This window comes from Columba livia (genome assembly GCF_036013475.1).
Source record: "Columba livia isolate bColLiv1 breed racing homer chromosome W unlocalized genomic scaffold, bColLiv1.pat.W.v2 SUPER_W_unloc_5, whole genome shotgun sequence".
NCBI classification, from domain to species: Eukaryota; Metazoa; Chordata; class Aves; order Columbiformes; family Columbidae; genus Columba; species Columba livia.
In genome coordinates this window covers 1,164,831-1,309,009 of record NW_027043000.1, presented here as the reverse complement: position 1 = coordinate 1,309,009, position 144,179 = coordinate 1,164,831, and the positions used below count along the sequence as shown (strand labels likewise).

The following is a 144,179-nucleotide window of genomic DNA, read 5'->3' as shown; positions in this document are numbered from 1 at the left end:
CACTAATATCAAGCTAAGGAAGACTTAGCTAAGCCCAAAGAAAGAAATTTGAGACCTGCGCTCTTCTTTCTATGTATGCCTGTCCTCCCTAAGGTAGAGTTGTCTTTCATGCCTACTTTAGGATGCTTCTCTTTGTTGTTCTCTAAAACAACAAACAAAATACTACCTCATAAGCTCTTTTTTTTTTTTTTTTACTTTGTCAAGTGATGTCTCAGTCAGCTTCACTCAATCATGTAAGCCTTTAGCCAAACATTACTGTTTGCTTGACTCCATTTGAGCAGACTTACTCCTTCATATACAGCTGTGCACATCAATATTTAATAATACTCCATTTACCTTCTCCAAGCACTTAAATACCAAAATCTATTCCCAGCCAAGTCACATGTCCACTTGACACAGATTCTTACCTTGGAGACATCAGCAGCATATGTTTACCAAAGATCACATAAGTAGCCAAGCAGTCAGAGATACTTTCCCAGAATATGCACCCAGCAGTTTATAGCTTGGGGACTTTGAAAAGAAGAGGAAATGTCTTTGTGCACAATAGATGTGGATGGAATAATATTACCTTATGTCCCATCTTTCTAAAATTGGACTTGATTTGTCCTTGTCTCTATCATCCCGAATAACAGCACGTTAAGCACGCTACTGGCTCACTAATTTTTTTAATGTAACACTGATATAAAGAACAAGAAAGAAAAGTAAGAAGTCCTTCATATTCACAATGGATTTTACAGCCTGCAGCAAATAATTTCTTGCTATTGAAGAGAGCTTCCATTCTGTTGCAGGCTGCTCAAAATAGCATACCAAGCTCGTGTCCAATCCAATAGACTTTGCTTCTGTAGCCAGTCAAAGCTGACACTGTCCAACAGTGATTTGCTCTTGGAGAACAGATTTATTAACACACCACCAGGACCACAAACCCAGAAATCCTTTGCTGCATTCTCAGTGTTCACCTTTCCATTATGCCCCTAATTATCTCCAAAGGAGTTTATTCCTTGTAAGCTTCTTGTTCAGGCTGATAAGCATTTCATTCTGAAGATAAATGTAGTCATGTGATTCACTTTTTCTGTTAAGAAACCGTTCCGCCTTCTACATTATGCACAATTGGAAATAAAATCATCTGCTCTGCAAAAACAAACAAAAAAACAAAAACCATAAAAAAACCAAGCCCTCAGAAGTTAACAGAAAACTTCTTTGACGGTGCTCAGAGTGCAATCTTCCTCTGGAAGAAGCTACTCCAATGGCTTCTCTACCCAAACACGGGCATGTTTCATTAAATTTTAAAGATAAATACATATCGTAAGCCACATGCTGATGTACCCTGTCTTTCCACAAATGTTCTGGATTGTGGGTCCAGATTTATAGACTTTAAAGAATAGAGGAAACATATCATGATATCCTAACCTGACCTTCCAGAGCTGGCAATGGTATCATTTTTGCATCGTGCCTCTGAATCCTATTTCAGCTAAACCATAGTCTCTCTCAGAGATGAACTTTCAGGCTTGGTTTAGAAATCTCAAGAGATAAAGAGTCAAATAGCACACCTAGGTAATATAGATCTGTAATTTAGTTTAAGAGGTATCTAAATACTTTTGTTGAATTCAACACAACATCACAAACAGGAAGACTTAGAGCGTGGGTCTCATGTGAATATCACAAAAGCAGGTTTGTATCACATAAAATGGAACTAATATTCCTGTACATGCTCTTCTGTGGCAAGGCAGGTGGATAATAAATACACTAATAAAGACATACATAATTACATATGCAAATGAATTTCAAATTCCTTTGAAGGAAATTACACATTTGAATGAGGCAAACACTGAAGGAGACTGCCAGTTTGCTAGTGAGGTTGCATAAGCCTGAACCACGCTTCCTGTTTTTAAGAAAGCTGGTGGAAAAAAAAAGGCTGGAGACCTTAAAGACTGGTGGCAGCTGTAGAGATGGATTCATGCTGCCAGGTCCAACACAAAAGAGCATCCAAGGTTTGCCAACATAACTTGATTGACTGTTGGATAAAGGGTGGGGAGTATTCCTAGAAACAACAAAAACAGGTAAGTGTTATCTTTTCAGTATTATAAACTTGTAAACAAATCAGCAGTAAAAACACACTGGTAGAGCACTAGCATTCCAAGCAAGTTGGTCAGGGTTCTGAATTCAAATTATTAATAATAATCATTATGATGATGAGTCATCATCGACAGCTTAAACCTTCCTTAATTAAGGTTTATTAATGAAGACTAAGGATTGGTGTTAGTTTTGTGCTTAATATATTTACTGTGCTGAAGGCTTATTTTACAATGCGCTGCTTCCCTTCTGAAGTATGAAGCTGATAACTTACAAAGCAATTAGTTGTGCACTAATTAATTGCAGTTTAAGGAATCCTTTCCGGAGAATTAATCTTGCCTTAAAAACTCACACAGGTGGAAGCATGTTTAATGCTAATTTAACATTCATCAGTCTTTTAATGGGTTTCTTTATCTAAGGGTCATTAGTATGTAATATTATTTATCTCACCATTCAGTTGGAGAGGGGGGAAAACACTAATTTTATCTCATCTTGACAAATTTGCAGAAAGGACAGGAAGCAAATAATTTTGTGCTCCAGATGATCATTTTAAATCCGGTAGCGACCAAAGTAATTAATCTGCTTGTATGAAGGATGAGTCAATACCATAGAAGGCATGTCCAGCTAGACATGTATCTATATTCCGCACCTCACGTTCCTTTTCAGTAGGAGAAACTGGTCGAAGTATGGTATCTTGCTGTTAGCCTTTGTGAGAGATTCTCTAAACAAAATACATTAGAACAAGAAGGAACCAAACATAGTACTTCTGCTACCTATTCTTATGCTGTTAGGAGGACAAACACCTATTTCTAGCCCCAAATTGTTAAATCTGTCCCCTGCCCCCAAAGGTAAGTACAAGATTATACCTTCTCCTTTGAGTTGCAGTAGTATTGAATTGCAGAAATTAATCCAGGAAAGTTTAGAATGTCTGGGGGGCTTCCGTTTGTTTGGTTATTCTTTTTGGTTTGCTTCCTCCTCTCCATCCCCCTCCAATTACAGTATAACAAGCCCTGCAAAGAGAAAACCTGACAAGTGACCAAAAGTTTATTTGTTCCCGTGTTTTTTCTCTGTTGGTAGAGAAAGTCGTCAATAATAGATTTAAAAAGGAGAAAGGGCACAAGTAACTATGTCTTTAGAAAGTCTTTTACTTGCCTGAATTTTGTTGTTGAATATAGTTTACAGCACTGTAAAATATACTAAGAGGAGACGAGTAACTCCATCCCTAAACTCAGAAAAGTAAAAACATCATCCAGATGGAGCAAATTACCGAAGGTAGGTGTTTACTTGGGTGCAACTCCAAGTTTGACCCTGTTTCCAAACAGAAGTGAAAGAACAGCAGAACAGGAATATATAATTAATACTAGAGAGATTCAGGTATTAGATAGTCAAAACACTCTCACCTTTATAATGATTAAATATAGTACTTCTGCCACTTACACTTCCCAGCTTGGAACAATAAAACGAGAATCGTCCTTCTCATGAAACCTTTGGCTATATGATGAACTCTTTCACAGAGGAGCGCATTAGTCTAAGAATAGCTTCAATATGGTTTCTTATGAACAAACTACCATGGCTCTGGCTTTTCCCCATCGGAGATAGACTATGACAGAAAACCCTGATGAAATTTGAGCTTATCCCATTAGAATCATAATGTACTATTTCCAGGGGCCTAATTTTTGCTTAGGACTTTTTTTTTCAAAGATATAACAAATTTTTTTAAAATATGCTATTTGATTGCAATAGAATGAGAATGCCCCTGAACACAGTGCTACAGGTTCTTTGGAAGAAATATGTAATACGTAAAAAATAATAATCTGCTTTTGCTACATTTGACAGTAAATTACTTGAATGATAATTAAAATCAGAGTATAGAATACAAGAGACTATTTCAGAACAGACTAGAATTAGTCTAATAGACTTCTCTTTCTGTTTATTTCTCACTCTTCATCAACAACCAGCACAACCAGTTAACCGTCATGGGTTGCATCTGCTATTATACATAAAGGGACAGCAGCGTAGTTATCTGAGGAGGCGAATTTTTTTCTTCGCACAGGTATTCAGCTTTTCTTCTATTGCTGCTGTTGCCAAAGTAGTAAATATTTAATGTATTCAGTTATAAATGTAAACAGCAAACTGGCAACAGCTGTAAGGGTAGTACAAGAACACGTGGGAAAGAGCTGCGAGTTGTATATCTGTAAAGCTAAGATATATAATCAAATATTTTGTACTTGGAACATAAGATTAACTTGAAACGGACATTGGGAAAACATAGAGAACTCAGAGTGGCACCTGTATGTCTCTGATCATGCCTTTACTATGGTTTTATAGGGTAAATGAAAACTGCTGTTGTTTCTCAGATACAACTAGTGTTGTCTGACAAACAAATAGTTCCTATGGCAAAGACAAAAACCAAAACAACCTGAAGTCACACGTATGTTTGTATATATTCCCCTGAAATACAACCAGGTGTTTAAGTCAGAGTTGTGGAAAATAAATTTAAAAATAAACTCAGTTGTGTTCAGCTAGGAATACATATAAATATTGTTTTCTTAATCTCCCCACACCTATGCAATTTCCTAAATCATGTTTAAGAAAGAACTATAGATAGTGAGGTTTAACACATTGTTACGTTGTATTAGAAATCCCAGTTTCATGCCTTTTGTTTTGCTAGAATATTTTTAAAGTCCTAGAGATGTGGGACTGCTCAAATACTGTAGATGTTAAACCTGAGACTGAAAAGGGAAACAAGTTTTTTTTCAAACCTTTACATTTTTCCAGATAATAATTCCAATTTAAATCAGAATCAGAAACACAAAAATAATACTTGTCATCAAAAATTTGTTTTCCTCCTGCACTTCAATTAAGGGCTGAAAATATTAAAATAAAAAATTAAAACTAAGAGTTCTCCTTCTGCCTGGAAACACCAGGGAAAAAAAAGGATTCCTGAATCAGAAAAATAAATGACAGCATTCAGGATCAAGAAAAAGGTACATACTTAGATCAGAACTTTATTTTAGGTATTGACTCTCTTTGAAACGAATCACAGGGTTGTAGTTTCTATCTCAGTTACACGTGCTTCACTTCTCTTATGCAACAATACTGGTTTTGTTCCCTGAAAAAAAAAAAAAAATAAAATAAATAAAGAGATTTTGTAGGAGAAGAAGGAAGGAGGACAAGGATGACCCTTATTATTTAGGCACTAACTTGAGACTTAAAAGCTCTTGCCTTTGACACAGACTTCTCGTAGTTTTGGACAGGTTGCATAGGATGCAAATGCCGAGTGACTAATTGTAGACTAACCACGTTCCAAGCACTGATGGTTCTTGACGTGGCCTGACAACATCTTCTCAAGGTATGATGTCTTTTAACTCCTTCTCTGAAAAATCAGAATGATATGTAGCTGCTTCATGGAGGTGTCATCCCTCCTCAAGAATGTCTGTACCTTGTAAAAAAGTGCCTTTCAATATGAAAAGTAGTATTGCTGTGATGGACAACCCTCAAACACCTTTGGGAGAACTCTAGGAGAAAAGAAAGGACTGGAAATTGGTTGTTTAGTATAAAAGGAAGGAAGGATAAATGGCCACTGGAAGTAGAATGTGATAAAAACAGCTAAAAGCCTGTCAGAAAGTTACATCTCTGTTTTGTCCCTTTTAAAAGAGAGTTCTGACATGAAGGAAACCTGCATCATAGAATTCCATGTGATTTGTGATTTTTTACTACCAAGGATTATCTTCTCTTGTTTCAACATCATAAACACATCTCTGGCTTGAAATAAAACAAAACTAAGAGAGCTTTTGCAACCCCAGCATAATTAGGGAACAAAGCCCGTAAAGGAGCTGTCCCCAAGATGAGCTGGAGCCAGTCAACCAGGGAAAAAAATCTCTGTCTTCTCAGCAGGAGCACATCCATTGCCTCCGCCACCTGTGGCTGGCAACACGGGAAACGTGTATTCCTGTATTCTTTTACCTCAGCTTTCCTTTAAGGACCAAACAAAACATCAGCCCCCTGAAGGAATCCAGCTACAGCAAAACCAAATAAGTGTGTTAAGAACCTGCTCTAATCTCATTCTGAGAGTACCATCTAGTCTCTCCCCTTGACTGCTCTGTTCCAGCTAGACCTTTTAATGCATAAGTTAAATGCATAAGTTGAATGCATAAGTTAACGACAATTACAAAAATAATTTCAAAGCTATTGACTATTTTCTTTATCGATTTCTGACTTTTACTGCATCTTACAGGTAAACCAATAGTCCAACTTTTGGCCGAATTCCTATGAAATAGTAGTTCTGTTAACAGCTTATTGACATTGCTCTCTTATTATTGAGCATCTGGGTTTGATATTAATTATTTAGCTTGTATAGCAATGGCTGTCACAGAGTAAACAACAAAATAGTAGCTTCAATTACAGAAAGCAAAAACCAGCCCACCACAAAGAATACAGTAAAATTGTTGACAACACAAACTATGGAATTATTTTCTCTCGGTTGCAGAAATGGACTGCCATTTTTCTGTCTGGGGAGTTTTGGCCTTTCTGAGTTTGGCTCTCGTTGTTTCGTTGATACTGAACATTTCATACTATATGAAAAAGAAGCAAGGTAAGTAATGTCTCTGTAAGGAATGGAGTTTGAGGGGTTAAAGTGTTTGCAGAGAAAGCCATCACTGCTTGGAGATTTCAAGCCAACAAATGGATTCATTATCTTTCGGCAAGAATGATTCTAGTAGAGAGCATGCAACTTTTAAACATGTTTAGGGGAGCCAGGTATGATTATACAATGGTTGCTAGCTGCCCAGTCCACTGCCAAACACAGCTGAGTCCATTCTCTGAAGAAAAACCAACAGAACACGTACAAGTTGAGGAATTAAGTCTTGGCTAAATTTGTATTTTTAATGTACATTTTTAACATCTGCAACCTATTTATTGAGGTGTACTTTTCATGTAACTGGTTGTTATTCGTACTTTAGTTTAAAAAGAATTTTAAGTAGCTGCACTGATACAAAATACATTTGAGAAAATTTTATCTTCCCAAAATTCCTGAGTGCTTGTTTGAATTTCAGATTTCATACACATTTTATGCTTAATTAGTTTGTTTTGAGAAAGTCCAATCTGCTTTTCATTGTGGGATGCTAATGTAGCTCTTAAATCAATGTGTCACTCACAATAAGGAACTGGCTTGTTTAATTCACGTTAGAGGGTGACTACAGTCATACTCTTGTTTCAGTTAAAATTAACTATGACTTTCAACAGATTTGATGATGCCATTGCAACCTCTCTTATGCATGCAATTCTGTAGATTTCAGTTGCACATCCTCATCCTCACCACGCCCATTCAGAGAAAAAGTGCGTTTCCACAGGGAAAACTGCACCTGTGCTATATGCACATGGGTGCTCAGGCAAACACTAGCGGGTTCAATCATGTTAAACACACATACGTACATAACCTACATAAACAGGCGTATGCTTATAAACTAAACTCACCAAGTACAAGAGAATTGGAATATGACAGGATATTAAAAGAGCTGCTGGAGAGCTGTGGGATGAGGGAGTGCCTTTTTGGTTTGTCTTTTAGTGCTGCTAGGCAGAGATTTCTACGATGAAAAATCACAGTCATTTACAAAACTAATGCTGAGCAAGGTTTTGGTAAGGTTGGCTGATGTTGCATTGCTCATGTAATCGGAGCTTACAGTGCTAAATTCAGGAGTTCTGGAGCAGAAGATAGAAAGTCAAGCATTCCTGAGTTATTAATCAAGCTCTAGCAACAAATCTCTTTGGAGCCAATGCCTCTCTGCCTCAGTTTCTTTTTCTGCGTGGTCACAGGATATATATCCCTCTTTCAGAGATATAAGCAGCAGAACTAGCAACGTAAACATTTTAGTTGAATCAAGACTGGAGTTTTTAAGAACACTGCCCCAAGAGACCCATTTAGTGCTTTAGTTTGTATTGCAAAGTGGGCTCAGAGGACATGAAGTGGGTTCGTTTCAGTGATCAATAATACCTCTAGAACTACATCAAACGGTAGCTTAGTGGTCTTGAGATTAGCTTTATACTTAAGTAAGTTCCAGGAAAGAAGAGTTCTATTCTTGGCTAGATAACAAATCTCTCTTCAGAACATGCACATAGCCATTTCTGTGCTGTGTCCCCACACTTGTTTCCCCCACCCCGATATTTTTGGTCTTGTTTTTCGGATCACATACAATCTGCTTGCTACTGCCACATGCGTGTAAAATGTTTAAAGTCTAATAGTGAAGTCCTAAATCAAGCATATTCTGTGAATTAAAAGTATTTTTCCGTTGCCCTTCTAGCTATGATGGCTACTACACAGAAGATGACCCAGTTTATGGCAATCTCAATCAAGATATTTTAGGTAAGCTTCACTTTGAGAACACGTGTCTGTTCAGAGGCTGTGATAAATGTGTAGTTAAAAACTGACTGACCAACACTTTCTGTGTTTCTCAACACAGAATTAATACCAGCTTGGGATAGAACTGCAAACCATCATACTGCACTACTCTTTTTAAGACCAGGTCTCATACTGAATTGGATTTTTTGCAGTCCAAATGATCCTTTTCAGCCAGATATCTCAAAACCAAGAGCTGTTCTTCATGTAAAGCTGCACCAGTTGAAATAACAGCTTCATCCATGCAGTTACAGCAATCTAAGACACATATTACTCCCTGCCCAAAGTCAATGCTCCCACACAAGCTGGTAGAAACAGACACAGACCAGTTCTCTGTTGTGGCTGTCCACAGATCATCAGCAATGTTGACAAATATGCTGGAACAAGTCTGAAAACTGTGAGGAGATAATCTGTTTTACTGATGGCTAAAATGAGATACGTGATGAAAAAATGACTTACACCAGATTTTTCAGAAAACTGGAAGTACAGTCAGGAATACAATTTAATCACCAGCTGCTGCAACTCACAGCCTCTTTCGTGGCCCAGTATAAGTTTGCCCGTGCTGAAAAATACATTAATATGTGGTTACGCTCTAATTGCAAGATGTACCCCTAGCAGTCTAAAATGACTCCCACTTAGTGAATAATGAGAAACTTTCCTTCCGTATGAACAGAAAATGCTTTTCATTTTCACAGTATGCATGTCTGAATTTCTTAGCTATTTGCCCTTCTGTTAATAGAGAAAGAGATCTGTGTGTGAATTCAAACCAAAACAAACTTCTACCAAAGTAAACTGGGCAAAGTTGGTTCTGTAACAGGGAGGATCTGTTAATTTGATCTTTTAAGACTCAGTAGTGTGCCTTAATAACTAAAACATTTTTCTACTTTGATAAACTGTAGAGGAATGTTGTTACGAGAAGATGAAGTCCCAGCCTCAAAGGCCAGTTAACCAGCTACAGGTATCTCTAAGTTTAATTCTGGATTTCTGAATTAGGGTAATGTGGTCTGTCTCAGAATTTTTGTGTGTATCCCATGACAATATATAACAAAAATTTTCACGCTGCTCCTCACGAAAATTACCATGCATTAGTGTCGTAGTTCATCAAGAAATTTAAGCACGGACTCGACCCTTTGTTCCATCTGGGACATTAATGAGGGAGCAGGAGAAGTATAGACAGCTCATTTCCATCCATATGACATAATAAAGCTCGGTCACAGGCATGCAGATCAGGCTGAATTGAGCCTACATCTAATGCCATGGCTTACGTAAAGAATTACTTGTATTTATTTTGGACATCATTCAAGTGAAAACACAAGCGGCATCACGTGATAATCATGAGTTTGACTGGCTCTCTCTTGCCCAACACAAAATCTATATGCCTTAAATAAATGCCTGTTTTTGTATCAATTTATATTTTGTTGAGATACCTGGTTGCCTAAAAGCATGCAACCTTCAGCTTCATCGATTTCCTGAGATGATTTCCAGCTTCTCTCTCAGGATACTTCCAGGTGGTGGAAAATTTATTTTTTTTTTCTCTTTTAAATCTAGACATTTGCTTTATTATACTTCACAGAAACAGACTAACCTATGAAAATTCCAATATGAAAAATGTTTTATAATTTGGCTTGAAACACACAGAGAAAAACACGGGAAAGACACACGAGGCATACATTTTGCACTGCAAATGAGATCATATTTACAGACAAGAATCACCCATCTTTAGTTTTCTGCACAGACCAAGCCTATGAAAAATGTTGCTAGTAACTGGATTATAATTTAAAAAACAAACAAACAAAAACAGTAAGAAGAAAAAGAGATCGAATAATGTCTTACATCCCAAAGAACTTGGACCAAGTATATAAATTTCCCTCAGTCCCACCGTGAGTCTTTCCAATAATAGCTGCCACTACCCTGTGGAGGGATTTTGATGGATAAAGATTTGTTGCTGAATTAGTCTGGCTCAAAGGAATCTCAAGTCCGCTTCGAGAAGCTGAGAACAGAAACTCCTGTGAGAAAGAGGTGTGTTCCTCAATCAGCGGGGTCCCATCATCGGACGTATCATCAGCGAGACTCCAGCGCATGGACAGCCCATGATACTCATTTAGCGAATCCATGCTTGGAGCCTGGGCATGTGATTAGAACATAGTTGCATATATAAGGAGGCTTGTTTCTGTAATAAATGTCTCTGCGTGATTCACATTGAATCGGAATGCTGAGTCCTTTATCGTTCCAACAAATGGTGACCCCAACGTGATACTCTGGCGTACCACTACAATCGGGGAAAAGCCTGGAGTGGCCCAGCCGGGAGCGGCTTCAGCTGGACTGAAGACCGGACGGAGGCATAAGGATGCCCCGAGAATAAAGTCCTTGATGCAGCAAAGGGAAGAGGTGAGTGGCTGGGAATAGGAGGAGGGAAGAGTAAAGTTATGGGGCAGAACGTGTTCTCTGAAGCACAAGCTGCAGTTAAGTTCCTCCTGCATATTCTCTCTATGAGAGGACTTACATAGGAAAAAAGTAACATATGTAGAGTATTAATTTGGTGTAGAATTAACGGCTACCCGGGAGAAAACGAGAAGGCTTTTAAACGTTAACTTTGGGACGATAACGGGCAGAAAATATGGAATAAGGTCAGCAATGGAGATGATAAAGAAACTAAATCATTAGCGACTACATGGAAGCTTATAATTTCCACCTTAAAAGACTTTAAGGCTGAGCAGGCTGCAGTTGCCAAAATTTTTTCAGCCTTGCAGCCTGATAGCAAACCTAAAAATAACCATAAAGTTTACCCGGATCGTGTCTTTTGACCCCCTCCCCACTCCATCCCCTGTTGTGCCATCGGCACCCCCGATGATACAGCAGTCTGGGGCGGAGGGAGGAAAATTACCGAGTGGATGGACTCCTATACCATTACCCGACTCTAGAGAGATCAAGAAGTCTAAAGGACTGGAATCAGACAATTTGTCAAAAGAACTGGTGAAAGCTAAGAATGCTAAAGTCGTAAATAAGTGTAATATCAGTCCTTTTACTGATTCATGTCCGCCTTTACCGCCTTCTACCCCTCTAACTCCTACGAGAGAGCAGAAGGTGTCGCTGGATAAGAACTGGGCAAAAGAACTGTGTGAAAGATCAGATCAGCTATTAGCGAGTGAATCCAACAGTCAGCAATGCGGTCATGCTGATTGTGACGGGAAAGGGGATGCGCTTGGGGACTCAGGTTATACAAATAATTATGATGCTACAAAGTATTGGCGAGAATGTGCACCGTTCCAAACCTCCCTGTTACAGTTACTAATGATTCTCCAGCACTGTTCAAGTCTGTGTTATCTGATGACTCGGAAGAGAATGAGGGTTTGAAGCATTTTTCTTGAAAAGTTAAGTATGTGTACGAGTTGCCCCGAGATCAGATAAAAACCATGAAAGACTCAAAGCAAAATTAGACCTATGCAATGTAACAGCTATAGATCATTTAGGACAGAACGATGGGGATTCGTTGAAAGGGGCAGGTATCCCACAACTCCTGGAAGAGACACTAATTGACACACCACAACTACAGGCACGATAAGTTTCTGAAATCCTGAGGAAGTCAACAGACCTCGCATATCAAGCTATAGTAGAGGTGTCTGAAACCAACAAAACAGCCAAATCATTTGCAACTATTAATCAGGGTCCCAATGAGAATTACATACAATTTATTGACCACTTTCAAGAGGCCATCAATAAGCAGGTTGAAAACTTAGACGCTAAGGAAGCATTAGTATTTATTAGTATTTATTCCAGCATTCAACTCTGTGACAGGCTGTGTCTCATCTCGGTGTGCTGGATTTGGCTTTTCCGTATGCACACCATGTAAAGAATCCTGGTTTTGGAATAACAGCTGTACTGCACCAGATGAGACACTTCAAAAAGAAAAAAAAGCCTTGCCCAGTCCAGCTTGCTGCGGCGGCGGGGGCGCGGGTGCCAATGTGGCTCCAGCGCTCACTGACCTGTTTTGTGAGGGAGACCCAGAAGTGCCTCCACCTGGCTGGGCAGTAAGCGGCCCAAAGGTGCAATGCAAAAATGGAGATATTGTCTTAAATTAGTGTAACTTTGATCCATCTGCATATTTGAATTTGGTGTTTGGTTTTCATATCTGAGCTCAGTATTTTAGTTTGCATATTTATATTTGGTACCAAAAGAATCTTGTTTGGGGAGATAATTACAAAATGGGAACCGGTTCCACTGCTAAAATTTCACCTTGCTCCCCCTTAGGATGCATCCTTACACATTAGAGTAATTGCTTATATTGTTATCTAGTAATTTTGAGACCAGAAAAGCATTTAAATTGTTAAACTCTGCTTTGAAAACAAAAACAAAAACAAAACAAACAGAAAAAACCCAAAACACCTAAATGCTGTGATAGATGTGAATTTGGAAGAGGTTGTATTTAAAAGTTGCTAGAATATTAACTGATTTGGATCTAGGAGAATAGAATAATGGATTGATGTTTATTATACTGTTTTTTGACATCTGCTGTAAATTGTAAAAGGTAAACGGAGCTAAGGAATGTAACTATTGCTGAGCTACTTGGAATTGCATATAAAGTGTATTATGGTTGGAATGAAATGGGAAAACAATAGAGCAAAATATCCCAGGCCTGTGTGCAGCTCATTTTAACTGAGAAATTTCCCAGAAGAGCCTCCCACTTCGTACCAGCCATTATGCCAGCTGCATGACCTTGGGTATATCTAAACTGCAGCAAGAAGAGAAAGAAAAAAAAAAAAAAAAAAGGAAAAACCTGGATGCCCGCTTTTAAAGCGGTGAAAGGGGGGTTTTCTTTCCCCCCCCACTGCAGCGATGTAATACTGAATGGAGCAGTCTGAGGGTGAAGTTTAAAGGCATCCCTAGCAGACCCCTAGTTCTAATGAAACTGAAAAATAAAACCAAAAATTTGTTAATAGACTTATTCTGTGGTAATTAGTTGTAAGAGACTTCTCAGTAAATTCACCATGCTAGTTTTTGAGGTCATGGGACAGAATGAAAGAAAGGCTTTTTTTTGAGACCAATAGAATGCCAAATTTGGAACAAAGTTTTAATACATGAATTCTTATAGTTGCCAGAAAGTCCTATACCTCTTTTACGTTAAGATTTGTTAAGTAAATTGTAAGCTCAAATAACGTTTTCTGAGAATTCTGTTTAGTTGCATGGCCTACAAGAAGCTGCTTGGATGGCGCAGATCTGCTTGCTGCAAGTGAGAAATCTCCAAGGAAATTTCGAATGCTGTATTTCCACTAGTATTAACAGCCAATGTTTCGATAAAGCAAATACTGCACTGATAGATCTGAAACAGGACTTCGATCCGGTAAGGGAAAACAATATCCAATAAATATGACAGCCAAAATGGAGTTAGAAATGTTGAGGAATAAATTTATGACAACCTTACAGGCTGACTGCATTCGATTGGACTTGCAGATTTGTCTATGAAACAGCCTGTGGCTGTTGTGGGATAGTGTGCTTACATTGCTAGCAGAATGATATACCGACTGTTATATATCAATTGTCACTCTGATCAAGAAAATGCAGGGAATGAATTTAAGTCTTAATAGGCCATGATCCTTTTGTCATATATGTACCATTTGTGAAATTTAATTCTGATTTTTTTTTTTTTTTAATTTGTAATCTATGTCTTTGTAAATTGCACTACCTGGGGTTTTTTTTAACAGCACAGATTTTGGCATGCATAAATGTAAATTGCTGCAGAACCTGCAAGTCTTTCACATCAGGTCATAGGCCATACTTGTATTTGGTCTGATCCTACATACTTGCACAATTTTTGTCGATGGTTCTGGGAAGTCTCATAAAGCTGTAGTGGTCTGGTGTGAAGATAACGATTGGCATCATTCTGTAAAAAATTATTGAAGGTTCAACCCAATTAGCAGAACTTGGCACAGCTTTAAATTACTTAGAGCTTTTTAAGGAGGAACCTCTAAATTTGATTTGTGATTCTGAGTACGTAGTCAAGATCCAACGCATATTGCTAGTTTAAACTGGGTTTTTAAACTAATGAAGTCATGGGCATTGAAAAAATGAAAACTATCTATCTACAAAGACTCTTTTTTATAAAGGCATTTTAAAGAGAATACTTCAATTTAAACTTGTATAATTTGTCTGTGTAATTATATGAAGTGAATTACCTATTCAGGAGGAGTGTTGTGTTGTATTAAAAAAAATTATGTATGTAAGGAATTTCTTAGTCATTTTTTGTTAAGCTAAATTTTAAAGTAGCTGACATGGTAATTTTCCACACTTTGATCTAAAATCATTGAGCAGAAACCTGTGTAATTAAGAAGCAAATATCTTTACTGCTTTATGTAAACACTCTGGCACATCATATCAAAAAATATTTACCTACAGTGACTCCACATGTGTTTGGGACTAGTCATAAGATAAGATTCTATCTAGTTTTTTATAAGCTGATTGACATAAATTTCCTTTAACTACTTAAGCATCATTTGATACACAGATGTTTGAGATAAATGCATTATGGTCACCATTTTCTATTGGTGTCATTCTTCTGAATTCATCAGCTGTTCATCAAGTGTGTCAGCGAAAACAAGTGGCACATGAAAAAAAACCTCTCAAGTGTGACTCCCCAAAGTCTTGTTCTGAACCAACGTGAAGCTGCAACTTGTTGTTGGGGAGGTGCTTTGAAGTCATGAAGGTATATTGTAAGTTGACCTGATTATCAGAATGCTTATTGCTAGTTTAATAGGCAGCAGAAAAGGAAAAAAGCCTAATGTTAGCTCATGTTACATTATAACCCTTAGCAAATACGAGCGGTGAAGGGGCAGAGCTGAGCCGCTGATCCTGAGGGCTGCCAGAGCCCACAGGAATGCTTTTGCTTCAAAGCCCCGCCTAGGAGAGAAAAAAACAGTCTAGCACTTGCTCTCAAGAAGTGTCTTTGTCAACAAGATTGATGCAGATGCCAGCTGTGAGTGTCTGGAGAAGCTGGGCTGCCTATATCACCATCACAGGGGGGGTAGGTTTTAATTAAGATAGATGTGTACTGAGAATGGCTAATGATTTTGTCACCATATTCACCTTGAGAAGAATCACAGGTTTCAAACTCACTCTGTGCAGCTGGGTGAGCTTTGCCAATCAATGGGGTGATTGGTAGTTTCCAAAAAGAAATACAGAGGAGCACTCAGAAAAGACAGGCCATTCTCAGGTCACACAAGACAAATGACAGCTGCTGTTTCCTTAACATCAACATTTTAACATTATAGTTTTTCCTTGTTTCATTTCTTTTGCTTGTTTACAGTTTGATGCACTATCTTGCTTTGCAGTCTGCATAAATGCATACTCTGGGCAAAAGCATTAGGTAACGTTCATTGACTTTGTGATTCCTAAGGTCATGGAGTTTGAAATTTTTGGTTATACCCTATCAAATATACCAGTTACTACTGCTATAGGATAGTTTTCATGTGCAACTGCTGAATGCCCCTCTCATTTTCTCACAGGGGTGGTGTAAGAAATTATTTGCAATTGAGGGCTCCTGTCAGTCTAGTGAAGTGTTGCAGGAATTCCAAACAGCCAAAAGGAACTACTGGGTAGACTGGCTGAAAGACTGATCTTCTCCCAATGAAACTGAAATAACAGGAACACACACACCCTTATTTTCCCAGGTTAGTGATTACCTCAAATACAAAATGTCTGCAGCTACTTCTATTTCTACTTTAAAATTACATATTAAGAAATTAGAAGATGGTTGTAAACTGAGTGACTCCTAAGCTAGGGAATGTCAAAAGAAAGCAATTAATCTCATCCTGTGTGTGCACTGTATTGGTGGCTTTACAGGGAAATGAAATGTTCTACCAGTTTTTATTATCACTGAAGTGATGATTACGTTTCGTAAGTTACTTTATCAATTCTTGTAAAGTATAACTTACCACACCTACACGTGATGTGCTACCACAGTACCAAGCCTTATCTAATCATTGCACCAAATATGATTTACCTTTTAAAGGCTTTTACAGACTGGGAAAATTGCATTTCATAGCATTTTGTATACGTTGTCCATCAAGAGAAGGAAAGGGTGGCATACAGCACTGTAATTCACAACCGTTGATTTGTAAAGGTTGGTTATACTTTTGGTTTACTAACCTCTATTCAGTATGGAATTAATATGGATCTCAATCCTGTCAAGCCTTAACTATGGCTTTAAATAACGTCAGATACCATGTAGTCAGCATGCATTCAATAAAATTTTAAGCGTAAAATAATTTGCTTTTTTTCTTCTCTTCATGGCATGTGCGGCTGTAATGCTCCTTGGATTTTAGCTTAGTGTTGTTAGACTTAGCATGTGATTTTGTTGTTGTTTTGTTTTGTTTTGCCTGACTTCTCAATTAACTTAGAATTACAATGTTCTCTTGGCTTGTTTACCTGAGAGTTTTTGCTTCTACAATTGTATTGGAGGCTGTTCAGTTTTGATAATGTGTTGTTACTATGTAATATGTTCTTCCTAAATGTTTATGTTTGTTAGAATGATACTGGGTATATATAGTGCTATAAGAAAAGCTGTGTTTATACTGATCTCTCTTGTTATTTCTAGGACCTAAATCATGGGAGGATGTGTCAACCGAGGACCTTAGAAAATGGCAGGAGGAAGTAGTTGAGGTAGCTATTAATGTAGTCCTACTATGCAGTTTGTTGTAATGTTTCTTTTTCCTTCATATATAATATCTATAGGAATAAATTCAAATCTCGCTGTGCCATATCATATTTGCAAGAGGTATTAATCAATTAATTCAACATCTGCCTTAAAATAGGGGTTTAGGATAAATTGGTTAAGACTGTCAGATGAGACAGACTAAAATAGATGACCATTTACCAGTGGTAAGCACCACTAGTAAACCTGGAAAAAATAAATATTTTTTTGTCTACATCCTGGCATCCTGGCTGATGGGGATGTGTACTTTTGGATCTCATCAGAATATAGTCATTGAAGTTAACAAGCATTGAATCAATTGATCTTGGTTCAGGTAATCAGCTCTTCAATTCCAGAGGGCTTACTGGTTTCATCATTAGATTTTTTTTTTTCTTTTTTTTTTTTTTTTTTTTCCCTGCAAAATAATGCTAAAGTAATTAAAGTATCTTTGCAATCTCAGCACTTGCTGTCTTTATGAGGCTAAAGCCATTACTGTTGTGTGATCTGTATTTTTTTATTCTGAGTACTTACATTAAACAAGCAGTTACTTCTTTTTCTATTGCCTGAACTCCCTCGTAAGAACTCAACAGTGAATTTATTCTAAATCTCAGTGTTTCTGCCGTAACTGCCAAAAGTCACCTTGTTGCTACATTCCTAATATCTGCCTAAAAAGCTAAGTTATGTGGTGTGCCGTGGTAGTTAACACAGAAGCTGTTTGGAACCCCACAGAGTGAGGGGACAAAGGGTAAAATTCAGTCTTGGGAAACAAGAGAGTATCTAATGGAGAGAGCAAAGGGGCTGTATTTCCCTTTCCTTTTCCACTCCTGGGTAATACCTTGTGCATCATCTACTAATCCTTGCTGCACAACTTTACAGACTAAATATATTAAGGACTGTAAGAGGAATTATCTGTCTTAGCCTGGGCCAAGGTAGCTAAAGCTTACATTCTTGTAGCGATTTTAACAGCAATAGTGTGACAAGAAGTAAGTGATCAGGTAACTTTTAACATGTATAGTATTTGTGGCTTTTCTGATCAGGCCGTGGGAAACCTGATGGAAACGGAATTATTATTTAGGAAGTGCCTAGTTGTGAGATGTACCAAAGTAAACAAAGGCATCCATTAATTACTATTCTAATATTCTTCTGATGTTTCTTCTTTTCCTGTTTCTAATTGCAGTGTAACAGAGGAAGTGAAAGGAATGCAGGTAAAGTGTTTAAGAAAATAAGTGCCATAGATTATCTTATCCAAAGAGTCTTGACTTAATAGAAGACATCCTGGTTTTATGCCAAACTCTCTAGGATACTCACTGTTTTTTGTGGGGGGAACCACACAAAACCAATAATGTTCGTAATTAAAAGCTTCAGTAAATACATTATAATTGATATTGCTGTCACCACAAGTTGTTTAAAATAATCTCACCTGATCAATTAAACAGCTTTTTGTTGTATATGTCAGTTTCGGCAGATGTTCATTGAATCTGAAAATTCCAGCCCTATGTTACATGGATGTTCAGGTGGAGAGATTTGGAAGTTGCTAACTTTTTGAAGTAATTAGATAAGCAGGCATATTAAAAAATGAGTGTTCAAAGAATCTCATTAAGTTGCATGATGAACTATCAAAAATTTAGCAGATTATTCTGTATACTGAATGAATCAGGCTGCCTGCAGGAAAAGGTTCATTAGAGACCAAGTATCACGATGAAAGTCAAATCAAGACTGCACAGCTAAGTGTAATTCTGATACTACTTAGGGAGATGTATGCCATATGAAGATTTTCTCATTGTTCTGAAAAGGTCCTGTATGTTCCAAAAAAATACAAGTTTTTACTGGAATAAACGAGTGGGGGGAAAAGCTGATGTGTAGTACAGCACAGATATGTTGGGCTTGATTTTCTTAAGGCTTCACAGTCTTTATTTCTTTTTTTTTTGGTGTTGCTTATTTCATGACATTCATCTAAGAAACCCTTAGCTGAACATCTGAGGACAAAACACAATCTAGTGTCTCTGTCTCTCTATCAAGACTTGATCTAATTAATTTTAAATGTACTGCATCACAGATAAGGTAGAAAAGCAAAAAAACCCGATGTCTGTCTTATTTTTTCCAACTTTGAATATAACTTGAGCAAAGTCTTTATTATTTAGTTATGTTTTAAATTATGCTAGGGAAGATATATTTAACTGAATATTAAAGGCGTTAACAGCTTTTGTTATGAGGAAAAACCTACTTTTACAGATTAGTATTTATACCTGTATATTTATATATGCTATAAAAGATGGAATCTCAGATTTTTTTCAATTTAAGGAAATCATATATTGTATTGACTTTTTTTTATTTGAAATGCAAAAGTAAATGGAGTGAGCATTTGAAATGGCTGATTATGGTTGGTGTAACCCTTTAAAAAAAAAAGCCTCTGGCTATGGATTATTAAAGCTACTGTGCACATTTTACCTGTTCTTCTATATTCTTAAGTGGGCCTGATATGTATTTTCACTTAGGATACATAAAGTTCTATGCTATTAAGTGTGAACATTTAAAATATCTTTATGAGATCCAAATACTTATTAGTGAACCCTTTGTTTAGTGACAGTCTTGAGTCGGGTAAACATAGCTGCTTAAGCACATGTACTATTTTTATTATTTAAGTCACATGCATTCAATTATGAGAAGTCCTGCTACAGCTTTAATACCAGCAGAGTCATATGTTTGGGGATACAGATCTTCTCTTTTGGGAAAGATTAAGTTTCTGTAATTTATGCAGCATTAGCAATAGATTTAAGCAATATTTTTTTTTATACACACCTTATCATATTCACTCTATACAGACTTGAGAGGTTGTGGCTTGCTATAGGTAAGTTTTTACATCTAACAAGGCAGTGGTTAGAAATGTAACATTTTTCTGCAATATCAAAACAGTTTTCAGTCGGATTAATTTTAATAGCAACAGTATTTGTCTTAGAGGATCATTATGAAATAAACTTGTGTGGAAGTCACATTTATTTGAAGATGGCTGCTTCTCTGTGGATGTCTTGTCGGTTTTATTTAAATCCATTTGAGTTGCGGTAGCAAATGTAAAAAATAGAGATCTCTGCTGAAATAGGCAGCTCTTACAGTTTTCATATTTCTTCTGCTGCTTCTGAGATAAATGGAGGGGGAACAACCCAAAAAGATTGTGAGTGGGTCTATCTGTGCAGGAAGACAGGCACAGCACTTTTGGAATGTCCCCTTGCCAAAAATCATTAAAAAGATGCAATAGAGGTTTGGGGCTCCATCCTCAGGCTTCAGGAGTAGTTAATCTTTTTCTCATCCTTTTCAACACACGTCAAGAAAAATGCAGAAAAAGTCTGCAGTTGTCTTCCTTTTCTACAAGTGATACCAACCGATAAAAGGGTAAATTTTATTTTCTGTAGTGCTTCATGGGTTAAGAAGAAAACAATATGGTAGATGTGCATCTCTGATCAGAATTAGTCTGCTGTATTTGACTAGAACGTTGTTCTGTCACTTATCTGCTCTTTGTATCAGTCCTATGTAAGTTCTCCATTTGCAAAATGTCAATGTTAAATATTTTTCCAAGTAAGAGTATATACAAATGATCAGTTAATGAGTTCGGGTATAATATTGGTCTGTGACTTATCAAATTGAAATAGAATTATTTTTTTCCTCCTGTGCATGCTAAGAAATGTCAAAGCAACATAACAGTGATTTTGAGGATGGACATTCAACGGGACATCAGGTATGGGCACCACATTGCGTCTACTGTTACAAAGCCTCTTTAGGAAAAAGTATTTATGTACTCAAATGTTGAGAAAATAATCATGAACAGGTGATCCTGTACCATACCTACAGATTTTTAAAGGCCTACTCATTGCTAAATTGAAACACTTTGTTCTCCTTAAGTAAGAACTTCTGCATTATTTTAGGAAAAATGTGTCTTTACTTGCTAGGTGCACAGAATCATAGAATCATTTTGGTTGGAAAAGACCCTCAAGATCATTGTGTCCAACCATTAACCTAACTCTGTCACTAAACCATGTCCTTAAGAAGTTCATCTACACATCTTTTGAATGCTTCCGGGAATGGTGACTCCACCACTTCCCTGGGCAGCCTGACAACCCTTTCTGTGAAGAATTTTTTCCTAATATCCAACCTAAACCTCCCCTGGGACAACTTGAGGCCATTTCCTCTTGTCCTATCACTTGTTACCTGGGAGAAGAGACCAACACACTCCATGCAACAGCCTCCTTTCAGGGTTGTAGAGAGCGATAAGGTCTCCCCTCAGCCTCCTTTTCTCCAGGCTAAACAGCCCCAGTTCCCTCAGCCGCTCCTCATCAGACTTGTGCTCCAGACCCCTCGCCAGCTTCGTCACCCTCCTCTGCACTCTCTCTAGCACCTCAATGTTTTTCTTGTAGTGAGGGGCCCAAAACTGAGCACAGTATTCAAGGTGGGGCCTCACCAGTGCTGAATACAACAGACTGGTTAATATAGCTTATGCTACCAGGTCTTAAAATTCCTTTAATGTTCTTTTAAGGAATCTCCTGAGACCTCTGGTGTGAATACATCTGATACAGGTGGGTGTTTTCATTTACTTTTTAGATATTTTTTTTTTTGCTTTTTGAAACTTGTATTACTCATGATCTTTTTATTCTTGTGCATATGAATACTTGCTATTTTGCATAAATTAAACTATGGCTAGGCGGTTACCAGCATGTAATGATGAACAAAGCAGCTGCAACAAAATATGGTTAGCTGGTGTTTAAATACTCTGGTATATATTAGGTACTTCACACACATAGCTGTCACCAAGGCAGATGATTGCTTCCTTCTTGAGGGAAAACAGAAAATAGCAATCATCTGAAATTTGTCCTCCTGTCATTTGAGAGTGTAATTTCAAATATGTATTTGAATGATAAAATAATTTCTGCAAAGTTAGAAAATGTAACCTTGTGTTTTCTCAACCCGTGTAGTGAAATACAGGAAACGAATTTCAGAGGCGTCTGTAGCTTAGCTTCTTTAAGTGTCCTTTGTGTCTTTTGCACTCGGTTTAAATGAGTGATGCAGTTCAGACTCTGGTAGCTTCATAGCAGTGTGCGATAATATGATTATCCACTCCTCCTCCTCCTCCTCCTCTTGTAAATTCACCTAGGTGTTCTGGTTTTGGGGTTTGTGGAGTTTGGTTTGGTTTGTTTTTTTGTGTGTGTGTGTTTGGGTTTTTTTAATATACAAAAGGATAGCAACAGGACATGCCAACTCTTAAGGAAAAAAGAGTATTTCTAGCTGCTTTAGCTAAAATTTTAGTTTTAGCAGGTTTTTTCCATCTTTAGTATTCATTCAGAGACACTTCTTAGCGAAGGCGGTGTTTCTTCCAGGTTTTATACAGTACTTTTGTTCTGAAAGTATGTGAAGCCTATCAACAGCAGGTACAAATAAACCAAACAGCTCTCACCTGTACATGAAAGTATTGGTCTTCCCTTAATTGGGAAAATTATTAGGTCTACCTCCTTTGGTTTCACAGGAAGTAGCACAGCAAATTATAGTGATATCTGAACAATTCCCTGTATCTATTAGGGTAGTATCACAGAATAATTAATTTGGAGAGAAAGGGGAAAGTTCAATCTGCGTTGTATATTTATCTAAGTGTATTTAAGTTTAGAAGATTGTATCAAAGTCAAAACATAATGTTTACAGTTACCTCCCTACTAATATGTTCAACTCTTCTGTAAGATATCTCTTTTAGGTAATGATATCTCTTTTAGATGACATTGTATTGAGTGCATTTCCAGTGAAATAACTTCCTGTATTATTGGTGAAATTTTTCAGAGAGAATGGTGGAAGTTTTCATTTTTCCTCTCTCTCCTGCACTTGAGCAACAAAGGTGTTCCCGAATTTCCCTTTTGGCCCTTAAAAACACTTCAGGGATCCCTGGAGAAGATACTTGATTTTTTTTCTGTTTTGTGCCGTGCCGTGATCCTCTGCTAATAACGTTCTAGTGATTTGAAGTATGATTGACAATACATTGAAAACATATTTAAAATTACGCTTTTGTGATGTTTCACACCTAGAAGGATATTCAGTTTGTATGCAGATCAACTTGTTGTATGATACAACCTATTTCTAAGAACTTGTAATTGACATGATGGAGTCAACCATTCTTGGACACTTGAGTTACCTTTATACAAGAACCTCTCATTTCTATAGCAGTCTAGTAATTTCTGACCGTTTAGGGAGCAGTGTGCCAGATTTGTGCCCAGTTCTACTGGATAAAGAATACTGAATGGCAGAAAGCGAGTATCAGCTGTTAGAGCAGCAATTGGAGGCTGAAACTTTTCCAGATGATAACATGAACATTTTCACTGCTTCCTCCACTATTGATGCTTGGTAACTGGTTTCCTGTGGATAAAGTGATAACTTTTTTTTCTTTCAGTCATGTGGGAAGAAACTTTGATAATCTGACAAGTATGGGTTTCAGTTCTAATAAAACAATTCTGCTGGGGTCAGGTAAACTGTCAAAGACGACCCTCTGTTTGCTCAACATTTTCACCAGATGATGTGAAATTGTGTTGTTTCCCACAAAGATACAGTTTATTTCATATGTGTCTTTATTTTAGCTCTATGGCAGCAGGTGTCCACAAAGCTTTAGGTGATGACTGCAGTGACAGCGGACAAAAATGGAAGATGGGATTAGTTGGAATATATTTTCATTCGCTTTTTAATAATTTAGGGATAGTGTCAAGAGGCAGCGATGTCATAGGTATCATAACCAGATCTTTCACTCTTTTTTTCCATTTTCAGGGGTATTCTCCTTTCCCCTTTCCCTCCCTGTGATGAACACGATCATGGGACAACGATATAACAGCCAGGGAATTTCAGAAATGAGAACTTAGAATGCAGCTACATGTTTTCTGATCATGAAAGACTAAGGCTTTAGCTAGTGATGAATTGGAAGGTCTGATACACCTAGCAAAGAAATGCTTTATTGTGTTTCATTCGCAAACATACCACATAGAATACCTAAAAATTAAGTTGGAAGATTTGGACTTGCTTTTTAATATTATTAAGTCTGTCTTATTTCTTGCCTTGGCAGTTCTAAGGCAGTCTTGACGAGAAGCAACTAGGAAAAGGAAGCATAGTAGAAGGTCCTCATTGTCTTTGTTGGGAAATTTAGGAATGTAGTAGGAAATAAGTGGGAACGATACCTTACTTAATAGTGAATCTTGCCGTTCAGTACTTAGAAAATATTTCCCATCTGAAATTGTTAGCGTAAATCTTGAAGAACTGGTTGCAAACAAGTTATCTCCACTCTTTGTTCCACTCATGCCACTTAGGACTCTATAATCCATGCTTTTAAATTTGACTTGAAATGGAAAGGTAATACAGATAAACAGTTTTAGTGTAGAAAAGAGTTTTCTAAAATGAAACCTGTTAGCAAATGAGTCATACAGGGTGTGTTTAAAAACATTTCTGGTTTGGTTTTGAGTTCAACTAGGTTTTATGTAGTATTTATTTTCAAATTGTAGGTGAAGAAAGTGATACCGATACAGTTTCAGTAAGAAGAAAATTTCAAGACATTCACTTACAGGTAAAAATTTCTGATGTCTAACGCAACGGAATAATTTTATGTTCAATAGACGTGATTGAATTATTTGAATAGCTTACATATGCCTGTGGTGTTGATGCAGTCAGCAGAAGACTCCATGTAGCCTGCATATTAATGCGTTTTTTCAGCAAGTATAACAAGAGAGAGGTTCAATAAATAATGTCATGAAGGCCAATATGAAGTAATATTTTGTCTTGGTATTATTAGTATACCAGAGAAAGCAATACAATGTATTGCATAGAACAGGCAACTCTGAGAAAGGCTACGATAGGTATGGAAAAAGAATAACCAGATGAATCACAAAATGAAAAAACTTATAAAAATATGGTCATTCACCTGAGAGCCTAACATAAACAGGTAACATGGTGTTTTGTTTTAAAAAAATAAATAAATAAATCTGAGATAATGGCTACCATAACAAAAGCAGACTGGAATATCCTGCTGTTGTTTCCCAAGCTAGACTATGGGCTACCCAGAGTAGTTACACTGATGCGGAAAAGTACAACACACATTGTGTGTGTGCAGCCATACTAATCCTGTGTTCTGCTTGCTCAAATACCAATTACGAAAACTGAATTTACTGTCCTTGCTTGTTCAGCATAGTGCTAGGCATTGTCATGTCTCTGACAGCAACTAATACAAACCACTTAAGAAAGCAAGAGTTTCACTAATGGAAAACATTTGCCGTTTATCACCAAATGCTTTTAGATTTTACATAGAGGTGAATTACAGAGTAGGCCTTAATTTGTATATGAACTCAGGGAATATTAATAATATATACATAAAGATTTGCAGCTGTAATTACCAGTGATTTGTAACCTAACACTAGGACTCTTTTTTTTTTCTTTGTTGTTTGGGGTTTTTGGGGTTTGTATTTATCAGTAGGTCTTCTGAGGCAGTGTGTGCTTTTTGCTGCATCAAGAAACTAGCTATTTATCTCTTCTTTTTTTTAATATGTCTTCACGTACGGTTCCCTCTTGGGCTATTTTGAGCATAAAATGTCTTCATTAAAAATAAGTTTATGCAGGTTGGGTATCCTCATCTGAATAACAGTAGTTTGAAACAAATCTAAGTAATGTTGTTTGGGTTTGTCAGTGTCAGTACCTTCTGTGTTTTGAATTTAACTTTTTTGTTTTTTCTCCTCCCCCACTAAGAATCTGTATGTACGTGATGGGAAAATACAAGAGAAAGTAAAAGTGGATGTGATAGTTCAAGACAATGTTAGAAAAATTCCTGGATGGATTATGGTAACATATTTCACCTGTTCTAAGTTATTAGCTAAGTAGAATAAAGTAAGAGCTCTCTAACTGTGCAGCACCATGAATTCTAATACAACTTCTCTGCTGTTCTATCATTGTTCCTCTCTTGCTTGCTAATTACATAAATATCACAGCATCTCAGGTCTCTGACAGCAATGACTTGTAAGAAACAGTGCAGACTATATCCATTTTTTTTTTTCTTTTTTTTCTACTTTGTTCTTTGAACCCTGAGGTGTGAGTTGATCCTCACTTCAGTAAGTTTTCTGAAAAGCCTAAATTTGAAGGTTGTAGAGAAAAAGAGAGTTTTAGCTTTATTTTGGGTTTGGGGATAAGGGAGATTAGGGGCACGAAGGATTCTGTTACATGGTATGGCTTCTGTTTCCTACTCAAGTTGCCAGGGATGTATAAATTATCCAGGTGTATACACACATATATGTATATATCTCCATGTATGGATTCTCATATTTGGGAAAGGGATTAAACTATGACACATAACGTAGAAGTTGCAAAAATAAATAGCCTTTCCAAGATTAAACTGCTAACTCTTAAAAATTGTTACTGAAGTCTGACTAGACATTTTCTTCCTTGTCTGAAACTTACGAAGGCCCTTAGGACCATAACTATACAGGACCTATTATAGTAAGGAGAGAGTAGGAGAAGTCACACATAAGGTTTGGTTGTTACTTCTAATGTGCAAAAAATTGAGGATATTAGATTGTGTCTTCTGTTTGTTTTTCAGAGAGAATGTCAAGGTTCGTCCAAAGGTCTGCATTTAGCTTCACCAGTGCAAGAACTGATTGGTACAGCTAAATCTTTTGGAGGTTGGTCAAATATTTTAGTTACAAAACATGTTTCTATTAAAATTTATTAGAAATATTTAATGTATTGAAAACACAGAGGCACTGTTTATCCAACAGTAAAGTTCAACGGACTGGATTCTTGAAGAGAAGACAGACATGATTTTGCTTATGGCAAAATGTGTTTGAAAAAATAGAAAATAAATAACTTGTATACATAAAAGCAGCTTTTCTTAAATAGCCCCAGGAAAAAAGAAAATGCATAGTTACAAAATTCAGAAGCATTACGCTCCATTAAATGAAAGCGTAGTTTTTTGTTTCTGGAATGTCATGAATGGCTTTGGGTTGGCTGGTAACTGGTACTCCAAGTGGTACTTTACTAGTAAACTTCCTTTTTTCAGAAGTTCTCCAGACTTGATGCAAACCTAAAATAGAATTTTGGTGTAAATACTTCAAGCCTAACAACTACAAAAAGCATTATGTTAATCATGCTTTATGGCAAGCAAAGCTGCGTTGGTACTAGCCAACTACAATGCTTTAAAGTAATATAAAAATAGAGTAACAAAACCTGTTGGATAAGGCTGTTCCTTCTGATCAGAAATCACGAAGAGCAAAGCAGTCTTCCTCTACAATGAAAACATTTTAGATCTCTGTCTATCTATCTATCAAGCTATTTTAAGATGGGGGGAGGGGCTCCAACACATCTCTTTTTTTCTGTCTTCTGTAGTCTGTGAAATCAATATGGTTAGGAAAAACCTTTTATTTTTTTCTTCCTAATAGATTGTATGTTAATAATCCATTTAGCCTGGCAAAAAAGCTTAATGAAATATGCTATTACAGTAAGGCTTGTTTCTAAGTCATATACATTAGTGGAAGTGCCCTATTAGATTTGGGGCTTTTTTAATTCTTCTTCTTGTTTTGTTTTGTCATTAATTTGGTTGGGTTTTTTTAATAGGCAACCAAGCTGCTGTTTGCAGAAGGAAAGTAGAATTGTCAAATGAATGTTCTTCATCCAGACCTCCACAGTTAGGATTTTCTGATGTTCCCATATCAACAAAGACAATCACCATACCCAGGCATCAGACTTCCCCAGAACTGAATAAAACTTGGTGTGATAGTATCTTGGAAGAATACCAGTCTGCAGATGAGGGATGCTCCTGGAGCAATGTAACTCTTGCAGACTTGTATCCAGGGATGTTAGAGTTACTTACAAGGCTCATGACAAAGCAGACTTGGAGAAAAGAGTCAAAATACATGTTTGGACAATTAAGGCACAGAAGACACCCTTCTGGAAGACCAAAGCTCAATGTCACCTTAGTCAAAATAAGAGGGTTCAGACCTCCTAAACTGAAGTGAGCACAGCCTAGCATATGCAGCAGTAGACATGAAGACATCCAGAATCAAACTTTTGGAAATGAGAATAGAGAACTTCGTGATGACAAGAGGTCCATTAATAATTTGTCTGGTGTGGTACCTTATTCTTACATTGATACAAATGAAATCAAAATGGACTGCTCTGACTCAAGTTTAGTACCTAGAGAAGGCCCAAAAGTCTCCAAACGGACTGTTTTTCCTGATGTTATAACTACAATGGGAGAGACGTTTCTAGTTGAAGATGAGTTACAGACTACTGTCTCACTTAATCCAAAATGCAAAGAAAGTGAAAAATTAGCTTACCAGTGTCCTTCAGAATACTGTTTTGTAACGTCTGCTGCCAGTTCAGGGTCAACAGGACTTCATCCGGTAAAAGAGAGTAAAACTCAAAAAAATTACTTTTCTTGTGGTGATACCTCAGAGTTGTGTTCATCTACTTGCAGTTCCTATGGCGATAGTCATGCTTTTACACCTGTCGCAAACTGTTCTCTTGCAAGAGCATCAAATACTTTACTCATAAATCCTGAAAAAATAACTTCTGAAAGACAAATTCCTTTCGAGCACAAGCACTTATTTTCCTTGTTGTCTACAAAGCAGATTCCTTCAAAGATGCCCCAGAAATACAATGATGCATCTGAAAAGCTCTACTACAAGCTGTGTCCCCAAGAAATCCAAAAGCCTTTCACATTGACAAGATCTCTTGCAAATTCACAGAACCTTGAAGATAAAGGAAGATTAGTGAAGAGTAATTTAAGTCATTCTGTGAGGTCCCATACACAGTGTGATAGAGAATTTGACAGGATCTATGAGCAATTGTGTAGTGGGGGTGTTCCAAAACTTCCTGGGTTTCAGAGAGCTTCAAATTTAAAGAAGTATGAAGGAATACAGATGTCTGAAACTGTAAATGCTCTGGTTTACTCGCCTGTTCAAACTTTATCTGCATCTCCCAGAGTTAAAAGACTGGGGAATTTCCAAAACGATCCTATTTGTTCACCAGTAAAGCGACTGAGAGGTATACCGGAACGTTATCTTTCTTCAACAAAATGTGAACAGATTGCTCACAGAAGAAACGCTGAACTTCAGACCGACGGCATGAGGTTTTTGAACCCATACATTGTCAGTAACCCCAGCATTTTTGACAGTCACAACTGCCAGAGTGAGGTAGTTAAAGGACCTTGTAAAACTATAATATTGTGCAATCTTTGATATTTGGAAAAGGGCTTAAAAATAGATTAGAGCTGGAAGCTTTTTAAGCAAGTGGCAGCTTTCTTCTTGTGCTATTTGGTCAGTAGAGTTGTTTTACATCTTTGGGGTTTGGGGGATTTTAATTTGCTAAAATATAAGTCGTATCAGGTCTCCTGGATCATGTGAGGAAGTTCACTATATTTAATAACCTTGAAAGTGGTTATACAATGCTCAATAATAGATTGTGTTTTAATGGACTGTGTCACTGGTTTAAATAATCTCAGACAGTGAGCCTGTTAATTAAGGTGGTGTCCTTCTGAAATGATAACACTTTGTAGGTGAACGAATTGAGGCGAACCAATTAAACTTTACCTGGTTCCACTGAAATCATTAGACTTGTTGATTTAAATATTAAATCCAGCCCTTATTTCCAGGTTCCCAGTCATTTCTTCTGAGGCAAGCTGTGACATAATACATGAGTTTTTCCATCGATGTAATCTGTTAATGCTTTATTCTCAGGGCTCTGGATTTCATGCTGCGTCAGATAAAACTTTTCTTGGTGTTCCTGGTACTTCCTTGCAAGGTTAGTGTCAGAGACTTTATGAATTACTGCTTTAGCAATCACAAGCACTTCTTCAAGGGTAGATCTACAAATCTCAATAGACCGCTGTCTAGGTGACAGCTCTTCTTCCTCAGTAACAGTTGGGTATGTTCAAGTGTTCCTTTAAGGAATCTATACAGAAAAGGGTTTTCTGAATCACATGTAAACAGCAATTTAAGAAGCTTTTCTTTAGGTTAACTGGGACTTTTCCTACTAAAGTGTTGCTTATACCCATTGGTTTTCTCCCTTCCTTTTTTCTATTTTATTTAAAATTTGCTGTTGCTTTTACTTTACATATCTACCTGTTCAGCAGGAAATGCATACTTTATTAATCCTACACTTGAGTAACCACATGCTTTTGTTTGGATTCTTCATCTTTACAAAAACTTGCAATTGAGTTGTTGCATGCTACTGTCACTTGCTTAGGTGAATTAGATTGTTAGCCTGGACAAAAAGGCTTTTGCTAATTCAGGACAGTAGAATTTTAGAATTTTCAAAATACACCACCAAAACTAGCTTAGTTTAAGATTCAAAAATGCTAATCTTCTGATTTTCTTTTTAAAATCTAATTTTGGTTTAAAGCATGTCTGTAACATGACATGAACTTTTGTTCCTACTAAGTTTGTTTTATTTTTATGAACCGTGTCATCAAGATAACAACTAACATGTAAAGGAAAATACTGAAGAAGATGCCTTGAAATATTGTCAACTGGTATACAAGAAGAAAATAGCAGAAGAAATGTACTTCTTTGCATGTTTCTTGCCTTGTTGCATTTTCATTGCTGGTTAATTGTAAATAATTTGTTTATTTGAGGTGGACATCTGTTTATTTTGCCTTCCTCAAATTTTAACTAATACTTTATGTATTATGTTTTTTTTTTCTGGTATCAGCAGTTCCTTCTACGTTTTTCTAATGGCATAAGCATTTTTGCAGAAATATAGCTTATACTTAAGTACAGTGTTCAAAATGTATTTGAAATTAAGTTTTGCCAGCACCTTTTGCATTAGAATATTTTTGTAAGGAAACTTGCTCATTGAAGTATGCCAGTGAAGTATTACCCATGTCTTAACAGGCTAACATTTTAACAAAATACAGTAGTGTCCATGCTACTCAGCATTGTTCTTACCCTTTTCATACTACTGTTTTCTACCACCAGAATCTGGGATTGAAGGTACCAACTCTGGTTGGCCTAGTGCAGTGAAGAATTGCAGCAGTCCCAGAAATGCACAGTACTGTCGCAAAAGGTAAGTTCTTCCTCAAAAAGAAAATCCAAAAGAAATTCTTGGTGCTTTACGTCTATATTAAAGGTGTGGAGGCTGTTGCTTACATGTGTCCTTCTAGAATGAAAATCAGATCGGATGCTTGGGAAAGCCCAAGCTAATCAGACCTGCAGACTCAAACACTGGGAGGTAAGTGTCTGGACAAAACTAGCCAGACTTCAGCATGGCTGGCCAGTGAACGTAAGGTAGTAAGATGGCTTGACTGAATAGCTACTCTAGTCCTTCTTTCTGTTCCTTGTAGACGCATTTATTATTTTAGATATAACTCAGATGGACTGCCAGCTGACAAGCTTCCTTGGGCCTGTAGTGTGTTGTTCTTGTATATGGTTCCAAGGAGTGAAGCTCTTGTTTAATGGCTACAGAGCCCTCAGAAGTTTTATGCTTAAGCCACGTGGCAAAATGCTGCATTTGTAATGAATGGTGGTGGAAAGAAACCAGTATTGTCTTCCTGTCTCAAACTTGATAGCCTTTCTGGAGAAGGTGATTATGAAAGACGTATTTCAGAAAAAGCAATGTTCATAACTAAAACTTTTCTTGAGCTCTGTGTGACTGCTGTTGTACAGCTATAGTGCTATACTGAATTGTCAGATGTAAACCTAAATGGTTCAAAATATGCCATTTCTTAAGTAATATGCAAGGAAATAATTACATTCTCACTTGTATCTTTCCTTTTTAGCTATTGGTGAATACATTCCGAGCTTACATCGGGAAGTTTAAGAGATACTTATATAATTTAGGTTAAGAGAGTAGCATTACGGAGACATTAAAATGACATAGGATGAAAAGTTTTCTCTCTAGCTGAGAGCACATAGGAATGTGGACAAGGAGTCCTGCTGCTGTTTACAGTCAAGATGTTCAGATATCTTGCTTTGATGCTTTGTTTCAATTTCATTCTGTTCATCAGAGTTTTGGCAGGCATAGTATTTTTGTGTAATTTACTTTGTCATCTTAACAATTCTTTTCTATAGGGTATCCAGAAAATTAAGCTACACTGTGGGAAAAGATGACAAATCCCAGCAATCGCTTGGGTGACTTCCTGGTTGAAACCCACCAAGGAGCATTCATGGACTGCTACAGAAAAAACTTTGGTTTATAAAGTTTGGGTTTGTTTTGTTTTTCTTTCTTCTTCCAAGAATCAGGGATGTATTTTATGTACGTGTCATGCAGTTAGTCCTGTTTTATGCTTACCTGTAATGTAAATCTTCAGGACTGGTTCATCCCTTCTGACAGGGCGCTTAGTCCTTTGGCTTCATCAGGTATTGCAGGGAATCAGGGTTCCGTTCTATGGCAAAGTTTAAATTTTGTAGTTAGTTGTTAGAGCGAAATAAGGGCTCAGCAAAACAAGTCAATTCAATGTGAATCACGCTAAAGCCATTTATTACAGAAACAAGTCTCCTTATATACGTAACTATATTCTAATCATGCGTCCACGCTCCAAGCATGGATTCGCTAAATGAGTATCGTGGGCTGTCCATGCGCTGGAGTCTCACTGATGATACATCCGATGATTCACGCCGCGCCAGGACCCCAGTGATTGAGGAACGCCCGTCTCTCTCACAGCAGATTCTGTTCTCAGCTTCTCGAAGCGGCCTTGAGATTCCTTTGAGCCTGACTAATTCAGCAACAAATCTTTATCTATCAAAACCCCTCCACAGTTAGTAGTGTTTGTTCTAACAGTGCGATCAGTATTTTCTTGTTATCTGCTAATAAGCTTTGATTCTTAACATATTAGTCGTAAGATGAGGATCAAGCTCTTTTTGCTGGATTCCTGCCTGTTTGTGCTTTATAAGGGTATTGACACTACATGAAAAATTCTAAACTGGGATGGATGATTGAAGTGCAGTATTAGGCGCTATGACTTGTTATATGCCTGCTATGTTAAATTTTCTACATAGCTCACAGAGTGGATTGTTCAATAAAACTTTATATGTTTCAGTGAATTTGACATTTATATTCTGTGTTCTGACAAAATATATGTTCTAAATAAAAACCCGTTCTCAACAGCTATCTGCTTTCAACATTTTATTTCAGGTATGTGAATTCTCATGAGGAGTTTGTATCCCTACAGCAAATACATCAGAGTGATGTGGCTGGGTCCCACAGGTTTTCATTGCTGCATTCTTTCTTGGCAAGGAGATTATTTTAGTGGTGTCAGGTCAAGTACACTCTGTTTTATCAACCCTGCCCCTTGTCAGCTTTCTGAGCTCCAGAAAAGGAAAAAAATCACATTCCTTTGGCTTTACTTCATTTCTGGGCACACAGGAGTTTTTATGATATTTTAGCTCTTAAAACCAAAATCTTGTTATCTGAAGTGTTTTTCTTGAAAGGAACAAGAAGCCAGTTTCAGTGAGGTTTACAGTAAGACAAGAACTTCTGCAATATGCACACACATTCTATCCCTCATAATTTGTGTATTATGTTTCCTTCAACAACAGCAAAAAAGATTGTCTTTTAGAAATGCTTTTGTGGCTCATTTTTCTTCCAGTTTCAGACATGAATGAACTGTAGGAAATATGCTTTATGAACTACCTTCTCCTTGAATTTGTTGAGGTAGTTATTTCCCAGTATTGCTTGATAGACCAATACTGAGAGATTACATAACTCAATGTTTTCTGTTCTAAAGTAAATTAAATGTAAACTGGAATTGGGTTTTGGACACGTTCTGACTCTAGATATGATGTCTACACTGCAACCTGAATATAGGCTTACCAAAGTAGGAAGGTAAGTTTGTTTAAGCTACACAGCAATAGTTCATTGTCTCCATGAAAATTACTTTGAAATAATTTAAAGAGGTGGTTCTTGAAAAACCTTGAGGTGTCGGAAGGTAAGCACATCCCTTTTTATTGCTAGCAATAGCAAAGAAAAATGGGAGAAACTTACACAATTATTTTTACAGTTTGATCCTCCGACATCCACTTGAGTCTTAAGACTCTTAAAAGTATGGTATAACCAAAAGTCTGTGGTGTTTTTTTCCTAACAATACTGTTTAAACAGATGCATCTGCAGTGATTGTGAGATGCTATCATGACTTCTGGAGTATACCTGTGTGAGACTCAACAAAATTTCGTGGTGATACTTGATCTCTCTTCTGTTTTGAGCTCCATTCTTCTTCCCTTCCAACGAATTTTGCTTCTTCCACCATGTTTCGTCGTTTACTCTTTCCGCACGATACTTGAATGTGAAGCTTACTGTTAATAAAAACAGCTTCATACTACTTCCCTCTGCTTCAAAATTTTTATGAAGAGCACTGGAAAAACAGGTTAGGTTACTGAGACAGTATAAACCTAGAACCTATTATCTCCTTATTTTGTTGTAATTAGTTGAAGCTAGAATTTAACTAATCTGTGATAGTTTATATAGGTCTTTCTCCAATGACATGAAGATGAAGCAATGTTGAATGTGCTATTTCATGTAAGAATTCAGTAGTCATTTGAAAACTATCCCCAAAAGTGATTTAAAAAAAAAAAAAAAAAGAAAAAGAAAAATAGGTCGTTAAGTTGCTTATTTAAGCAGACAGAGGGTAACGAGCTCAAGGAATAAAACTAAATCTGGAATGTGGTAGCTCTATTTTGTTGGAAACAGTTGATAGGCCATTAAAGATGATCCTGAAGCGGGGAGAGTCTGTGAGAGCAGCAGTGAATAATTTAATGGAAGCAGTCACTGAATGTGGAAGGGAAGCATGCATTGAAGGAGAATATTTACAGAAGTGCCCTGCTTTTAGCAAGCTATGTTGCAAGGGAAAGCAGCTGCTGAAAACTGGCATAAATAAATAGCTAGACTAAACAGTAGAGACTATGAATACAGAGGAAACTAGATGCACCTAAAGGCTGTGAAGTGGACTTACTGTATTATGTATACTTGGATGAGAGGAGTGTGTACTTCATTTCCATTAAATTAATGATCAGGCTGAAATGACAGATGGAAGCTGGGTAACCCGTAGAAGTTCTTTGGCTTTGAGATTTTTAGAGGAAAGGCATAATCAAGAGTGCAAATGCTGTGAGAAAATTGGGAAATAGCAACTTTTATACAAAATGTACACAAGTTGCATTAAAATACACATGAAACGAGGGATGCTGTATGTTGGAAAACAGTAGAAAATGGACTCTTGGGCATGTGTTTATTTGCTTGAGAGATTAAGACGGCTTTCTCTTTTAATCATCTCAGAGGGCTGAGTATTGGATCTGATTGGTGCCAGCTAAATTGAAATTTTCTATAAATGTTTTGCATATTAATGGTATTCAAACAATTTTGATATGCAAGTTTAAGCAAGACTGTATGATAAATATTTTACTACTTATTTTGCTGCTACTAAGGAACAAAGTAGAAGTCTTTCCAATCTAATTAAATTAAGTTAGTATCTCATGCACTGATATCTCTGTGTTTAGCTTTGGATCTTTGGCATTGGATTTGCCATCCTCCTTCCCCCCGCTTAGGCTCTTAGTAAGGGTCGTCATTTAACGTTTCTTCATTAAAATGGGTTTTATCAATGCTTTGACAGTATTTACTTTTGCTTATCCAATGGTAGTCAGTCTAAGACCATGATAATATGGTTGCTTTAATTCCAAGTCTGCCTGGTTTCTGCAGCCTGAGAACCAATCATAAACTGACTTAATTTCTGCGCACAAAAGCAAGTGCTAGCGCAAGACAGGCAGTGACACTGGGCAGCTTTGGATGCAAGGGCTGGCCTTTTGGTCTTGCATAGAAGTTAAGGCAAGTTAAAGAGGCTCGTTAACTATGAGCTAAACAAAACATGAACCAGGCTGTCAAAGAACTATTTCTTTTTTTTTTTTCCTTGTTAAATTTGTCACATCTCTGGATATGTCCACCCACTTCTGCCTTTACAAGAGGTGTTGGTTCTTTGTACTGTGGGTTTTTTTGTTTGTTTCTTGTAACTGCTTTTAGGGTTTTATTTTTCAGGACCTGAAACACTTGCAGGGCTCTATGTGCTTGAGAGTTTCAGACTCCTTGACACTGTGCTCTGCATGGATTTTAAAGGCTCTAACATCCTTATTTTGAGAAGGCAGAACTCTCTGACACTTAGAGGTAGGCACATTATTAGTTGGTGCAAAAGTAATTGTCGGTTTGGACTGTGAATTTTAAATCATTATAACTAGACTCAAACACATCTTTAAAAATCAAAATAGGAACCATTACAGTCAACACATTTTTGCCAATAATAAATAAGTTTGTTTATTCCTGCGGCATAAAAATCCATGCTTCGGGATTTGACAAACTCTTGGAAAGCATGTTCTGCATCCTGCTGGTATTGGAAGCTTTTTCCCTGCAAAAAGTTGTCAAGATGCTTGAAGAAGTGACAGTCAGGCGACTATGGCAGATGAGGCAAAACTTTGCAGCCCAATTTATTCAACTTCTGAAGCGTTGGGCAACATGCGGTTGGGCATTGTCTTGGAGAGGAATTGGGCGCTTTCCATTGACCAAGGGCTGGCTGCGGGCTTTGCAGTTTTCAGTGCATCTCATTGATTTGCTGAGCATACTTTTTGGGTTTCGCCAGGATTCAGAAAGCTGTAGTGGATCAGACCGGCAGCAGACCACCAAACAGTGACCATGACCTTTTTTTGGTGCAAGTTTGGCTTTGGGAAGTCTTTTGGAGGTTCTTCTCTGTCCAACCACAGAGCTGGTCATCGTCAGTTTTTGTACAAATTTCACTTTTCATCAATCCATCACCTTTTTCACCTTTCCAATTTGCTTCAAATGCCAAACAACTGTAGGATGGTTGACGCTAAGTTCTTCAGCAACTTCTCCTGTAGTTGTAAGATGATCAGCTTTGATGATTGCTCTGAACTGGTTATTGTCAACTTGCAATGGCTGGCCGCTACCCTCCTCATCCTCAAGGCTCTCATCTCCTTTGTGAAACTTCTTAAACCACCATTGCACTGTACGTTCCTTAGCAGTTCCTGGGCCAAATGCCTGGTTGATGTTGTGAGCTGTCTTCACTGCTTTATGACTCATTTTGAACTTGAATAAGAAAACCACTCAAATTTGATTTTTGTCTAACATTTCCATAGTCTAAAATAAACATAAAATATATAGCAAGTAACAAGTCATTAGCAAAAAAAAAAAAAAAAAAAAAAGAGAAGAAAAGAAAAAAGAAGAAAAAACATAAAGCAAGAAAATAACATTAAAATGATGCATAAAATAACCACATTTATTTAAGAATGTATCCCAATATCAAACGGAAAATTTCAACAGTGTGAAAGCCACAATTCCTTTTGCACTAGCCTAATACATCACGATGCCTTACTGTTTCCTGCTTCTACTACTTAATGACTCCTGGAACATAAAAATAAAACCCCACTCTATAAAAGGTTACCATCTGATGAGTTTAAAGTCTTAAGATGAATGTGCACACAATATGTGAATTATTTGGGGAAATAAAAAGGCTCTTTCTACTTTTGTAAAATAGATGAAACAATGGCAGTGAAAAACCCACACAGAATATTAAACATCACATAGAATATTAGAAGGAAAAAATCCTCCCTAGGAGATTTAATGTTACAGATATTTGGCTAATATCTTTAATGTGGGCTGGATACAACATAATATTAGTAGAGGAGTTGAGATTTGAGATGTATCCTGGTATTGCTCAGAGAAGGAAACTAAAGATATATAAGGATATTGTTAAATCTTGCAAGATGTGCAATTACTACTTTAAACAAGCTATTAACTTATTCTCCAATTAGCTTTAGATATGTTGTGTTATTACCATAGACCAGTCACCGTAAGGAAGTATAAAATATCGAACAGATGATCAGTTTTTAGTTTAACTAAATCGTTAAGTGTGCAAGCATGAAACACAATTTCCTTCCAAAGGTGGTGTTCAAACCTATATAGAAGAGTAGTTATACTCTGCTAGAGCTCTACAGACAACAGGGTGGGTCTTTTGGGACTGTTTGAAAGTTGATGGTTGTTTTAAACTAAGGATTAATTTTTACTGGAATCAATACCATGTGAATGCTGAGATACCAGCTTCTACAACTCCTTTCCAAAATGTCTTCAGAAGGGCAGGTCCTTCAAAGTGGCAGTCTGGATCTTATTTCTTGCTCAGTCTCTAAATGTGCTTGGAAGACACTTTAGAACACTTAACTTACCCATTTTCTAACATGGTTTGGTATGTCAGTTTGTCAGGTTATTGCCTCTAATCATTCACTGTTTTTCCAGAACGAAGAAGCAGATATCACTTTATGATTACATATTTGGTTTATGAAGCCACTTCAAATGTTCTCTCCTTTGTAGTATGAATCAAGCCCATTAATCTCATGGGATCATCATGAATGGCTTCTACATTTGTCGTGTTTTCAGCAGCCAGCTACTCACTTTTGAGATAAATGCTAACTTTGGAAGCCATCATGGTGGGGTTAGATGATCTTTCTTCTTCATCCTCCTCTAATGAAGGGCCTTTCTTTCTCCTCGGCTTTCTGCGTTTTCCCTTGACACTGTGATCAAGTGAGGCATAACACATCTGATGGGCAGACTCCACCTAGATGAACATGCACTTTAACATTCAGTAGTTATGCTTGCTTTAAAGTTATGTCTAAGACTTTGAGTATGTCTACACCGTAATCATAATAGTGGCTGAAGTTTACCCAAATTAGCTCATTAAAAGCACAAATGATTCAGCTGTGGCAGCACAGAAAACAGACCAACGTAACCTAACAGTAAATGACTCGTGTTCTTGGGGTGGTGTTGGAACGAAAAAGGACTCAGCATTCCGATTCAATGTGAATCACGCAGAGATATTTATTACAGAAACAAGCCTCCTTATATATGCAACTATATTCTAATCACGCATCCACGCTCCAAGCATGGATTCGCTAAATGAGTATCATGGGCTGTCCATGCGCTGGAGTCTCACTGATGATACGTCCGATGATGGGACCCCGCTGATTGAGGAACACACCTCTTTCTCACAGGAGATTCTGTTCTCACCTTCTTGAAGCGGCCTTGAGATTCCTTTGAGCCAGACTAATTCAGCAACAAATCTTTATCCATCAAAACCCCTCCACAGGGTAGTGGCAGCTATTATTGGAAAGACTCACTGTGGGACTGAGGGTACTTTATATAATTGGTCCAAGTTCTTTGGGATGGAAGACATTATTTGATCTCTTTTTCTTCTTCCTGTTTTTGTTTGTTTGTTTTTTAAATTATAATCCAGTTACTAGCTTTTTCATAGGCTTGGTCTGTGCAGAAAACTAAAGATGGGTGATTCTTGTCTGTAAATATGATCTAATTTGCAGTGCAAAATGTATGCCTCGTGTGTCTTTCCCGTGTTTTTCTCTGTGTTTTTCAAGCCAAATTATAAAACATTTTTCGTATTGGAATTTTCATAGGTTAGTCTGTTTCTGTGAAGTATAATAAAGCAAATGTCTAGATTTAAAAGAGAAAAAAAAAATAAATTTTCCACCACCTGGAAGTATCCTGAGAGAGAAGCTGGAAATCAACTCAGGAAATCAATGCTAGGAATGCTTCAATTACAGACAAATTTCAGCTGAAGGTTGCATGCTTTTAGGCATCCAGGTATCTCAACAAAATATAAATTGATACAAAACCAGGCATTTATTTAAGGCATATAGATTTTGTGTTGGGCAAGAGAGAGCCAGTCAAACTCATGATTATCACGTGATGCCGCTTGTGTTTTCACTTGAATGATGTCCAAATTAAATACAAGTAATTCTTTACGTAAGCCATGGCATTAGATGTAGGCTCAATTCAGCCTGATCTGCATGCCTGTGACCGAGCTTTATTATGCCATATGGATGGAAATGAGCTGTCTATAATTCTCCTGCTCCCTCATTAATGTCCCAGATGGAACAAAGGGTCGAGTCCGTGCTTAAATTTCTTGATGAACTACGACACTAATGCATGGTAATTTTCGTGAGGAGCAGCGTGAAAATTTTTGTTATATATTGTCATGGGATACACACAAAAATTCTGAGACAGACCACATTACCCTAATTCAGAAATCCAGAATTAAACTTAGAGATACCTGTAGCTGGTTAACTGGCCTTTGAGGCTGGGACTTCATCTGCCCGTAACAACATTCCTCTACAGTTTATCAAAGTAGAAAAATGTTTTAGTTATTAAGGCACACTACTGAGTCTTAAAAGATCAAATTAACAGATCCTCCCTGTTACAGAACCAACTTTGCCCAGTTTACTTTGGTAGAAGTTTGTTTTGGTTTGAATTCACACACAGATCTCTTTCTCTATTAACAGAAGGGCAAATAGCTAAGAAATTCAGACATGCATACTGTGAAAATGAAAAGCATTTTCTGTTCATATGGATGGAAAGTTTCTCATTATTCACTAAGTGGGCGTCATTTTAGACTGCTAGGGGTACATCTTGCAATTAGAGCGTAACCACATATTAATGTATTTTTCAGCACGGGCAAACTTATACTGGGCCACGAAAGAGGCTGTGAGTTGCAGCAGCTGGTGATTAAATTGTATTCCTGACTGTACTTCCAGTTTTCTGAAAAATCTGGTGTAAGTCATTTTTTCATCATGTATCTCATTTTAGCCATCAGTAAAACAGATTATCTCCTCACAGTTTTCAGACTTGTTCCAGCATATTTGTCAACATTGCTGATGATCTGTGGACAGCCACAACAGAGAACTGGTCTGTGTCTGTTTCTACCAGCTTGTGTGGGAGCATTGACTTTGGGCAGGGAGTAATATGTGTCTTAGATTGCTGTAACTGCATGGATGAAGCTGTTATTTCAACTGGTGCAGCTTTACATGAAGAACAGCTCTTGGTTTTGAGATATCTGGCTGAAAAGGATCATTTGGACTGCAAAAAATCCAATTCAGTATGAGACCTGGTCTTAAAAAGAGTAGTGCAGTATGATGGTTTGCAGTTCTATCCCAAGCTGGTATTAATTCTGTGTTGAGAAACACAGAAAGTGTTGGTCAGTCAGTTTTTAACTACACATTTATCACAGCCTCTGAACAGACACGTGTTCTCAAAGTGAAGCTTACCTAAAATATCTTGATTGAGATTGCCATAAACTGGGTCATCTTCTGTGTAGTAGCCATCATAGCTAGAAGGGCAACGGAAAAATACTTTTAATTCACAGAATATGCTTGATTTAGGACTTCACTATTAGACTTTAAACATTTTACACGCATGTGGCAGTAGCAAGCAGATTGTATGTGATCTGAAAAACAAGACCAAAAATATCGGGGTGGGGGAAACAAGTGTGGGGACACAGCACAGAAATGGCTATGTGCATGTTCTGAAGAGAGATTTGTTATCTAGCCAAGAATAGAACTCTTCTTTCCTGGAACTTACTTAAGTTTAAAGCTAATCTCAAGACCACTAAGCTACCGTTTGATGTAGTTCTAGAGGTATTATTGATCACTGAAACGAACCCACTTCATGTCCTCTGAGCCCGCTTTGCAATACAAACTAAAGCACTAAATGGGTCTCTTGGGGCAGTGTTCTTAAAAACTCCAGTCTTGATTCAACTAAAATGTTTACGTTGCTAGTTCTGCTGCTTATATCTCTGAAAGAGGGATATATATCCTGTGACCACGCAGAAAAAGAAACTGAGGCAGAGAGGCATTGGCTCCAAAGAGATTTGTTGCTAGAGCTTGATTAATAACTCAGGAATGCTTGACTTTCTATCTTCTGCTCCAGAACTCCTGAATTTAGCACAGTAAGCTCAGATTACATGAGCAATGCAACATCAGCCAACCTTACCAAAACCTTGCTCAGCATTAGTTTTGTAAATGACTGTGATTTTTCATCGTAGAAATCTCTGCCTAGCAGCACTAAAAGACAAACCAAAAAGGCACTCCCTCATCCCACAGCTCTCCAGCAGCTTTTTTAATATCCTGTCATATTCTAATTCTCTTGTACTTGGTGAGTTTAGTTTATAAGCATATGCCTGTTTATGTAGGTTATGTACGTATATGTGTTTAACATGATTGAACCCGCTAGTGTTTGCCTGAGCACCCATGTGCATATAGCACAGGTGCAGTTTTCCCTGTGGAAACGCACTTTTTCTCTGAATGGGCGTGGTGAGGATGTGCAACTGAAATCTACAGAATTGCATGCATAAGAGAGGTTGCAATGGCATCATCAAATCTGTTGAAAGTCATAGTTAATTTTAACTGAAACAAGAGTATGACTGTAGTCACCCTCTAACGTGAATTAAACAAGCCAGTTCCTTATTGTGAGTGACACATTGATTTAAGAGCTACATTAGCATCCCACAATGAAAAGCAGTTTGGACTTTCTCAAAACAAACTAATTAAGCATAAAATGTGTATGAAATCTGAAATTCAAACAAGCATTCAGGAATTTTGGGAAGATAAAATTTTCTCAAATGTATTTTGTATCAGTGCAGCTACTTAAAATTCTTTTTAAACTAAAGTACGAATAACAACCATTTACATGAAAAGTACACCTCAATAAAGAAGTTGCAGCTGTTAAAAATGTACATTAAAAATACAAATTTAGCCAAAACTTAATTCCTCAACTTGTACGTGTTCTGTTGGTTTTTCTTCAGAGAATGGACTCAGCTGTGTTTGGCAGTGGACTGGGCAGCTAGCAACCATTGTATAATCATACCTGGCTCCCCTAAACGTGTTTGAAAGTTACATGCTCTCTACTAGAATCATTCTTGCCAAAAGATAATGAATCCATTTGTTGGCTTGAAATCTCCAAGCAGTGATGGCTTTCTCTGCAAACACTTTAACCCCTCAAACTCCATTCCTTACAGAGACATTACTTACCTTGCTTCTTTTTCATATAGTATGAAATGTTCAGTATCAACGAAACAACGAGAGCCAAACTCAGAAAGGCCAAAACTCCCCAGACAGAAAAATGGCAGTCCATTTCTGCAACTGAGAGAAAATAATATAATAGTTTGTGTTGTCAACAATTTTACTGTATTCTTTGTGGTGGGCTGATTTTTGCCTTCTGTAATTGGAGCTACTATTTTGTTGTTTACTCTGTGACAGCCGTTGCTATACAAGCTAAATAATTAATATCAAACCCAGATGCTCAATAATAAGAGAGCAATGTCAATAAGCTGTTAACAGAACTACTATTTCATAGGAATTCGGCCAAAGGTTGGACTATTGGTTTACCTGTAAGATGCAGTAAAAGTCAGAAATCGATAAAGAAAAAAGTCAATAGCATTGAAATTATTTTTGTAATTGTCGTTAACTTATGCATTCAACTTATCCATTTAACTTATGCATTAAAAGGTCTAGCTGGAACAGAGCAGTCAAGGGGAGAGACTAGATGGTACTCTCAGAATGAGATTAGAGCAGGTTCTTAACACACTTATTTGGTTTTGCTGTAGCTGGATTCCTTCAGGGGGCTGAAGTTTTGTTTGGTCCGTAAAGGAAAGCTGAGGTAAAAGAATACAGGAATACACCTTTCCCGTGTTGCCAGCCACAGGTGGCGGAGGCAATGGATGTGCTCCTGCTGAGAAGACAGAGATTTTTTTCCCTGGTTGACTGGCTCCAGCTCATCTTGGGGACAGCTCCTTTACGGGCTTTGTTCCCTAATTATGCTGAGGTTGCAAAAGCTCTCTTAGTTTTGTTTTATTTCAAGCCAGAAATGTGTTTATGATGTTGAAACAAGAGAAGATAACCCTTGGTAGTAAAAAATCACAAATCACATGGAATTCTATGATGCAGATTTCCTTCATGTCAGAACTCTCTTTTAAAAGGGACAAAACAGAGATGTAACTTTCTGACAGGCTTGTAGCTGTTTTTATCACATTCTACTTCCAGTGGCCATTTATCCTTCCTTCCTTTTATACTAAACAACCAATTTCCAGTCCTTTCTTCTCTCCTAGAGTTCTCCCAAAGGTTTTTGAGGGTTCTCCATCAAAGCAATACTACTTTTCATGTTGAGAGGCACTTTTTTACAAGGTACAGACATTCTTGAGGAGGGATGACACCTCCATGAAGCAGCTACATATCATTCTGATTTTTCAGAGAAGGAGTTAAAAGACATCATACCTTGAGAAGATGTTGTCAGGCCACGTCAAGAACCATCAGTGCTTGGAACGTGGTTAGTCTACAATTAGTCACTTGGCATTTGCATCCTATGCAACCTGTCCAAAACTACGAGAAGTCTGTGTCAAAGGCAAGAGCTTTTAAGTCTCAAGTTAGTGCCTAAATAATAAGGGTCATCCTTGTCCTCCTTCCTTCTTCTCCTACAAAATCTCTTTATTTATTTTATTTTTTTTTTTTTTTCAGGGAACAAAACCAGTATTGTTGCATAAGAGAAGTGAAGCACGTGTAACTGAGATAGAAACTACAACCCTGTGATTCGTTTCAAAGAGAGTCAATACCTAAAATAAAGTTCTGATCTAAGTATGTACCTTTTTCTTGATCCTGAATGCTGTCATTTATTTTTCTGATTCAGGAATCCTTTTTTTTCCCTGGTGTTTCCAGGCAGAAGGAGAACTCTTAGTTTTAATTTTTTATTTTAATATTTTCAGCCCTTAATTGAAGTGCAGGAGGAAAACAAATTTTTGATGACAAGTATTATTTTTGTGTTTCCGATTCTGATTTAAATTGGAATTATTATCTGGAAAAATGTAAAGGTTTGAAAAAAAACTTGTTTCCCTTTTCAGTCTCAGGTTTAACATCTACAGTATTTGAGCAGTCCCACATCTCTAGGACTTTAAAAATATTCTAGCAAAACAAAAGGCATGAAACTGGGATTTCTAATACAACGTAACAATGTGTTAAACCTCACTATCTATAGTTCTTTCTTAAACATGATTTAGGAAATTGCATAGGTGTGGGGAGATTAAGAAAACAATATTTATATGTATTCCTAGCTGAACACAACTGAGTTTATTTTTAAATTTATTTTCCACAACTCTGACTTAAACACCTGGTTGTATTTCAGGGGAATATATACAAACATACGTGTGACTTCAGGTTGTTTTGGTTTTTGTCTTTGCCATAGGAACTATTTGTTTGTCAGACAACACTAGTTGTATCTGAGAAACAACAGCAGTTTTCATTTACCCTATAAAACCATAGTAAAGGCATGATCAGAGACATACAGGTGCCACTCTGAGTTCTCTATGTTTTCCCAATGTCCGTTTCAAGTTAATCTTATGTTCCAAGTACAAAATATTTGATTATATATCTTAGCTTTACAGATATACAACTCGCAGCTCTTTCCCACGTGTTCTTGTACTACCCTTACAGCTGTTGCCAGTTTGCTGTTTACATTTATAACTGAATACATTAAATATTTACTACTTTGGCAACAGCAGCAATAGAAGAAAAGCTGAATACCTGTGCGAAGAAAAAAATTCGCCTCCTCAGATAACTACGCTGCTGTCCCTTTATGTATAATAGCAGATGCAACCCATGACGGTTAACTGGTTGTGCTGGTTGTTGATGAAGAGTGAGAAATAAACAGAAAGAGAAGTCTATTAGACTAATTCTAGTCTGTTCTGAAATAGTCTCTTGTATTCTATACTCTGATTTTAATTATCATTCAAGTAATTTACTGTCAAATGTAGCAAAAGCAGATTATTATTTTTTACGTATTACATATTTCTTCCAAAGAACCTGTAGCACTGTGTTCAGGGGCATTCTCATTCTATTGCAATCAAATAGCATATTTTAAAAAAATTTGTTATATCTTTGAAAAAAAAAGTCCTAAGCAAAAATTAGGCCCCTGGAAATAGTACATTATGATTCTAATGGGATAAGCTCAAATTTCATCAGGGTTTTCTGTCATAGTCTATCTCCGATGGGGAAAAGCCAGAGCCATGGTAGTTTGTTCATAAGAAACCATATTGAAGCTATTCTTAGACTAATGCGCTCCTCTGTGAAAGAGTTCATCATATAGCCAAAGGTTTCATGAGAAGGACGATTCTCGTTTTATTGTTCCAAGCTGGGAAGTGTAAGTGGCAGAAGTACTATATTTAATCATTATAAAGGTGAGAGTGTTTTGACTATCTAATACCTGAATCTCTCTAGTATTAATTATATATTCCTGTTCTGCTGTTCTTTCACTTCTATTTGGAAACAGGGTCAAACTTGGAGTTGCACCCAAGTAAACACCTACCTTCGGTAATTTGCTCCATCTGGATGATGTTTTTACTTTTCTGAGTTTAGGGATGGAGTTACTCGTCTCCTCTTAGTATATTTTACAGTGCTGTAAACTATATTCAACAACAAAATTCAGGCAAGTAAAAGACTTTCTAAAGACATAGTTACTTGTGCCCTTTCTCCTTTTTAAATCTATTATTGACGACTTTCTCTACCAACAGAGAAAAAACACGGGAACAAATAAACTTTTGGTCACTTGTCAGGTTTTCTCTTTGCAGGGCTTGTTATACTGTAATTGGAGGGGGATGGAGAGGAGGAAGCAAACAAAAAAGAATAACCAAACAAACGGAAGCCCCCCAGACATTCTAAACTTTCCTGGATTAATTTCTGCAATTCAATACTACTGCAACTCAAAGGAGAAGGTATAATCTTGTACTTACCTTTGGGGGCAGGGGACATATTTAACAATTTGGGGCTAGAAATAGGTGTTTGTCCTCCTAACAGCATAAGAATAGATAGCAGAAGTACTATGTTTGGTTCCTTCTTGTTCTAATGTATTTTGTTTAGAGAATCTCTCACAAAGGCTAACAGCAAGATACCATACTTCGACCAGTTTCTCCTACTGAAAAGGAACGTGAGGTGCGGAATATAGATACATGTCTAGCTGGACATGCCTTCTATGGTATTGACTCATCCTTCATACAAGCAGATTAATTACTTTGGTCGCTACCGGATTTAAAATGATCATCTGGAGCACAAAATTATTTGCTTCCTGTCCTTTCTGCAAATTTGTCAAGATGAGATAAAATTAGTGTTTTCCCCCCTCTCCAACTGAATGGTGAGATAAATAATATTACATACTAATGACCCTTAGATAAAGAAACCCATTAAAAGACTGATGAATGTTAAATTAGCATTAAACATGCTTCCACCTGTGTGAGTTTTTAAGGCAAGATTAATTCTCCGGAAAGGATTCCTTAAACTGCAATTAATTAGTGCACAACTAATTGCTTTGTAAGTTATCAGCTTCATACTTCAGAAGGGAAGCGGCCCATTGTAAAATAAGCCTTCAGCACACTAAATATATTAAGCACAAAACTAACACCAATCCTTAGTCTTCATTAATAAACCTTAATTAAGGAAGGTTTAAGCTGTCGATGATGACTCATCATCATAATGATTATTATTAATAATTTGAATTCAGAACCCTGACCAACTTGCTTGGAATGCTAGTGCTCTACCAGTGTGTTTTTACTGCTGATTTGTTTACAAGTTTATAATACTGAAAAGATAACACTTACCTGTTTTTGTTGTTTCTAGGAATACTCCCCACCCTTTATCCAACAGTCAATCAAGTTATGTTGGCAAACCTTGGATGCTCTTTTGTGTTGGACCTGGCAGCATGAATCTATCTCTACAGCTGCCACCAGTCTTTAAGGTCTCCAGCCTTTTTTTTTCCACCAGCTTTCTTAAAAACAGGAAGCGTGGTTCAGGCTTATGCAACCTCACTAGCAAACTGACAGTCTCCTTCAGTGTTTGCCTCATTCAAATGTGTAATTTCCTTCAAAGGAATTTGAAATTCATTTGCATATGTAATTATGTATGTCTTTATTAGTGTATTTATTATCCACCTGCCTTGCCACAGAAGAGCATGTACAGGAATATTAGTTACATTTTATATGATACAAACCTGCTTTTGTGATATTCACATGAGACCCACGCTCTAAGTCTTCCTGTTTGTGATGTTGTGTTGAATTCAACAATAGTATTTAGATACCTCTTAAACTAAATTACAGATCTATATTACCTAGGTGTGCTATTTGACTCTTTTTATTTCCAATTGTGCATAATGTAGAAGGCGGAACGGTTTCTTAACAGAAAAAGTGAATCACATGACTACATTTATCTTTTTTGGATACCTACATTGAAATAGCCCTCAGTGTAGTCTAAGGAGCAATGTAAAACATTGTTCTTCAAGAAAAGTTCTTATGTGAGAAAATATCCTTTGCAGTATATGCTTATTTCAGATGTTATTACTTTGGAAAATTATTTTTACATTAACTGCCTTAGATCAATGCTTAAGAAAAAATTTACTGGATTAGCATCTTATTTGAACATGAAGGAGCAGGTTAGTCTTGATTAATATAATATAACCTTCCATCTGAGTCCAAAGGTGATATAGACTCTTAACTATTTAGAGCTTTATCATAATGAAGAGAGTTGATGAGGAGAAATTAATAGAAAAATGCTGAAAATTGTGGGAATTCACTGAAAACCAGGACATATAATAGAACTAGAACTCCTTTTGGTAAGTGATGCATTCTATCATCTGTAGTCTGAACTGTGGCTTAAAGCAGGGAAGACATAGAGTTTTATGAAGTGGAGACTGCAATTCATGTGTTTGAAAGTAAAGGTTTTGTCACAAGCCCAGGGAAGGAGAAGGACTCAAGCAGTTATAACGACTGGATTGAGTCATTCCATTTGTACGATCAAGTGAACAGAAGAGTCCCGGGGCCATCTGATAGGAGTCTGCATCTCAAGAGGAGGCCTCTTTTTCAGCAAAGAAGGATCTTGTACTGAAAGAGAAGCTGGGGAGAGTGGGAGATACGCATTGTAATACTGGAGACAGTTGCTTAGTTTCTCAGCTAAGAGCATGAGGAGTAAATCCAAGATCTGCAGAGGATTCAGAATGAAATGCTTATTAGCCTGAACAAGAAGCTTACAAGGAATAAACTCCTTTGGAGATAATTAGGGGCATAATGGAAAGGTGAACACTGAGAATGCAGCGAAGGATTTCTGGGTTTGTGGTCCTGGTGGTGTGTTAATAAATCTGCTCTCCAAGAGCAAATCACTGTTGTACAGTGTCAGCTTTGACTGGCTACAGAAGCAAAGTCTATTGGATTGGACACGAGCTTGGTATGCTATTTTGAGCAGCCTGCAACAGAATGGAAGCTCTCTTCAATAGCAAGAAATTATTTGCTGCAGGCTGTAAAATCCATTGTGAATAGAAAGGACTTCTTACTTCTCTTTCTTGTCCTTTATATCAGTGTTACATTAAAAAAATTAGTGAGCGTGCTTAAAGTGCTGTTATTCGGGATGATAGAGACAAGGACAAACCAAGTCCAATTTTAGAAAGATGGGACATAAGGTAATATTATTCCATCCACATCTATTGTGCACAAAGACATTTCCTCTTCTTTTCAAAGTCCCCAAGCTATAAACTGCTGGGTGCATATTCTGGGAAAGTATCTCTGACTGCTTGGCTACTTATGTGATCTTTGGTAAACATATGCTGCTGATGTCTCCAAGGTAAGAACCTATGTCAAGTGGACATCTGACTTGGCTGGGAATAGCTGTTGGTATTTAAGTGCTTGGAGAAGGTAAATGGAGTATTATTAAATATTGATGTGCACAGCTGTATATGAAGGAGTAAGTCTGCTCAAATGGAGTCAAGCAAACAGTAATGTTTGGCTAAAGGCTTACATGATTGAGTGAAGCTGACTGAGAGAACACTTGACAAAGTAAAAAAAAAAAAAAAAGAGCTTATGAGGTAGTATTTTGTTTGTTGTTTTAGAGAACAACAAAGAGAAGCATCCTAAAGTAGGCATGAAAGACAACTCTACCTTAGGGAGGAAAGGCATGCTTAGAAAGAAGAGGGTAGGTCTCGAATTTCTTTCTTTGAGCTTAGCTAAGTCTTCCTAAGCTTGATATTAGTGTACAGAAAGGGGGGCAGGGGAGAAGTATGTTATGGATGTAGGGGGGGTTGTTGCTTTTTTTGTTTGTATGTTTTTGTCTTGAATATACATTGTGCCATCTACAGAGTGGAATAGTTAGAAAACCTGGAAGTGCCTGTGTTCAGTACTCATGTTCTAGTAGATGGTAACTCACACTTACTATGAAGTTCCTTCTACATGTGTGTTTATCCATCAGTGGTATATATGAAACTGGAAGGCTTACACTAAATTTTTGAGGAAGGAGATATGTGGCAGCAGCCACACGTTAGATATCTGTATCTAACTTTTGTGATGAGATAGCAGAATGTTGCCATGGAGCATGGAACTAAGTCAGTGTCTGACCAAGGAAAGATTATAATAGTGCTGAGATCCCAAGAGAGGAAGTGAGCCAGTTTCCAGAAGCAATACAGTTATCAGAATTTTTATATTTAAAGGGCTTTTCTGGTTGTGGATGAAGCATGGAAGGATGGAATGTTTTACTGTTGGTGTCTTAAAAAGGTAACAACACCCTTAGCAGTTGCCAGCAGGCTCTTCCAAGCCTGGAATTTGCTCTACATGAGCAGAAACCTCAAGGGAAAAGAATTTTCAGCCTTATTGACCTGAAAGCAGTTTCAGAGTTTTATCGTTTCCTTTCCTTTCCTCTAGCCTAAGAAGTCAAAAACCTGTCTTGAATCCTTCCTCTCTGTTTTCAAAGAAGAAAGTGTTTTCTATGCCACTGAAAGAAGACTTCTGGGGACTAGCTTAACTCTTGCTCCAAAAATGAGCGTTAAAACTAAATACTATATTTTTCAAGTGTATTTAAAGAAAATGCAAATTTAACAGGCAGCTGGCACAAGGCTTCAATGCATTGGACTTGATAAATCTGCATCTCTTATTTACTTAACAAGTAAATCTTGGGAGTTTTGCATAGGTCCATGTGGTGGGTTCGATAATCAACGTCTAGGATACCTGCAGACTGGTCCCTGTTTGCGTGGAGACAGTGTTCCTGAAAGTCTGTGTTCGTTAGTACCTGCTCTATCTATGCGTCGCTCCACACGCGTGTGAGTCCATGTCTTTCTCTCCACGAGCATGTGAGTTGATTTTGTTGCGCAAGTGCATCTGCACTAGTATTGAGCTCAGCGGAGTGTCTGTTGACACTTGGTGTGCGTTGGCTGTGCCTGTGTGTAACACAGCGCAGTCATGATTGCTCAAGTGAACAGAGAAAAGGGAAACCATCTAGGTAGAGGCAACAAAGGAAAGCCGAGGCAGGATTGACGTTTGCTAGACAGAGACGGATTCGCTGCGCTGATATTTCTCAGTTACACGAGAAGAAAGCTGAGCGGTAGATCGACCAGAGAAATGTTTCCGAAGAGTTCATTTAGCGAATGAACATCAGTGTGCGCAGCTTTCAGGAGTGTGCCTGAAAGGTGCCCAAACCAGCACAGCCTGTCTTCAAAAGCTAGTGCCTATGTGACTGCATTGATGCACGTTCCCGTGTCTGCGAGTGTATAGACAGCTGTTTCATGTTCACACAAAGGCAAGTGGTCCGGTTTTTCTTCTGTGCGTGCACACGCGACTGCGTTCTCACTTCCTGACAGAGGTAGGTGTGTGCATGCAAAACTACGTGGTAAAACGTGTCTGCATATGTTTTGGTAAACAATCGAGTGTGCGTGTTCAGGCAGTTGCAGACGTCTCCACAGATCCAGTTCTGAAAGCCCCGCACCCCAGGACTTGAATGTATAAACAACCAATTGCACCCGTGTGCTCAATCACATATTCAGAGGGACGTCTTTAATCTCACAGAAGCATGAACGTATTTGCATTCAAGCATATATCAGAAACAAAGTGTGAACAGAGGAGCTGCTGGTATTTTCTCTGTTTCTCTGTGTTGCAGAGCATTCTTTGTAGAAGGCACTAGATGGCAGCAAAGACCGTGAAATAATTAACCTCAGTCTAACCCTAGGTATTTGCAATTGTTTCTTACTATAGATGCATTGGATGTTAAAAATTCCCCCAAATTGTAATGAATCTGCAATAATTGTGTGAATACAAGCATCACAAGAGCATCCAGTTTTTGGAGCACTTATGGAGCATGACAAAGCCAGACAGAGCCTGACAAAGCCCCACAGAGCCCAACAGGGCTTGGCAGAGCCTGATAGAAGTCGACAGGGTCCGACAAATCCTGACAGCACTTGACAGCAAACAGTGGAGTCTGGCAGGGCCTGACAGAGGCTATCAAAGCACAACAGAGCCTGAAAGAGCTCACCAAAGCATTACAGAGCCCAACAAGGCCCAGGAAAGCTTGAAAGACCCGAACAGGGACAAACGGAGCCTGATGGAGCCCGACCATACCCAACAGGGCTCCACAATATCCGACAGAGCCCTACAAATCCTGACATGGCCTAGCAAAGCCTGATAGACCCTGCCGAAGTCTGACAGAGCCCGACAAATCCTGAATAAGGGAAGAAAGCCTGACAAAGCCTGGCAAAGCTTGACAGAGCCTGACAGGTGTTGACAGAGCCTGACTAAGCCTCACAGTGCCTGACAAAGCTCGAAAGGGCCCACAGAGCCATGCAAATCCTGACAGACCGCAACAGAGAACAACAGATTTCCACAAAGTAATATCGAGCAAGTCAAATCCTGACAGAGCGTGACAGGGCCCGACTGAGTAGGACAGAGCCCATAAAGCTGGACACAGTTTCACATTGCCAAACAAAGCCTTACAGAGTCCCACAGAGACCAACAAACCTGACAGAGCCAAAGGATCCTGACAGAGCCCAGCAAACCCGACAGGGATAGACAAAGGCTGACAAGGCCTGACAGAGCCTGGGTGCTTGTGGAAAGGTTTCTGCCTGTTTTTCGGTGAGGAATGGTGTGTGTGCACATGGACAAACAGAAGGCATAGCAACTAGGTTCCAACACTGCAGAAGGCAGAAGGCAAGATTTCCCACGCTCTCTCTTTCTCTCCCTATAACTATTAAACGTTGTAAGGAACTGATCTTTTACTTATGTGACTGTGTACTAGCTGCGGTTCCAGTAACATGGAGAGTTCGATCACCTGAGACATGAATCTCTGTTGCGCTTTGTCAGGCACTTTTTGGCTTAGTCGGGCCCTGTCAATACCTGTCTGGCTCTATCAGGCTTAGTCAGGCACTTTTGATCCCTGTCATACTCTGTCAGGATTTGTTGGGCTTTGTCGGGTTTTCTTGCCATTATTCAGGCTTTGTTGGGCTCTGTCGGGCTTTCTTAGGGTCTATCGGGCTCTGTCAGGCCATGTCAGGATTTGTAGGGCTCTGTCAGATTTTGTCAGGCACTGTAGGGTATTGTCGGGCTCTGTCAGGCTCCTTTGGGGTTGTTGGAGTCTTTCAAGCTTTGTTTGGCCTTGTCGGGCTCTGTAATGCTTTGTTGAGCTCTTTCAGGCTCTGTCATGCTTTGATAGCCTCTGTCAGGCCCTGCCAGACTCCACTGTTCGCTGTCAGGCACTGTCAGGATTTGTCAGGCCCTATTGAGTACTGTCGGACTCTGTCAGGGTTTGTCACACTCCATAAGTGCTCCAAAAACTGGACACTCTTGTGGTGCTTGCATTCACAGAATTATTGCATATTCATTACACTTTGGGGGAATTTTTAACATCCAATGCATCTATAGTAAGAAACAATAGCATAAACCTAGGGTTAAACTGACGTTCCTTATTTCACGGTCTTTGCTGCCATCTAGCGTATTTTAGAGAGCATGCAGTCTGTTTCGGTGGGGCTTCTGAGGAGCTTCAAGTCTCAGCTGATCGACCTCTGCACGTTAGCAGCTCTCCTGGAACCGCAACTGGTACACAGTTGCATAAGTAAAAGATTGGTTTCTTACTTACAACGTTTAATAGTTTTGCACAGTTACATGTGGTGGGCTCGACTATCAACGTCTAGGATACCTGCAGACTGGACCCTGTTTGTGTGGAGACAGTGTGCCTGAAAGTCTGTGTCCGTTAGCGCCTGCTGTATCTATCCGTCTCTCCACAAGCATGTGACATGTCTTTCCCTCCACAAGCATGTGAGTTGCACATGTGCATCTGCGCTAGTGTTGAGCTCAGCGGAGTATGAAGGCCTACCTGTGAGAACGATGGGAATAAAGGAGTATCCGGAGATGTTAAGGATGCACCCATGAGAGAGAAGAGAGTAGAAGAGTAACAATGATGATAGCAAAATCAGCCAGTGAGATGTTACTGCTGTAACTTGTAACCAATAATGAAGAGACACATTAATTGGTAAAACTGTATAAAAATGCACTTGTGGCAATAAAGGGCATCTACTACTTTCATCCTGGAAGAACTTGGTGTATGTCATTTGTCCGTCTCAACCACAACATATGGTGACCCCGACGTGATTCTGCATGAAGAGGATCTCGCATGAAGAAGAGACAGCAGTGAAGCTGTGACAGCCGGAGACGAGCTGTGGAGACGGAGCCCGGTACAGCTGATAGAGCAGCAGGGGGGAGCTGCCGAAGATCCGGATCCTTGAAAAGACACCACGCCAAGAGTTGGTGAGCTACCGGGAACAGGGGGGTGGAACTTATCTAAAGAAGATGGTATTATATTATCTACATGGAAGTTGCTTCTGAAGAAGCAGGGTATTAGCCTTCTGGAATTGACTTTTACGAAGGACTAAGTTACTATGGGGCAAAGCACTAGTGAAAGATCCAAAGCAGCAACTGAACCGTTAATAACATGGCACTTGTTGCTAGAGACTTTGAGAGGATTAAAAGAGCAACGGGAACATGCAGAGACAGTGGAGGGGGGTGGCTTCTCTGGACTAGATTTGGAAAAAAAAAAAAAAAAAGCACTGTTCCAAACCCCGAACCCACCTGTTACTAATGATTCTCCAGCACCGTTCAAGTCCACGTTATCTGATGACTCGGATGAAGATGAGGGTTTGCAGCATATTCTTGAAAAGTCAAAAGGAGTATGTATACAAGTTGCCCCGAGATCAGATAAAAACCATGAAAGACTCAAAGCAAAATTAGACCTATGCAATGTATCAGCTATAGATCATTTAGGACGGAACTATGGGGATTTGTTGAAAGGGGTGGGTATCCCACAGCTCTTGGAAGAGACATTAATTGGCACACCACAACTACAGGCACTGATAAGTTTCTGAAATCCTGAGGCAGTCAACAGACTTCGCATATCAAGCTATAGTAGAGGTGTCTGAAACCAACAAAGCAGCCAAATCGTTTATAACTACTATCAGGGTCCCAATGAGAATTACATGCAATTTATTGACCATCTTCAAGAGGCCATCAATAAGCAGGTTGAAAACTTAGAAGCTAACGAAGCATTGGTGTTGAAATTAGCAGTAGAGAATGCTAATGTTTGCTATCAACATGTTATTTGCGAGTTTTACAGTACATATTACATGCTTCTGTGTATTGCCTCTCTGAAAATCAAGCAGCTTGTTAGGAATGTGAGTTAATTGTTTCACGGGTTCCTATTAGACTTGTTTCTTTGTGGTATAAGTACACCGTAAAAAACCTTCTCCCCACTTTTCCCACTCACACTGCAAGCAGCCCTGTGCTTTTCCCCCCTCCCTCCCTCTTCTCATGGCTTTTACTTACGAGATGGGGTCAGAAACTACTGTTTTCAGTTGTGTTCCTAAGAAATCAGTTTTGGGAGGTGTTTTAAAACATAGGAAAGCACTTGGAAATATGAGGAAGGAAGACCTTGTGAGATGTTGTAATTAAGGGTGGCTGCTGTATAAGTTAAATGATTGGGAAAAGTGTTCGGAGAATAGAATCTTGAAGTATAACACTTTGTTGCAATTCATGTTGTTTGTAAGGCGAGAAGAGCAGGACAAAATAAATCTCTACAAGAGATCATTAAATCATTTCAGACAGTTTTACAGGCGGAATGGTTTGAATTTCAACAAGCTGAGAGAGAATTAACTGATAACACGCAGGTCAGAAAACTTGTTAAAGTCTGCAGGATGCTTTCCTTATTAACCTGTTTTCTTTGTAGGTATCTGTTTGTTACAGTTTTGGTAGGTCTTTGTTATATGGTACGATAAGTTCACAGACTGTTAAATCATGAGAATCTGTTGACTCAAAATGTGCATTTTGTGATAATACAGAAGATCATGAGTAATTTAGTTCTTTACTGCGTGAATGTGATGGTAAAATTTTTGTGTGCAGTAGGTGTTACTTTTCTTTCTAGAATGCTAGCTTTATTCCGGTATCCAGACTTGCACAACTCTGTGATAGGCTGTGTCTCATCTCGATGTGCTGGATTTGGCTCTTTTGTATGCACATCAAGTAAAGAATCCTGGTTTTGGAATAACAGTTGCAGCACACCAGATGAGACACTAATAAAAGCCTTGCCCAGTCCAGCTTGTTGCTGCGGGGGGGTGGGTGCCGATTGGGCTCCAGCGCGCAGTGACCTGTTTTGTCAGGGAGACCCAGCGGCACCTCTACCTGGCTGAGCAGTGATGTGCCCAAAATGCAATGCAAAAATCGAGATATTGTCTTGAATAAGTGTAACTGTGATCCATCTGCATATTTGAACTTGGTATTTGGTTTTCATATCTGAGCTCAGCATTTTAATTTGCATATTTCTATTTGGTACTAAAATAATTTTGTTTGGGGAGATAATTACAAAATGGATACTGGTTCCGCTGCTAAAATTCCACCTTGCTCCCCCTAGGATGCATCCTTACACATTACAGTAATTGCTTATATTGTTATCTAGTAATTTTGAGACCAGAAAAGAACTTAAATTGTTAAACTCTGCTTTGCATTAAAACAAACAAACAAAAACAACCACCAACCAACCAAACACCTAAATGCTATGTTGGATGTGAACTTGGTATTGTATGAGGTTGTATTTAAAAGCTGCTAGAATATGAACTGATTTGGATTTAGGAAAATGGATTGATGCTTAATATACTGTTTTTTGACATCTGTGAATTGTAAAAGGTAAATGGAACTGAGGAGTGTGGCTCATTTGGAAAGCTTTAAACTAGGCTCGAAGGGGGATGGGGTTGTAGCTGGGCTTGTCCCAGTGGGGCAGCATTCTAAAACTGATGAGGACCAGGTGGCCTCCTATGCCCCTAGGGAGAAATTGGTGTGCTCTGCTCGCTCCCTGAAATGCCTGTACACCAATGTGCGCAGCATGGGGAATAAGCAGAAGGAGTTAGAATCCTGTGTTCGGTTGGGAGATTATGATCTGGTGGCAATTACAGAAACATGGTGGGACAGTTCACATGACTGGAATGTGGTCATGGATGGCTATGCCCTTTTCAGGAAAGACAGGCCAGCGAGGCGTGGTGGTGGAGTTGCTCTCTATGTGAGAGAGCAACTACAATGTGCTAAATTCTGCCCAGGAGTGGATGACGAGCGAGTTGAGAGTGTATGGGTCAGGATCAAGGAGCAGGCTGGCAGGGGTGACGCTGTTGTGGGCGTCTATTACAGGCCACCAGATCAGGCTGAGGAAGTTGATGAGGCCTTCTATGGGCAGTTGAGAGTGGCCTCACAGTCACAGGCCCTGGTTGTTGTGGGGGATTTTAACTTCCCTGATGTTTGCTGGAAGGACCATTCAGCCAGCCAGCCACAGTCCAGGAGGTTCCTCCAGTGCATTGATGATAACTTCCTCAGATGGTGGAGGAGCCGACTAGAAGAGGTGCACTGCTGGATCTCATCCTCACTAACAAGGAGGGTCTGGTCGAAGTAGTAAAGGTTGAGGGCTGCCTGGGTTGCAGTGACCACGAGATGGTGGAGTTCAGCATCTTGTGTGGCAGGAATAGAATAGCAAGTAGAATTGCAACCCTGGACGTTAGCAGGGCTAACTTTGGCCTTTTCAAGCAATTGCTGGGGGAAATCCCATGGGCAAGACTGCTTGAAGGAAAAGGGGCCCAAGATAGCTGGATTGCATTCAGAGATTGCTTCTTCCACACTCAGGATCAGAGCATCCCCACACATAGGAAGTCAAGGAAGGGAGCCAGGAGGCCTGCGTGGTTGAATAGGGATCTGTTGGGTATGCTCAAGCAGAAGCGGAGAGTTTACATGTCATGGAAGCAGGGGCTGGCCACTTGGGAGGAATATAAGGGTGCTGTTAGAGGATGTAGGAAGGCAGCTAGGATAGCCAAGGCCTCCTCTAGAATTACAGTTGGCGAGAGGGGTCAAGGACAGCAAAAAGAACTTTTTCAAATACATAGCAGATAAAACTAATACCAGAGGCAATGTAGGCCCACTGATGAATGGGGTGGGTGCCCTGGTGGCAGAAGATACAGAGAAGGCAGTATTACTGAATGCCTTCTTTGTCTCTGTCTACTCTGCTGGAGGCTGTCCTGGGGAGCCTTGTACCCCTGAGACCCCGGATGAAGCCAGGTCAATGGAGGAGTTTGCTTTACTCGATGAGGACTTGGTTAGGAAGCAATTAAATAGTCTGGACATCCATAAATCCATGGGTCCAGATGGGATGCATCCGCGGGTGCTGAGGGAGCTGGCTGAAGTCATTGCTGGACTGCTCTCCATCATCTTTGCCAAGTCTTGGGAAACGGGAGAGGTGCCCGAGGACTGGAGGAAAGCAAATGTCACTCCAGTCTTCAAAAAGGGCAAGAAGGAGGACCCGGGTAATTATAGACCGGTCAGCCTCACCTCTATCCCTGGGAAAGAAATGGAACAGCTTATCCTTGGTGCCATCTCAAGGCATATCAAGGATAAGAGGGTTATTAGGGGCAGTCAGCATGGCTTTACCAAGGGTAAGTCATGCTTGACCAACCTCATAGCCTTTTATGAGAATGTAACAAGGTGGATGGATGATGGCAGAGCGGTGGATGTGGTCTACCTTGACTTCAGTAAAGCCTTTGACACAGTCTCCCACAGCATCCTCACAGCTAAGTTGAGGAGGTGTGGTCTAGACAATAGAGTAGTGAGGTGGGTTGCAAACTGGCTTAAGGAGAGAAGCCAGAGAGTGGTAGTCAATGGTGCGGAGTCTAGTTGGAGGCCAGTATCTAGTGGAGTGCCTCAGGGGTCAGTACTGGGGCCAATATTATTCAATATATTCGTTAACGATTTGGACGAGGGAATAGAGTGTACTATCAGCAAATTTGCTGATGACACTAAGCTGGGAGGAGTGGCTGACATGCCAGAAGGCTGTGCTGCCATCCGGCAGGACCTGGACAGGCTGGAGAGTTGGGCGGGGAATAACCTGATGAAATTTAACAAGGGAAAGTGTAGAGTCCTCATGTGAACAGGAACAACCCCAGGTTCCAGTATAGGTTGGGAAATTACGTATTAGAGAGCAGTGTAGGGGAAAGGTTCCTGGGGGTCCTGGTGGACAACAGGATGACTATGAGCCAGCACTGTGCCCTTGTGGCCAGGAAGGCCAATGGCATCCTAGGGTGTATTACAAGGGGGTGGTTAGTAGATCGAGAGAGGTCCTCCTTCCCCTCTACTCCACCCTGGTGAGACCCCATCTGGAATATTGTGTCCAGTTCTGGGCCCCTCAGTTCCAGAAGGACAGGGAACTGCTGGAGAGGGTCCAGCATAGGGCAACGAAGATGATTAAGGGAGTGGAGCACTTCCCTTATGAAGAAAGGCTGAGGGAGCTGGGTCTCTTTAGTTTGGAGAAGAGGAGACTGAGGGGGGACCTTATTAATGTTTATAAATACATAAAGGGTGAGTGCCACGAGGATGGAGCCAGGCTGTTCTCGGTGGCAAACAATGATAGGACAAGGGGTAATGGGATCAAGCTGTAACACAAGAGGTTCCACTTGCAGCTCCACTTAAATTTGAGAAGAAACTTCTTCTCAGTGAGGGTGACAGAGCACTGGAACAGGCTGCCCAGGGAGGTTGTGGAGTCTCCTTCTCTGGAGACATTCAAAACCCACCTGGACATGTTCCTGTGCGACCTCACCTCCAGCAGGGGGATTGCACTAGATGATCTTTTGAGGTCCCTTCCAATCCCAAACATACTGTGATAGTGTGATAACTCTTGAGCTGGTTGGAATTGTGTATGAAGTGTGTTATGGTTGGAGTGAAATGGGAGAACAAAAAAGCAACATATCCCAGGCCTGTGCCTGAACATGGATTTCGGGCCTGTGTGAAGCTGCAAGATAAACTCAGCTCATTCCAATCGAGGAGTTTGCCAGAGCCTCCCACTTCGTACCAGTGATTACGCCAGCTGCGTGGCCTTGGCTACATCCGAACTGCAGCAAGAAGACAAAGAAGAAAAGAAAATGGAAAAACCTGTTTGCCCGCTGCTAAGTGGAGAAAGGGGGGCTTTACTCACCCCGCTCTATCTCTTTTTTTTTTTTCCTGGAGTATTGTAATCCATCCTTGTTGTGGCATCGCGTTGCTTCTCTGCTTTGAATCAGGGGTTGTTGGTGTTGTTTCTTTTTGCTTCTGTCTTTTTTTTCCTAGTTTTTGACACATCTGGGGAGAGAGCTCATCATTTTACCTCCTTGCTGAGGTCGGTCTTTTCACACTGGTCAGCTTTTGGGGGTCAGAGTGCTCAGTGCTTCTCTGGGTCAGACTGGTACTGATTTGGGTGTGGAGTGGAGCCAGGTTGGTTTGATGTGGAGTTCGAACTGATCTGTTTTCATGCTGGGCTGGAGATCCTGCCATCTCAGATGGGGGCAAGAGGGAGGTTTTATTCCCCCCTCCCCAGCGATGTTACTGCTAGGCAACTGTCATACTGAATGAAGGAGTCTGAGGGTTGAATTTTAAAGGCATTGCCAGTGGATCCATAGTTCTAATGAAGCTGGGAAATTAAACCAAAATTTTTTTTTTAATAGACTTATTCTGTGGTAACTAGTTGTAAGAGACTTCTCAGTAAATTCACCGTACTAGTTTTTGAGGCCATGGGAGAGAATGAAAGAAAGGCTGTTTTTTGGGACCAATAGAATGCTAAATTTGGAACAAAGTTTTGATACATGAATTCTTGTAGTTGCCAGAAAGTCCTATACCTCTCTTGGGTCAAGGTTTGTTAAGTAAATTGTAAGCTCAAATAATGCTTTCTGAGAATTCTGTTTAGTTGCATGGCCTACAAGAAGCTGCTTGGATGGTGCAGATCTGCTTGCTGCAAGTGAGAAATCCCCAAGGAAATTTCGAATGCTTTATTTCCACTAGTATTAACAGCCAATGTTTCGATAAAGCAAATACTACACTGATAGAACTGAAACAGAACTTCGATCCGGTAAGGGAAAACAATATCCAATAAATATGACAGCCAAAATGGTGTTAGAAACTTTGAGGAATAAATTTATGGCCAGCTTAAAAGCTAACTGTATTTGATTGGACTTGCAGATTTGTCTGTTTATAGCTACAACATAGAAACAACCTATTAACCTATTTAGAGCTACAACATAGAAACAACCTAAATTTAAGTCTTAATAGGCTATGATCCTTTTGTCATACATGTACCATTTGTGAAATTTAATTTTGATTTTTTATTTGCAATCTACGTCCTTGTCAATTACACTAGCTGATTTTTTTTAACAGTACAGCTTTTGGCATGGCTAAATGTAAATTGATGCAGAACCTGCAAGTCTTTAACATCAGGTCACAGATCATACTTGTAGTGGGTCTGATCCTACATGCTTGCACAGTTTTTGTTGATGGTTCTGGGAAGTCTCATAAAGCTGTAGTGGTCTGGCATGAAGATAACAATTGGCATCATTCTGTAAAAATTATTGAAGGTTCAACCCAATTAGCAGAACTTGGCGCAGCTTTACATTACTTAGAGCTTTTTAAGGAGGAACCTCTAAATTTGATTTGTGATTCTGAGTACATAGTCAAGGTCCAACACACACATCTGATTCTGAACTGTTTTGTTTTTTTTTTTTTAACAAAAAGGGGGGAGAAGTAGGGAAAACACCACAAACCCAATTGTCAAAAGCATTGTATGTGATGAATCACTTATACCTAAGTGGTGTAGCCTAAATTTGCCCTGTGATGAAACACTTTGCAAGTATGACCCAAAACCATGCTAAATCAGAAAGAACCTACATTAGTTATGGTCAAATCACTAGTTAATGGTAATTGGAAAAGGCCACATCAATTGATAACCTGGGGAAAAGGTTATGTTTGTGTCATTACAGGCCGAGGATCGAAGTGGATTCCTGCGAAATGGGTTAAGCCATGGCTGAATAAAGACAACAAAGACTTGACGGATGCAGACGGACAGGAGGGAGATAAGTTGTGAGGACTGTTTCAGATGTAAACCATGGATCCTAATTCAGTGTTATAGATGCTCACAGACCTGGTGGTCTAGAAGCCTATTAGCAAGCAGGTGGTGTACCTTCTGTGGAGAATGGCAATTTGAACAAACAGCAGGAGAGCCAAAAGGGTGATATTACACTTAGATAGTCAATGCAAAAATGAGGTAAAATTATGAGACATTCCTACCATAGTATCTACTGCACTCCTCCCTAGTCTAGCAGCTGGTAAAGCTTTAGGAGACATATCAAAGTTAAGCTATTGGTCTTTTAAACAGGCTAATCTAACTTCTGAGATACTAACTCAATTAATAGTAGATGTTGATGGTATTAGGCATGTTACCCTTCAAAATTGTGTTGCTAGAGATTTTTGTTGTTTTCATAAGGACGTGGTTGTGATGAATTTAAGAGCAAGATGTTGTATTAACTTGTTTAATCATTCTGGATCTATTCATAGTACTTTAGACAAACTAAACCAGCACGTTAATAAGATTGTCATAGTAGAATTAGGGTTTGACAAATGGTGGGTAGTTGTTTGATCTTACTATGTAAGGCTTAGCTACATTATATGTAACTGTAATCATTCTTGTTAATCATATGTTGTATGCTGCAGTGTATTTCAAAGATGATTCAGCACGTTGTAAACAAGGCCTGGCTGGTTCAGAAACAAAAAGGGTGAATTGTGGGAGATTTGAGGAATTTTCTTGAGGTTGTTGTGTGGATGGGTTTCTATTAGATGGAGATTTATTTCTGAACTAGCCAAAGGAATCTCAAGGCCAGCTCCAAGGCTGAAGAACAGCACCTGCTGTGGGAGTGAGGCCTCAGGGCCTCAAAAAGATGTAAATCAACAGACCTATTAGCAGTGAGACTCGGGCGCACGGACGGCTCGTGAACATAGACAATATTCAATCAGCTAATGCATGCTTGGAGCATGGACACGTGATCAGAATATAGTTGCATATATAAGGAGGCTTGTTTCTGTAATAAATGGCTTTGCTTGAATTCCTATCGAATTGTGTGGAATCCATGAGTTTTCGCCCTCGCAAGCCTCGAGCAGGTGCTGGACACAAGCCCAGAGGGGTGAAGGCACACACCGACCGGCAGCTGAGAACTTGGGGCGCTGCTCGGTGTAAAGGAGCACGGCCTTTTCTGGTGAATTAGTGAAGCGTTTCCTTCTTGCTTTGCAGGCCGCCTTTGGAATCAGATGAGCACTTGCGCTGAGCTGGGCTAGAGGCCAGAAAGAGCGTGGGGCTGGGGACTTGTCCCAAGCACTACAGTCATTTTGTTTCTTGCTGTCTTAGGTGCCATGAGTGACAAGGGCTTCAGCGTCCACCTCTGGAATGAGCAGGTGAATGGAATGCCATGGGAGTTTTGTGGAAGTGGCAGTTGTGGAAATAGTTATCACCGATGGATGCGATAATTATTGCTGGCACTGACTGGCTCTTCTTGCTGTTTTTTTGTTGCTGTTGCAGATGTTTTAAAGGAGTCTGGTGACTGCAGGAAGATGCCCACTAGACGATGCGGTGTTTCTTTTTGTTGCGGATGGATTCAGACCCATGCCTCTCTGAAAGCTAAGTGAAGGGACCAGGGCAGGGGAGGCGCTGAGAATTGCAGGGAGAGGTTTTAAAGTTGGTGTAGGGAATGGGATGGTCCAGGTACAGTCCCGTTTCGCCACATAATTAGCCGTGCAGCTACAGTAATTTACCTGTATTTTCGCCACATTTTAAGTTGTTCACGTACCTTATTTTACCTGAACATTCACCACATTTTTAGCAGTGCACATGCCTTTCTTCACCTGTATATTCGCCACATCTTTATTGATGCAGCTGCCGTATTTTACCTGTATATTTGCCACTTTTTTAGTAGTGCGTGTCCGGTGTTTCACCCGTATATTCGCCACGTTTCTAGCGGTGTAACTTTACTTTACCTGGATGTTCGCCACATTTTTAGCGCTACAGCTACCGTATTTTACCTGTATATTTGCTACATTTTCAGCAGTGCAGCTACCGTATTAAACCCGTATATTCGCCAGTTTTTTATTGGTGCAGCTGTCTTATTTTACCGGAATATTCACCACATTTTTAGCGGTGTGTATGGGGATATAGCGGAAGATCTGGCAAGGAGGTTAGTTAAATGTAAATACGCTCAAGTGACTTGCACCTGTCTGCAGAAAAAGCACATAGGTCACACTAATTGTTTTACTGACCTTGTGTGCTTGATGAGTACAACCACTGTGTTAGATAACGTAGGCCTGTGAGAAACTCTAGGCACGTTATCACTATGTCTGAGATTCCTGCTTTGTTTTGAGAAAGAGCGGGAGGCTGCGCCTGCCTGAAGCCTTGAAATACAGGCGAGCTCAGTGGCCCAGTGATCTTCCAGCAGGGCTGAATTCACCAGCGCCTGCCTCCCCGCTTGTGTCACCTCTGCCTGGGAGCTTAGGTGTGGCTTCGGAGATCCCCCAGTAGAGAGGTAACTAAAATAAAACTTGCTCTTTGCAATACATTCATGGCCTCTGGCTCTTCTTGCAACGTGCCTGCGGATGTGTACACACAGTGTGTGTACCGTATTTTACCTGTAAATTCACCACATCTTTTGCAGTGTAACTACCGCATTTTAACTGTATATTCGCCACAATTTTAGCGGTTTAGGTACCCTATTTTACCTGTGTATTCGCCACATTTCCAGCGGTGCAGCTACCGTATATTAACTGTATATTCGTCACAGCTTTAGCGGTGCAGCTACCATATTTTGCTTGTATATTCACCATATTTTTAGTGGTGTAACTACCGTATTTTTCTCATATATTCACCAAATTTTTAGCGGTGCATCTACTGTATATTTCCTGTACATATCCATATTTTTAGTGCTGATGCTACCATATTGTTCCAGTATATTCATCACACTTTTAGCGGTGCAACTACCGTATTTTACCCATATATTCGTCACAATTTCAGTGGTTCATGTACTGTATTTTACCTGTATCTTCATGAAATTTTTAGCAGTGTAGGTACCTTATGTGGCAGAATGCAACCCCCCCTCTCTCCCCCTCCCTCCTTCAGTATGGAAGGAGTGGGCACATCTCCCTCTTTGTTAGCCTTTTTGAGGCTAACAGCTTCTTTTGTTTGGCCCCAGAGCACCCTGGCCAGGGCCATTAGGAGAAGGGAGTGCCAAGGCACACTGAGCCGCGCCCAGCGTGGGGGATGTTTGGAGGCTTCAGGGGCACCCACAGACAGTGTGGGGGTGCAGAGAAGCTTCTAGAGTGCCTACAGTCAGATCTGATCAGATAAAAACAGGATTCTCATCAAGACTCCGCCCATTGTCGTGGGTCTCTCGGAGCATGAGCAAGATGCTGCCGCCGAGAGCCCCTCTCCCCGGGATGGGGACTCCGCTTGCCTCGCCGCCACGGATGTGAGTAAAACTTCTCGCAGGATTGTGAGTATATTTATACTTTTCGTGCACATATGCACGTATATCTTTCCGCGCTCCATATGAGCATGTGTAAAATTTACCCTCGCAGAATCGCGGGTGTATTTTCCTCCCGTGCACATATGCACGTGTAACTTTCTGTGCACATTTGCACGCGTACTTTAAATTATTTCCTCGCACAATCGCGAGTGTATTTTCCTTCTGTGCACACTTGCACGCATAACTTTCCGTGCCCAAGACGAGCACGTGTATAAATTATTTCCTCGCACAATCGCGAGTGTATTTTCCTCCCATGCTTTCACATAAGCACGTGTAGGATTCCGTGCACACTTGCACGTTTAAGTATGATATGTAAGTATGATAAAGCTCTAAATAGTTAAGAGTCTATATCACCTTTGGACTCAGATGGAAGGTTATATTATATTAATCAAGACTAACCTGCTCCTTCATGTTCAAATAGGATGCTAATCCAGTAAATTTTTTCTTAAGCATTGATCTAAGGCAGTTAATTGAAAAATAATTTTCCAAAGTAATAACATCTGAAATAAGCATATACTGCAAAGGATATTTTCTCACATAAGAACTTTTCTTGAAGAACAATGTTTTACATTGCTTCTTAGACTACACTGAGGGCTATTTCAATGTAGGTATTCAAAAAAGATAAATGTAGTCATGTGATTCACTTTTTCTGTTAAGAAACCGTTCCGCCTTCTACATTATGCACGATTGGAAATAAAATCTTCTGCTCTGCAAAAACAAACAAATAAACAAAAAAAACATAAAAAAAACAAACCCTCAGAAGTTAACAGAAAACTTCTTTGACGGTGCTCAGAGTGCAATCTTCCTCTGGAAGAAGCTACTCCAATGGCTTCTCTACCCAAACACGGGCATGTTTTATTAAATTTTAAAGACAAATACACATCGTAAGCCACATGCTGATGTACCCTGTCTTTCCACAAATGTTCTGGATTGTGGGTCCAGATTTATAGACTTTAAAGAATAGAGGAAACATATCATGATATCCTAACCTGACCTTCCAGAGCTGGCAATGGCATCATTTTTGCATCGTGCCTCTGAATCCTATTTCAGCTAAACCATAGTCTCTCTTGGAGATGAACTTTCAGACTTGGTTTAGAAATCTCAAGAGATAAAGAGTCAAATAGCACACCTAGGTAATATAGATCTGTAATTTAGTTTAAGAGGTATCTAAATACTTTTGTTGAATTCAACACAACATCACAAACAGGAAGACTTAGAGCATGGGTCTCATGTGAATATCACAAAAGCAGGTTTATATCACATAAAATGGAACTAATATTCCTGTACATGCTCTTCTGTGGCAAGGCAGGTGGATAATAAATACACTAATAAAGACATACATAATTACATATGCAAATGAATTTCAAATTCCTTTGAAGAAAATTACACATTTGAATGAGGCAAACACTGAAGGAGACTGCCAGTTTGCTAGTGAGGTTGCATAAGCCTGAACCACGCTTCCTGTTTTTAAGAAAGCTGGTGGAAAAAAATAGGCTGGAGACCTTAAAGACTGGTGGCAGCTGTAGAGATAGATTCATGCTGCCAGGTCCAACACAAAAGAGCATCCAAGGTTTGCCAACATAACTTGATTGACTGTTGGATAAAGGGTGGGGAGTATTCCTAGAAACAACAAAAACAGGTAAGTGTTATCTTTTCAGTATTATAAAATTGTGAACAAATCAGCAGTAAAAACACACTGGTAGAGCACTAGCATTCCAAGCAAGTTGGTCAGGGTTCTGAATTCAAATTATTAATAATAATCATGATGATGATGAGCTTAAACCTTCCTTAATTAAGGTTTATTAATGAAGACTAAGGATTGGTGTTAGTTTTGTGCTTAATATATTTACTGTGCTGAAGGCTTATTTTACAATGCGCCACTTCCCTTCTGAAGTATGCACTAATTAATTGCAGTTTAAGGAATCATTTCCGGAGAATTAATCTTGCCTTAAAAACTCACACAGGTGGAAGCATGTTTAATGCTAATTTAACATTCATCAGTCTTTTAATGGGTTTCTTTATCTAAGGGTCATTAGTATGTAATATTATTTATCTCACCATTCAGTTGGAGAGGGGGGAAAACACTAATTTTATCTCATCTTGACAAATTTGCAGAAAGGACAGGAAGCAAATAATTTTGTGCTCCAGATGATCATTTTAAATCCGGTAGCGACCAAAGTAATTAATCTGCTTGTATGAATGATGAGTCGATACCATAGATGGCATGTCCAGCTAGACATGTATCTATATTCCGCACCTCACGTTCCTTTTCAGTAGGAGAAACTGGTCGAAGTATGGTATCTTCCTGTTAGCCTTTGTGAGAGATTCTCTAAACAAAATACATTAGAACAAGAAGGAACCAAACATAGTACTTCTGCTACCTATTCTTATGCTGTTAGGAGGACAAACACCTATTTCTAGCCCCAAATTGTTAAATCTGTCCCCTGCCCCCAAAGGTAAGTACAAGATTATATCTTCTCCTTTGAGTTGCAGTAGTATTGAATTGCAGAAATTAATCCAGGAAAGTTTAGAATGTCTGGGGGGCTTCCGTTTGTTTGGTTATTCTTTTTGGTTTGCTTCCTCCTCTCCATCCCCCTCCAATTACAGTATAACGAGCCCTGCAAAGAGAAAACCTGACAAGTGACCAAAAGTTTATTTGTTCCCGTGTTTTTTCTCTGTTGGTAGAGAAAGTCGTCAATAATAGATTTAAAAAGGAGAAAGGGCACAAATAACTATGTCTTTATAATGTCTTTTACTTGCCTGTATTTTGTTGTTGAATATAGTTTACAGCACTGTAAAATATACTAAGAGGAGACGAGTAACTCCATCCCTAAGCTCAGAAAAGTAAAAACATCATCCAGATGGAGCAAATTACCGAAGGTAGGTGTTTACTTGGGTGCAACTCCAAGTTTGACCCTGTTTCCAAATAGAAGTGAAAGAACAGCAGAACAGGAATATATAATTAATACTAGAGAGATTCGGGTATTAGATAGTCAAAACACTCTCACCTTTATAATGATTAAATATAGTACTTCTGCCACTTACACTTCCCAGCTTGGAACAATAAAACGAGAATCGTCCTTTTCATGAAACCTTTGGCTATATGATGAACTCTTTCACAGAGGAGCGCATTAGTCTAAGAATAGCTTCAATATAGTTTCTTATGAACAAACTACCATGGCTCTGGCTTTTCCCCATCGGAGATAGACTACGACAGAAAGCCCTGATGAAATTTGAGCTTATCCCATTAGAATCATAATGTACTATTTCCAGGGGCCTAATTTTTGCTTAAGACTGTTTTTTTTCAAAGATATAACAAATTTTTTTAAAATATGCAATTTGATTGCAATAGAGTAAGAATGCCCCTGAACGCAGTGCTACAGGTTCTTTGGAAGAAATATGTAATACATAAAAAATAATAATCTGCTTTTGCTACATTTGACAGTAAATTACTTGAATGATAATTAAAAGTAGAGTATAGAATACAAGAGAATATTTCAGAACAGACTATAATTAGTCTAATAGACTTCTCTTTCTGTTTGTTTCTCAGTCTCCATCAACAACCAGCACAACCAGTTAACTGTCATGGGTTGCATCTGCTATTATACATACGGGGACAGCAGTGTAGTTATCTGAGGAGGCGAATTTTTTTCTTCGCACAGGTATTCAGCTTTTCTTCTAGTGCTGCTGTTGCCAAAGTAGAAAATGTTTAATGTATTCAGTTATAAATGTAAACAGCAAACTGGCAACAGCTGTAAGGGTAGTACAAGAACACGTGGGAAAGAGCTGCGAGTTGTATATCTGTAAAGCTAAGATATATAATCAAAATCTCGCGTATTTTGTACTTGGAATGTAAGATTAACTTGAAACGGACACTGGAAAAACATAGAGAACTCAGAGTGGCACCTGTATGTCTCTGATCACGCCTTTACTATGGTTTTATAGGGTAAATGAAAACTGCTGTTGTTTCTCAGATACAGCTAGTGTTGTCTGACAAACAAATAGCTCCTATGGCAAAGACAAAAACTAAAACAACCTGAAGTCACACGTATGTTTGTATACATTCCCCTGAAATACAACCAGGTGTTTAAGTCAGAGTTGTGGAAAATAAATTTAAAAATAAACTCAGTTGTGTTCAGCTAGGAATACATATAAATATTGTTTTCTTAATCTCCTCACACCTATGCAATTTCCTAAATCATGTTTAAGAAAGAACTAGATCGTGAGGTTTAACACATTGGTACGTTGTATTAGAAATCCAAGTTTCATGCCTTTTGTTTTGCTAGAATATTTTTAAAGTCCTAGAGAAGTGGGACTGCTCAAATACTTTAGATGTTAAACCTGAGACTGAAAAGGGAAACAACTTTTTTTTCAAACCTTTACTTTTTTCCAGATAATAATTCCAATTTAAATCAGAATCGGAAACACAAAAATAATACTTGTCATCAAAAATTTGTTTTCCTCCTGCACTTCAATTAAGGGCTGAAAATATTAAAATAAAAAAGTAAAACTAAGAGTTCTCCTTCTGCCTGGAAACACCAGGGGAGAAAATGGATTCCTGAATCAGGAAAATAAATGACAGCATTCAGGATCCAGAAAAAGGTACATACTTAGATCAGAACTTTATTTTAGGTATTGACTCTCTTTCAAACGAATCACAGGGTTGTAGTTTCTATCTCAGTTACACATGCTTCACTTCTCTCATGCAACAATACTGGTTTTGTTCCCTGAAAAAAAAAAAAAAATAAAATAAATAAAGAGATTTTGTAGGAGAAGAAGGAAGGAGGACAAGGATGACCCTTATTATTTAGGCACTACCTTGAGACTTAAAAGCTCTTGCCTTTGACACAGACTTCTTGTAGTTTTGGACAGGTTGCATAGGATGCAAATGCCGAGTGACTAATTGTAGACTAACCACGTTCCAAACACTGATGGTTCTTGACGTGGCCTGACAACATCTTCTCAAGGTATGATGTCCCTTTCTTTTAACTCCTTCTCTGAAAAATCAGAATGATATGTAGCTGCTTCATGGAGGTGTCATCCCTCCTCAAGAATGTCTGTACCTTGTAAAAAAGTGCCTCTCAACATGAAAAGTAGTATTGCTGTGATGGAGAACCCTCAAAAACCTTTGGGAGAACTCTAGGAGAGAAGAAAGGACTGGAAATTGGTTGTTTAGTATAAAAGGAAGGAAGGATAAATGGCCACTGGAAGTAGAATGTGATAAAAACAGCTACAAGCCTGTCAGAAAGTTACATCTCTGTTTTGTCCCTTTTAAAAGAGAGTTCTGACATGAAGGAAACCTGCATCATAGAATTCCATGTGATTTGTGATTTTTTTCTACCAAAGATTGTCTTCTCTTGTTTCAACATCATAAATACATTTCTGGCTTGAAATAAAACAAAAGTAAAAGAGCTTTTGCAACCCCAGCATAATTAGGGAACAAAGCCCGTAAAGGGGCTGTCCCCAAGATGAGCTGGAGCCAGTCAACCAGGGAAAAAAATCTCTGTCTTCTCAGCAGGAGCACATCCATTGCCTCCGCCACCTGTGGCTGGCAACACGGGAAAGGTGTATTCCTGTATTCTTTTACCTCAGCTTTCCTTTACGGACCAAACAAAACATCAGCCCCCTGAAGGAATCCAGCTACAGCAAAAACAAAGTGTGTTAAGAACCTGCTCTAATCTCATTCTGAGAGTACCATCTAGTCTCTCCCCTTGACTGCTCTGTTCCAGATAAACCTTTTAATGCAATATTAGTGGAATTCCTTAGTTTTGGGGGCCAGGCTTTATTTCAAACTCTCTGAATCTAGAAAAATATAAAACATGCCTCTAGGGAAGGTGAAAAATCTAGCTTCAAGCTCCTTTCACTCATGTATTTGGCTTAGCATTTCCTCTGTAAAGGAAGGGTTTTCACAAGCCATTTGCAGCAACGCCAATCACTTTGGCCACTAGACTGTCACAAATAGGCTATTTTCTTCAGCATGGTTTGTGATGGAAAATCTGTATGAGTTAGGTGAATCGAAGAATTAATTAAATGGCAAAATTCACTTGGTGCAGGGGGAGTTCCTTCCTGTATTTCTAACATGGCTCCAAGGAGAGGCGAGCTCAGTGCAAAAGGAGGCTTTATTTGTTTAAGTTGACACACCTTTTCCCAAGTGATTCTTCAGGAGCTGTTCAGGTTTTTCTCTGTAGTAGTTCACTGATTCCCAGCCACTTCTCCTCCTTTGCCACCACAACATCTACTTTCTCAGGAAGGAGAGCGAGGATATGAGTGCAAGTGGTTTTAATAGGAAATGCAAGAAAAGACATAACCAGCCTTTGAAATCTGTTGCAGAGATTCTTAAATCCTGATGGTCTTAGCTATTATTCAGAGACATTTCCAGTGAAGTTGTTTTGACTGAATTAATCTTCAGAACTACATTCACGAACTCCAGAATTGAGCCCAAAATTTACTGTAAATAATAAGTTAAAGACAATTACAAAAATAATTTCAAAGCTATTGACTTTTTTCTTTATCGATTTCTGACTTTTACTGCATCTTACAGGTAAACCAATAGTCCAACCTTTGGCCGAATTCCTATGAAATAGTAGTTCTGTTAACAGCTTATTGACATTGCTCTCTTATTATTTAGCATCTGGGTTTGATATTAATTATTTAGCTTGTATAGCAACGGCTGTCACAGAGTAAACAACAAAATAGTAGCTTCAATTACAGAAAGCAAAAATCAGCCCACCACAAAGAATACAGTAAAATTGTTGACAACACAAACTATGGAATTCTTTTCTCTCGGTTGCAGAAATGGACTGCCATTTTTCTGTCTGGGGAGTTTTGGCCTTTCTGAGTTTGGCTCTTGTTGTTTCGTTGATACTGAACATTTCACACTATATGAAAAAGAAGCAAGGTAAGTAATGTCTCTGTAAGGAATGGAGTTTGAGTGGTTAAAGTGTTTGCAGAGAAAGCCATCACTGCTTGGAGATTTCAAGCCAACAAATGGATTAATTATCTTTCGGCAAGAATGATTCTAGTAGAGAGCATGCAACTTTTAACATGTTTAGGGGAGCCAGGTATGATTATACAATGGTTGCTAGCTGCCCAGTCCACTGCCAAACACAGCTACCGGAGTCCATTCTCTGAAGAAAAACCAACAGAACACGTACAAGTTGAGGAATTAAGTTTTGGCTAAATTTGTATTTTTAATGTACATTTTTAACACCTGTAACTTCCTTTATTAAGGTGTACTTTTCATGTAACTGGTTATTATTCGTACTTTAGTTTAAAAATAATTTTAAGTAGCTGCACTGATACAAAATACATTTGAGAAAATTTTATCTTCCCAAAATTCCTGAATGCTTGTTTGAATTTCAGATTTCATACACTTTTTATGCTTAATTAGTTTGTTTTGAAAAAATCCAATTTGCTTCTCATCACGGGATGCTAATGTAGCTCTTAAATCAATGTGTCACTCACAATAAGGAACTGGCTTGTTTAATTCACGTTAGAGGGTGACTACAGTAATACTCTTGTTTCGGTTAAAATTAACTATGATGTTCAACAGATTTGATGATGCCATTGCAACCTCTCTTATGCATGCAATTCTGTAGATTTCAGTTGCACATCCTCACCACGCCCATTCAGAGAAAAAGTGCGTTTCCACAGGGAAAACTGCACCTGTGCTATATGCACATGGGTGCTCAGGCAAACACTAGCGGGTTCAATCACGTTAAACACACATACGTACATAACCTACATAAACACGCCTATGTTTATAAACTGAACTCACCAAGTACAAGAGAATTAGAATATGACAGGATATTAAAAGAGCTGCTGGAGAGCTGTGGGATGAGGGAGTGCCTTTTTGGTTTGTCTTTTAGTGCTGCTAGGCAGAGATTTCTACGATGAAAAATCACAGTCATTTACAAAACTAATGCTGAGCAAGGTTTTGGTAAGGTTGGCTGATGTTGCATTGCTCATGTAATTGGAGCTTACTGTGCTAAATTCGGGAGTTCTGGAGCAGAAGATAGAAAGTCAAGCGTTCCTGAGTTATTAATCAAGCTCTAGTAACAAATCTCTTTGGAGCCAATGCCTCTCTGCCTCAGTTTCTTTTTCTGCATGGTCACAGGATATATACCCCTCTTTCAGAGATATAAACAGCAGAACTAGCAAAATAAATAAACCCTTCGCCTTGTAATATAAACACATGATGCACCTCCCTAGGCGGAGAAAAAGATTAAGTAGAAGCAGAAGGAGGAGGAAATAAGAAATTAATCACAGGTGTTACAATACATTTTGGGGGACTTGTAAACTAATGTGGACTTTGCAGCCACAGGACAGGGTAGCACACCAACATTTCTTGTATTAGTCACAAGTATTTGAGAAAAGCAGGGGGACAAATGAAGGTCCTCAGAGCCAAGAGCATTCCATTTTACTGTCTACGGTGAAATCAAAAGCATGTCAGTTGGACAATTATCTGAAGTGTTCTAGAAATAGCGTGTTTAATTTGCTCTTTAGTTTTTTTTAACAAATTTTCCATCTAAAAAGTATAAGGACTATGAAGACAACAGTCCAAGGTAAGACTGATAAAATATTTCTTTCTGGAAAGGTTGTAATAAGCAATAAATAATGAGAGACGGCTTTGGAGGGACAGCATAGGGAAAAATCCAGTATATGTCATGAAGCCCGCCTGGAAACACCAGAGAGTACGCTCGTTATGGAAAAGAAAAATCCGAAGAAAACAGGAAAAAAATGATGTGGAAGTGATGTACTCCAGTCATTTCATCAAAAATGAAATAATTGCATGTTAATATGAGAATTTTGTATACTGAAGTGCAAGATATAGAGATAAAACAATATTTACTATCACTCAAATTGAATAAGTCTATAATAATTTAAGATAAATATCAGAAAACAATAAGTTACAATATATAAAAACATGTATTTACATTTCATACCCTTATTTTATACATGATGTTCAAAAGCAATGAAATGGAGTCTGTATACAGCTGCTGGATACCTAATGATCTGTTACAAGTCAGTTTCTCTTATCCCAAAGGAAAAAAAAATAGGCCAAACTCTAAAAAACAGAGATGGAAAGGGTCTCATGTCAACCAAAATATAAAAGGCCCTTGAAACAAAAATACAAAAGCCTTCACCTGTTTCCCCAAACCAATCCTCAATTACAAATTTACCTGAAGTTGGGAAGTCTCTGTCTACTGCTGCCTGTTCAGTTGAAAAATATCACGGTAAAAGTGGTGTTAGATTCCATTATTTCATTCCCTTGACAAGGCACAGTACATGGATGCGAAAGGAACAAGGTTGCTCAGTGCTTCCCACTAACAATTCCCATTTTACAAACATGGTTAAAAATATTTTCAAGCGACACGGGCTGATAAAACACAGAAAACCATTCAAAATTCAAAGCTGAACTTTGCCTTGGTCTTCTCTAGTTGGGTCAATGTAAACATTTTAGTTGAATCAAGACTGGAGTTTTTAAGAACATTGCCCCAAGAGACCCATTTAGTGCTTTAGTTTGTATTGCAAAGCGGGCTCAGAGGACATGAAGTGGGTTCATTTCAGTGATCAATAATACCTCTAGAACTACATCAAACGGTAGCTTAGTGGTCTTGAGATTAGCTTTATACTTAAGTAAGTTCCAGGAAAGAAGAGTTCTATTCTTGGCTAGATAACAAATCTCTCTCCAGAACATGCACATAGCCATTTCTGTGCTGTGTCCCCACACTTGTTTCCCCCCCCACCCCGATATTTTTGGTCTTGTTTTTCGGATCACATACAATCTGCTTGCTACTGCCACATGCGTGTAAAATGTTTAAAGTCTAATAGTGAAGTCCTAAATCAAGCATATTCTGTGAATTAAAAGTATTTTTCCGTTGCCCTTCTAGCTATGATGGCTACTACACAGAAGATGACCCAGTTTATGGCAATCTCAATCAAGATATTTTAGGTAAGCTTCACTTTGAGAACACGTGTCTGTTCCGAGGCTGTGATAAATGTGTAGTTAAAAACTGACTGACCAACGCTTTCTGTGTTTCTCAACACAGAATACCAGCTTGGGATAGAACTGCAAATCATCATACTGCACTACTCTTTTTAAGACCAGGTCTCATACTGAATTGGATTTTTTGCAGTCCAAATGATCCTGTTCAGCCAAATATCTCAAAACCAAGAGCTGTTCTTCATGTAAAGCTGCACCAGTTGAAATAACAGCTTGATCCATGCAGTTACAGCAATCTAAGACACATATTACTCCCTGCCCAAAGTCAATGCTCCCACACAAGCTGGTAGAAACAGACACAGACCAGTTCCCTGTTGTGGCTGTCCACAGATCATCAGCAATGTTGACAAATATGCTGGAACAAGTCTGAAAACTGTGAGGAAATAATCTGTTTTACTGATGGCTAAAATGAGATACGTGATGAAAAAATGACTTACACCAGATTTTTCAGAAAACTGGAAGTAGAGTCAGGAATACAATTTAATCACCAGCTGCTGCAACTCACAGCCTCTTTTGTGGCCCAGTATAAGTTTGCCCGTGCTGAAAAATACATTAATATGTGGTTACGCTCTAATTGCAAGATGTACCCCTAGCAGTCTAATATGACGCCCACTTAGTGAATAATGAGAAACTTTCCATCCATATGAACAGAAAATGCTTTTCATTTTCACAGTATGCATGTCTGAATTTCTTAGCTATTCGCCCTTCTGTTAATAGAGAAAGAGATCTGTGTGTGAATTCAAACCAAAACAAACTTCTACCAAAGTAAACTGGGGGAAGTTGGTTCTGTAACAGGGAGGATCTGTTAATTTGATCTTTTAAGACTCAGTAGTGTGCCTTAATAACTAAAACATTTTTCAACTTTGATAAACTATAGAGGAATGTTGTTACGAGCAGATGAAGTCCCAGCCTCAAAGGCCAGTTAACCAGCTACAGGTATCTCTAAGTTTAATTCTGGATTTCTGAATTAGGGTAATGTGGTCTGTCTCAGAATTTTTGTGTGTATGCCATGACAATATATAACAAAAATTTTCACACTGCTCCTCACGAAAATTACCATGCATTAGTGTCGTAGTTCATCAAGGAATTTAAGCACGGACTCGACCCTTTGTTCCATCTGGGACATTAATGAGGGAGCAGGAGAATTATAGACAGCTCATTTCCATCCATATGGCATAATAAAGCTCGGTCACAGGCATGCAGATCAGGCTGAATTGAGCCTACATCTAATGCCATGGCTTACGTAAAGAATTACTTGTATTTATTTTGGACATCATTCAAGTGAAAACACAAGCGGCATCACGTGATAATCATGAGTTTGACTGGCTCTCTCTTGCCCAACACAAAATCTATATGCCTTAAATAAATGCCTGGTTTTGTATCAATTTATATTTTGTTGAGATACCTGGATGCCTAAAAGCATGCAACCTTCAGCTGAAATTTGTCTGTAATTGAAGCATTTCTAGCATCGATTTCCTGAGTTGATTTCCAGCTTCTCTCTCAGGATACTTCCAGGTGGTGGAAAATTTTTTTTTTTTTTCTCTTTTAAATCTAGACATTTGCTTTATTATACTTCACAGAAACAGACTAACCTATGAAAATTCCAATATGAAAAATGTTTGATAATTTGGCCTGAAAAACACAGAGAAAAACAGGGGAAAGACACACGAGGCATACATTTCGCACTGCAAATGAGATCATATTTACAGACGAGAATCACCCATCTTTAGTTTTCTGCACAGACCAAGCCTATGAAAACTGTTACTAGTAACTGGATGATAATTAAAAACAAACAAACAAACAAAAACAGTAAGAAGAAAAAGAGATCAAATAATGTCTTACATCCCAAAGAACTTGGACCAATTATATAAAGTACCCTCAGTCCCACAGTGAATCTTTCCAATAATAGCTGCCACTACCCTGTGGAGGGGTTTTGATGGATAAAGATTTGTTGCTGAATTAGTCTGGCTCAAAGGAATCTCTAGGCCGCTTTGAGAAGCTGAGAACAGAATCTGCTGTGAGAAAGAGGAGCGTTCCTCAATCAGCGGGGTCCCAACATGGCGTGAATCATCTCCCCCCCCACTGCAGCGATGTAATACTGAATGCAGCAGTCTGATGGTGAAGTTTAAAGGCATTCCTAGCAGACCCGTAGTTCTAATGAAACTGGAAAACCAAACCAAAAATTTGTTAATAGACTTATTCTGTGGTAATTAGTTGTATGAGACTTCTCAGTAAATTCACCATGCTAGTTTTTGAGGTCATGGGAGAGAACGAAAGAAAGGCCGTTTTTTGAGACCAATGGAATGCCAAATTTGGAACAAAGTTTTAATACATGAATTCTTATAGTTGCCAGAAAGTCCTATACCTCTCTTAGGTTAAGATTTGTTAAGTAAATTGTAAGCTCAAATAACGTTTTCTGAGAATTCTGTTTAGTTGCATGGCCTACAAGATGCTGCTTGGATGGCGCAGATCTGCTTGCTGCAAGTGAGAAATCTCCAAGGAAATTTCGAATGCTGTATTTCCACTAGTATTAACAGCCAATGTTTCAATAAAGCAGATACTACACTGATAGATCTGAAACAGGACTTCAGTCCGGTAAGGGAAAACAATATCCAATAAATATGACAGCTAAAATGGAGTTAGAAATGTTGAGGAATAAATTTATGACAGTCTTACAGGCTGACTGCATTCGATTGGACTTGTAGATTTGTCTATGAAACAACCTGTGGCTATTGTGGGACAGTATGATGACATTGCTAGCAGACTGATATACCGACTGTTATGTATCAATTGTCACTCTGATCAAGAAAATGCAGGGAATGAATTTAAGTCTTAATAGGCCATGATCCTTTTGTCATATATGTAACATTTGTGAAATTTAATTCTGATTTTTTTTTTTATTTGTAATTTATGTCTTTGTAAATTGCACTAGCTGTTTTTTTTTTAACAGCACAGCTTTTGGCATGCATAAATGTAAATTGCTGCAGAACCTGCAAGTCTTTAACATCAGGTCTGTCACGGAGGCAACCCACAGGTCAATTTAAGGGACAACAAGGTCCAAAAACAACTTTTAGTAGACCGGCGAGGAACAGGGTTTTAGCACTCCAAAAGTGACTTAAATACAGGTTCGGATATCAGTTGAGGAAATTATTGAGAGGGGCGGTCCACAGAGTGCATGCACGTGGCTTCACTCAAAACAATGCCGGAGCCGTCCCTGAGTCCCGGAGGAATACACACTTGCCTGAACACGGTGCAGGATTATTTTTAAAGAGATACATGTACTCGTAGTGAGTACGGAAAGTGTGCACTCGCGATTCCGCGGGAGTAAATTTATAATACGCTCGCAGTCCTGCGAGAGTTATTTTACACGTGCAAATGTGCACGGAATCCTACACGTGCTTAGGTGGAAGCACGGGAGGAAAATACACTCGCGACTGTGCGAGGGGCTCTCGGCGGCCACTCGCGATTGTGCGAGGAAATAAAGTACTTGTGCAAATGTGCACGGAAAGAAAATACACCCGCGATTCTGCGAGGATTAATTTTACACGCGCTCATATGGAGCGCGGAAATTTATACGTGCATATGTGCACGAAAAGTATAAATATACTCGCAATCCTGCGAGAAGTTTACTTACACACGTGGCAGCAAGGCAAGCGGAGTCTCCATCCCAGGGAGGGTTCTCTCCTGGCGGCAGTGGCTAAGCTCGTACTCCGAGAGACCCCCACACAAAATGGGGCTGGGTCTCGACGAGAGGCCCATTTTTATCTGATCAGATCTGACTGTAGGCACTCTAGAAGCTACTCTGCACCCCCCACACTGGCTGTGGGTGCCCCTGAAGCCTCCAAACATCCCCCACACTGGGCGCGGCTCAGTGTGCCTTGGCACTCCCTTCTTCTAATGTCCCAGGAGCCAGGGTGCTCTGGGGCCAAACAAAAGAAGCTGTTAGCCTCAAGTAGCAGAGGAAGAGGGAGATGTGCCATACTGAACGAGGGAGGGGGGTTGCAATCTGCCACAAGGTCATAGGCCATACTTATATTTGGTCTGATCCTACATACTTGCAAAGTTTTTGTTGATGGTTCTGGGAAGTCTCATAAAGCTGTAGTGGTTTGGTGTGAAGATAATGACTGGCATCATTCTGTAAAAATTACTGAAGGTTCAACCCAATTAGCAGAATTTGGCACAGCTTTAAATTACTTAGAGCTTTTTAAGGCGGAACCTCTAAATTTGATTTGTGATTCTGAGTATGTAGTCAAGATCTAACGCATATTGCTAGTTTAAACTGGGTTTTTAAACTAACGAAGTCATGGGCTTTGAAAAAATGCAAACTATCTATCTACACAGACTCTTTTTTATAAAGGCATTTTAAAGAGAATATTTCAATTTAAACTTGTCTAATTTGTCTGTCTAACTGTAATTATATGAAGTGAATTACCTATTCAGGAGGAGTGTTGTGTTGTATTAAAAAAAATTATGTATGTAAGGAAATTCCTAGCCATTTTTGTTAAGCTAAATTTCAAAGTAGCTGACATGGTAATTTTCCACACTTTGATCTAAAATCAAAGCAGAAACTTTGATCTAAAATCAAAGCAGAAACCTGTGTAATTAAGGTGGTGTGGGGCGGGGCAGCCCGGCCTCGCGAGCGCTGGCAGGCAACCACCTCCCCCGGGTTGGCCGCCTCCCCCCCGCTCGCTGCGGGTGGGCGCGCCCCCCCCCACTCTTGCGAACTGGAGAAAAAAAAAAAAAAAAAAAAAAAGCCGCGGCTTGGGACCAGTGACCCCGCCCCGGCTCAGTGCTCTCTGAGGGTCAGAAGCAGCTCCCATTAGGACCCGGCAATGTGCCTCAGCACTGCTGCTTACTGAAAGTAGCTGCTAATATTACTTGCTATCAAAAAAATTTTTTACTGGCACTCCACTGCAGCTAAGTGGGGCATTATGGAGGTCATTAACGATTTTGATAAAGAGTCAATAACAGGAAACCACTTGATAAAGACCCACCCCCAGAACAAAAGGTCCAAGAGATATTTTCTGCTCAGAACCTTCTGAGCTAGTTCAACATGTTAACTATGAAAGCCCAGTTCCAAAAGGACCGAGATCTGTTTTTGTGTTTTCTTGCAGGGCGAAGGAAGATGACAGGGTGGAAGAGAAGTACAGATGCGTGTGACGGGGTGGAAAAAGATCCTCCTAACTCCAGCAAGGGATGGAAGAGCATCCAGATGCCTTGGAAACAACACCAACAATGACAGGGTGGAAGAGGATCCAGCTAACAACACCAAGCCATTCAGAAGGAAGGCAGCCACAGGAATGGAAACACTAACGAACTGTGACTGATGCTGGGACTCAATAATTACCTTGGGCAATTGTTGATTGTTGTAATTACTTCAATTCTATTTTTGATTGTTATTAATAACTGTTTGGAGGGGTAAGTCAACATATGTTATATGGTGATCCACAGTGGACATTAAGGCTCACTGGCAGAAGTGTCCTCTTTTTACTTTGGAGGCAAGAGGTAACTGTCATACCACTCCAGAGTTCTGTCAGACCATGACTGTAGTCACAGGGTGGGATTGTGGCAGATGGCAACCCCCCTCCCTCTTTTAATATGGCACATCTTCCCCTTTCTCTGCTATTTGAGGCTAACAGCTTCTTTTGTTTGGCCCAGAGCACCCTGGCTCCTGGGACATTAGCAGAAGGGAATGCCAAGGCACACTGGGCCGCGCCCAGTGTGGGGGATGTTTGAGGGCTTCAGGGGCACCCACACTCAGTGTGGGGGGTGCAGAGAAGCTTATACAATGCCTACAGTCAGGTCTGATCAGATAACAAAACGGGACTCTCGTCGAGACTCCGCCCATTGCCGCGGGTCTCTTGGAGCACGAGCTTAGCCACTGCCGCCACGAGAGCCCCCCTCCCCGGGATGGAGACTCCGCTTGCCTCGCCGCCACGGTGTAAGTAGAACTTCTCGCAGGATTGCGAGTATATTTTCTTTCCGTGCACACTTGCACAAGTACTTTATTTCCTCGCACAATCGCGAGTGGCCGCCGAGAGCCCCTCGCACAATCGCGAGTATATTTTCCTCCCGTGCTTCCACATAAGCACGTGTAGGATTCCGTGCACATTTGCACGTGTAAAATAACTCTCGCAGGACTGCGAGCGTATTATAAATTTACTCTCGCGACATCGCGAGTGCACACTTTCCGTACTCACTGCGAGTACGTGTATCTCTATAAAAATAATCCCACACCGTGCTTAGGCAAGTGTGTACTCCTCCGGGACTCGGGGACGGCTCCGGCACTGTTTTGGTGAAGCCACGTGCATGCACTCTGTGGACCTCCTGTTGTATTAGTGGCTGCCCCTCTCAATAATTTCCTCCACTGATATCCAAACCTGTATTTAAGTCACATTCGGAGTGCTAAAACCCTGTGCCTCGCTGGTCTAATAAAAGTTGGTTTTGGACCTTGTGGTCCCTAAAATTGATCTGTGGGTTGCTCTGTGACACACCTCTTATAATATGCTATTCACTGAATACTTAAACCTTATAAATACAATCTATCAATACAATCTAATTAATCACTACTACTATATATATATACATATGTACATATATACACAGGAGTAATTAATCAGTGGACCATCCTTTAAAAAGTTCATTAAGTTCATTTTGTCACGACAGTCTCCCAGGGCAGGAAAAATGGTACAAGTGCATCTCATGACCACTGTTTGTGGGTTAAAGACATCAACTTCGAAGAAGTTGTCAGGCGCCACTCAAAGAAGCTAGCTTTGGTTTCATCATCACTGTCTTGATCTGAAAGACACTTATTAAACACTGTTAGTATGGCAATTCACATCATGCAGTTCAGTATTGCATATTTTCACCTAAACTCAAATCCCCTTGAGGTACACACCGAACTTCTCCATCCTTAAGCATCACCCACCAGGTGCTGCCAGGTCCCTGGGCAAAAACAATCCCGCGAACGGGCTTGCTTTTGCCTGAAGCAGGAGTAACCCAGACTGCCTTTCCTAACATATTTTTCATGTGTACTACAGGGACTTTATCTCCTTCTACAGTCCGTAGAATTTCTGATTGGGCAGGCCTGGCTCGATTGGTTGATCCCCTGGTGTTGACCAACCAAGTGGCTTTTGCTAAATGTGAATCCCAGTTTTTAAAGGTTCCACCACCAAGTGCCTTTAGTGTAGTTTTTAGCAAACCATTGTACCTTTCAGTTTTCCCAGAGGCTGGTGCATGATATGGAATATGATATACCCACTCAATACCATGTTCTTTGGCCCAATTGTCTATAATACTGTTTTTGAAATGAGTACCGTTGTCTGATTCAGTTCTATCTGGCTTACCGTGTCGCCAAAGGACTTGCTTTTCAAGGCCCAATATAGTATTTTGGGCTGTAGCATGAGGTACGGCATATGTTTCCAACCATGCAGTGGTTGCTTCCACCATTGTAAGTACATAACGCTTACCTTGATGTGTTTGTGGAAGCGTAATATAATCAGTCTGCCAAGCTTCTCCATACTTATACTTTAACCATCGCCCCCCATACCATACAGGCTTTAACCGTTTCGCTTGTTTGATTTCGGCGCAAGTCTCACATTCATGAATAATCTGTGAAATAGTGTCCATAGTTAAATCCACCCCTCGATCGTGAGCCCATTTACATGTTGAATCTCTACCTTGATGCCCTGAAGCATCATGGGCCCACCGAGCTAGGAAAAGTTCACCTTTATGTTGCTAGTCCAAGTCCACCTCAGCTACTTTAATCCTTTAATCTTAGCAGCTTGATCTGCTTGTTGGTTGTTTAGATATTCCTCAGTGGCTCGACTTTCAGGCACATGAGCATCTACATGGCGAACTTTTACAGGCAGGCTCTCTAGCCGAGCAGCAATGTCTTGCCACAGTGTGGCAGCCCAAATGGGTTTACCTCTGCACTGCCAGTTGGTTTTCTTCCATTGCTGTAGCCACCACAAGGCATTTGCTACCATCCATGAATCAGTATAAAGTATTGGCCACTTCTCTCGTTCAGCAATGTCCAAAGCCAGCTGGATGGCTTTCACTTCTGCAAATTGACTAGATTCACCTTGTCCTTCAGTGGCTTCTGTAACTTGTTGTGTGGGACTCCACACAGCAGCTTTCCACCTTCGATGTTTTCCTACAAGACGACAGGATCCATCTGTGAACAGTGCATACTGCTTATCAGCCTCTGAAAGCGTATTATACGGTGGTGCTTCTTCAGCACGTTTTACTTACTCCTCATCTGGAGACATCCCAAAGTCTTTGCTTTCTGTCCAGTCTGTAATCACTTCTAAGATCCCTGGGCAACTGGGATTTCCAATTCGAGCTCGTTGCGTGATCAATGCGATCCATTTACTCCACGTAACTTCGGTTGCATGATGTGGAGAGGGAACCGTCCCTTTGAACATCCAGCTCAGCACCGGCAGACAAGGTGCCAGGAGGAGCTGTGCTTCAGTGCCGATCCCTTCTGAAGCAGCTCGAACTCGTTCGTATGCTGCTAGTATCGCTTTTTCAGTTGGAGTATAGTTGGCCTCAGATCCTTTGTATCCTTGACTCCAGAAACCTAAGGGTCGACCTCGGGTTTTTCCTGGTGCTTTCTGCCAGAGGCTCCAGGTAAGTCCATTATCTCCGGCTGTGGTGTAGAGCACATTTTTAACATCTAGTCCAGTCCAAACTGGTCCAAGGGCCACCACATGAGTTATCTCACGCTTAATTTGTTCAAAGGCTTGTCGTTGTTCTGGGCCCCACTCAAATTGGTTCTTTTTACGAGTCACTCGATAGAGAGGGCTCACAATCTGGCTGTAGTCAGGAATATGCATTCTCCAAAAACCTACAAGGCCCAAGAAAGTCTGTGTCTCCTTTTTATTAGTAGGTGGAGACATTGCTACAATTTTGTTGATCTCATCCATTGGGATCTGACGATGGCCATCTTGCCATTTTATTCCTAAAAACTGGATCTCTCGTGCAGGTCCCTTGACCTTGCTTCGTTTTATGGCAAAACCAGCATCCAAAAGAATCTGAATTATTCTCTCACCTTTCTCAAAGACTTCTTTCTCTGTGTCGCCCCATACGATGATGTCATCAATATATTGCAAGTGTTCTGGAGCTTTACCTTGTTCCAGCGTGGTCTGGATCAGTCCATGGCAGATGGTAGGACTGTGTTTCCACCCCTGGGGCAAGCGATTCCACGTGTACTGAATGCCTCTCCAGGTGAAAGCAAACTGCGGCCTGCACTCTGCTGCTACAGGAATAGAAAAAAATGCATTAGCAATGTCAATTGTGGCATACCACTTAGCTGCCTTTGACTCCGGTTCAAATTGCAATTCTAACATGTCAGGCACAGCAGCACTCAGTGGTGGTGTAACTTCATTCAGGCCATGATAGTCTACAGTTAGTCTCCACTCGTTACTAGACTTATGCACTGGCCAGATTGGGCTGTTAAAAGGTGAGCGAGTCTTACTGATCACACCCTGGCTTTCCAATTGACAGATCAACTTCTGGATAGGAATCAAAGAGTCTTGATTGGTGCGATATTGCCAGCGATGCACTGTTGTGGTAGCAATTGGCACCTGCTGATCGTCAACCATCAGCAGTCCTACAACAGAAGGATCATCTGACAGACCAGGCAAATCAGACAGCTGTTCAGTTTTTTCAGTGTCCACAGCTGCTATACCAAATGCCCACCTATACCCTTTTGGGTCCTTAAAATACCCTCTCCTGAGGTAGTCTATGCCAAGGATGCACGGAGCATCTGGACCAGTCACAATGGGATGCTTTTGCCAGTTTTTTCCAATTAGGCTCATTTCAGCCTCTACAACAGTCAGTTCCTGGGATCCCCCAGTCACTCCAACAACATTAATGGATTGCGTTCCTTTATAAATAGAAGGAATTATTGTGCACTGAGCACCAGTGTCCACTAAAGCTTTGTACTCATGGGGGTGTGTTGTACCAGGCCATTGTATTTGTACAGTCCAATATACTCTGTTATCCCTTTCCTGCATCTGGTTGGAGGCAGGGCACCTCTAATTTCTGTTTTGCACAGTCTCTGGGTGTGAATTAGAGGTTCCTTCAAGAGCATCACAATCTCTTCTGCCCCTTTTGTAAACTGGAGTAGCCACCTTCCTAGGAGTTTTCCCTTTTATTTCATGTACTCGTTCTTGAAGTTCTGAGGTAGGTCTTCCATGCCACTTATTCTTGATTTCTCCCTGCTCATGTAGGAAGAACCACAGTGAACCTCTTTTTGTGGGCTGCCTCTGTCCTCTCTCTCTCGATTGGAAATGCCTTCTCCTAATAGCTGAAACATAGGTTTGTACAGGTTGTGAATGCTATGTGTCTTCTCTGAGTTCTTTGATTTCTTGCAACAGCTTTTCAAACCGGTCATCAGATTTTTCACACAGTTTCTCCACAGCAGACACACAAGCCCGTAGAGAACCAGCAAGGCTGTCCTCAAAGTTCCGGAGCTGCTCAATCACTTCAGTAATATTTTGTACACCTCCAGCTGTCCAGACCATTCCTGCCAATGACTTAGCATATGCAGGTGGTGCACTTTGTACAAATCTGCACCACAGAGGTCATGTACAATTGATTCTATCTGGGTCTGTCCCCTCTTGGCTGTTTGGTCCAAAATAGATGATCTTTCGCACAGCTAATTCTCTCAGGAACAGGATACCTCTCTCCATAGTATTCCGTTTCCCTAACTTGGATATACAGTCTTCCTTGTAGGGAAATCTTACTTTCATAGCTGCCAGGAGTCGGGTCCAGAGGGTAGTGGCTTTAGACTCTCTTGAAATTGCCTTATCAATGTGGAATCTCTTGACAGAGATCCCAGCTGCCTGGCTTCACCACCTTCCAATTCAATTGTTTCTGCCCCATTGTCCCAGCATCGGAGCAGCCAGGTTAAAATATTCTCGCCTTCATGACGACTAAAGTCTTCTCGCAGATCTCTCAGCTCACCTGGAGAAAAGGACCGAGTGGTGGTCACTTCATCTCCTCCCTGTGCTGATGATGCCCCTTGGGTTGATGTTGGTCCTGTGCCATCACCTGTTGCACGGGTAGTCTTTCTAGTGACTTTCTTACAACCGGCAACTGATGCTGATATGGGTTCACCATCATTTGATTCATTTCCAGAGTCTGAATGACTGTCACAGTGATTGCTGTGGTTACAGCAGCAACAGTGACCAATGTGTGAAGAAGAGGGGGCTGCCTTCTTAGCCTTTGAGGCTGGAGAAGTAATGTTATCTGCAGCGACCTTGGCAGAGGAACGCTGCGGAGGAGCTGTAGCTTCAGCCTGTGAAGCCGCGATTGGGGGGGCAGTGGCTGCAGCGGCAGCTTTCTGTGTTTTGCTCTTTCTCGAGTGGCTAGGAGTGCTTTTTGCTAAAGCTTCCGAAGACGCACCACAAATCTCAGGACAAAAAAGAGACGCAAACCTCCTGTTGAACCCCATTTCTCTTAACAGTAACAGAAACTGACACACATTCAGCAAACCAGATAACACCATCACAGTTCTATCAAAACTCCAAGGATATTCAAAGCTCTCTAAAACATTTGAGAACTGTCCTAGCGAAAAAACGAAAGTATTGTTAGTCAGCCTTTCTAAAGATTCGCTTGACCAATTAGCAAACACAGAGCCATACTGCTCTTTAATCTCTCCCAGAGGCTTTTCAAGGTAAAGCAGAAATTAGTAGAAATACATTAGCGGATGCAGTATAATGAAATAGACCAGTGACAAACCAAACAGTATCATCATGACCATTGTCCAGTTCCTTGTTGTTATATGATGAATACTTCGATTTAAAAAGAAGGCCCAACACAGATATGGAATCAGTGAGCACAATGTAGAAAATAACTGATACAACTTATGCCATAACATCTTTAAATCAGTGTAATTCACTTTGCCTTAATACAACTAAATAATATCCAAAGCAAACAGATCTGCGAGTATCACAACTCTATGAGTTGGCACCGTGCCAAGAAAATTGAAAGGTACGTCAGAGCAGTAGAAAAGACAAAAATCTTCAAATTTACCCCTTTCTCTTGCTCCACGTTGGGCGCCAATTATCTGTCGAGGGTTAAGATTGCGGGGTGACAATAAAACCCTGGCAGATGTATTGTTAACCTCCTCTCCCCCCGCCACTTCCCCCTTTTTGCCCCTCCCACTCCCCCCTTCCCACTCAGGACAGGCAATCGGGAGAGAAAGAAGGACAGAGAGAAGAGAGTTGGAAAAATTAACAATGTTTTACTAATGCTACTAATAAGAATAGAGAAAATAATACAAAATATACAAAACCAATCTTGAAAGTCTCAGCAACTGCAGAGCCGGCAACCGAAGTCCTGAATTACACTCTGCAGCCAACTGGAGCTGGATTCAGTCTGTCACTAGGCCTCAGTTCGCAGGGACGACTAGCAAGGTCGTCTCCTAATGTCGGCCGTAAGCAGTAGGGAAAAAAGCAAAGGCAAAAGGGACAAGATCCTCGTGATCTCTCACTTTTATATGAAGTATTCACGTGAATGGATTGTTATACACAGTTGGTCAGTTTCTTGGTCACCGGTTTCTCGTTGCCCCTCTCGTGAGATGTCCATCCATGCTTATCAATAAGTTTGCATTCCATTGCTAGGTTTACCAAAACATGTGTCTGGTTCTCCAGGAAAATGCAGTTAATATGAAGGCTTTAGCTGACAGGCAAAATTCACTGAAAGAGAAACTTGTTTTTAACAAAACCAGGACAATTCAATAAAATTTTAAGAAAATGGCAGGAGGAAGTACTTGAGGTAGCTATTAATGTAGTCCTATTATGCAGTTTGTAGTAATGTTTCTTTTTCCTTCATATATAATATCTATAGGAATAAATCCAAATCTCGCTGTGCCATATCATATTTGCAAGAGGTATTAATCAATTAATTCAACATCTGCCTTAAATTAGGGGTTTAGGATAAATTGGTTAAGACTGTCAGATGAGACAGACTAAAATAGATGACCATTTACCAGTGCAAAGCACCACTAGTAAACCTGGAAAAAATAAATATTTTTTTTTTTTTTTACATCCTGGCTGATGGGAATGTGTACTTTTGGATCTCATCAGAATATTGTCATTGAAGTTAACAAGCACTGAATCAATTTATCTTGGTTCAGGGGTAATCAGCTCTTCAATTCCAGAGGGCTTACTCGTTTCATCATTAGATTTTTTTCTTTTTTCCTGCAAAATAATGCTACAGTAATTAAAGTATCTTTGCAGTCTCAGCACTTGCTGTCTTTGCCAGACTAAAGCCATTACTGTTGTGTGATCTGTATTTTTTTATTCTGAGTACTTACATTGAACAAGCAGTTACTTCTTTTACTATTTCCTGAACTCCCTCGTAAGAACTCAACAGTGAATTTATTCTAAATCTCAGTGTTTCTGCCGTAACTGCCAAAAGTCACCTTGTTGCTACGTTCCTAATATCTGCCTAAAAAGCTAAGTTATGTGGTGTGCCTTGGTAGTTAACACAGAAGCTGTTTTGAACCCCACAGAGTGAGGGGACAAGGGGTAAAATTCAGTCTTGGGAAACAAGAGAGTATCTAATGGAGAGAGTAAAGGGGCTGTATTTCCCTTTCCTTTTCCACTCCTGGGTAATACCTTGTGCATCATCTACTAATCCTTGCTGCACAACTTTACAGACTAAATACATTAAGGACTGTAAGAGGAATTATCTGTCTTAGCCTGGGCCAAGGTAGCTAAAGCTTACATCGTTGTAGCGATTTTAACAGCAATAGTATGACAAGAAGTAAGTGATCAGGTAACTTTTAACATGTATAGTATTTGTGGCTTTTCTGATCAGGCCGTGGGAAACCTGATGGAAACGGAATTATTATTTAGGAAGTGCCTAGTTGTGAGATGTACCAAAGTAAACAAAGGCATCCATTAATTACTATTCTAATATTCTTCTGATGTTTCTTCTTTTCCTGTTTCTAATTGCAGTGTAACAGAGGAAGTGAAAGGAATGCAGGTAAAGTGTTTAAGAAAATAAGTGCCATAGATTATCTTATCCAAAGAGTCTTGACTTAATAGAAGACATCCTGCTTTTATGCCAAACTCTCTAGGATACTCACTGTTTTTTGTGGGGGGAACCACACAAAACCAATAATATTCATAATTAAAAGCTTCAGTAAATACATTATAATTGATATTGCTGCCATCACAAGTTGTTTAAAATAATCTCACCTGATCAATTAAACAGATAGCTTGTTGTTGTATATGTCAGTTTCGGCAGATGTTCATTGAATCTAAAAATTCCAGCCCTAAGTTACATGGATGTTCAAGTGGAGAGATTTGGAAGTTGCTAACTTTTTGAAATAATTAGATAAGCAGGCATATCAAAAAATGAGTGTTAAAAGAATCTCATTAAGTTGCATGATGAACTATCAAAAATTTAGCAGAGTATTCTGTATACTGAATGAATCAGGCTGCCTGCCGGAAAAGGTTCATTAGAGACCAAGTATTACGATGAAAGTCAAATCAAAACTGCACAGCTAAGTGTAATTCTGATACTACTTAGGGAGATGTATGCCATATGAAGATTTTCTCATTGTTCTGAAAAGGTCCTGTATGTTCCAATAAAATACAAGTTTTTACTGGAATAAATGATTGGGGGGGAAAGCTGATGTGTAGTACAGCACAGATATTTTGGGCTTTATTTTCTTAAGGCTTTGCAGTCTTTTTTTTTCTTTTTTTTGGTGTTGCTTATTTCATGACATTCATCTAAGAAACCCTTAGCTGAACATCTGAGGACAAAACACAATCTAGTGTCTCTGTCTCTCTATAATCCTACCAAAAAGGTTTTCCACACAGGCTTCAGGTATACTTTGAATCAGCGTATGATTAAAACGTTGAGCTGGGAAGGGTCTGATATAAAAAGATTCTGATGGTCCAGACCTTTGCCTCCATCTTTTAGAAAATATATGCCGAAGGGTCTGAAAACTACAAAAAATGACTGGTTACAATCTGTGGTAAAACTCGGAAATTAAGCATCCAGCAGTTAGGTTTTTTAAAAGATACAGTGTTGGAAGTCTTTCAGAAGTAAGTTTTTGTGAATCTTTGTGTGTTGACCTAAGGTCTGAACACCTTAGAAGTTCTTGAAGGAATTGACTTGGAGTTTATTTAATGCTATGAAGACTTGATCTAATTAATTTTAAATGTACTGCATCACAAATAAGGTAGAAAAGCAAAAAAACCTGATGTCTGTCTTATTTTCTCCAACTTTGAATATAATTTGAGCAAAGTCTTTATTATTTAGTTATGTTTTAAGTTATGGTAGGGAAGATATATTTAACTGAATATTGAAGGCGTTAACAGCTTTTGTTATGAGGAAAAACTTGCTTTTACAGATTAGTATTTATACCTGTATATTTATATATGCTATAAAAGATGGAATCTCATAGATTTTGTTCAATTTAAGAAAATCATATATTGTATTGACTTTTTTTATTTGAAATGCAAAAGTAAATGGAGTGAGCATTTGAAATGGCTGATTATGGTTGACTATGGATTATTAAAGCTACGGTGCACATTTCACCTGTTCTTCCATATTCTTAAGTGGGCCTGATATGTATTTTCATTTAGGATACATGAAGTTCTATTCTATTAAGTGTGAACATTTAAAATATCTTTATGAGATCCAAATACTTATTAGTGAACCCTTTGTTTAGTGACAGTCTTGAGTCGGGTAAACATAGCTGCTTAAGCACATGTACTATTTTTATTATTTAAGTCACATGCATTCAATCATGCTGTATTTGACTAGAACATTGTTCTGTCACTTATCTGCTCTTTGTATCAGTCCTATGTAAGTTCTCCATTTGCAAAATGTCAATGTTAAATATTTTTCCAAGTAAGAGTATATACAAATGACCAATTAATGAGTTCGGGTATAATATTGGTCTGTGTCTTATCAAATTGAAATAGAATTATTTTGTTCCTCCTGTGCATGCTAAGAAATGTCAAAGCAAGATAACAGTGATTTTGAGGATGGACATTCAACGGGACATCAGGTATGGGCACCACATTCCGTCTACTGTTACAAACCCTCTTTAGGAAAAGTATTTATGTACTCAAAAGTTGAGAAAATAATCATGAACAGGTGATCCTGTACTATACCTACAGATTTTTAAAGGCCTGCTCATTGCTAAATTGAATCACTTTGTTCTCCTTAAGTAAGAACTTCTGAAAAAAAAAAAAAAAAAAAATGAGGGCTTAAAGTATTTTGCTGCAGTTCCACTGCAGCTCTTCAAATTTTTAGATACCTTATTAAACAATTGTTTTGTAGTTCCCCGCATGTAGTTGCATTATTTTAGGAAACATGTGTCTTTACTTGCTAGGTACGCAAAATCATAGAATCATTTTGGTTGGAAAAGACCCTCGAGATCATTGTGTCCAACCATTAACCTAACTCTGTCACTAAACCATGTCCTTAAGAAGTTCATCTACACATCTTTTGAATGCTTCCGGGAATGGTGACTCCACCACTTCCCTGGGCAGCCTGACAACCCTTTCTGTGAAGAATTTTTTCCTAATATCCAACCTAAACCTCCCCTGGGACAACTTGAGGCCATTTCCTCTTGTCCTATCACTTGTTACCTGGGAGAAGAGACCAACACACTCCATGCAACAGCCTCCTTTCAGGGTTGTAGAGAGCGATAAGGTCTCCCCTCAGCCTCCTTTTCTCCAGGCTAAACAGCCCCAGTTCCCTCAGCCGCTCCTCATCAGACTTGTGCTCCAGACCCCTCGCCAGCTTCGTCACCCTCCTCTGCACTCTCTCTAGCACCTCAATGTTTTTCTTGTAGTGAGGGGCCCAAAACTGAGCACAGTATTCAAGGTGGGGCCTCACCAGTGCTGAATACAACAGACTGGTTAATATAGCTTATGCTACCAGGTCTTAAAATTCCTTTAATGTTCTTTTAAGGAATCTCCTGAGACCTCTGGTGTGAATACATCTGATACAGGTGGGTGTTTTCATTTACTTTTTAGATATTTTTTTTTTTGCTTTTTGAAACTTGTATTACTCATGATCTTTTTATTCTTGTGCATATGAATACTTGCTATTTTGCATAAATTAAACTATGGCTAGGCGGTTACCAGCATGTAATGATGAACAAAGCAGCTGCAACAAAATATGGTTAGCTGGTGTTTAAATACTCTGGTATATATTAGGTACTTCACACACATAGCTGTCACCAAGGCAGATGATTGCTTCCTTCTTGAGGGAAAACAGAAAATAGCAATCATCTGAAATTTGTCCTCCTGTCATTTGAGAGTGTAATTTCAAATATGTATTTGAATGATAAAATAATTTCTGCAAAGTTAGAAAATGTAACCTTGTGTTTTCTCAACCCGTGTAGTGAAATACAGGAAACGAATTTCAGAGGCGTCTGTAGCTTAGCTTCTTTAAGTGTCCTTTGTGTCTTTTGCACTCATGGGATAAATGAGTGATGCAGTTCAGACTCTGGTAGCTTCATAGCAGTGTGCGATAATATGATTATCCACTCCTCCTCCTCCTCCTCCTCCTCTTGTAAATGTTCTATGAAGAGACTGGAGAGCATTTATTTTTTTGTGTTTGCGTTTGGGTTTTTTTAATATACAAAAGGTTAGCAATAGGACATGCCAACTCTTAATAAAAAAGAGTATTTCTAGCTGCTTTAGCTAAAATATTAGTTTTAGCAGGTTTTTTCCATCTTTAGTATTCATTCAGAGACACTTCTTAGCGAAGGCAGTGTTTCTTCCAGGTTTTATACAGTACTTTTGTTCTGAAAGTATGCAAAGCCTATCAACAGCAGGTACAAATAAACCAAACAGCTCTCACCTGTACATGAAAGTATTGGTCTTCCCTTAATTGGGAAAATTATTAGGTCTACCTCCTTTGGTTTCACAGGAAGTAGCACAGCAAATTATAGTGATATCTGAACAATTCCCTGTATCTGTTAGGGTAGTATCACAGAATAATTAATTTGGAGAGAAAGGGGAAAGTTCAATCTGCGTTGTATATTTATCTAAGTGTATTTAACTTCAGAAGATTGTATCAAAGTCAAAAGTTAATAATTACAGTTACCTCCCTACTAATATGTTCAACTCTTCTGTAAGATATCTCTTTTAGGTAGTGATATCTCTTTTAGATAACATTGTATTGAGTGCATTTCCAGTGAAATAACTTCCTGTATTATTGGTCAAATTTTTCAGAGAGAAAGGTGGAAGTTTTCATTTTTTCTCTCTCTCCTGCACTTGAGCAACAAAGGTGTTCCCGAATTTCCCTTTTGACCCTTAAAAACACTTCAGGGCTCCCTGGAGCAGATACTTGATTTTTTTTTTCTGTTTTGTGCCGTGCCGTGATCCTCTGCTAATAACGTTCTAGTGATTTGAAGTATGATTGACAATACATTGAAAACATATTTAAAATTACACTTCTGTGATGTTTCACACCTAGAAGGATATTCAGTTTGTATGCAGATCAACTTGTCGTATGATACAACCTATTTCTAAGAACTTGTAATTGACATGATGGAGTCAACCATTCTTGGACACTTGAGTTACCTTTATACAAGAACCTCTCATTTCTATAGCAGTCTAGTAATTTCTGACTGTTTAGGGAGCAGTGTGCCAGATTTGTGGCCAGTTCTACTGGATAAAGAATACTGAATGGCAGAAAGCGAGTATCAGCTGTTAGAGCAGCAATTGGAGGCTGAAACTTTTCCAGATGATAACATTAACATTTTCACTGCTTCCTCCACTATTGATGCTTGGTAACTGGTTTCCTGTGGATAAAGTGATACTTTGTTTTAGTCATGTGGGAAGAAACTTTGATAATCTGACAAGTATGGGTTTCAGTTCTAATAAAACAATTCTGCTGGGGTCAGGTAAACTGTCAAAGACGACCCTCCGTTTGCTCAACATTTTCACCAGATGATGTGAAATTGTGTTGTTTCCCACAAAGATACAGTTTCTTTCATATGTGTCTTTATTTTAGCTCTATGGCAGCAGGTGTCCACAAAGCTTTAGGTGACGACTGCAGTGACAGGGGACAAAAATGGAAGATGGGATAAGTTGGAATATATTTTCATTCGCTTTTTGATAATTTAGGGATAGTGTCAAGAGGCAGCGATGTCGTAGGTATCATAACCAGATCTTTCACTCTTTTTTTCCATTTTCAGGGGTATTCTCCTTTCCCCTTTCCCTCCCTGTGATGAACACAATCATGGGACAACGATATAACAGCCAGGGAATTTCAGAAATGAGAACTTAGAATGCAGCTACATGTTTTCTGATCATGAAAGACTAAGGCTTTAGCTAGTGATGAATTGGAAGGTCTGATACACCTAGCAAAGAAATGCTTTATTGTGTTTCATTCACAAACATACCACATAGAATACCTAAAAATTAAGTTGGAAGATTTGGACTTGCTTTTTAATATTATTAAGTCTGTCTTATTTCTTGCCTTGGCAGTTCTAAGGCAGTCTTGACAAGAAGCAACTAGGAAAAGGAAGAATAGTAGAAGGTCCTCACTGTCTTTGTTGGGAAATTTAGGAATGTAGTAGGAAATAAGTGGGAACAATAGCTTAATTAATAGTGAATCTTGCCGTTCAGTACTTAGAAAATATTTCCCATCTGAAATTGTTAGCGTAAATCTTGAAGAACTGGTTGCAAACAAGTTATCTCCACTCTTTGTTCCACTCATGCCACTTAGGACTCTATAAGCCATGCTTTTAAAATTGACTTGAAATGGAAAGGCAATACAGATAAACAGTTTTAGTGTAGAAAAGAGTTTTCTAAAATGAAACCTGTTAGCAAATGAGTCATACAGGGTGTGTTTAAAAACATTTCTGGTTTGGTTTTGAGTTCAACTAGGTTTTATGTAGTATTTATTTTCAAATTGTAGGTGAAGAAAGTGATACCGATACAGTTTCAGTAAGAAGAAAATTTCAAGACATTCACTTACAGGTAAAAATTTCTGATGTCTAACGCAACGGAATAATTTTATGTTCAATAGACATGATTGAATTATTTGAATAGCTTACATATGCCTGTGGTGTTGATGCAGTCAGCAGAAGACTCCATGTAGCCTGCATTTTAATGCGTATTTTCAGCAAGTATAACAAGAGAGAGGTTCAATAAATAATGTCATGAAGGCCAATATGAAGAAATATTTTGTCTTGGTATTATTAGTATACCAGAGAAAGCAATACAATGTATTGCATAGAACAGGCAACTCTGAGAAAGGCTACGATAGGTATGGAAAAAGAATAACCAGATGAATCACAAAATGAAAAAACTTATAAAAATATGGTCATTCACCTGAGAGCCTAACATAAACAGGTAACATGGTGTTTTGTTTTAAAAAAATAAATAAATAAATCTGAGATAATGGCTACCATAACAAAAGCAGACTGGAATATCCTGCTGTTGTTTCCCAAACTAGACTATGGGCTACCCAGAGTAGTTACACTGATGCAGAAAAGTACAACACACATTGTGTGTGTGCAGCCATACTAATCCTGTGTTCTGCTTGCTCAAATACCAATTACGAAAACTGAATTTACTGTCCTTGCTTGTTCAGCATAGTGCTAGGCATTGTCATGTCTCTGACAGCAACTAATACAAACCGCTTCAGAAAGCAAGAGTTTCACTAATGGAAAACATTTGCCGTTTATCACCAAATGCTTTTAGATTTTACATAGAGGTGAATTACAGAGTAGGCCTTAATTTGTATATGAACTCAGGGAATATTAATAATATATACATAAAGATTTGCAGCTGTAATTACCAGTGATTTGTAACCTAACACTAGGACTCTTTTTTTTTCTTTGTTGTTTGGGGTTTTTGGGGTTTGTATTTATCAGTAGGTCTTCTGAGGCAGTGTGTGCTTTTTGCTGCATCAAGAAACTAGCTATTTATCTCTTTTTTTTTTTTATATGTCTTCACATACGATTCCCTCTTGGGCTATTTTGAGCATAAAATGTCTTCATTAAAAATAAGTTTATGCAGGTTGGGTATCCTCATCTGAATAACAGTAGTTTGAAACAAATCTAAGTAATGTTGTTTGGGTTTGTCAGTGTCAGTATCTTCTGTGTTTTGAATTTAACTTTTTTGTTTTTTCTCCTCCCCCACTAAGAATCTGTATGTACATGACGGGAAAATACAAGAGAAAGTAAAAGTGGATGTGATAGTTCAAGACAATGTTAGAAAAAAGAGAGTTTTAGCTTTATTTTGGGTTTGGGGATAAGGGAGATTAGGGGCACGAAGGATTCTGTTACATGGTATGGCTTCTGCTTCCTACTCAAGTTGCCAGGGATGTATAAATTATCCAGGTGTATACACACATATATGTATATATCTCCATGTATGGATTCTCATATTTGGGAAAGGGATTAAACTATGACACATAACGTAGAAGTTGCAAAAATAAATAGCCTTTCCAAGATTATACTGCTAACTCTTAAAAATTGTTACTGAAGTCTGACTGGACATTTTCTTCCTTGTCTGAAACTTACGAAGGCCCTTAGGACCATAACTATACAGGACCTATTATAGTAAGGAGAGAGTAGAAGTCACAAATAAGGTTTGGTTGTTACTTCTAATGTGCAAAAAATTGAGGAAAAAAAGGGCAAAAAATTGTGTCTTCTCTTTGTTTTTCAGAGAGAATATCAAGGTTCGTCAAAAGGTCTGCATTTAGCTTCACCAATGCAAGAACTGATTGGTACAGCTAAATCTTTTGGAGGTTGGTCAAATATTTTAGTTACAAAACATGTTTCTATTAAAATTCATTAGAAATATTTAATGTATTGAAAACACAGAGGCACTGTTTATCTGGCAAACAATGCAGCAATGAAAACCTGTGGGACCCAGCCACATCACTGATGTATTTGCTGTAGGGATACAAACTCCTCATGAGCATTCACGTACCTGAAATAAAATGTTGAAAGCAGATAGCTGTTGAGAACGGGTTTTTATTTAGAACATATATTTTGTCAGAACACAGAATATAACTGTCAAATTCACTGAAACATATAAAGTTTTATTGAACAATCCACTCTGTGAGCTATGTAGAAAATTTAACATAGCAGGCATATAACAAGTCATAGCGCCTAATACTGCATTTCAATCATCCATCCCAGTTTAGAATTTTTCATGTAGTGTCAATACCCTTATAAAGCACAAACAGGCAGGAATCCAGCAAAAAGAGCTTGATTCTCATCTTACGACTAATATGTTAAGAATCAAAGCTTATTAGCAGATAACAAGAAAATACTGATCACACTGTTAGAACAAACACTAACTACAAAATTTAAACTTTGCCGTAGAACGGAACCCTGATTCCCTGCAATACCTGATGAAGCCAAAGGACTAAGCACCCTGTCAGAAGGGATGAACCAGTCCTGAAGATTTACATTACAGGTAAGCATAAAACAGGACTAACTGCATGACACGTACATAAAATACATCCCTGATTCTTGGAAGAAGAAAGAAAAACAAAACAAACCCAAACTTTATAAAGCAAAGTTTTTTCTGTAGCAGTCCATGAATGCTCCTAGGTGGGTTTCAACCTGGAAGTCACCCAAGCGATTGCTGGGATTTGTCATCTTTACCCACAGTGTAGCTTAATTTTCTGGATACCCTATAGAAAAGAATGGTTAAGATTACAAAGTAAATTACACAAAAATACTATGCCTGCCAAAACTCTGATGAAGAGAATGAAATTGAAACAAATCATCAAAGCAAGATATCTGAACATCTTGACTGTAAACAGCAGCAGGACTCCTTGTCCACATTCCTATGTGCTCTCAGCTAGAGAGAAAACTTTTCATCCTATGTCATTTTAATGTCTCCGTAATGCTACTCTCTTAACCTAAATTATATAAGTATCTCTTAAACTTCCCGATGTAAGCTCGGAATGTATTCACCAATAGCTAAAAAGGAAAGATACAAGTGAGAATGTAATTATTTCCTTGCATATTACTTAAGAAATGGCATATTTTGAACCATTTTGGTTTACATCTGACAACTCAGTATAGCACTATAGCTGTACAACAGCAGTCACACAGAGCTCAAGAAAAGTTTTAGTTATGATCATTGCTTTTTCTGAAATACGTCTTTCATAATCACCTTCTCCAGAAAAGCTATCAAGTTTGAGACAGGAAGACAATACAGGTTTCTTTCCACCACCATTCATTACAAATGCAGCATTTTGCCACGTGGCTTAAGCATAAAACTTCTGAGGGCTCTGTAGCCATTAAACAAGAGCTTCACTCCTTGGAACCATATACAAGAACGACACACTACAGGCCCAAGGAAGCTTGTCAGCTGGCAGTCCATCTGAGTTATATCTAAAATAATAAATGCGTCTACAAGGAACAGAAAGAAGGACTAGAGTAGCTATTCAGTCAAGCCATCTTACTACCTTACGTTCACTGGCCAGCCATGCTGAAGTCTGGCTAGTTTTGTCCAGACACTTACCTCCCAGTGTTTGAGTCTGCAGGTCTGATTAGCTTGGGCTTTCCCAAGCATCCGATCTGATTTTCATTCTAGAAGGACACATGTAAGCAACAGCCTCCACACCTTTAATATAGATGTAAAGCACCAAGAATTTCTTTTGGATTTTCTTTTTGAGGAAGAACTTACCTTTTGTGACAGTACTGTGCATTTCTGGGACTGCTGTAATTCTTCACTGCACAAGGCCAACCAGAGTTGGTACCTGCAATCCCAGATTCTGGTGGTAGAAAACAGTAGTATGAAAAGGGTAAGAACAATGCTGAGTAGCATGGACACTACTGTATTTTGTTAAAATGTTAGCCTGTTAAGACATGGGTAATACTTCACTGGCATACTTCAATGAGCAAGTTTCCTTACAAAAATATTCTAATGCAAAAGGTGCTGGCAAAACTTAATTTCCAATACATTTTGCACACTGTACGTAAGTATAAGCTATATTTCTGCAAAAATGCTTATGCCATTAGAAAAACGTAGAAGGAACTGCTGATACCAGAAAAAAAAAAACATAATACATAAAGTATTAGTTAAAATTTGAGGAAGGCAAAATAAACAGATGTCCACCTCAAATAAACAATTTATTTACAATTAACCAGCAATGAAAATGCAACAAGGCAGGAAACATGCAAAGAAGTACATTTCTTCTGCTATTTTCTTCTTGTATACCAGTTGACAATATTTCAAGGCATCTTCTTCAGTATTTTCCTTTACATGTTAGTTGTTATCTTGATGACAAGGTTCATAAAAATAAAACAAACATTTTACCTAGTAGGAAAAAAAGTTCATGTCATGTTACAGACATGCTTTAAACCAAAATTAGATTTTAAAAAGAAAATCAGAAGATTAGCATTTTTGAATCTTAAACTAAGCTAGTTTTGGTGGTGTGTTTTGAAAATTCTAAAATTCTACTGTCCTGAATTAGCAAAAGCCTTTTTGTCCAGGCTAACAATCTAATTCACCTAAGCAAGTGACAGTAGCATGCAACAACTCAATTGCAAGTTTTTGTAAAGATGAAGAATCCAAACAAAAGCATGTGGTTACTCAAGTGTAGGATTAATAAAGTATGCATTTCCTGCTGAACAGGTAGATATGTAAAGTAAAAGCAACAGCAAATTTTAAATAAAATAGAAAAAAGGAAGGGAGAAAACCAATGGGTATAAGCAACACTTTAGTAGGAAAAGTCCCAGTTAACCTAAAGAAAAGCTTCTTAAATTGCTGTTTACATGTGATTCAGAAAACCCTTTTCTGTATAGATTCCTTAAAGGAACACTTGAACATACCCAACTGTTACTGAGGAAGAAGAGCTGTCACCTAGACAGCGGTCTATTGAGATTTGTAGATCTACCCTTGAAGAAGTGCTTGTGATTGCTAAAGCAGTAATTCATAAAGTCTCTGACACTAACCTTGCAAGGAAGTACCAGGAACACCAAGAAAAGTTTTATCTGACGCAGCATGAAATCCAGAGCCCTGAGAATAAAGCATTAACAGATTACATCGATGGAAAAACTCATGTATTATGTCACAGCTTGCCTCAGAAGAAATGACTGGGAACCTGGAAATAAGGGCTGGATTTAATACTTAAATCAACAAGTCTAATGATTTCAGTAGAACCCGGTAAAGTTTAATTGGTTCGCCTCAATTCGTTCACCTACAAAGTGTTATCATTTCAGAAGGACACCACCTTAATTAACAGGCTCACTGTCTGAGATTATTTAAACCAGTGACACAGTCTATTAAAACACAATCTATTATTGAGCATTGTATAACCACTTTCAAGGTTATTAAATATAGTGAACTTCCTCACATGATCCAGGAGACCTGATACGACTTATATTTTAGCAAATTAAAATCCCCCAAACCCCAAAGTTGAAAAACAACTCTACTGACCAAATAGCACAAGAAGAAAGCTGCCACTTGCTTAAAAAGCTTCCAGCTCTAATCTATTTTTAAGCCCTTTTCCAAATATCAAAGACTGCACAATATTATAGTTTTACAAGGTCCTTTAACTACCTCACTCTGGCAGTTGTGACTGTCAAAAATGCTGGGGTTACTGACAATGTATGGGTTCAAAAACCTCATGCCGTCGGTCTGAAGTTCAGCGTTTCTTCTGTGAGGAATCTGTTCACATTTTATTGAAGAAAGATAACGTTCCGGTATACCTCTCAGTCGCTTTACTGGTGAACAAATAGGATCGTTTTGGAAATTCCCCAGTCTTTTAACTCTGGGAGATGCAGATAAAGTTTGAACAGGCGAGTTAACCAGAGCATTTACAGTTTCTGACATGTGTATTCCATCATACTTCTTTAAATTTGAAGCTCTCTGAAACCCAGGAAGTTTTGGAACACCCCCACTACACAATTGCTCATAGATCCTGTCAAATTCTCTATCACACGGTGTATGGGACCTCACAGAATGACTTAAATTACTCTTCACTAATCTTCCTTTATCTTCAAGGTTCTGTGAATTTGCAAGAGATCTTGTCAATGTGAAAGGCTTTTGGATTTCTTGGGGACACAGCTTGTAGTAGAGCTTTTCAGATGCATCATTGTATTTCTGGGGCATCTTTGAAGGACTCTGCTTTGTAGACAACAAGGAAAATAAGTGCTTGTGCTCGAAAGGAATTTGTCTTTCAGAAGTTATTTTTTCAGGATTTATGAGTAAAGTATTTGATGCTCTTGCAAGAGAACAGTTTGCGACAGGTGTAAAAGCATGACTATCGCCATAGGAACTGCAAGTAGATGAACACAACTCTGAGGTATCACCACAAGAAAAGTAATTTTTTTGAGTTTTACTCTCTTTTACCGGATGAAGTCCTGTTGACCCTGAACTGGCAGCAGACGTTACAAAACAGTATTCTGAAGGACACTGGTAAGCTAATTTTTCACTTTCTTTGCATTTTGGATTAAGTGAGACAGTAGTCTGTAACTCATCTTCAACTAGAAACGTCTCTCCCATTGTAGTTATAACATCAGGAAAAACAGTCCGTTTGGAGACTTTTGGGCCTTCTCTAGGTACTAAACTTGAGTCAGAGCAGTCCATTTTGATTTCATTTGTATCAATGTAAGAATAAGGTACCACACCAGACAAATTATTAATGGACCTCTTGTCATCACGAAGTTCTCTATTCTCATTTCCAAAAGTTTGATTCTGGATGTCTTCATGTCTACTGCTGCATATGCTAGGCTGTGCTCACTTCAGTTTAGGAGGTCTGAACCCTCTTATTTTGACTAAGGTGACATTGAGCTTTGGTCTTCCAGAAGGGTGTCTTCTGTGCCTTAATTGTCCAAACATGTATTTTGACTCTTTTCTCCAAGTCTGCTTTGTCATGAGCCTTGTAAGTAACTCTAACATCCCTGGATACAAGTCTGCAAGAGTTACATTGCTCCAGGAGCATTCCTCATCTGCAGACTGGTATTCTTCCAAGATACTATCACACCAAGTTTTATTCAGTTCTGGGGAAGTCTGATGCCTGGGTATGGTGATTGTCTTTGTTGATATGGGAACATCAGAAAATCCTAACTACTTTCCTTCTGCAAACAGCAGCTTGGTTGCCTATTAAAAAAACCCAACCAAATTAATGACAAAACAAAACAAGAAGAAGAATTAAAAAAGCCCCAAATCTAATAGGGCACTTCCACTAATGTATATGACTTAGAAACAAGCCTTACTGTAATAGCATATTTCATTAAGCTTTTTTGCCAGGCTAAATGGATTATTAACATACAATCTATTAGGAAGAAAAAAATAAAAGGTTTTTCCTAACCATATTGATTTCACAGACTACAGAAGACAGAAAAAAAGAGATGTGTTGGAGCCCCTCCCCCCATCTTAAAATAGCTTGATAGATAGATAGACAGAGATCTAAAATGTTTTCATTGTAGAGGAAGACTGCTTTGCTCTTCGTGATTTCTGATCAGAAGGAACAGCCTTATCCAACAGGTTTTGTTACTCTATTTTTATATTACTTTAAAGCATTGTAGTTGGCTAGTACCAGCGCAGCTTTGCTTGCCATAAAGCATGATTAACATAATGCTTTTTGTAGTTGTTAGGCTTGAAGTATTTACACCAAAATTCTATTTTAGGTTTGCATCAAGTCTGGAGAACTTCTGAAAAAAGGAAGTTTACTAGTAAAGTACCACTTGGAGTACCAGTTACCAGCCAACCCAAAGCCATTCATGACATTCCAGAAACAAAAAACTACGCTTTCATTTAATGGAGCGTAATGCTTCTGAATTTTGTAACTATGCATTTTCTTTTTTCCTGGGGCTATTTAAGAAAAGCTGCTTTTATGTATACAAGTTATTTATTTTCTATTTTTTCAAACACATTTTGCCATAAGCAAAATCATGTCTGTCTTCTCTTCAAGAATCCAGTCCGTTGAACTTTACTGTTGGATAAACAGTGCCTCTGTGTTTTCAATACATTAAATATTTCTAATAAATTTTAATAGAAACATGTTTTGTAACTAAAATATTTGACCAACCTCCAAAAGATTTAGCTGTACCAATCAGTTCTTGCACTGGTGAAGCTAAATGCAGACCTTTTGACGAACCTTGACATTCTCTCTGAAAAACAAACAGAAGACACAATCTAATATCCTCAATTTTTTGCACATTAGAAGTAACAACCAAACCTTATGTGTGACTTCTCCTAATCTCTCCTTAGTATAATAGGTCCTGTATAGTTATGGTCCTAAGGGCCTTCGTAAGTTTCAGACAAGGAAGAAAATGTCTAGTCAGACTTCAGTAACAATTTTTAAGAGTTAGCAGTTTAATCTTGGAAAGGCTATTTATTTTTGCAACTTCTACGTTATGTGTCATAGTTTAATCCCTTTCCCAAATATGAGAATCCATACATGGAGATATATCCACATATGTATATATACACCTGGATAATTTATACATCCCTGGCAACTTGAGTAGGAAACAGAAGCCATACCATGTAACAGAATCCTTCGTGCCCCTAATCTCCCTTATCCCCAAACCCAAAATAAAGCTAAAACTCTCTTTTTCTCTACAACCTTCAAATTTAGGCTTTTCAGAAAACTTACTGAAGTGAGGATCAACTCACACCTCAGGGTTCAAAGAACAAAGTAGAAAAAAAAGAAAAAAAAAAATGGATATAGTCTGCACTGTTTCTTACAAGTCATTGCTGTCAGAGACCTGAGATGCTGTGATATTTATGTAATTAGCAAGCAAGAGAGGAACAATGATAGAACAGCAGAGAAGTTCTATTAGAATTCATGGTGCTGCACAGTTAGAGAGCTCTTACTTTATTCTACTTAGCTAATAACTTAGAACAGGTGAAATATGTTACCATAATCCATCCAGGAATTTTTCTAACATTGTCTTGAACTATCACATCCACTTTTACTTTCTCTTGTATTTTCCCATCACGTACATACAGATTCTTAGTGGGGGAGGAGAAAAAACAAAAAAGTTAAATTCAAAACACAGAAGGTACTGACACTGACAAACCCAAACAACATTACTTAGATTTGTTTCAAACTACTGTTATTCAGATGAGGATACCCAACCTGCATAAACTTATTTTTAATGAAGACATTTTATGCTCAAAATAGCCCAAGAGGGAACCGTACGTGAAGACATATTAAAAAAAAGAAGAGATAAATAGCTAGTTTCTTGATGCAGCAAAAAGCACACACTGCCTCAGAAGACCTACTGATAAATACAAACCCCAAAAACCCCAAAAACCCCAAACAACAAAGTGTTAGGTTACAAATCACTGGTAATTACAGCTGCAAATCTTTATGTATATATTATTAATATTCCCTGAGTTCATATACAAATTAAGGCCTACTCTGTAATTCACCTCTATGTAAAATCTAAAAGCATTTGGTGATAAACGGCAAATGTTTTCCATTAGTGAAACTCTTGCTTTCTGAAGTGGTTTGTATTAGTTGCTGTCAGAGACATGACAATGCCTAGCACTATGCTGAACAAGCAAGGACAGTAAATTCAGTTTTCGTAATTGGTATTTGAGCAAGCAGAACACAGGATTAGTATGGCTGCACACACACAATGTGTGTTGTACTTTTCCGCATCAGTGTAACTACTCTGGGTAGCCCATAGTCTAGCTTGGGAAACAACAGCAGGATATTCCAGTCTGCTTTTGTTATGGTAGCCATTATCTCAGATTTATTTATTTATTTTTTTAAAACAAAACACCATGTTACCTGTTTATGTTAGGCTCTCAGGTGAATGACCATATTTTTATAAGTTTTTTCATTTTGTGATTCATCTGGTTATTCTTTTTCCATACCTATCGTAGCCTTTCTCAGAGTTGCCTGTTCTATGCAATACATTGTATTGCTTTCTCTGGTATACTAATAATACCAAGACAAAATATTACTTCATATTGGCCTTCATGACATTATTTATTGAACCTCTCTCTTGTTATACTTGCTGAAAAAACGCATTAATATGCAGGCTACATGGAGTCTTCTGCTGACTGCATCAACACCACAGGCATATGTAAGCTATTCAAATAATTCAATCACGTCTATTGAACATAAAATTATTCCGTTGCGTTAGACATCAGAAATTTTTACCTGTAAGTGAATGTCTTGAAATTTTCTTCTTACTGAAACTGTATCGGTATCACTTTCTTCACCTACAATTTGAAAATAAATACTAAATAAAACCTAGTTGAACTCAAAACCAAACCAGAAATGTTTTTAAACACACCCTGTATGACTCATTTGCTAACAGGTTTCATTTTAGAAAACTCTTTTCTACACTAAAACAGTTTATCTGTATTACCTTTCCATTTCAAGTCAAATTTAAAAGCATGGCTTATAGAGTCCTAAGTGGCATGAGTGGAACAAAGAGTGGAGATAGCTTGTTTGCAACCAGTTCTTCAAGATTTACGCTAACAATTTCAGATGGGAAATATTTTCTAAGTACTGAACGGCAAGATTCACTATTAATTAAGGTATCGTTCCCACTTATTTCCTACTACATTCCTAAATTTCCCAACAAAGACAGTGAGGACCTTCTACTATGCTTCCTTTTCCTAGTTGCTTCTCGTCAAGACTGCCTTAGAACTGCCAAGGCAAGAAATAAGACAGACTTAATAATATTAAAAAGCAAGTCCAAATCTTCCAACTTAATTTTTAGGTATTCTATGTGGTATGTTTGTGAATGAAACACAATAAAGCATTTCTTTGCTAGGTGTATCAGACCTTCCAATTCATCACTAGCTAAAGCCTTAGTCTTTCATGATCAGAAAACATGTAGCTGCATTCTAAGTTCTCATTTCTGAAATTCCCTGGCTGTTATATCGTTGTCCCATGATCGTGTTCATCACAGGGAGGGAAAGGGGAAAGGAGAATACCCCTGAAAATGGAAAAAAAGAGTGAAAGATCTGGTTATGATACCTACGACATCGCTGCCTCTTGACACTATCCCTAAATTATCAAAAAGCGAATGAAAATATATTCCAACTAATCCCATCTTCCATTTTTGTCCCCTGTCACTGCAGTCGTCACCTAAAGCTTTGTGGACACCTGCTGCCATAGAGCTAAAATAAAGACACATATGAAAGAAACTGTATCTTTGTGGGAAACAACACAATTTCACATCATCTGGTGAAAATGTTGAGCAAACGGAGGGTCGTCTTTGACAGTTTACCTGACCCCAGCAGAATTGTTTTATTAGAACTGAAACCCATACTTGTCAGATTATCAAAGTTTCTTCCCACATGACTAAAACAAAGTATCACTTTATCCACAGGAAACCAGTTACCAAGCATCAATAGTGGAGGAAGCAGTGAAAATGTTAATGTTATCATCTGGAAAAGTTTCAGCCTCCAATTGCTGCTCTAACAGCTGATACTCGCTTTCTGCCATTCAGTATTCTTTATCCAGTAGAACTGGCCACAAATCTGGCACACTGCTCCCTAAACAGTCAGAAATTACTAGACTGCTATAGAAATGAGAGGTTCTTGTATAAAGGTAACTCAAGTGTCCAAGAATGGTTGACTCCATCATGTCAATTACAAGTTCTTAGAAATAGGTTGTATCATACAACAAGTTGATCTGCATACAAACTGAATATCCTTCTAGGTGTGAAACATCACAGAAGTGTAATTTTAAATATGTTTTCAATGCATTGTCAATCATACTTCAAATCACTAGAACGTTATTAGCAGAGGATCATGGCACTGCACAAAACAGAAAAAAAAAATCAAGTATCTGCTCCAGGGATCCCTGAAGTGTTTTTAAGGGCCAAAAGGGAAATTCGGGAACACCTTTGTTGCTCAAGTGCAGGAGAGAGAGAAAAAATGAAAACTTCCACCTTTCTCTCTGAAAAATTTGACCAATAATACAGGAAGTTATTTCACTGGAAATGCACTCAATACAATGTTATCTAAAAGAGATATCACTACCTAAAAGAGATATCTTACAGAAGAGTTGAACATATTAGTAGGGAGGTAACTGTAATTATTAACTTTTGACTTTGATACAATCTTCTGAAGTTAAATACACTTAGATAAATATACAACGCAGATTGAACTTTCCCCTTTCTCTCCAAATTAATTATTCTGTGATACTACCCTAATAGATACAGGGAATTGTTCAGATATCACTATAATTTGCTGTGCTACTTCCTGTGAAACCAAAGGAGGTAGACCTAATAATTTTCCCAATTAAGGGAAGACCAATACTTTCATGTACAGGTGAGAGCTGTTTGGTTTATTTGTACCTGCTGTTGATAGGCTTTGCATACTTTCAGAACAAAAGTACTGTATAAAACCTGGAAGAAACACTGCCTTCGCTAAGAAGTGTCTCTGAATGAATACTAAAGATGGAAAAAACATGCTAAAACTAAAATTTTAGCTAAAGCAGCTAGAAATACTCTTTTTTATTAAGAGTTGGCATGTCCTGTTGCTAACCATTTGTATATTAAAAAAACCCAAACACACAAAAAAACAAACCAAACCGAACTCCACAAACCCCCAAACCAGAACACCTAGGTGAATTCCATTTTTAAGTGAGGAATCCAATCCAGCATCTCTAAGAAGCTACTACATTTGGAGATAGCTGGGACTCACCAAGGCTGCTATAAATCCTCTCCAGTCTCTTCGTAGAACATTTACAAGAGGAGGAGGAGGAGGAGGAGTGGATAATCATATTATCGCACACTGCTATGAAGCTACTAGAGTCTGAACTGCATCACTCATTTATCCCATGAGTGCAAAAGACACAAAGGACACTTAAAGAAGCTAAGCTACAGACACCTCTGAAATTCATTTCCTGTATTTCACTACACGGGTTGAGAAAACACAAGGTTACATTTTCTAACTTTGCAGAAATTATTTTAGCATTCAAATACATATTTGAAATTACACTCTCAAATGACAGGAGGACAAATTTCAGATGATTGCAATTTTCTGTTTTCCCTCAAGAAGGAAGCAATCATCTGCCTTGGTGACAGCTATGTGTGTGAAGCACCTAATATATACCAGAGTATTTAAACACCAGCTAACCATATTTTGCTGCAGCTGCTTTGTTCATCATTACATGCTGGTAACTGCCTAGCCATAGTTTAATTTATGCAAAATAGCAAGTATTCATATGCACAAGAATAAAAAGATCATGAGTAATACAAGTTTCAAAAAGCAAAAAAAAATATCTAAAAAGTAAATGAAAACACCCACCTGTATCAGATGTATTCACACAAGAGGTCTCAGGAGATTCCTTAAAAGAACATTAAAGGAATTTTAAGACCTGGTAGCATAAGCTATATTAACCAGTCTGTTGTATTCAGCACTGCTGAGGCCCCACCTTGAATACTGTGCTCAGTTTTGGGCCCCTCACTACAAGAAAAACATTGAGGTGCTAGAGAGAGTGCAGAGGAGGGTGACGAAGCTGGCGAGGGGTCTGGAGCACAAGTCTGATGAGGAGCGGCTGAGGGAACTGGGGCTGTTTAGCCTGGAGAAAAGGAGGCTGAGGGGAGACCTTATCGCTCTCTACAACCCTGAAAGGAGGCTGTTGCATGGAGTGTGTTGGTCTCTTCTCCCAGGTAACAAGTGATAGGACAAGAGGAAATGGCCTCAAGTTGTCCCAGGGGAGGTTTAGGTTGGATATTAGGAAAAAATTCTTCACAGAAAGGGTTGTCAGGCTGCCCAGGGAAGTGGTGGAGTCACCATTCCCAGAAGCATTCAAAAGATGTGTAGATGAACTTCTTAAGGACATGGTTTAGTGACAGAGTTAGGTTAATGGTTGGACACAATGATCTCGAGGGTCTTTTCCAACCAAAATGATTCTATGATTCTGCGCACCTAGCAAGTAAAGACACATGTTTCCTAAAATAATGCAACTACATGCGGGGAACTACAAAACAATTGTTTAATAAGGTATCTAAAAATTTGAAGAGCTGCAGTGGAACTGCAGCAAAATACTTTAAGCCCTCATTTTTTTTTTTTTTTTTTTTTTCAGAAGTTCTTACTTAAGGAGAACAAAGTGATTCAATTTAGCAATGAGCAGGCCTTTAAAAATCTGTAGGTATAGTACAGGATCACCTGTTCATGATTATTTTCTCAACTTTTGAGTACATAAATACTTTTCCTAAAGAGGGTTTGTAACAGTAGACGGAATGTGGTGCCCATACCTGATGTCCCGTTGAATGTCCATCCTCAAAATCACTGTTATCTTGCTTTGACATTTCTTAGCATGCACAGGAGGAACAAAATAATTCTATTTCAATTTGATAAGACACAGACCAATATTATACCCGAACTCATTAATTGATCATTTGTATATACTCTTACTTGGAAAAATATTTAACATTGACATTTTGCAAATGGAGAACTTACATAGGACTGATACAAAGAGCAGATAAGTGACAGAACAATGTTCTAGTCAAATACAGCATGATTGAATGCATGTGACTTAAATAATAAAAATAGGACACGTGCTAAGCAGCTATGTTTACCCTACTCAAGACTGTCACTAAACAAAGGGTTCACTGCTGGATGCTTACTTTACGACTTTTACCACAGATTGTAACCAGTCATTTTTTGTAGTTTTCAGACCCTTCGGCATATATTTTCTAAAAGATGGAGGCAAAGGCCTGGACCACCTGAATCTTTTTATATCAGACCCTTCCCAGCTCAACGTTTTAATTATACGCTGATTCAAAGTATACCTGAAGCCTGTGTGGAAAACCTTTTTGGTAGGATTATAGAGAGACAGAGACACTAGATTGTGTTTTGTCCTCAGATGTTCAGCTAAGGGTTTCTTAGATGAATGTCATGAAATAAGCAACACCAAAGAAAAAAAAAGACTGCAAAGCCTTAAGAAAATAAAGCCCAACATATCTGTGCTGTACTACACATCAGCTTTCCCCCCCAATCATTTATTCCAGTAAAAACTTGTATTTTATTGGAACATACAGGACCTTTTCAGAACAATGAGAAAATCTTCATATGGCATACATCACCCTAAGTAGTATCAGAATTACACTTAGCTGTGCAGTCTTGATTTGACTTTCATCGTGATACTTGGTCTCTAATGAACCTTTTCCTGCAGGCAGCCCGATTCATTCAGTATACAGAATAATCTGCTAAATTTGATAGTTCATCATGCAACTTAATGAGATTCTTTTAACACTCATTTTTTGATATGCCTGCTTATCTAATTATTTCAAAAAGTTAGCAACTTCCAAATCTCTCCACTTGAACATCCATGTAACTTAGGGCTGGAATTTTCAGATTCAATGAACATCTGCTGAAACTGACATATACAACAACAAGCTATTATTTTAAACAACTTGTGATGACACCAATATCAATTATAATGTATTTACTGAAGCTTTTAATTATGAACATTATTGTTTTTGTGTGGTTCCCCCCACTAAAAACAGTGAGTATCCTAGAGAGTTTGGCATAAAACCAGGATGTCTTCTATTAAGTCAAGACTCTTTGGATAAGATAATCTATGGCACTTATTTTCTTAAACACTTTACCTGCATTCCTTTCACTTCCTCTGTTACACTGCAATTAGAAACAGGAAAAGAAGAAACATCAGAAGAATATTAGAATAGTAATTAATGGATGCCTTTGTTTACTTTGGTACATCTCACAACTAGGCACTTCCTAAATAATAATTCCGTTTCCATCAGGTTTCCCATGGCCTGATCAGAAAAGCCACAAATACTATACATGTTAAAAGTTACCTGATCACTTACTTCTTGTCATACTATTGCTGTTAAAATCGCTACAAGAATGTAAGCTTTAGCTACCTTGGCCCAGGCTAAGACAGATAATTCCTCTTACAGTCCTTAATGTATTTAGTCTGTAAAGTTGTGCAGCAAGGATTAGTAGATGATGCACAAGGTATTACCCAGAAGCGGAAAAGGAAAGGGAAATACAGCCCCTTTACTCTCTCCATTAGCTACTCTCTTGTTTCCCAAGACTGAATTTTACCCCTTGTCCCCTCACTCTGTGGGGTTCAAAACAGCTTCTGTGTTAACTACCAAGGCACACCACATAACTTAGCTTTTTAGGCAGATATTAGGAACATAGCAACAAGGTGACTTTTTGCAGTTACGGCAGAAACACTGAGATTTAGAATAAATTCACTGTTGAGTTCTTACGAGGGAGTTCAGGAAATAGTAAAAGAAGTAACTGCTTGTTCAATGTAAGTACTCAGAATAAAAAAATACAGATCACACAACAGTAATGGCTTTAGTCTGGCAAAGACAGCAAGTGCTGAGACTGCAAAGATACTTTAATTACTGTAGCATTATTTTGCAGGAAAAAAAAACAAAAAAATCTAATGATGAAACCAGTAAAACCTCTGGAATTGAAGAGCTGATTACCTGAACCAAGATAAATTGATTCAATACTTGTTAACTTCAATGACAGTGTTCTGATGAGATCCAAAAGTACACATTCCCATCAGCCAGGACGTAAAAAAAAAAAAACATATTTATTTTTTCCAGGTTTACTAGTGGTGCTTAGCACTGGTAAATGGTCATCTATTTTAGTCTGTCTCATCTGACAGTCTTAACCAATTTATCCTAAACCCCTATTTTAAGGCAGATGTTGAATTAATTGATTAATACCTCTTGCAAATATCATATGGCACAGCAAGATTTGAATTTATTCCTATAGATATTATATATGAAGGAAAAAGAAACATTACAACAAACTGCATAGTAGGACTACATTAATAGCTACCTCAAGTACTTCCTCCTGCCATTTTCTAAGGTCCTCGGTTGACACATCCTCCCATGATTTTGGTCCTAGAAATAACAAGAGATCAGTATAAACACAGCTTTTCTTATAGCACTATATATACCCAGAATCAGTCTAACAAACATAAACATTTAGGAAGAACATATTACATAGTAACAACACATTATCAAATCTGAACACCCTCCAAAAAAATTGTAGAAGCAAAAACTCGCAGGTAAACAAGCCAAGAGAAAATTGTAATTCTAAGTTAATTGAGAAGTCAGGCAAAACAAAACAACAAAAAAATCACATGCTAAGTCTAACAACACTAAGCTAAAATCCAAGGAGCATTACAGCTGCACATGCCATGAAGAGGGGAAAAAAAAGCAAAATATTTTACGCTTATAATTTTATTGAATGCATGCTGACTACATGGTTTCTGACGTTAGTTAAAGCCATAGTTAAGGCTTGACAGGACTGAGATCCATATTAATTCCATACTGAATAGAGGTTAGTAATCCAAAAGTATAAGCCAGCCTTTACAAATCAATGGTTGTGAATTACAGTGCTGTATGCCACCCTCTCCTTCTCTTGATGGACAATGTATACAAAATGCTATGAAATGCAAGTTTCCCAGTCTATAAAAGCCTTTAAAAGGTAAATCATATTTGGTGCAATGATTAGATAAGGCTTGGTACTGTGGTAGTACATCACGTGTAGGTGTGGTAAGTTCTACTTTACAAGAATTGATAAAGTGACTTACAAAACATAATTATCACTTCAGTGATAATAAAAACTGGTAGAACATTTCATTTCCCTGTAAAGCCACCAAGGCGCTAAGTCATAAGTCCTACTAAAACTCCAAGCAAAGTATTTTAGAACAACAGGGTTTTTTTTTTCCCCAATAAACTCTCCATAAGCCTTGTCAACTCTATAACGGATCAACGTTTATAATGAAACACTGGAAAAATATGACATAGCACAATGTGGTACAGATTTATGCTAACCACTGAAACATTCAATGAAAAGTTAAAGAGACTATCCACCCAGTTCCCCCTGGCATTTGACATAAGTGAAACTTATCAGAGCAGCTTTCAGAATACTAAGCGGAACGGAAATTACACAGTCCATTCATGTGTATCAACTTCTTGCCAATACCTCCATTCACAGAATCACAGAATATTAGGGATTGGAAAGAACCTCAAAAGATCATCTAGTCCAATCCCCCTGCCGGAGCAGGAACACCTAGATGAGGTTACACAGGAAGGTGTCAATCCTTTGTTTCCTCTCAGTCTTCTTCACTTTGATTCTTCTTCTTACAAGTCATCTAAATATTAACCATTGTTATCCTGAACTTTGCTAATAACTCTTTTCTGTTGTCTAAAACAGAGCACGCAATAGACCAAAATGGTGCATATAAAGAAAATCTCCAGGTATTACATGCATGCCTCAAAGTTTACATATGAAAGGCCACACCAAAGTGTACAAAATTCAGCATCTTCTGCCATCAAATGTTATATAACTTCCACCAGTTGCATGCTTGACTAAGTATAAATACACAGCACGTAAATATTGAAGCTTTACGAAGTTCTTACCGTCAGGCGTACTGTAAGTGAGAGTTTCCATGGAGATAAGTAAATCATCTTCAAAAGGATGATTATACTAAATAAAAAGGACCATTAAAGATTAGAATAAATGCTTACAGTGATGTTTTTAACATGCATTTTAAGTACTGTTTTTACACAATTTTTTTTTGACCAAAACATGAAATTATCCACATGCTGCTCTATTGGCTGAAGTTAGCAATCTCGAAACTTTAATTCCTAGAAAAAACACACATATTTTAAGCATATGTATGAGTTGTTCAATCTCAAGGCATAAGCCAGTTGCTGACAAAATGAGGCTTCAGCGAGTTTTCAAAAATGGTTAAGTTACTTAATTACAGAGCTTCTAAACTCCCTCTGTCGTAACTGGAAGCAGCCACTTACCAGAGACCTACAGGTCATGACATATGAAAATGTCATCCAGTCTAATGCGAGATGAGGAAAACATTCTAGAAACAGAGTCTTGTGGCTTTTTTTTAAGTTGTTGGAAACCATTGCTGAGGTACTAACAGGCTAACTCCTGTTCTTACCTCTGCTGTCAGAGTGGTTCCAAAGAATGTTTATTGATATGGTAATAGGTGCTTTGTATATAAATATGGCCTTATATAAAAATATATATATATATAGCCTTATGCTAGCACCTAGACATTAACACAAACCATTTATCTGAACTGCAAAGCTGACATCCCTGAATAAATACGTGCATCTCTGGATGGAGGTGTATGGTTCTCACATCTTTAGCAGAAAATAGCTCTGAAGTAAGGAGGATTTGTGGAGGGAGTTTCACTTCTGTCTGTAATTTTTTTGAAAATACCTCATCTAATGCTAGCTAAAATGGATTAAGGGCACTACAAAGACAACTCGGACTTCTAAGTTCAAAAAAAAAACTGGCAATCCCTGATGTAAGTGTTACTCACGCCAAAGCTCAGCACAAACTGCGAAGCTGCGTGAGGCCCCGGGTGACTGCTGCTTTCATCAGCCAGGAAAAACGGGAGCTTGTGACACCAGAAGTAACTAATTGACAAAGAGAGTTCAGTGCCAGTTACTGCAAATCAGCACACGGAAAGAAAAATGAACGTGTCGGCACTAACAGAGCAGGACTTAAGAGGTGGCCAGGGAGGATCGGAGTGGAGAGCCCGGCCACCGCGCCAGGCGAGGCAGGCAGGGAGGGCCGCGCTGCCCGGCAGCCTGCCAGAGGCGGACAGAGGGACGCACAAGGGCGGCCAGGCCCCGCCGCACACCATTTCGGCAAAAGGGACCTTAGAAGCGCATGGCGCTCCTCAGACAGGCAGGGGCGAGGCCGGGCGGCAGCAGCCTGAAGGTCGCGCCGCTGACAGAGCGTCCCCGCCAAGCCCGCTTCAGGACGGCGACGGAAACAAAAAGCCGCTGCCAACGGCTCCCGCCATCCAGCGTCCGCGGCGTCGCGCGCGGCCCTCACCCTCTCCAAGATGCTGTTGATGGTGGCCATGAAGCGGGCGTTGCTCCGACGCAGGGACTCCTCCAGGGACATGGCGCACGGGCTGGGCTCCTCCGCAGCACTGCGGGAATGACAGCGGCCGCTCCACACACGCACCCAGCCGTGCGCGTTTGCTCACCTCGACCCCAACCCGACTTCCACCGCCGTCAGACACTCCCACCCCGCCCCACGCCAATTCAAATTGCGCACCGACTCGCCCCCTCCGCCTCTACCCCACCTCTGACTGGGTCTCGCACAGGCGCCGCAGCCCATCCGAGTACGCGGCCAGGAGCGCTTCTTATTCTGATTGGCTGCTAGAGCTCCTATTGGCCGCGGGGTCAGGCGCAACTCTGTGCTTGGGTTGGGGGGCGGTGGCGGTCCCGGCCTTGTGGCTGTTTCCCGACTGCTGGCTCCTCCTGTCGGGTGGGTCCTGGAGCCGTGGCCCGCCTGCGGGCTGTAGCCGCTGCTTAGTGGTCGTGGGCCGTGTGGGGTTGGGTGCTCTGAGGAGAGCTCTGCCAGCGGGAACGCTGCTGGGGTGAACGTGGCGGCCCAGGGGCCCCGCGGGTGGCCGCTGTGAAAGCGGGTGCCGAGACCAGGAAATTCTGCTTTCCCTGCAAGGTGGTGCCCTGCCATTGGCAAAAGGCCAATATTTAAAAAAGAAGACCATGAGCCACTTCATGTAAAACTGTTTGTTTGTTTGTTTGTTTGTTTTGAGTTTGTTTTTTTTGTTTGTTTGTTTGTTTTAATCAAGGCTTAGCCGGGGCTCCCTGGATCTGCAGGCTGTGCTGCCCCCCAGCTGGGGAGCGGTATGGACCGGGCAATCACAGAATCACAGAATGTCCTGTGATCCACAAGGATCATAGAGTGCAATTCCTATTGAAATAAATAACTTACGCTTTTTCTATGGATAAAAAAACCCCATTTAATCCAATTCCTTGTATTCCTTAAACACGTGTTCATTAGAGCATAAGCAAAACAGCGCTGGGTGCACGGGGGATTCGCTCCGCCCAACACGCACACCTTTAAACAATAAGAAGTGTGCTTAAATACAGTAAGGTATTACATATTCATAATGACCCCAGGAACGCCTATACATATTCATAACCTTTCCCCGCTTCTGATTAAAATGAGTCTCAGATAACCATTTTCATAGACCCTCCCCTGTTGCGCCTGCGCAGTGCCACTTGGTGAATTTGAGGAGGGGTCTTTGGGGGTCTTTGGATGAAGGCTCCTTCAGCTTCATCACAGTGAACTTTTTACCTTTGGCTCATTATGTTAAATTGACTGGGACCCAAGCTGCCAAGTTGAATGAAACCAGACTGGCGCCCCCTTTTGCTGTAAATCTTCGTTATCTTGTCTCCTCAAGTTTACAGCTAGGTGCAGTAAAACTTCTTATCTTGGCATTCGATGGGGTTCTGTTCTTCTTAACATAAAGCTCTAAACTAAGCATTTATTGTGTGACTAAGCCTTAAAGTGTTAGCTCGTTAGTAGGCACCCATTATAAGTTTAGTTAACCCTTCAAATGTTAGTTCCCTCTGTCAATATAACTTCATAAGCAAGTTTCATAACTTTTTACATAGAACTTAACCACCTTTTTCCAGGTTCAGAGCCCGTGCCTCATTTGGTTATATCTGTAAATATTAAACATCTTAGCATGAATCACAACTGCATTTTTCACACTGTCCCTGCATATGACGACCCCACAGTTCACACCATGTGTCTGAGGGCCTTGCCCAGTCTCTTCTTGAACACTGTCAGGCTTGGGGCCATGACACCTCCCTGGGGAGCCTGTTCCAGTGCTCCACCACCCTCTGGGGGAAGAACATTTTCCTAATGTCCAACTTAAACCTCCCCTGGCACATCTTCCTGCCATTCCCTCGGGTTCTGTCATTGGTCACCAGAGAGAAGAGATCAGCGCCTGCCCCTCCTCTTCCCCTTGTGAGGAAGCTGTAGCCCCATGAGGTCTCCTCTCAGTCTCCTCCAGGCTGAACAAACCAAGTGACTTTAGCCACTCCTCATACAGCTTCCCCTCCAAACCCTTCACAACTTTGCAGCCCTCTTCTGGACAGTCTCTAGTGGCTTAATATCAAACTGTGGCTCCCAGTGGGGAGCTCTGGGCAAAGCAATACAGAATGTAACCTTCCTGTTGTGTTCCGCAGAAATGGCCAGAGGAACAAGGGCTGGAAAACTGGACTCTAAGTGGCCACCACGACTCATGCCCTTTCTGGTTGTTCTCCATTGGGTCCTGGAGGGTTGCAGGCCTGAGGCCACTGAGGAGAAGGGCTGGAACTGGCACCACCGAAAGCATTACCAGTCTGCTGGCACTGGTATTTTTGATATCATCCCATTCCTCTCCCAATATTCCTAAACCAACCGTTTTCTATAAATAAAGATTTAATTTTTAAAAATTGCTATCAGTACATCAAGTTGCCTGGAAACTCCCATTCCAAAAACCTTTTCTATTTCACCAATATAAAGGCTTAGATGCATCTTCTCAGAATGGCATCTTCATAATGGCATCTTGTCTAAAGCTGACTTTTACTTATCTACTAACTTTTTATGTGTTCAGTTGTAATAAATGTTATTTTTTAAAATTACACAACTAAAGAAAAATACTTTTTTTCATCCATTTTTAAGCATTCTTACTATTATGTGGTTGTGAAATTTCCACAGTGTCGAGGTTTTGATTGCGGGGTGACAATAAAATTCCCCCCACTTCCCCCTTCAGCCCCTCCCTCTCCCCCTTCCCACTGAGGCCTCAGTTCCCAGGGACAACTAGCAAGGTCCTCTCCTAATGTCAGCCATAAGGAAAAAGGGCCGAGATCCTTGTGATCTCCCACTTTTATATGAAGTATTCACGTGAATGGGATGTTATACTCTGTTGGTCAGTTTCTGGTCACCTGTTTCTCGTTGCCCCTCTTGTGAGATGTACATCCATCCATCCTCATCCATGACCTCACATTCCATTGCTGTGTCTACCAAAACATGTATCTGGCTTTTTGGGAAAGCAGCTAATATGAAAGCTTTAGCTGACAGGCAAATTCACTAAAAGAGAAACTTGGTTTTTAACAAAATCAAGAGACAGAGTTGACAAGTTTTGCATTAAGGCCTCACCCTGTTTTTAGCAGGTCTTACCCTTTTTCTGGTTCTGCATTAAGGACTTACTGTTTTTCAAGGTACGATTTTTCTGCCACCACTGCATGGGCCCCTGTGGTCAGCGGTTAAATCACATTTGCGAGAGTAGCAAAGTGTTGATTTCAGCTAGCAGGATGAGAAAAGACGAGTGTGGTAATTCAGATCTTGATGAACTAGATCACACTCCTGCATTTGTCACTCTTCTCCCACTGGGATGAATGCAAGACAAATAATCTAAAAACCAGAACATCACTGAGGATCACCTAACTGCATGTTCTTTATTTTCTTGATATCGACCTGGGAGGAGATTTGCAGAAGCTCTCAGCACTTTCTCTTGCTATTCACTTTAATGGAAGATAGACTTTTAATATATAAAAGCATATATAAACTTTCTATGGCAAAAAAAAATATTCTAAATGCCCTGAATAAATCAGATTCTGTGTAGCTCAGATTGACTTGACAAAATTAGTGCGCATGTAGTAGTTTGAATCAAGTCCCTGTAATCTTTCCCATGGGCAAAAGAGGGATACTACTACTACTACTTTTACTCCCCTGAATACTGGAAAAATAAATTCTGTGATACTTTCAAAATGGTCAAATATTGGGATAGGTCAGAATAGTAGTAGGAAGTTTATTAGTAAACAAGTAATTCTCTACCTGTTCAGGGCAAAGTTTACATGATCTGTAATAAATAAAACTTGAGGTGCCATACTTAAAGAAGTGTAAAAAGAAGTATTGGATAATGAACTATGCAGTTCTTTCAACAAAGTGCTATTTCCATGGGAAAAAATGTATCATAAAGTCACTTGTGGGGAAAAAAAAAAAAAAAAGCATGATAAAGTCTCTGTCGTTTTGACTCTAGAGTTTAGGGTCATCATGGCATTTGTTATAGTGGTTTGTGATCGCCTTTCAGTGCTTTGGTAATTAAATATCAAAATACAGTGCACACACAGGATGAGATTAATTACTTTCTTTTGACATTCCCTACCTTAGGAGTCACTCAGTTTACAACCATCTTCTAATTTCTTAATATGTAATTTTAAACTAGATATAGAAGTAGCCTCAGACATTTTGTATTTGAGGTAATCACTAACCTGGAAAAATAAGGGTGTGTTCCTGTTATTTCAGTTTCATTGGGAGAAGATCAGTCTTTCAGCCAGTCTACCCAGTTGTTACTTTTGGCTGTTTGGAATTCCTGCAACACTTCACTAGACTGACAGGAGCCCTCAATTGCAAATAATTTCTTACACCACCCCTGCGAGAAAATGAGTGGCATTCAGCAGCTGCACATGAAAACTATCCTATAGCAGTAGTAACTGGTATATTTGATAGGGTATAACCAAAAATTTCAAACTCCATGACCTTAGGAATCACAAAGTCAATGAACGTTAGCTAATGCTTTTGCCCAGAGTATGCATTTATGCAGACTGCAAAGCAAGATAGTGCATCAAACTGTAAACAAGCAAAAGAAATGAAACAAGGAAAAACTATAATGTTAAAATGTTGATGTTAAGGAAACAGCAGCTGTCATTTGTCTTGTGTGACCTGAGAATGGCCTGTCTTTTCTGAGTGCTGCTCTGTACTTATTTTTGCATCTGCTGCTTGCCATCCCTTGCTTACTTGAGTTGTAAATTAACAGGGACTACCCATTTGTCTTGTCTTTATGTAGCACCTAGTGTAACAAAGTCACACAGAATCACAGAATGTTAGGGGTTGGAAGGGACCTTGTCTTATGTTCTACTCCTGTTAGCAATCAGGACACATAACCACGGGAGTAGTTATATGCGGTGCTTTATTTCAGCGCTGGGAAACCAGGGGTTCGCACCCAAAGCTGGCTTCACTGGTCAGTTTAAGTTACACAGTATTTATGCAGTCCATTCACATACATATTCATATATTCATTAAGATACGTAACGGTTACTCAACATTGATTGCAACATCGATTGCAACATCTTGGAACTATTTTGATCATGTGCAGTGTCCTCTGGTCGTCTTTCAGGGGGTCTTCAGGATGAAGTAAGTAGTCTTCATCACTTTTGTCCCTTTCACCTTTGCGTACTGCACAGGCGTACTACTTCTATAGCTAGATAACTGCTGACTTGCTCAACCTCCAGAGATACTGCATGTACTTCTCCTCACTCTATGCGTATTTAGGCTAAGATAAAAGCTAGGTTGTTAAGATAAGAGTATACTCAAACACGATATGCTTGAACATCCTTTCAGGGACAGTTTACAAAACTGATTCATCCTTTCAGGAACATTTTGTAAAACTGGTTCTGTTACTAACATTTCCCCCCTTTGAAAATGCTTTTCTGTTCTTAGACAATGCATTTTCACCTCAATCAATTTCTTCGATTATTGATTCATTTGCTATTATTGATTGGTAATTCCCTTCAGGTGTGATAGTTCCAGTCGTGCCTCTTCATAAGCTGGAGGGTTATCAAATATAGGATTAGCATAATTCCTACTCAGGATACTGAAAATGCGATTATTCCTAGCATTTGTTTGACTAATTATGCGCTTAATACCCACATACAACAAACAAAGAAGAACAATCACAATTGCAAGTACAACTACGCTTTCTATTAGTGAATGTACCCATCCTCCCAAATTTAAATCGAATTTATTCAACAGAGCTCCTATCCAGCTCTGTTCTGCATCTTGTCTTTCTTTTTGCAGCTCCACTTGTGTTTGGGTCAGCTCGGAAATGTCTTTCTCAACCTCTGAAGTTACGTCTGGAATATGGATGCAGCAGTGATCGATTCTGTCTTTCAAATATCCACAGACGCCATTTTCTTTCAATAACATTATGTCGAGTGCCATTCTATTCTGCAAGGTCATTTTAGTCGTAGCTTGTAATTGTATATTAAGATCCCGAAAACCTTTTTAGTTATTCTGGCCAATCGATCCATTTGCCCGATCAATTTATCAATCATTTCTTTATTCCTATAGGCTGAAATTGGTGCAAAGAAAGATTCTAGTGCCCAGCCAAATTTAACACTGCTTGATGGTTCATGCCACACATCATCCTCGTTTATTTCTCGTTTATGTCTGACCTGTAAAAGTTCTTGCCTATTTTTCAAAGGTGACCTTTTCCAAATGGGACATAGTGTTGACAGCCCCGAAGTAATTTCTCTAATTGGTCTTCCCATTGGCAAATGTGTAGTCCAGGTCCCATCACTTCAGGCCCAAACTAAATGTCCCATACTGCCTATAACTCCTTTACAGTCAATTTTGTCTTTATCAATGCCAATTTTAAAGGCTGCCTGTGAGTCTAATTGTTTCCGACAAATGCAGCCTGTAATCACTGCTACTTTGACAATGGACAAAGGTATCTCTTTAATGTCTGTTTGACAAGTTATCACCCGTGAGCAATTCCACCATGGTACTGTCATTCCTTCTGTTACATCGGACCACCGTATGCACCATGGAATTGCTTCACTGTATTGGTATTGTTGTACAATACTTAATGTCCACATATTGTTCCATAATTCAGTTCTGTTTTTGTTATCCTGATCTTTGCATTCCCAGTAGGTCTGTTCAACCTTTTGATTCACTATTTTAGTGGTCCACTTGTCATAGAAGCACCATCCTACATCGTGGAATCGTCCTATTGTAATATACCTTGCTTTAGGTAATTTTAAACAATCTGCCCTGTGTCCTGGTGTTTTCCATTTTTGTCGTTCTCTTATCCTTTGTTCAGTTGGGACTTCTTCTATTCTAGTGTGGGATTCACATGCTATCCTACCAGTTCTGTTTATTTCTGGTAAGGTAGTAGCAATTATTCCCCACTGTACTGGGTCCTCAGCTGATTTTGGTATGGGAAGGCAGGCAGTGATGCTACTGATATTTTGTGTTTGCGCAAAGTCTCGGATTAATCCTATCATTAGGTTCTCTGCCTGATTTTGTACACTTTGTACTACCTGTGGTATCTGGGTACTTTCATTACTATCTACTGCTCTTCGTGGCCTAATTTGCAATTCCATTCGAATAGTCTCATTTTTGCATTTATAACTTTTCCATGCATCGGGCGAGCTTTCCCACTGTCTTATCAGGGGCCTTGTGGAATAGAGTGGCACTTCCCTTTCCAATTTTCAAAAGCACAAAAACTCGGGGTATAACCAAAACCAAAGCTTGGTAATGCAAACCAGGCATTATTGCGATGTAATCTTGAGTGTGGTTGGACCTAGTATATGTGATGACCACACTCTTGGAACCTTCTTCACACGGGTGTAATGTATCCAGGAGTCTACTCCGGCAACTTTAACTGCGGTAAACGTGGTCAAGAGTACTTGGTAGGGTCCGTCCCAACGTTCTCTCAAAGGCTCTTCGTTCCAGTTTTTCACATATACAGTGTCCCCAGGTTCTATATTATGTACTGGATTTTCAAGTGCCAGTGGTCGATTCCACACTAATGCAGATCGGAGTCGATTCGGTGTCCTGCCAAGAGACAACACATAATTGTACAAGTCCTGATTACCCTTTATGTGGACCTCTGGATTTGGGTTTGGTGCTTCATAGGGTTTGCCATACAGAATTTCGTACGGACTTACTGACATTCCGCTCTTAGGTTTTATCCTGATATGCAACAATGCTATTGGTAAGGCCTGCGGCCATTGAATCTTTGCCTCCTGACAGACCTTACTAAGTTGTCTTTTTAAAGTTTGGTTCATTTTCTCTACCTGTCCACTGGACTGGGGCCTCCAGGGAGTATGCAGATCCCACTGAATCCCTAAACATCTGCTAACCTCCTTTACCAGTTGTGCCACAAAATGGGGCCCCCTATCGGATGATATTCCTATTGGTACCCCAAATCTAGGGATTATTTCTTTTAATAACCATTTCACAGTTTCTTTTGCTTGGTTGGTGCGACAAGGGAAGGCTTCTGGCCATCGAGAAAAGGTATCCACCACAACGAGTAGATATCTATATCCACGAGTTCTGGGGAGTTCCGCGTAATCTGTTTGCCAATAATCCCCGGGTTGCATGCCTGTCTTAATTTTCCCCATTTCTATTTTTCTTTTTACTAGAGGATTATTTTTCAAGCAAATTTCACACTTAGCTGTAATAGACTTTGCCATTGTTAACATCTGGACCGAGATAATTTGTTTTCTTAGATAAGTTACCAATGCTACTGCACCCCAGTGACACTTTTGGTGTTCCGTCTGAAGTATTCCTCTCATAATAGTGGTTGGCACCACAACTTGTCCATTGGTGGTTACATACCACCCAGAATTATTCTTGCTGGCTCTTACTAGACTTGCCAGTTTTTCATCTTCTATGGAATACTTAGGTGGCTCTGAAGGTAATAAATCAATTGCTCTTACCTTCTGGGAGACAAGACCCACCATTGTTCTCACTTGCCATGCCACCGACTAAGCTGTTTGATCAGCAAGCCGATTTCCCCCAATAATTTTCGATGTTCCACTTTGATGAGCTTTACAGTGCATTATAGCAACTTGCAATGGTTTCTGAATGGCATTAGTCAAGTTCAGTATTTCCTTCTGGTATTTAATGTTTGTTCCTTGTGAAGAGAGCAGTCCCCGCTCTTTCCAAAGGGCTCCATGCACATGAACAACTCCGAAAGCATATTTTGAGTCAGTCCATATTGTCACAGAGGCAACCCACAGGTCAATTTTAGGGACCACAAGGTCCAAAAACAACTTTTATTAGACCAGCGAGGCACAGGGTTTTAGCACTCCAAAGTGACTTAAATACAGGTTCGGATATCAGTGGAGGAAATTATTGAGAGGGGCAGCCACTAATACAACAGGAGGTCCACAGAGTGCATGCACGTGGCTTCACCAAAACAATGCCGGAGCCGTCCCCGAGTCCCGGAGGAGTACACACTTGCCTAAGCACGGTGTGGGATTATGTTTATAGAGATACACGTACTCGCAGTGAGTACGGAAAGTGTGCACTCGCGATTCCGCGAGAGTAAATTTATAATACGCTCGCAGTCCTGCGAGAGTCATTTTACACGTGCAAATGTGCACGGAATCCTACACGTGCTTATGTGGAAGCACGGGAGGAAAATATACTCGCGATTGTGCGAGGGGCTCTTGGCCGCCACTCGCGATTGTGCGAGGAAATAAAGTACTTGTGCAAATGTGCACGGAAAGAAAATATACTCGCAATCCTGTGAGAAGTTTTACTTACACCGTGGCGGCGAGGCAAGCGGAGCCTCCATCCCGGGGAGGGGGGGCTCTCGTGGCGGCAGTGGCTAAGCTCGTACTCCAAGAGACCCGCGGCAATGCGCGGAGTCTCGACGAGAGTCCCGTTTTTTTATCTGATCAGACCTGACTGTAGGCATTGTATAAGCTTCTCTGCACCCCCCACACTGAGTGTGGGTGCCCCTGAAGCCTTCAAACATCCCCCACACTGGGCGCGGCTCAGTGTGCCTTGGCACTCCCTTCTGCTAATGTCCCAGGAGCCAGGGTGCTCTGGGCCAAACAAAAGAAGCTGTTAGCCTCAAGTAGCAGAGAAAGGGGGAGATGTGCCATATTAAAAGAGGGAGGGGGGTTGCAATCTGCCACACATATGTTAACTTTCTTGTTCTCACTGAGTTCCAATGCCCTGGTTAAGGCGATTAATTCTGCTTTTTGTGCTGAGGTGTTTGGTGGTAAGGGTTTGGCCTCAATTACTGTCTTGACAGTAGTGATCGCATATCCTGCATACCGTACTCCACTTTCCACAAAGCTACTGCCATCAGTAAAGAGTTCCCAGTCAGTTTCTGCCAGCGGGGTGTCTCTCAAATCAGGACGACTTGCATGGGTATATTCGATGACTTCCACACAATCATGTTCCAGATCTCCTTCTTCAGTACCTGCACCCAAAAACTCAGCAGGATTCATTAGGTTAGTAGTTTTTAGAACAACATCATCTTGTTCTGTCAGAATTACCTGGTATTTCATCATTCTGCTTGGGGAAAGCCAATGGCCCCCCTTTTGTTCCAATACTGTTGTCACCATATGGGATACAAACACTTCTATCCTTTTTCCCACAGTTAATTTTCGGACCTCCTGGATCAGCATTACTGTAGCAGCTACCGCCCATAAGCATGCCGACCACCCAGCACTTACCGGACCTAGCTGTTTGGAAAAATAGCCAACAGGTCTTTTCCAGGATCCTAGTCGTTGGGTTAATACTCCCAAGGCAAGTCTTGGTCGCTCGTGTACAAACAACTGGAAGTCTTTGCTCAAGTCCGGCAGGCCCAAAGCAGGTGCCTGCATCAAAGACTGTTTTAGCTTTTGGAAGGCCTCACGTTGTGGCTTTCCCCACTTGAACGTTTTATTCCCTTGTGCTTCATACAAAGGTTTGGCGATCAACCCATAGTCCATAATCCAGAGTCTGCACCATCCTGTCATTCCTAAAGAAAGATCTCAACTCATATAAGCTTTGTGGTTCTGGAATAGCACAAATAGCATGTATCCTGTTCAGGCTTAGCCTTCGCTGTCCTTGAGAGAGCTCGCATCCTAAATAGATCACAGTCTCGGGTGCAATCTGAGCTTTATTTTTCGATACTTTGTACCCGTTCATTCCCAATTGGTTCAATATTTCAATTGTTACCTGGATGCAGAGTTCTCGTGTCTCAGTCGCAATCAGAATATCATCTACATATTGTAGCAACAAATACCGTTGTCGAGGGATCATGATATGACCTTTTGTAGTCCATTCCTCGAGTTCCTTGGCTAGTTGATTTCCAAAGATGGTTGGGCTATTCTTGAACCCTTGTGGAAAGGTGTGTCCAGGTTAACTGAGTTTTCCTCCCATTGTGTGGATTTTCCCATTCAAAGGCAAATAGGTTTTTGCTTTCATGGTCAAGGGGTATGCAGAAGAAGGCATCTTTTAAATCAAGTACAGTAAACCATTTATATTTCTCTTTCACAGATGTTAACAAGGTATATGGATTTGCAACTACTGGATAAATGTCCTTAGTGATCTGGTTTACAGCCCGCAAATCTTGGACTAGTCGATAACTACCATCAGGTTTCTTTACTGGAAAAATTGGAGTATTATATTCTGATTCACATTCCTCTAGAATACCATATTTCAAGAATTTTTCAATTAGAGATACTATTCCTAACCTAGCTTCTAGTTTCAGTGGGTACTGCCTCAACTGTACTGGCTTGGCATCTTCCTTCAGTTCCACTTTTACGGGCTGGGCTGTTTTTGATTTCCCAGGTATGTCAGTCTCCCATACCATAGGAATCACAGCCTCCTCCACTGCTTGCGGTATTTTCACTACCAGGTTTTCTTTTAATAACAGAATTTGTCCTACCTTAGATTCTGGAATTTTCATTACCAGGTCTCCATCCTCAAATGTTATTACGGCATCCAATTTGGTCAATAAATCCCGTCCTAAAAGGGAAACTGGACAGTCTGGAACATATAAGAACTCGTGGGTTAATTCCTTTCCTCCAAAACACAAATCTAAGGGTTGTAGGAATGGCCGTACTTCTTCCTTCCCTTTGGCACCAACAATCGTTGTCGTTTTATGACCTACTGTTCCCTGTAAGGAATTTAGCACAGAATAGGTAGCCCCTGTGTCCACTAAAAATCTCACATCCTGGTCCCCCACTTGTACCGTCACCAAGGGCTCCTTATTCTGGGTATCCATTTTCGTGCTTTCATATAGTCAGCTGTCATTACTATACTCCCCCAGCACCATAGTTTGTACTGCATTTCCTACTGCATTTGGTACCCGACTCATGGAACCGGGACGGTTCGGGCATTCGTTTTTCCAGTGTCCTTGCTGCTTACAGTAAGCACATTGATTTGAACCAAGCTTTACAACAGGTCCCAAAGGAATTCCCTGAACATTCCGAAACCCACGCCCTCGACCGTTTCTAATTCCTCTACCACAGACTCCTGTTCCTACTCCCCCGCCTTGTCCTTGGACCAGGGCCAACAGGTCTTGCTGATAACGCCTTGATTGTTCCTTTTCTCTATTATTATAAATTTCCAGGCTGTTTCTAACATAACATCCAGATCTCGTAATTGTGCCCCCTCCAGTTTCTGTAATTTCTTTCAAATATCATCTTGAGACTGTCCTAAGAAGATTAAAGCTAACTGAGCCCTTGCTTGTTCTGTTTCAGTATCTAAATCTGTATATCTCTTTGCAGTTTCCTTTAATCTTTCTAAAAAGGCTGAAGGGGATTCGTTCTTTTCCTGCTTAACACTATACAATTTTGACCAATTCATTTGTTTCGGTATAGCAGTCTGAACGCCGATTAATAACCAGTCCTGATACCTCCGGAGGCGACATAAACTGCCTCCAGTATTATAATCCCATCGGGGATCCTCCTTTGGAAAATTTTCATCAACATTACCGCCCACTGTCCCATTCCGAATATCCTCCCTTACTTTATCTCTTGCTACCCGTACAACCATATCTTTTTCTGTAGAGTCCATTAACGCGTCAAGAATCACTTGCAAATCGTCCCAATCAGGATTTTGAGTTTTAATTATAATTTTAATTACCCTTGCAACCTTGTCCGGGTTTTCTCGGTAAGGACCAGCTGATTGTTTCCAGATCTTTAAATCTCCTGGCGAGAACGGAACTTTTACATAAATTGGTTCTCCCCCCCATCCTACCGCCTGTCTTAGGGGTGCTATTACCTTTGATGGTCCACCCCCCTTTTGGGTTTCCTTTTGTCTGTTCCTAGTCCTGTGGGATATTGGTGGTGTTGTTACTCCTTTTACACCGCTTGCCGCCCCCTCATCACCACTGGAATCGGTATCACTTTCAGTAAAACGCACGGGTGCCGAGGGTTTAAGGGGTTTAGGTGCAGAGGGTTCTGTTTCTGAAGGTGCAACATCAAGACACAGCAGATCCAATTCTAAAGCGTTACTGCTACTGTTTTCTATAGCCATACACATCATTCATTTCTTTTCTGCCGTACATCCCATACATTTATCATTAGTACCACTCCTCCGGACTAACATTAACCTACAATCCTTCCTCCAGTCCTCTTTTTGTTCAAGATAGAAAAAGAGATCCACGTATTGTACCTCATCCCATCTACCTTCCTTCTGACAAAACCTCATCAATTCAACAATAGTTCCATGGTCTAAAGTGCCCTCCGGTGGCCACTGTACTTCATTAGGCAGGTCATATTCCGGCCACCGGCGAGTACAATATTCAGTTAATTTCTTTTTACTCATTGATTGTCCAAATCCACCCTCCTTCCAATGTTTCAACAGGCAATCTAATGGTGACATCTTTGTATCGCACATATCAACACAGAAGGATACAGATAACTAACACAGAAAGATAACACAGGTAACTTTACCAGAACAACAGTAAACACAGATCAAATCACTGGTTTCAACAGTAAATACAGATTAAATCACCAGAACTACAGACCAGGTGCTGAGCAGCACAAATAACCAGACCAGGTGCACACAAATTACCAAACCAGACCAGGTGCTGAGCCTGCGGCACAAATAACCAGACCAGACCAGATGCCGAGCCCGCAGAGGTTTCCCTCTGTCTGACGGACAGCTGTCTAGGCAATACCCCGGGAGCTCCCTGCCCAACCGAGCGTGGCTTTCGCCGCGTCTGACCGGCAGGCTACCAGATGCCTGACCAGCAGGCTACCAGACCAAAACCAGACCAGGTGGGTACCCAATAATCCAGATAAAGCACCTTCTTACCAGTCAGAGGTCCGTCGTGAGCAGCAGAGGGTCGGTCGCGTCCGATGCACTCCCCAAGAATACCTCGGTGCTAGCCGGAGCAGGATTGAGACGCGATCTGCCTCAGCAGCCCACGAAGTCCCATCTGGGTCGCCAAAATGTTAGCAATCAGGACACATAACCACAGGCGTAGTTATATGCGGTGCTTTATTTCAGCGCTGGGAAACCAGGGGTTCGCACCCAAAGCTGGCTTCGCTGGTCAGTTTAAGTTACACAGTATTTATGCAGTCCATTCACATACATATTCATATATTCATTAAGATACGTAACGGTTACTCAACATTGATTGCAACATCGATTGCAACATCTTGGAACTATTTTGATCATGTGCAGTGTCCTCTGGTCGTCTTTCAGGGGGTCTTCAGGATGAAGTAAGTAGTCTTCATCACTTTTGTCCCTTTCACCTTTGCGTACTGCACAGGCGTACTACTTCTATAGCTAGATAACTGCTGACTTGCTCAACCTCCGGAGATACTGCATGTACTTCTCCTCACTCTATGCGTATTTAGGCTAAGATAAAAGCTAGGTTGTTAAGATAAGAGTATACTCAAACACGATATGCTTGAACATCCTTTCAGGGACAGTTTACAAAACTGATTCATCCTTTCAGGAACATTTTGTAAAACTGGTTCTGTTACTAACACTCCCATAAAGATACTCAGTAAATCATTAAAACTACTTCTGGAGTCATGAGTAAACTGAGTACTGGAGGAGTGGTTTGCAGTCCTCATGTGAGTGGGGCTGGGTTGTAAAGCTGTAACTGCGCAATCTGCGGCATGAGGAAATGTGGGTTTTGGACAGTACCAGCAGAGAGATGAAGATGTCCTGGTCCCACCATCAGTGCACAGGCAGACTTCTGAGGCTTTGCTTTTAAATCGGTTCTCACTCTTGCTCTGCCACTGGGAAAGGCCATACTGACATCAGCAGGAAATTTCTTAGGGTGTGAAGACAGCCAGCATCCTTTTAATTTTATGATTAAGTAAACGATGAACATTATGCCACTTTTTGGCTATAAAAGATGATATTGTTAATTAATATGATGCAGAAACGCAGGCATTTCAAGAAGAAAACTCCTTTGGTGCCTGTGTAATGCTAGAAGCTTGTCCTCTGTTCTGTCCAAGCTCCACATTTTCTGCAATTCTGTTGAGTAGGTCTGCACAGAAGTGATTGACAGAAGATTTAACCTCAACTTCTCTTGGATTAATTTGACTTACAGAAGAATAATTTGTGTGACTGAGTTCTGTGTGCCATTGCTTACCCCATGGTATGCTGCCATATGTACTTGTTTTATTTATGGTCTTTATTCATATCTGCAGAGGGCTGTGCCCACTCTAGCTCATCAGATGGTCCAGCCCCAAGCTGTATTTTATCCCTTTAATCATTTAATCACTTTTTTAAAAAACATCTGCACTAAGGGATCATTTTTACTACTCTACTCTGTACTCTTTACAGTCAATATCTTTGAGTATGTAGGTGTCACAGAGCAACCCACAGGTCAATTTTAGGGACCACAAGGTCCAAAACCAACTTTTATTAGACCAGCGAGGCACAGGGTTTTAGCACTCCAAATGTGACTTAAATACAGGTTCGGATATCAGTGGAGGAAATTATTGAGAGGGGCAGCCACTAATACAACAGGAGGTCCACAGAGTGCATGCACGTGGCTTCACCAAAACAGTGCCGGAGCCGTCCCCGAGTCCCGGAGGAGTACACACTTGCCTAAGCACGGTGTGGGATTATTTTATAGAGATACACGTACTCGCAGTGAGTACGGAAAGTGTGCACTCGCGATGTCGCGAGAGTAAATTTATAATACGCTCGCAGTCCTGCGAGAGTTATTTTACACGTGCAAATGTGCACGGAATCCTACACGTGCTTATGTGGAGGCACGGGAGGAAAATATACTCGCGATTGTGCGAGGGGCTCTCGGCCGCCACTCGCGATTGTGCGAGGGAATAAAGTACTTGTGCAAATGTGCACGGAAAGAAAATATACTCGCAATCCTGCGAGAAGTTTTACTTACACCTGTGGCGGCGAAGCAAGCGGAGTCTCCATCCCGGGGAGGGGGCTCTCGTGGCGGCAGTGGCTAAGCTCGTGCTCCAAGAGACCCGCGGCAATGGGCGGAGTCTCGACGAGAGTCCCGTTTTGTTATCTGATCAGACCTGACTGTAGGCATTGTATAAGCTTCTCTGCACCCCCCACACTGAGTGTGGGTGCCCCTGAAGCCCTCAAACATCCCCCACACTGGGCGCGGCCCAGTGTGCCTTGGCACTCCCTTCTTCTAATGTCCCAGGAGCCAGGGTGCTCTGGGCCAGACAAAAGAAGCTGTTAGCCTCAAATAGCAGAGGAAGAGAGAGAAGTGCCGTGCTGCAAAGGAGGGGGAATTGCAGTCTGTCACAATCCCACCCTGTGACTACAGTCATGGTCTGACAGAACTCTGGAGTGGTATGACAGCTACCTCTTGCCTCCAAAGTAAAAGGGGACACTTCTGCCAGTGAGCCTTAATGTCCACTGTGGATCACCATATGACATATGTTGACTTACCCCTGCAAACAGTTATTAATAACAATCAATAATATAATCGAAGTAATTACAACAATCAACAATTGCCCGAGGTAATTATTGAGTCCCAGCATCAGTCACAGTTCGTTAGTGTTTCCATTCCTGTGGCTGCCTTCTGAATGGCTTGGTGGTGTTAGCTGGATCCTCTTCCACCCTGTCATTGTTGGTGTTGTTTCCAAGGCATCTGGATGCTCTTCCATCCCTTGCTGGTGTTAGGTGGATCTTCTTCCACCCCGTCACACGCATCTGTACTTCTCTTCCACCCTGTCATCTTCCTTCGCCCTGCAAGAAAACACAAAAACAGATCTCGGTCCCTTTGGAACCGGGCTTTCATAGTTAACATGTTGAACTAGCTCAGAAGGTTCTGAGCAGAAAATATCTCTTGGACCTTTTGTTCTGGGGGTGGGTCTTTATCGAGTGGTTTCCTGTTATTGACTCTTTATCAAAATCGTTAATGACCTCCATAATGCCCCATTTAGCTGCAGTGGAGTGCCAGTAAAAAATTTTTTTGATAGCAAGTAATATTAGCAGCTACTTTCAGTAAGCAGCAGTGCTGAGGCACATTGCCGGGTCCTAATGGGAGCTGCCTCTAACCCTCAGAGAGCACTGAGCCGGGGCGGGGTCACTGGTCCCAAGCCGCGGCTTTTTTTTTTTTTCCCTTTTTTTTTTTTTTTTCTTTTCCAGTTCGCAAGAGTGGGGGGGGGGGGGCGCTCCCTTCCGCAGCGAGCCGGGGGGAGGCGGCCAACCCGGGGAAGGTGGTTGCCTGCCAGCACTCGCGAGGCCGGGCTGCCCCGCCCCACACCACCAGGACTTGGATGCCAGGAATGGTGGCGGGGGGGGCGGCCAGCCGGGAGGCGACAAAAGTTTTACGGGGGGAGGTTTGCCTCCGTTTCTCGGGTTATGCCCGTACTGGACATGTGTTTCTAGCAGCTCTCTCAGGCTGCTCCGTCTCGCGCCGCCAGTTCCGGGGCAGTGGCCGGCACTCGCGGGGTGGGGCTTTGCTATGCCGGACCGCCCGAGTTGCCGGTACGGGGAGGGGGCCGTCTGGACACCGCGGCTAATTGTTTGTCTTTCTTCAAGATCATTAATAACCTCCGTAGTGCCCCATTTTGCTGCATTTGGCAGGGGGTATCGTGGGGTACAGGTTATTGTAGATGTGGGTGGAGCAGGAGCGAGTTGCAAAATCCTAATGTCAGTGGTTCTTTCGGGCTGCAAGGGTGCAGAGGTAAATGGCAATATTCTAATACGGGCTACCTCTGCTCTGTGACTCCCAAAGCTCCAAATCTCTCCATTAGGTAAGCACCACCGTCTACCTGCCAAAATATCAAATCCCAATATGTTCGCCTTATAAGGGCTCAGGGCAACTTCCACAGCCGTTGTCCGCTTTTCCCCAGGCAGCAAAAGGTGGGTTCGAGCTAAAGGACACCTCTCTGCTACACCCGTTACCCCCACTATATTGATGGCTTTCCTTGATGGTTTAATCCCAAGTTTGTCAGCTTGCCGCCTGTTCAAAACACTGATTTGTGCGCCCGTGTCAATTAGAAATCTCACACTTATCCGCCTTGGACCAACGGGGATATGTATGTATGGTTTTTTATCACTGGACCATTGGCAAGAAAATACAAAGCGGGTGGGGCGGTCCCGGTTCCCATCCGCTTTTACTAGTTTTTTGACTCCCTTTGTGAGGATACGAAAGGTTTAGTGTTTCGCTTGTCCTCAGGGAGGGGGGCGGTTACCGGTGCCTCCTCTTGGTTCTCTGATCTTCCCTCTAAATATTCCACTAGCTCCTGTAAATGCTCAGTGGAAAGCTTATGTAGCAGTGTTCGGGGCACTCCCAAAGCGGCTGCGCGGCGCCACAGGTCGCTCCGCTGCAAGCTGCTACTCTGATTTGAAAAACGCTCCGGTTTCTGTGACGGGGGGGGCGGCCTAGTGGGGGGCGGTCCCTGAACAGGCTCGGCTCGGCTCATCTTCCGGACCGTCCGGCTTCTACACGGGCTGCCGCTCGGGTCTACCCACCCCATCTCGCGCCCATGTGTAACCACATTGTGTAAAATTTCCGCCCAGGTTAATACATGTTCAGGAGGACTTCGGGGATTTTGCTTATTACGATCAATAGCCCCCTGAATTTTTTCCTTAAGGGACTGGACATATATTTTTAAGGCATCCGGTAGTCCTTTAATAAGCAGCCGAAGGTGGACCGGATCCACCGGCGCCGCCATAGGGGGGGACTGCCGGCCTCTTTCATACATTGCTTGTATACAAGCCGCCTTTTGAACTCCCTCGGCAAGATCTGATAAACCTTTTATAACAATTGCCACTGGCTCCCCACGTTCCCTGGGGTCTATACCACCAGCCCAGTAAGCGACACGAGATGTAATGGACTGATCACCGTCTGGACCATCACTTAAAAATACCCCTGGGCCCCAGAAACCTGTGGCCTCATCCTTACTCAATAATATTCTGTCACCCCCAGTAAGCGAAACGCGCCAAAGATATTCAGTCTCTGTTTCGCCCGGCTTCCGTGAGAATCTAGTTTGTAAATCCCCTAGCTCCAGTCCTGAATATGGCGTGCTATGGGTAGCCGTGCGTGGATTTCTGCCTCGTCCATCCGTATGTGTCTCAGTTCTAATAAGAGGACGCACGTCCTTTGTTTCTACCCCCCACACATCAACACTGTTTTCAAAATCAGTACCTTTGTCGAGAAGCGGGGGGGCTGAGGCGCATGCCTGAATGGGGGAGACACTAGAGGCGGCTCTTATATTAAATGACAAAAACTCAAGTTTCTGTTCCAAAAAACCAAGTTTCTGTTCTAACAAGCCAAACCTCTGTTCTAAATAATCTGACCGTATGCTTTGCCGCGAAAAGTCCTGTATTAAAGACTCAAACTGTTCGCTTTGCCGCAAAAGGTTTTGTTTCAAAGAGTCAAACTTTTCGCTCTGCTGCGCAATGTCCTGCTTAAGAAAGTCAGACTGCTCACTCTGCCACGAAAGGCTTTGCTTTAAAGGATCAAACTGTTTGCTTTGCCGCCAAAAGTCCTCCTTTAAAGAGTCAAACCATTCGCTTTGTCGCAAGAGGTCCTGCTTAACAATCTCGGACTGCTCATTTTGCCACGAGAGGTTTTTCTTTAAAGAGTCAAACTGTTTGTTTTGCCACGAAAAATCCTGCCTTAAAGAGTCAAATCGTTCACTCTCCCGTGAAAGGTTTTCCTCCATTCGGTCCTTAAGTTTGCACAGATCCTGTGTTACCATTAAGTAAACACTCAAACTGGCACACACCGCAGACCCTATAACTACAAGGCCCCAGATTACTGCAGAGATATTACTCAACCCTCCAAATAATTCCTCCATCTCTGATACCCTGCTCGCTGCGCCAAAAATGTCACAGAGCAACCCACAGGTCAATTTTAGGGACCACAAGGTCCAAAACCAACTTTTATTAGACCAGCGAGGCACAGGGTTTTAGCACTCCAAATGTGACTTAAATACAGGTTCGGATATCAGTGGAGGAAATTATTGAGAGGGGCAGCCACTAATACAACAGGAGGTCCACAGAGTGCATGCACGTGGCTTCACCAAAACAGTGCCGGAGCCGTCCCCGAGTCCCGGAGGAGTACACACTTGCCTAAGCACGGTGTGGGATTATTTTATAGAGATACACGTACTCGCAGTGAGTACGGAAAGTGTGCACTCGCGATGTCGCGAGAGTAAATTTATAATACGCTCGCAGTCCTGCGAGAGTTATTTTACACGTGCAAATGTGCACGGAATCCTACACGTGCTTATGTGGAGGCACGGGAGGAAAATATACTCGCGATTGTGCGAGGGGCTCTCGGCCGCCACTCGCGATTGTGCGAGGGAATAAAGTACTTGTGCAAATGTGCACGGAAAGAAAATATACTCGCAATCCTGCGAGAAGTTTTACTTACACCTGTGGCGGCGAAGCAAGCGGAGTCTCCATCCCGGGGAGGGGGCTCTCGTGGCGGCAGTGGCTAAGCTCGTGCTCCAAGAGACCCGCGGCAATGGGCGGAGTCTCGACGAGAGTCCCGTTTTGTTATCTGATCAGACCTGACTGTAGGCATTGTATAAGCTTCTCTGCACCCCCCACACTGAGTGTGGGTGCCCCTGAAGCCCTCAAACATCCCCCACACTGGGCGCGGCCCAGTGTGCCTTGGCACTCCCTTCTTCTAATGTCCCAGGAGCCAGGGTGCTCTGGGCCAGACAAAAGAAGCTGTTAGCCTCAAATAGCAGAGGAAGAGAGAGAAGTGCCGTGCTGCAAAGGAGGGGGAATTGCAGTCTGTCACAATCAGGCATCTGGAATAGTAAATAATCTCTATATTTCCAAACATAGGGTGCAGGCCTACTGGAAGGGAATTGGAGCAGGCTCTAAGGCTGCCCTTCCTGGGCTGCTCATTCTTTGAAGGTTGTTTACTGAACTCAGTTGTTCAAGAGCATGTTTAATTTTGTGAAGAAGTAATTTAATCAGTTCCAGTCTAATCAGTCCTCTGCCAGAATGGGACTTTGCTGTTTAGTTTCCTGGTGTACTGGGTTTGGCTGGGATGGAGCTAACTTTCTACATAGCAGCCGTGTGGTGCTGTGTTTTGGGTTTGAGGTTAAAACAGTGTTGGCAAGATATTAATTATGTGACTATTGCTGAACAGTGCTTGCAAACATGAGGCTTTCTCTTTTTCCCCACTCTGCTCTCTCCCCCTCTACCCCCCCACACACCCCCACCTCCGCAGTGAGTATGAGTAGGCTGGGGCTGTTCAAGAAGTTGGGAGGGGACACAGCAGGACAGCTGATCCAAATTGACCAAAAGGATATTCCATGCCATATAATGTCATGCTCAGCAGTAAAAACTTAGGCAGAAGAAGAAGAAGAGGTTTTTTTTCTTCCTTCCATGTTGACCATTGCTCAGCAAGCTCTGCTTATAGGAGGTAGGGAGTCATTGCCTTTGCAGTGTTCTTGTAGAGTTTGTTGTTGTTGTTCCCCTTTTTCCTTCACTTTCTCAGCTGTCCTTATCTTGACTCACAAGTTTTCTTGCATTTGTTCTTCCTGTTCTTTCCCCTGTCCCACATGGGTGTGTATACTATATCCTGTATACTATTTAACTGCCAATGTTCAACTATTTCCTCTAAGCGTTAGCAGCTCTCTTAAAGAGTGAGCTGTGTTTTAAATCTGAAGTGTTTTGAAATCCTCCAGGATAGAAGCAGTTTGTAATTTAAATAAAAAGATGAGGAAACATGCAAACTCTTCCCATATTGTCCAGAACCATTAAAGTTGTGTGCCAAAGGTATGCTGCCAGTGTAAAAAATCCCCACATATTTCTATTTGGTACCAAAAGAATTTTGTTTGGGGAGATAATTACAAAATGGGAACCGGTTCCACTGCTAAAATTCCACCTTGCTCCCCCTTAGGATGCATCCTTACACATTAAAGTAATTGCTTATATTGTTATCTAGTAATTTTGAGACCAGAAAAGAACTTAAATAGTTAAACTCTGCTTTGCATTTAAAAAGATAAAAAAACAAAACACAAAAAAAACCCCCAAATAAAACAAAAACCAACCAACCAAACAAAAAAACAACCACCAAGCAAACAAACACCTAAATGCTATGATGAATGTGCACTTGGTATTGTATGAGGTTGTATTTAAAAGCTGCTAGAATATGAACTGATTTGGATTTAGGAAAATGGAATAATGGACTGATGCTTAATATACTGTTTTTTGACATCTGTGAATTGTAAAAGGTAAATGGAGCTGAGGAGTGTGGCAGCTCTTGAGCTGGTTGGAATTGTGTATGAAGTGTGTTATGGTTGGAGTGAAATGAAAGAACAAAAAAGCAAAATATCCCAGGCCTGTGCCTGAACATGGATTTTGGGCCTGTGTGAAGCTGCAAGATAAACTCAGCTCATTGCAATTGAGGAGTTTGCCAGAGCCTCCCACTTCGTACCAGCGATTACGCCAGCTGCGTGGCCTTGGCTACATCTGAACTGCAGAAAGAAGACAAAGAAGAAAAAAAAATGGAAAAACCTGTTTGCCCGCTGCTAAGTGGAGAAAGGGGGGCTTTACTCCCCCTGGTCTGTCTCTTTAATTTTTTTTTTTCCTGGAGTATTGTCATCCATCCTTGTGGCACCGTGTTGCTTCTCGGCTTTGAATCAGGGGTTGTTGGTGTTGTTTCTTTTTGCTTCTGTCTTTTTTCCTAGGTTTTGACACATCTGGGGAGAGAGCTCATCATTTTACCTCCTTGCTGAGGTCGGTCTTTTCACACTGGTCAGCTTTTGGGGGTCAGAGTGCTCAGTGCTTCTCTGGGTCAGACTGGTACTGATTTGGGTGTGGAGTGGAGCCAGGTTGGTTTGATGTGGAGTTCGAACTGATCTGTTTTCATGCTGGGCTGGAGATCCTGCCATCTCAGATGGGGGCAAGAGGGAGGTTTTATTCCCCCCTCCCCAGCGATGTTACTGCTAGGCAACTGTCATACTGCATGAAGGAGTCTGAGGGTTGAATTTGAAAGGCATTGCCAGTGGATCCATAGTTCTAATGAAGCTGGGAAATTAAACCAAAATTTTTTTTTGAATAGACTTATTCTGTGGTAACTAGTTGTAAGAGACTTCTCAGTAAATTCACCGTACTAGTTTTTGAGGCCATGGGAGAGAATGAAAGAAAGGCTGTTTTTTGGGACCAATAGAATGCCAAATTTGGAACAAAGTTTTGATACATGAATTCTTGTAGTTGCCAGAAAGTCCTATACCTCTCTTGGGTCAAGATTTGTTAAGTAAATTGTAAGCTCAAATAATGCTTTCTGAGAATTCTGTTTAGTTGCATGGCCTACAAGAAGCTGCTTGGATGGTGCAGATCTGCTTGCTGCAAGTGAGAAATCCCCAAGGAAATTTCGAATGCTGTATTTCCACTAGTATTAACAGCCAATGTTTCGATAAAGCCAATACTACACTGATAGAACTGAAACAGAACTACGATCCGGTAAGGGAAAACAATATCCAGTATATATATGACAGCCAAAATGGTGTTAGAAACTTTGAGGAAGAAATTTATGGCAACCATAATAGCTAACTGTATTCGATTGGATGTGCAGATTTGTCTGTTTATAGCTACAACATAGAAACAACCTGTGGCTATTGTGGGACAGTATGATGAGATTGCTAACAGACTGATATACCGATTGTTACTCTGATCAAGAAATGCAGGGAATTAATTTAAGTCTTAATAGGCTGTGATCCTTTTGTCATACATGTACCATTTGTGAAATTTAATTTTGATTTTTTTATTTGCAATCTACATCCTTGTAAATTACACTACCTAATTTTTTAACAGTACAGCTTTTGGCATGCATAAATGTAAATTGCTGCAGAACTGCAAGTCTTTAATATCAGGTCACAGACCGTACTTGTAGTGGGTCTGATCCTACATACTTGCACAGTTTTTGTTGATGGTTCTGGGAAGTCTCATAAAGCTGTAGTGGTCTGGCATGAAGATAACAATAGGCATCATTCCGTAAAAATTATTGAAGGTTCAACCCAATTAGCAGAACTTGGCGCAGCTTTACATTACTTAGAGCTTTTTAAGGAGGAACCTCTAAATTTGATTTGTGATTCTGAGTACGTAGTCAAGGTCCAACACACACATCTGATTCTGAACTGTTTTGGATTTTTTTTTAAACAAAAAGGGGGGAGAAGTAGGGAAAACACCAAAAACCCAATTGGGAAAAGCATTGTATGTGATGAATCACTTATATCTAAGTGGTGCAGCCTAAATTTGCCCTGTGATGAAACACTTTGCAAGTATGGCCCAAAACCATGCTAAATCAGAAAGAACCTACATTAGTTATGGTCAAATCACTAGTTAATGGTAAATGGAAAAGGCCACATCAATTGATAACCTGGGGAAAAGGTTATGTTTGTGTCATTACAGGCCAAGGATCGAAGTGGATTCCTGCGAAATGGGTTAAGCCATGGCTGAATAAAGACAACACAGACTTGACGGATGCAGACGGGCAGGAGGGAGCTTAGTTGTGAGGACTGTTTCAGATGTAAACCATGGATCCTAATTCAGTGTTATAGATGCTCACAGACCTGGTGGTCCAGAAGCCTATTAGCAAGCAGGTGGTGTACCTTCTGTGGAGAATGGCAATTTGAACAAACAGCAGGAGAGCCAAAAGGGTGATATTACACTTAGATAGTCAATGCAAAAATGAGGTAAAATTATGAGACATTCCTACCATAGTATCTACTGCACTCCTCCCTAGTCTAGCAGCTGGTAAAGCTTTAGGAGACATATCAAAGTTAAGCTATTGGTCTTTTAAACAGGCTAATCTATCTTCTGAGATCCTAACTCAATTAATAGTAGATGTTGATGGTATTAAACATGTTACACTTCAAAATCGTGTTGCTAGAGATTTTTGTTGTTTTCATAAGGACGTGGTTGTGATGAATTTAAGAGCAAGATGTTGTATTAACTTGTTTAATCATTCTGGATCTATTCATAGTACTTTAGACAAACTAAACCAGCACGTTAATAAGATTGTCATAGTAGAATTAGGGTTTGACAAATGGTGGGTAGTTGTTTGATCTTATTATGTAAGGCTTATCTACATTATATGTAACTGTAATCATTGTTGTTAATCATATGTTGTATGCTGCAGTGTATTTCAAAGATGATTCCGCGCATTGTAAACAAGGCCTGGCTGGTTCAGAAACAAAAAGGGTGAATTGTGGGAGATTTGAGGAATTTTCTTTAGGTTGTTGTGTGGATGGGTTTCTATTAGATGGAGATTTATTTCTGAACTAGCCAAAGGAATCTCAAGGGCAGCTCGAAGGCTGAAGAACAGCACCTGCTGTGGGAGTGAGGCCTCAGGGCCTCAAAAAGATGTAAATCAACAGACCTATTAGCAGTGAGACTCGGGCGCGTGGACAGCTCGTGAACATGGACAATATTCAATCAGCTAATGCATGCTTGGAGCGTGGACATGTGATCAGGAAAGAACTGCATATATAAGGAGGCTTGTTTCTGTAATAAATGGCTTCGCTTGAATTCATATTGAATTGTGTGGAGTCCATGAGTTTTTGCCCTCGCAAGCCTCGACGTGGTTGACGTGGCAGCCCAAAGGGTAGGGGCCAAAGGGGGAGCGGCCAAGGTAAATAAGCGAGAGATGGGATTGGCTGCGAGCAAGCTGCGCTTTCGTTGCTATTCGAGGAGGGTTCATGGGTCGGAGCGCGGGGAGGAGCAGCCAATGGACGGCTCGGTGGGGTGGAAAGCAGCCAATCAGAGCGCACCTGCTCCTTCCAGTGTCAACAGCTGCATCCTGCGTGTCCGTGGGGTCTCGGAGGTACCGGGGATGGGCGGGGAGGCTGCGGAGCCTCCGACGGCCCCTGGGGAAGGAGCAGGCTCAGGCAGGGGTGAGCTATGGTGCTGATGGCTGCTGCTGCTTCTCTCCCTCTCCCAGAGGCCAGGCTGAGGATATGGCCGTTCGCTCCCACCCCGGGGATGCCGTCGGCTGCACCTGCCTCAGGTGCAGAGAAACAGAGAAAAGGGAAGCCATCTAGATGGAGGCAACAAAGGAAAGCCGAGGCATTATTGACGTTTGCTAGACAGAGACGGGTTCGCTGCACTGACATTTCTCAGTTACACGAGAAGAAAGCTGAGCGGTAGATCGACCGGAGACATGTTCCCGAAGAGGGCACTTTGCGAATGAACAGCAGTATGCGTGGCTTTCAGGAGCGTGCCTGAAAGGTGCCCAAACCAGCACAGCCTGTCTTCAAAAGCTAGTGCCAATGTGACTGCACTGATGCACGTTCCTGTGTCTGCGAGTGTATAGACGACTGTTACGTGTTCACACAAAGGCAAATGGTCCGGTTCTTCTTCTGTGCGTGCACACGCGACTACGTTCTCGCTTCCCAACAGAGGTAGGTCTGTGCATGCAAAACTCCGTGGTAAAACGCGTCTGCATATGTTTTGGTAAACAGGCGAGTGTGCGCGTTCTGGCAGCGGCATCTACGCTGACATCTCCACAGCTCCAGTTCTGAAAGCCCCGCACCCCAGGACTTGAATGTATAAACAACCAATTGCACCGGTGTGCGCAATCACATATTCAGAGGGACGTCTTTAATCTCACAGAAGCACGAACGTTTTTACGTTCAAGCGTATATCAGAAACAATGTGTGAACAGAGGAGCTGCTGGTATTTTCGCTGTTCGGCATGCTTCCTTGTAGCTCTCTTGAAGATCGCAGGCTTATGGGCTTGCTTTGCACGACTATCTATAGGGAGAGAAAGAGAGAGCATCGGAAAACTTGCCTTTTGCCTTCTTCAGCACTGGAACCTAGTTGCTACGCCTTCTGTTTGTCCACGTGCACACAGACTATTCCTCGCCGAAAACCACGCAGAAACCTATCCACAAGCACCCAGGTGTAAACACATCCGTTGATGTAACGCACACTGCACAAACGTATACGCGGCTGCACGAGAATACACATATGGAGGGTACCTGCAGATATGTGCTTGTTCTTGGACGACCCTCTGCGTGAAATCATTTGTGCCTACCAACGTTTGTCTGTCCACATGCGTGCACCTTGGTGCTGGCTCCATTCATGCTTAAGCTGGCGTGAGTGAGTGCACAGCTGCGCTGTTTTTTGGCGAGGTTCTGCGTGTTGCACACTGTTGCCCAGTCCGGCATATCTCATGTGGACCGATGCAAGGGAGCTCTGCTAGTAAGGGAACAAAGACAGTCGCATGTAGTACTGAACGCTGCTCCGTGGTGCCGCTCTCCTACGGTAAATGCTTCACAGTCGCCCGAGGAAAGACGCTTGGCAATCGATCTCCAAGAGAAACGAAACAGAGCATGCCATAACGCGAAAGAAGAGCACGGCATCTCTTCACAAGCTTATTCCCGATCCTTAGCTGAGGGCAAACACTTGTGTGCTTGTGGGAGAGCATGTGTCTTTCCTGTAAGCGTTTGGGAGTTTTGCGCAGGTCCATGTGGTGGGTTCGATAATCAACGTCTAGGATACCTGCAGACCGGTCCCTGTTTGTGTGGAGACAGTGTGCCTGAAAGTCTGTGTTCGTTAGCGCCTGCTGTATTTATGCGTCGCTCCACACGCGTGTGAGTCCATGTCTTTCTCTCCACGAGCATTTGGGTTGATTTCGTCACACAAGTGCGTCTGCGCTAGTATTGAGCTCAGCGGAGTGTGTCTGTTGACACTTGTTGTGCGTTGGCTGTGCCTGTGTGTAACACAGCACAGTCATGACTGCTCAAGCGAACAGTGAAAAGGGAAACCATCTAGGTGGAGGCAACAAAGGAAAGGCGAGGCATTATTGACGTTTGCTAGACAGAGACGGATTCAGTGCGCTGACATTTCTCAGTTACATGAGAAGAAAGCTGAGCGGTAGATCGACCGGAGACATGTTCCCGAAGAGGGCACTTTGCGAATGAACAGCAGTGTGCGCGGCTTTCAGGAGCGTGCCGGAAAGGTGCCCAAACCAGCACAGCCTGTCTTCAAAAGCTAGTGCCTATGTGACTGCACTGATGCACGTTCCCGTGTCTGCGAGTGTATAGACGGCTGTTACGTGTTCACACAAAGGCAAATGGTCCGGTTCTTCTTCTGTGCGTGCACACGCGACTACGTTCTCACTTCCCGACAGAGGTAGGTCTGTGCATGCAAAACTCCGTGGTAAAACGCGTTTGCATATGTTTTGGTAAACAGGCGAGTGTGCGAACATTTAAGGCAATTGCATAACAAAGGGCAGGGGCTTCCCGTGTTGCACAATAACCCCTGAGCGTTCCCTTTTAAGAAGCTTTAATGAACAAACATCTCTAACTCTTAGAATTGTTTATTACAACTCCCGCCTTTTCTTTTTCTACTTATTTTGTTCATTAAAGCGTTGTAATTCTTGACTACTTAATACAAATAACTCAGTATCATCTTGATTGGGTAACTGCTCATACTTTCCTTTAACTAATAATAAATGTGCTGCTTCTAGCCTGCTTCTCACAATATCTATTACTTTATTAAAAATACATGGTCCAAACATCAACACTAGCATTAAGAGAATCAATGGCCCTGCTATAGTAGAGAGGAGGGTTGTAAGCCAAGGTGATTGTCTAAACCAGGTTTCGTACCAACTCTGCCGAGATTCATATTCCCTTTTACGTTTTTCTATATTTTCTCGTAGCTTATTCATGGTGTTTCTTACTAGACCTGTGTGGTCTGCATATACACAGCATTCCTTCTTTAAAGCTGTGCAAAGGCCTCCTTCTTTGAAGAACAATAGATCTAATCCTCGCCGGTTTTACAAGACCACTTCTGACAA

The 144,179-nt window shown here is 40.1% G+C and overlaps 1 long non-coding RNA gene across 3 annotated transcripts; it reads left to right on the top strand.

Annotated features, from left to right (window-relative positions):
* Window positions 1-24,484: 24,484 nt before the first annotated feature.
* LOC135577521 (uncharacterized) lies at window positions 24,485-95,679 on the top strand. Of its 3 annotated transcripts, none has more exons than XR_010469303.1 (4): window positions 24,485-24,720; window positions 25,893-25,985; window positions 26,737-26,818; window positions 95,596-95,679. It is a non-coding gene; the product is annotated as an uncharacterized LOC135577521 (long non-coding RNA). The 3 variants fall into 3 exon arrangements; XR_010469302.1 differs by lacking the exon at window positions 95,596-95,679 and adding an exon at window positions 27,750-28,101; XR_010469301.1 differs by lacking the exon at window positions 95,596-95,679 and having other exon boundaries at window positions 24,490-24,720; window positions 26,737-27,145.
* Window positions 95,680-144,179: the final 48,500 nt, after the last annotated feature.